This window comes from Trachurus trachurus, assembly GCF_905171665.1.
Source record: "Trachurus trachurus genome assembly, chromosome: 7".
NCBI lineage: Eukaryota > Metazoa > Chordata > Actinopteri > Carangiformes > Carangidae > Trachurus > Trachurus trachurus.
The window spans coordinates 616,045-726,664 of NC_139901.1; the positions used below are offsets into that span (position 1 = coordinate 616,045).

At 42.7% G+C, this 110,620-nt stretch overlaps 1 protein-coding gene across 2 annotated transcripts; it reads right to left on the minus strand.

Annotated features, from left to right (window-relative positions):
* Positions 1-47,079: 47,079 nt before the first annotated feature.
* LOC310989120 (paired box protein Pax-7-like) lies at positions 47,080-98,501 on the minus strand (the record flags this gene model as incomplete). 2 transcript variants are annotated; one of them, XM_083976030.1, is made up of 10 exons in its annotated part: positions 47,080-47,195; positions 52,479-52,746; positions 69,106-69,305; positions 70,895-71,034; positions 71,123-71,148; positions 77,469-77,668; positions 96,625-96,753; positions 97,090-97,219; positions 97,478-97,713; positions 98,417-98,501. In XM_083976030.1, the coding sequence occupies 10 exons, from the start codon at positions 98,499-98,501 to the stop codon at positions 47,080-47,082; spliced, it is 1,530 nt and encodes a 509-aa protein (XP_083832156.1). The 2 variants fall into 2 exon arrangements, with proteins under 2 accessions (XP_083832156.1, XP_083832155.1); XM_083976029.1 differs by having other exon boundaries at positions 97,075-97,219.
* Positions 98,502-110,620: the final 12,119 nt, after the last annotated feature.

A 110,620-nucleotide genomic window follows, 5' to 3' on the forward strand; every position in this document is an offset into this window, starting at 1 on the left:
GATCGCGCTCATATGGAACTTTTCTTATTGAAAGTGCAGACAAACACCAGACCAGGGATACTGTTACCTGACTGAGGTGAAGAGAGATGACTGGAGAATTTACAAATTGTAACAACAAAATGTTGGGCTTCTCGTCGCGCAGCTTTCACAGAGCTTTCACAAGTTAGGGCTAACAGCTAGCTGTGCTACAAATGGATGCTGACACTCCTGTCGATGCACTGCACCGTCGCCGTGCCGACCACAGGGTCTGCACTAGTGACCACTATGACCGGGGATGACTACTGCCAGTCAGAAGAAGAAGAAGAGACGTGCTAAAGGTAGAGACATACGTTCATTTCTCCTTTCTAGTATGTTGTCGGACACTCATTGTAACTATCTGAGCCTGTCAGTTTGAAAAAAATGCCCGTTTATAGGGCGAACTTTGACGGGAGCCACTTGCCCGGTTGAAGAGCGTTAGCTGGGCTGCAGGCTGCCTGCCCGGCTCAATACTGCAGCCACCTCAATAAAAGTATTATCCATCACTCACGTATACAGAAAAACATATGAAAACAGGGCCCAGGTTGAAAAAAACCGAAGTTGCCCTTTAACTCTTTCACTGCCAAAGACGAGTTATCTCGTCTTAGCGAATCCAAGCGTAGTCTGCCAAAGACGAGATAACTCGTCTTAGCGTTTTTTTAATGGCAACGCCATGTTGAATGTCTTGCCCTACTCCTCTGTGAAGATCAGACTTGTATCATCAAAATAAAGTGTAGAAAAACACATTTGGATTGAGAAATATAAAAAATATGGCGTGTTTTTCCCCCCTCACGGAGCGGGGCGGGTGTCTGACTGCAGCGGCGCCGCTCCGTGACACTCTGGCCGCCGGTGAGAGCTTCGGGGGCGGCGGCGGGGCTCATGGCGGCTCGGCAGCTCGTCGAAGCTCCGTGCAGCTCCGTGATACAAAGCACAAACGTTAGTAACAATAACCCTGTTGATCGCTCGTTGTTAGTCGTCAAGAGCGTTTGGAAAGTCGCCAGATTTTGCGAGAAATCACTCAGATAGCAGCTTGAAAATCCCGCGATCTAGTGTGGATGAGGAGCGGACGGCGCCGGCGTGACGAGAGCTAAAGATGGTGGGAGTGTCTGTTGTGAGCAGACTGTCTGTGGCTGTGGGTTCAGGGGGCACGTCAGCCAGAGCTGTAGGCTGTGTGTAGATACAGTATGTGTGTGAGACAGAGAGAGTGAGTGACCGCTGCCTGCTGACCAGAGGAAGCTGGATCTGATCTAAAGTGCCGTGTTTCGGCTACAAAAACCTGTCGAACTGATCCGAACACACACACACACACACACAGGCACACACGCACGCACACGCACACACGTACATGCACATGCACACGTCACGCACGCACACACTTAAAAAAAAGGAAAGAAAAAGTTGTAACTCAAAGAAAAGAAAGAAAAAAGGCTGCAGTAGTGTGTGTCAGTAGCTAAATGTCTTGTCTTTTGTCATCAAAAGTCATTTGTCAGTGTTGATTTTGTTGTTGTTTACAAGAGAACAACTGTACAGATGTTGAGGCATCACTAAAGCAAAATATAATGGAGCCAATTGTACTGGTCCACCTGAAAATGACACCCGACACAAAAACCTCTTTTTCTCAAGATTTTGGTGCCAAAATGGCATTTTGGGCTAAACTAACCTATATTCAACCGCCAATTTCACAAGACTGGAACAAGATAGAAACAAACAGTTTTTTTTGCTGGAAAGTAGAGACCCTAATCTTTCCTGTGATGGGTTGAATGTGTATGTAGTAACAGTACATAATATATGGTGGGTCTACGATAATCAATCAAAAAGCTGGAAAATGCCTGGCAAGCTGGAGGAAGCTGCTGTGAGAATGGCTGGCAGTCAAAGAGTTAATTATATTAACTGACACTTTACAGATCAGTTGTTAATAGTTTGTTAACCATCTACTAATACCAGTGAAACTTTGTAGAACAGCAAATGGGTGGAACAAGTTCAAGGTACAGAAATTTGATGTGATATTTAAAATATCAAATTTTTGTACCTCAACCTTGTTCCACCCGTAGGCTTTTCTGTGTACTGTATTTTACCAAAGAAACACCACAGGTGAAATGTTGAACATTGTGTTTAATGTACAGAAACACACATACTGAGCCATCACATGGCAGAACAGCAGTATACAACAGTATACAGTACAAACCCATGAGGTTTGGACACTTTTTGTGCTAAACACTGGATAATCAGAATTTCAGAGGGACATTTAATGTCCATACATCACAGCAATGTCATGGATTATCTGCCTAACGGCCCTTTGCGATGCTTACGGGCAATCCACTCATGCCATTCAATAACTCTGAGATGGTCTACCAGTAACTCCTCTGTACGATTCCCCCTGAGTCTCCACACATTTTCCTTAACTGTTCTCCAGGCCCTCTCTATGTGCTGAGTATGTGCACCTGTTTGGGCATCGACATATGACACACTGTGATTGACAGTGAAATGGGTGTTACCTAGCTGAGGTAAAGCATTGCGATAAGCCCGCCACTCATCACTTATTATTGTAGATCCCACTTTAACATGGTGAGCTATAAGTGGCACCAGATCTCTCCTTCTTCTTCTCTCGACTAAGCGAAGAACAGGCTTTGCATGTCTTCTCCCTCTCCGGTTCACACCTAGCATCCCAAACACCCACTTCTTCCTCTTCCAGCCACCAGCCATTCATCCCCGTCCGTACTGTTGAAAACATAAAATATTAGGAATTATTCTTCTTTAAACAAAATTATGAATCTGTCATTCAATGGTAATTTGCATTACTATCTTGATAATAGTGCTTGCTGCTTGCCTTTCTTTTGTGTCTGAAGTGGCTCTCATCGACGGTGACAAACTGCTGCCGCCCCCCAATGTACTGGCCTCTTGCTTGCTGATATCTGTCCATCGCTGTAGTGCACACATCTCACAGCTTTTGAGCCATCTTGGACAGGGTTGCTGAGCTTCCAGAAATGTCATCATTGATCATGTCCACTTGACGTAGACGCAGGCCTTGTGCAAATCTGATAGAACAAGGCAAATAATTATTATACCACAGTTCTTTTGATCTTTTTGGTTTGATACACAAAGGGCCGGATTTACTAAGATCCCAGATAGCGGGCGCTATATTGTTTGCGCCCGCTATAATATTGCGAGTTTGGTTAGTGCACGCAAAACAGGTGATCTACGAAGAGTAACCCGCTAAATGAAAACACGTGCAAACCGCAATATGTAAATGAGGGTTTTGCGCGTGGTAATCGTTTCCGCCATGGAGAGAGTGGACAGAGAGCTGGACGGACGAAGGGACAGAATGACATTTGATCCGATGCATACAATGACAGCATGTGTGTTCATCTCTCTCGCGCTCTGTTTAGATAAATAAACACAAATTGCTACAGGGCCCAACTCGTCATATAGTGACGAACAGGCAGCAGCTGCAGCGACAATCACACACCTGTAATATGTGTGTGTGTGTGCCGCCCATGATCGAGTGGATTAATAGAGAGCTCAGGTGGGACACACGGATCTAAACGCTCTGACCACTGACCAGAGGGATCAAAGACGGGTGAAGGCAGCGGTGACGTGTCTCAGTCCGGGACCGGGACCGAGAGACGGAGCTGAGCAGCCAGGTGAGAGGAGAGGAGCGCACTGCAGGACAGACGTGCCCCGTGCGTAACGGCGCGTAAATGACTTTTAACACGGCTGAAAAACTGTTACAGAATTACCCAGACGTGAGGAAATGCAGAGATGTAAGATCACGGGGCTCTGACAGGTATCAAACCAATAAACGCATACGTTTTTGCAAAGTTGTATCAGTTAGTACATGGTTTTCAGACGTGGTAAATAAAGACGCAAAAACAGCCACCGCAATCTCTTCCTGGCCACCGCAATCTCTTCCTGGCAATTCCTGGCTCACATTGCACGCGCTAAATAAATCAATTTGCATCTACTCCTCCCAGTATTCTGCACGTTCTGGCTGAAACGCCCATATTTACATATTAATCAAGGCAAACACGCTAAATGGATCGCACGTGCTATTCTGCCCGTGTGAGGGACGCAATCCTCGGTGCGTCCGGTTAGTAGATCAGGTTCCACATGTGTTTGCGCGTGCAATCACGTTTGCACACGTTTTAATACACGCAAACCTTTAGTAAATCCGGCCCAAAGTTTGCATCTACTGCACCCCAGGATATGAAAATTGTCCACTACTATGTAGACAAAAACAGCAATAATGAGCTCTGTCAATACATTTGGGACTAATAATACTGTAGGATATTTGTAAAATCCTATTTCTAATATTAATTGCCAGAGCCTATAGATTGAGAGAGCCAATTGCCATTGAGCTTCAAGAGGCAGGGTCAGACACTCATGTTGCTCCACCAAGCCTAATGCTGAACCTCATTGACTCTTTTAATATTACTCAATCTGTATCTGACCCAACACATGAAAAGGGACATACACTGGACCTCATATTGTCATTCGGTCTGGAGTTAAATGTCATTGAGATTGTTGACATACACATCTCTGACCACTTTGCTGTTTTATTTAATATCACACTGCCTCATTCCCTGGTTAAATTGTGCGCCACGGAGCGCCGTGTGCGCTCAATTAACCCTTCTACTGCCTGTGAATTTTCTGCTGCTTTTTGCGATTCTGTACTGCAGGTTCACGATTGTGGTCTCACCCTTAATGAGCTCTTGGCACATTACTCCAGTCCTGGCATCTTTGCACTGGCTGCCTATTCATTTTAGGATTCAGTTTAAAATGTTATTAATTGCTTTTAAATGTATGAATGGTCTAGCACCACCTTATTAAACGGAGCTTTTACAGTTGCACACCACTGCTAGGGCACTTAGGTCATCTAACCAGCTGCTCCTGGCAGTACCCAGGTCCAGACTCTCCACTCGTGGAGACAGAGCCTTCTCAGTCGCGGCTCCTAAGCTGTGGAACAGCCTACCTCTCCATGTTAGAGCTGCACAGTCTGTTGAACATTTTAAAACACTTTTAAAAACGTATCTTTTCTCCTTGGCGTTCACTCCCAGCTAAGCAAGCAATCTTGGTTCTCTCTCTTTCTTTCCCTCTCTCTCTTTTATTCTTTCTTTTTAATCTAGATTTGTTTTAAAGTGACTACTATCCCTTGTGTTGTTTTTAATTATTTGTTGTTTGTTGTAGTGTTTGTGATTAACTGTGTTGTGCTTTTGCAATTGTACAGCACTTTGGTCAACTGAGGTTGTTTTAAATGTGCTCTATAAATAAACAGTGACTTGACTTGACTTGACACAGTAACAACAATTAAACATATTTCCATAATTAAACTGTTAAGAATTCAAGCTGTAAGCTGTACACCTCTTAGCAAAATAAATCACAAAAGTGAAATAACTCCAAGCACCTGTTATCATCATGAGTCTAGATATGCTCCATAACATAATAATCACAAGCTTTACTACATAGTCTGCAGTTATTGTTTATGACAGCATAGTTATACAGTATTTCACTTTTCATCATAGACAGACTAAAATCATATACCTATGCCATAGCGTACCTGTACACAAAGCACATCCACTTGAAGAGGGAGACCTTTGAATTGCTGAATATAGATTTGTGTCTAATTGACCTCTTCAGTTTCCTCCTCTGTGGTTATGGTGTTTGCAAACCCTGAAGATATATACAAATAAAGATAAGAATGACACAGGCCAGGGTAGTGGCTAGAGCAGTGATTCTCAAACATTTTCATGTCAAGGACCCCCAAATTAATGTTTGGCCATGGACCCCATCTGAAAATATTTTGTGCCAGGAACCCCCATAAAATGTGTGTTAATATGTTTCAAAAGTGTTGAAATGTTTTCAGTATTTTTTTCTGAAAATAGCAGATCTATAAGCTTTTTGACGTGTTGTGATCTTGTAGATTAGTAAGTAGTGTAGTGTATTTCTAGAAATAAATGTTGACATGAATTAAAATATTGGCACTATTATCAGCTCACAATTAAATAGATTTCATTTTGACTAGAATTCTGGACCAAAATACCCTTTATGTTGTCATTTCATGCAATAAAAATAAACTTACCATGCATAGTTGTCCACACAAACTGATTCCTTGAATCTCATCTTGTGTTTGCATTTTTGGCATCTCATCCTTCTTCTTAGAAGCCTTTTCTTCTGCATCCATTTGATTATTTCTCTGTGTCTTCTTTTAGATTTAGTTCTGCCTTCAATAAGCTCTCTTAGCTCAGTGGCTAAACCAGGCATTATTTGGCTACGATATTACAATATGACTTGGTTAGGGCCTACCTATTTTCTTATCCTCGGTTCTTTCCACACACATCACACAAGCTTCCCGAGTCTCTGCGACTAGCTCCCGCCAGATTATGTTTGAATTGGTCGGGGGTGACGAGGGTGAAACAAGCCAATCATAACTGTATTCACGGGCTGGAGGAGGAGCCATCCGGCCTCCTCCATCATATTGGCTGGTTGTCAACTTGTCAATCACCTCGCATCACCACTGACAACCTAGACAGACACAGCCATCCTTCACTCACTCGGCAGCTCTCGCATTAGCATTGGTTTCGAAGAATGAAGACGCGGTCTGGTAAAATGTCCGATACCAGTGTTCCCAGCGGCGATGCGCAAAATACCGAGATAAATCCAGGTAATGTCGGGAGAAAGAGAAAGAAGTCAACAGCGGGTACTTGCAGCAATAAGAAAACTACACATGTGGACCATGCTGTGCACATGGACAACAACGGTGACGGTAAGTGCGTGTAAACATAGACACACACACAAACCTGCCTATATGTAGTTGAGTGTGTTACTGTAACCGGTCCGTTTTATCTTTAAGTGTTAATGGCTTTACTGTAAGTGTGAATGCTGTTAAAACTGTTTTGGTTGAACATCTTTATTACTTAAATATATTATTCCTTGTTGTATGTATTTCAGTTTTACAGTAATCTTCAATTGGGAGTGACAATAAATCCTTGGAAGAAAGACAACTTTGCCTCTCATTGGAGAACTGTTAGCTATCTGCCAAACTAAACACATCACGTTCAGGGAGGGCAGAATAGTTACAGCTGTCAAATATAAGGGCTGAGCAATATATCGATATTGTTATATAGCATAGTAGTTGTCTTTTCCTGGTTTGAAAGCTATTACAGTAAAGTGATGTCATTTTCTGAATTTACCAGACTGGTCTAGCTGGTAAAACTTAGTCCACAATAACTGAATTGGCTGCAAAATAGTCAAACAAGAATCATCATACTGGTGTGATTGTTGCCAAAGCACTGCACAAACCACTCACAAATACATTTCAATATAACATATATACAGTACATATACACATCTCAATATTCAATAACAAATAAACAATACTCCATAAAACTACACCACATTAGAATCCAGTACAATCAGGTACAAACAGTGGTGCAAGTCAGGATGCTAAAGAGTCTCTCAGGTTGTGGCAATCAGACACATAGCTGGCTGCCAGAGGAGCTGCTGTCCCTTCTCCTAGCAGGACGGACATTTTCTCCTCTGGTGTTAGTAGGTGGAATCTTGTGATTCTCTTACTTATTTCTTTAAAGTGAGAGTCTCTTATTAAAGAGTATTTGTCACAGTGGAGCAGGAAGTGCATCTCATCTCTGTCCCTCCAATTGCTGTTTCCCTGTGTCGATTCACTACTTGTATGTTTGTTATACTTAACTACATTTCTGTTTCAGTACGTCATCCTGAGGAGGTCATCAAGAGATACAGGAAAGTCCTTAAGGCGTACAAGAAAGGAAGAAAGCTGAGTGTGGCATATTGAAAGGTCGGTGTCGACCGAAACACCGTCGTCGCCAATGCCCCGATCTGTGAGCTGGCTGTTGTGGCCCCAAAGAAATACAAGGAGTTGCTGGTTGCTCATACACCACAGCAACGACTGCAGGACTTTGCAAGAAAATGTCTGGAAGTGTTGATTAATGATCCAAACCTTTTGAGGGATGTTGAACATCAAAGGAAAAAGGGGAAACTGATTCCTCTGTCTAAGAAAGCTTAGGTGTTGTGTCACTGTGGGATGGCGCCCTAGAGCAGTTTGGTTGTAACTCGGGTCTGGCTCACTATAAGGATAGAGCGTCCAAGTTGTCCTAAGACAGGTTCATATCAATAATGCCAATGGCTTGATTTTGATTTATTTTGTTTTCATGTCCTGCACAAAAAGTGTCCAAACCTCATGGGTTTGTACTGTATACTGTTGTATACTGCTGTTCTGCCATGTGATGGCTCAGTATGTGTGTTTCTGTACTCCATGAACTATGACAAAAAGATGATGAACTTCCTGGATGTACTAGTACTTAATGACAATGGTCACTTGAACACCACACTTTATAGGAAACCCACTGATAGAAATTCCATATTACATGGACAATCCTACCATCCTGGTTCTCTAAAAAGGAGCATGCCTGTTTCACAGTTTAACCGGTTACGCCGCCTGTGCAGCTCCGACACAGATTTTAAAGAGAAAACAGTACAAATGGAACAGAGATTCAGAACACGGGGCTATAAAGAGGAATGGATTGTTCAAGCATCACAGAAAATTTGCCACTCGACACAATCTGAATACCTGAATCGCACCAGGACAAAACACACTGACAATAAGATCATTTGTGCCTTACCTTATTCTCCCCTTTCCAGAGACATGGCGGAGATCATTAAGGAACACTGGCACATCCTGACCACAGACCCTGTTCTCCATAGACTGTTTCACAAACCGCCCAGGATTGTGCACAGGAGACCTCCAAACATCAGGAACATGTTGGTGAGAGCTGATTGCCCTCCCACCACCACCCCCCTGCCCACTGGCTCCACTTTTTTGGGCCCTCCTAAACCTGGCAATTACAAATGTGGGCACTGCCAACAGTGTAATTTTACACAGAAGACACATACCTTTTCACATCCTCACACAGGCAAAACTTTTCACATCAAGGGCATCATTTCATGCAAAACTTAAAATGTTATTTATTTTCTTAAATGCCCTTGTGGACTTGGTTATGTTGGCAAAACCTCACGTCCTTTGAAAAACAGAATTGCAGAACACAGGAGCAACATTAGGACCAATGATCAAAAAAGCCCCGTCGCCAGACATTTCAATCTCTTCAAACACACTGTGGCGTCTCTCAGGTACACAGGCATCAAATATGTTCAACTTCCACGAAGGGGGGGGACATAAACAATCTTCTCCTTAAACGGGAACTCTTTTGGATGTACACTCTTAACTCATTGAGTGCCGCGCTCCTTTCCAAAGTTTTAGTCAAGTGTACCGGCAATTTAGACCATTTTTGACTTTTTATGTAGAGCCATAGTGTATTCTATATTATTGCCACCAACACATACTGTAGCTCATTTGAAAGGTGTAACTTTATGCTTCAAATGGCCACAAACCGTTTGTTTCTACGTGCCTCCGTTCCTGAGAAAAGTCAAGCTAAACATGGCTGGGTTTCACCAAAATCCCTCCTTTTTTTCTAGAAAAGGAGATAGAGCGTCTTTTATGAAAGGTGCTCTGTTTGTGTCTGTCGCTCTTCTGACACTCGCATTTCTGGATCAAAGGGCTCGTATAAGATAACTATATACAACAATTGTTGTTCTATTCACAAAACCACCATCAGGGGCGGGTTGGGCGCCACTAAACAACAATAACACAGACGCACCGTGCCGTGTCACAGCCTCTCGCCGCGGAGCGTGAGGGTCTGTCGGCCACAGCGGCTCGGGAACACCGGTCCCGCCGGTGGTCGCGGTCCGTCTGTGGTACGGGTCGGTGATGCCGGTCTGCTTTGACCCAGAGACCATCAGATTTTTACCGCGGGGGGACTTTGGGGAGGACACGGTGTTGCTCCAGATGAAGACCGGGCGGGACAGTCGGCTGAGAGCTTCCTGGTTCAGCTCCCAGCTGCTGCATCTGCATGCAGAACTCCGTTTGCAAAAGCCGAGTTATGATAAAAACTTCCAGATCATGAGCTGTCATGTGACTTTGATCGTCATCTATTTCAGTTCTCCTCGTCGTAGAGTCCCCAAATTTACATATAATGTGTATTAAAGTGTCTATTTTCATAATATATAAAAAAAAGCAAAAAACGAAAAATCTCGTTTTTGGCACTCAACGCATGGGAACGAAAAACGAGAAATTACGTGGTTGGCACTCAATGAGTTAACAAGTCATTAGTAAGTAATTCACTAATAGCTTGTTCATGATCTATTACTAATTTATAAGGTGTAGTTATAAATCACATACAGTTAACAAGTCATTTATAACTGATTTACTAACAGTTTATTAATGGTCTATTAACTATATATAAGGCATTGTTATAAACCCTTAACAAACTGTTAACAAACACTTCACAATTCATTAATAACTCATTAATTAACAGTTTACTAATGATCTATTAACTAGTTATAACGGATAGTTATTATAAAGTGTTACCGGGTCTGGGACCCCTGCATATTTCTGATCTCTCCTGTAGCCTGGCCGGGTCTGGCTCTTAGTTTGAGTAAATTGTCTCATATCTATTTTCTGCAAGTTCTGGTGAATGTAACAATCCACTCAGCCGACGATCACTTGTTTAAACAGTTTCTAAGCTGCTTCGTCCGTGCCAGCAGCCTGGACCCGATGCGGCTGGACTCACGAGCGGAGCATTAATACACATCTGTCAGCAGCTGATCCAAACACACAATTTGAAGGGACAGATTAGATGTTGATTTTGTTAACAGTGACTTTGTTGCATCCGAACATTTAGCATATATCTGTCAGGTGCTGTCTCTTATCCGGTACAAAGTGGGAGATGACAGAACTACTTTAAAGGAGAATTCCGGCCATTTTTGACCCCTAAATCGTTGTCCTGATGATGGTCACCCAGTGTTGGGGGGAGCAAAAAACACGACTAAAATTGATGAAGCCACACCATGGCTTCTTTCAACCACAACAAACACTCAAAAAACAATCAAATATCTATGGTACATGACTGGAATCCTTATGACACACCACTGAACTCATATAAACAGTATAAACTTTGTGTTTTTGCATGTAGCCACTCGCCTCAAGTAACCTAACTCTGAAACATCCTGGAAAGACATTACTATCCGATCGCAGAGCGCCTGCTCTCCCCGCCACAGAAACAAACACTTTTTCCTTGTTGTGATGATTTCTTTACAAAAATATACAGTGGAGCAGTGCAGTGGTAATGTCCAAAATATCTCTGACCGTTTATTTTTGTAAGGAAATCATTGATTTAACATGTGATGCACACAAAAGATGCAATCACATTTTGTGTGTCACAAACTCAAACAACTCAAAGTGATAATTTATTTTAAGTTTTGAAAGAGATTTCTATTCAGCCTCTGGGGACTTATTATGGAGTATTAATTGGGATTCCAGCCAGCAGGTGGCAGCAGGATGTTGGGCAGCCACCAGAACGCTGCTTCATTCTCTGATGGCTGCAGCTCCTTTCAGATTATTGTCATGCACACACATAATTTGCAAACATTATGCAAGAACAAATCACTTTTCAAGGGTATGTAGGAATGTTTGGAGTGATTTTATCAGCACTTACACAAATTGAACATGACAGGATGCTTTTAAGACATGATGAACTGTATCTCAAAAACATAAAAGGTGAAAAGTAAATATGCACATTTCCATGTTTAGGGATTCAGATGTAGACAAGTGCAGCTGGATATCATCTGCATAAATGAACTCTTTGGCAGGGTGCTCTGTCGGGCAAGTGGTTAAAGAGCGTGTCCCATATGGGCTCTGGAAGAAAAAGAAAAAGAAGAGAGGCCAGCAGCACTCGTGTCCTTCTTATTGACTTTTATTACAAACTGCGTCAGCGCTTACAGCACACAGACCGGTTTCCACAACGTCTTCCTCAGTGTGTAACCTTAAACAGGAAGTGATGTACTCAAATAGCATACACACTCGCAGCTGTGGTCAATCACTTGATACCATGAAGTCATATAAGCAGCAATAATACAAAATCACAGATATTAGACATATTAGAAAAATTAGAAAATGTTCCATTGCAATATACCCAAGGACACGTTGAAATTGAAAGCCTTTATTGTCATTATACATCAGTACAACGAAATTATGTTGCTACTCCACTGGGTATACAATCAATAAGTATCATAGAACAATAAAAAAAAAAGTGCAGTCGACTATTATAATAAAAGGAGACAAAGCAGATCAGCACAGTGAAAAAATAAAGCGCTAAATAGCTGTAGTTCCCTCTATATATATTACTCAAGTACCAAACTGAAGCCCTATATAACAAGCCACAAAATACATACAATATAAACACTATAGAAAAGTCAAGTCAAGTTTAACTTTATTATCCTCAAAGAAGAAATTCATATGGTCATTGCACGGCCCATGTCAGATAGATAAAAAGAAGTAGTTAAAATAAATACAAACATACATACAAACATTTAAAAAACAAAAACAGAAAAACAACAGAAATGCATACAGGCATACAGGTCAGTTCACATTATCTGCTATTGAGCATTCTAATTGCTGTTGGCACGAAGGAATTGCTGTATCTCACAGTCCTAATTTTTTGCTGGAGGATTCTGCCCCCTGGCCTACCACTCCTTCGAAACCTTAGATGGAGAGGGTGCGTGTGATCATTCATGATCTGTTCAGCCTTTTTTAAGATCAGCTCCCTGTACAGTTGGGTTGCCGATGCCTGATCCTACTGGCTGTCTTGGTCATACGCTGCAATTTAGCTTGATCCCGAACATGCATATTACCAAAAGTACAGAGGAGGCCAAAGGTAAGAACGCTCTGCAGGACAGTTTTATAGAACATTTGGAGGATACGTCGGTCTATCCTGAAATAGTAAACATCCCAACAGCAACTCCTCATTCATACCTTTAGGGTATTCAGTCTGTAATGTGTGTATCCAAAATGCTTCACGTTGCAGTAAAGCTTTTTCTCCATCTCCCCCTCTTTTCATTTCATTTCATAACCTTTATTTAAACTCGGAGATATATATTGAGGAGTAACCTCATTTACAATATAGCCGAGATGAAACACAAAACACACAATGACAGAAGACAAGACATTTGAAACATACAAAAACCTAACAGAATACCAGAATTTAAGGTGACTAGGGTAAATTGAAACATAGTTAAAAGCACGAGCAGTTAGAGGTAAAATAAGATGTAGTTATGGCTTTAAATTGTCCCATTGATAAAAGTGAGGTCAGTTTCAAATGATTCTGCAGAGTGTTCCAGGTTGTAGGTGCACAGTAAGAGAAGCTGGTCTTTCCAAGTTCGGTGTTAACAGAGGGAACCTGCAGTGTGAGCCAGTCTTTTGAGCGTGTGCGATAGAGACCTGCATTGAAAGATACTAGTGAGTTAATATAAGGTGGTAAGAGACCAGTAAGAGCTTTAAAAATAAATAAAATCCATTGTCGATCACGCCTGGTAGATAGTGAGGGCCATCCAACTTTGGAATACAGGTGGTCACAGTGATGAGTGTTGTAGCTGTCGCCAGTAATGAACCTCAGGGCTGAATGATAAACGGTGCCAAGTGGATGTAAAGTTGTGGCTGATGCATGCCTGTATACGATGTCTCCATAATCTAAAACCTTTCAAAGGTTTAACCTCTTCTATGCCCTGAAATCTCAATGAACATACATCGTGGCCAGCACTACTAAAGTGTCTCGCTACAGAAGACTTTTCATCAGAATTTCTAATACTACCCTTATGCTCTGAAATACGAATTCTGAGCTCTCTCTTAGTCTTCCCAACGTAACACAGGCCACACGGACACTTAAGAAGATACACAACAAATTTAGTTCTACAGGAAATCCTGCTTTTTACAGGGAATTTACAACCTGAATGAGGATGGGAGAAATATTCACCTCTAATAATAGCATTACATTGAACACAGTTACGACAAGAGAAGTTACCATTGGGAAGAGATGATAGAAAATGTTGAGGACGAGTGAAACAATCTACTCTAACTAATCTGTCACTTAAATTATAGGAGCACGCTTCTGAGCAAAAATAGGGGTCTCCTGAAATACATGGCCTATTTGAGGATCACTCTTTAAAATGTACCAGTATTTCCTGATGCAATTCTTAAGATCAACAGTAATATTAGAAAAAGTAGTTGCACACACTAAAGGCCTTTACACACGGAGTCCGTTTTTGCCGTCCGAAATTGCCGCACGTCAAAAAATAAATTGGACCTCATGTTGTGTCGATCATGTTTACACACCGAGTCCGAAACTTTCGTCCGTCATAAAAGTTTTCGGAACAGGTTCGATTTAATGCGTTTTTCGCATCCGTGAAAAGTCTTTTGACCAATCACATCAGAGTTTCGAGGCTGGAGAGAGAGAAAGAAGGGAGGGTGGGGAGGGGGATCACCGCTGAGTGTGTGTCTGTGTGTGTGCGTGCGCCAGCCGCTGTTCACCGCTGAGTGTGTGTGTGTGTCTGTGTGTGTGCCAGCCGCTGTTCAGGATCATGGAAATTGTCCGTCTTCTGTTTAATGTGTGAGCTAATAATCAATAGGCTATCTATCAAACTGGACCGACATCCTAAAAAAAACTGTTGAAGTGATCATGATAGTTCCGCTGCTCATTTACAAGCAGGCAGATTGGCTCCTCTCAGGATGGACACAATATTTAATTTTTTTTCTTTCATTTTTCATCAAGTGAGAGAACCACAAAGTGCATCAATGCGTGACGATTTTGTCTCCCTCTCCGAAATTTGGAACACAAAATAAAAACGCATGCGAATAAAACAGACTCAGTGTGCAAGGAGCCTGCACGTAACGTTTTTTGTCGGAGGACGGATACGAAAAACGCATGCGGAAAAAACGGACTCAGTGTGCAAAGACCTTAAGCCTGAGGATAGGGCTGCACGATATATCGTTTTACATCGTACATTGCGATGTGCGCATGCGCGATAGTCACATCGCAGGATGCGCGATGTTTTCTCTCCTTTTCAACATTTCAACTTTTGTTTCGCTTCAGAAAAGCTCTGAACCAGCTCCTTGCGCCGCTCTCTCTCTCTCTCTCCCCACCTCCTCCCCCTGCGCACACTCAGGTAAAGCAGCATGTTTACAACTAGGTGTTGTTCACAACGGACTTTTTCTCCTGTAAAAGCTCGTCTGTGCTTGTTCCTCACCCTGTGTAAGGTGCGGTGGCTGCATCCAGCTGAACAGAGCCCGTAGCCGCATCATGAAAGTGAAACGTAACGTGTTGCGCACTGCTTGTTTACAAGTATCCGCCTGTCAGTCACAGAGCAGCGGCCGCTTCACCCTCGGCGTCATCCATCACCGTCACCATCCATGGTAGAAGCCGAGCAGTCAAGCCGGTAAGATCGGGTGTCCAATAGGAGACCCGGGTGCCGTCACATGACATGCTGTGAGCGGTCACATGATCAGCCAAAGATTGTTTATTTAATAATAATAATAATAATAATAAATTTTATTTGTTGGCGCCTTTCAAGAACCCAAGGTCACCTTACATGTAAGAAATGAGACAAAAACAAGAAACAAAAACAGATATAAATACAATAGCACATAGATGAATACATACAAAGAAAATACAGTGTGGCTAGAAACATAGATAAGGTGGATAAAATGGTTAGGGGACAGAGTGTTGTAGGGAGTAGGATAATTTAAAAAGGTGTGTCTTGAGGTGGGATTTGAAGGTGTCGATGGAGTCCAGAGTGCGTATGTGTAGTGGGAGTGAATTCCAGAGTCTAGGTGCAGAACAGCTAAAAGCCCGAGCACCAAGTGTGGTAAGTGAGAAAGAGGGGGTGGAAAGCAGGGCGGCGGATGAGGAACGGAGTGAACGGGGTGGGATATAAGGATGAAGCAAATTAGAGAGATATGGGGGGGCCTGGTTATGGAGAGCTTTGAATGTTAGCAGAAGGAGCTTGTAATGTATACGTTGATGAACAGGGAGCCAGTGAAGTTGCATGAGGACTGGTGTAATATGATCCGAGGACTTGGTACGGGTGATAATTCTGGCGGCGGTGTTCTGGATAGTCTGTAGGCGGTGGATGAGTTTCTGTGGTAGACCGGTGAGGAGGGAGTTGCAATAATCCAAGCGGGAAGTGACCAGGGCATTTACAAGGATTTCGGTGGAGTGCTGGGTGAGGGAGGGGCGGAGTCTGGAGATATTGCGGAGGTGGAAAAAGGCTGTGCGTGAGATGTTGTTGATGTGGGATGTGTATGAGAGGGTACTGTCCAAAATAACACCAAGGCTTTTAACTGCGGTTGAAGTGGAGACCAGACAGCCGTCAATGAGAATACTGGGGGGATGTGATTTGGAGAGTGATGATTTGGATCCGATGAGGAGAATTTCACTTTTATTGCCGTTGAGTTTTAACTTATTGTTTGACATCCAGTTTGTGATGGTTTGCAGGCAGTCGATAAGGGAATTTACATCAAGATGCTTGCTCTGTTGATGTATGATCAATACTATCAGGAAATCTCCCATAAATCCTGACCCTAATCTCATTAAAAAAATATAATAATTTGATTGTAGTTATTTTTTAATATCGCAATATACTATCGCGGAAAATTGCAGTAAATGAAGAAATCGCAATGTCTTTTTTTTCCAATATCGTGCAGCCCTACCTGAGGACTTGGAGGATTTAACACTATATTCGAACAAAGATTTCCTATCAATATTTCTCACCTTGATCAAAGACTGATCAAGAGTTTTTTTAACGTGTCCTTTCGGTAAAAATCAATTATATAGTTCCCCAGCTTGTTCCTCAAAAGCAACGTCAGTATTACAGATCCTTCTGACTATTAATAATTGGCTGTATGGGAGACCTTTCCTAAGAGCAGGTGGGTGAAAACTAGTGTAGTCCAAAAAACTAATGGTGTCAGTCTTCTTTCTATAAACGCTCATGTTTAAGTGTTCCTTTTTCACCACATTAACATCAAGAAAAGAAATATTGTCCTGACCAAATTAAAGTGAAAACTTAATAGATGGCATCCTCAACTTAATGTATATTAAATTCCTCAAGTTGAGCAGATGTAGGCCTACTAGAAAAAATGAAAAAAGTATCATCACTATATCAAAACCAACACACAAGAAAAGGGAGAAACAGATTATTATTATAAACAAAACCCTCCTCAAATGTACCCATGAATAGATTACTAAGGTTAGGTGAACTAGCTGAACCCATAGGAACACCTTGAAGTTGCAAATAATAAGAATCTTCAAATTTAAAATAGTTTCTCTTAAGATCAGTTCAGTCATTTTAACCAAGAAATCAGTATGAGGAGTAAGGGATTCTCTGCAATCTAAAAATTGTTTCAACACTTCTAAACATTCACTGTGTGGTACAGTAGTGTACAGACTCGTGACATCCATCGTACACACAAAAAAATAAATTTTGTTCAGAAAATGGGGTAACAAATGACAGGAGGCGAAAAACCAACTCTTTTATATAGTAGGGGGGCCAACGCAGCCAGTATCATATAGCCGTCATTTTTTCTTGTTAATTTTTGGAGATTGTTATATCTTGATTCTTGGGGTTCCTAGCAAGACAAATACAAGTGTCTCCATTTTTTTCCTTTGGATTTAGTGGTAATAATTGTAGGTCAAATACAGATGTATTTTGGCCAAAAATCCTACCTTTCCTTATGGACATCTAAGGATATAATCCTGAAAACCACGTAAATACTACAAAGTAATGCACAGAATAGATTCAATTTCATAAAATAATACTACTTATACCTATAATAATACTTCTGGGCTGATGACCGCTTCCTTTTCGCAAAATACACGAATTGTGACATACTGATTTTATAAACCTAAAATGCTCAAATCTGTAGCCTACAAGGAAAAATAATACTGGTTCATTATTATTCATCACTCAGATGTTAGAATACCCATTTCTCATCTCATAGACTGCAGGCAAGTTACATAGGCCCTGTACATTTTTTTCACTACTAGTAGGGGGGCCAATGTATTTCTGTAATTTTGGAATGTTAATTTTTGGAGAGTGAATGACTTCTTGGGTGAAAATGTCTCCATTTTTTCTGACTTTCTTTTTATTTATTTTTTATTTTTACTTTTCTCTCAAATTTGATATTTTGAACCGTATTTGCACCATTAAATATGATTACAATGGTTAAAATTACTATTTTCATGAACTAAAAAGTCCTCTTTTTAGTTGTGATTATATTTAATAGTATTTGACAGATGCCATTACAAACAACCATTTTAATAAAGAACACGATAGCTATTGATCTGGCTGAAAAAAGAAAATATCAAGTCATATCATTTTTGACCTTTGTTTTTTAAACATGGATATTAACTCATTGAGTGCCAACCACGTAATTTCTCGTTTTTCGTTCCCATGCGTTGAGTGCCAAAAACGAGATTTTATTCATCAGTGGCCATCTTCCTCATTTTCCGATATTGCATGAAGATTCCACATCCCAGGGTGATCATACCAATTGTCATGAACGTGAATATGTACACGTCCTCCACATCCTCCACATCCAGTGCGGCAAGGCAGAGGACTCTCCACTTTTCCCATCTATCCAGGATGTAGCCGGACATGAAGGTCCCGTCCGGGCATGTGGGTTCACCAGAACCTGCACGCCTTGTAGAGAACACTCTGTCAATGGCATTCAGTGACCAGCTCAGCAAATCCATCTTGAACCAATTTAGTGATCTTAGTGGGTCGATTTACAGGACTCAGTTGAATTCTTCACTTCTCTGATCTTCTGATCTCTCACAGTAGTGAAATGGAGACATCTTTTTTCTCAAAGTTTAATCACAGAAGACATTCCAACCACTCTCCAAAAATTAACATCCCAAAATTACAGAAATACACTGGCCCCCCTACTAATATGCAAGTCAATGTATTTAGAGATGGGTTCAGTAAGGGATTGTGTGCCAGCAACGATAGGACGTCCAGGTACAGGCTCAACCATACTCTTGTGAATTTTTGGAAGAGTATATAGTACAGAAACTTGAACTCGTCTTGAGAAATAAAACCATCATCAAACACTTCTTCGTTAAATCTTGGATAGGGTCACATGATAAAGGTGTGTGAAAAACAGTGTCACTAAGTTGTCGCAACACTTCTTATACTGTATGCACTTTTATTCTGGACTACAACAGCTCCACCTTTATCAGCTTTCTGAATGATTATATCAGAGTCATTAGATAAATTATATAAGGCTTGCCTTTCTTCTGGGCTGACATTAGAGTGCATCTTCTTCTGATTCCTGGATGTTAACTCATTTACCTCTTGTTCGATCAGTCTGCAGAATGTAGCAACAGCAGGGAGGGACAAAATACCATACCATACCATACTCTACTCAACCTGACTGTACCAGACTGAAACCGAATACTTTGGTTGAGTAGAGTCAGGTGCTGTGGAAACAGCCTGAACGGGGCAGACAGGTACATGTTAGAACCTTTTGCAAAAAAAGCTCTTACTTTGAGACTTTCAGTCTGGTGGTCACTGCCTGTCGGTGGCCACTGAAACCAGATGTCTGTGCTGCCAGTCGGCCTCGGTGTGTGTTGTCAGTGCCTGGACTCTGTGCTGGACACGGAAAGTTGCTGCGTAGCGTATAACTGGAGGAGAGTGTGTTGTTTTCGTCTCTTTTCAAGAGAAACCAGGCTAAGCTAACAGATGTTTGATGCCTTGTATTATGTGCTGGGACCCTGTTTGTACTGTTGATGATGTTTGGTGCTGTTTTGAGCATTATTTGTGGCTGTAAGTGGCTTTTTGATCGGTGGATAGTGGATCCGTATACTGCGCTGTTTGTTATGGTGCGGTCATTGCTAAAGTTGCTACAACTAGAGAAGCTAGCGGTTAGCAGACTTCATCTCTCGAGGGGGGGTCTAACTCAGTGTTACGGTGCGTTGGACCATGGGTTAAACTTACGCTGGAATATCCCTTTAAGAATTTAAACATTTCAACTCTGGTCTTAAATTGGTCAACTTTTTTTAGAGGGAACAAGAGAAAGACCTTTAGAAAGGACAGATGTCTCATCCTCCGACGTTCGGGAGTAGTACACATGTTGATAAAACAAAATGCAGTTGTTGTTGTGCACAAGGTAAAGCTGCAGCTTCAAATATGAGCAGAGTTATTTTAATTGCCCGTTCATTCCGCTGCCACGGTGCGCGTATGTGTCCCCACACTACACGCACACCTTTTTTTTTTATTGATCGATCCGCGGACCACTTGTGTGCTGATCACGGATCAGCTGTGATCTGTTGCACCACTACTCTGTGCCCTAATAGTCTACTTGCCAACAATGACTACCCGGAAATGTTGAGTACCCCAAAGTTTTATGTTAGAAATAGATAGTATGGGTCCCCAGTATTCAGAAACTGCCGGATGCTAACTTATATATATTGGGCAATTAGCATAATTGACATAATTAGCATAAATTAGAATCATTTCCTATATGGGCAATATTTCAACAAAATTGACTTGGCTGATCTGGGCAATATTGGAGTGGTTTTACGGGTTATTGATAATGCTGAATCCATTTCTGACATTTTCAAAATCCAAAATGGCCGTCTAAACCGGTGACCAGATTTTGAAATCCATCAAAATCGGCCCACTGGCGGTTAAAATCTGGTCACTTCCGGTTTAGACAGCCATTTTGAATTTTGAAAATGTCAGAAATGGATTCAGCATCATCAATAACCCCTAAAACCACTCCAATATTGCACAGATCAGCCAAGTCAATTTTGTTGAAATATTGCCCATATAGGAAATTATGGTAATTTATGCTAATTATGTCAGTTATGCTAATTGCCCAATATATATAAGTTAGCATCCGGCAGTTTCTGAATACTGGGGACCCATACTATATATTTACATACATAACATAAAACTTTGGGGTACTCAACATTTCCGGGTTCACAATGGGGCCCTATGGGCTGGCAAGTAGACTATAACCCCGCAGCCCCCGCGAGGAGGGGGGGGGGGGGGGGGGGGGGGGGGGGGGCGCGCCGCCCCCGCCTGTGAAGCCGGGTTTCCACCGAATCAACGATCCTTTTTTTTTCAGAGTGGAGGGATGAATCCAGTGCGCCGTCATTCCCATGAAGCTCTTATTATTAGCTGTCCACAAGTCTGCCGTGGTAGAAACATATTCCAGACCTTCAAATGTTTTTTTCAGTTCTTTCTCCATATCTAGGTAGGATTTGTCCAGATAGCTTGCAAAGGTTTTTCGATCCGGCACTGTTCCCTCTGTGTTACGTGTAGTTGGGATTTTACTTATTAATTTACGGAAAGATGGAGACTCCACAGTTGTTATTGGAAGCATCTCCTCAACTACATAACCGGCCACAAGCTGGGACAGTTTTAGCAGAGCTAAAGCTCAGCCGCTGTTGCTTGGAAGCTGGGGCACCACCGTCGTCCTCCTCCTCCTCAGCAGGCCGTGCGACCAGGGGTTACACCCCGCCTTTCCGACAATAGACTTCCATTCATCGTAATAGCGGGGTTTTCTATTTTTTCTAAAGACCCCGCTACTCCGAAAAGGCTATTGGGGGAAACCCCCAGTGCGCAGTGCGCATTGATCCTTTTTTCCTTTTTGGGGTCAAACGGATCATGTGCATAATTAACTGCAAAACAAGCAAATACTTCATATTAATGACATATAATGTTCATTATGCTTCTAGCCTGCCCCCGCCTGTGAAGCCGGGTTTCCACCGAATCAACGATCCTTTTTTTTTTTACCGCAACATATGGTTCACGTCAAGATAACTTATGTATTTGTCCATAGTTCTCTTTGTTTAACACTTCAAGAGACTTTTGGTTAAGTATCCATGGACAGCTCCTATGCAGGGTTGTTCTGCTGTGTCGTTGTCGCCACCGTCATCGCTGCCCCCCCCCCCTATAATGAGCTTTAAAAAAAAAAAAAAAAACACATTAAAAATTTGAATATTATTCGAATATTTAACATAAGATGGGTTAGAAATTCGAACCTGATTTGGGGGGAAGATTGACCGCCCTAATGCGTATAGTGTCTCTGCGATTTTTCTCGACCTTCTTTTCTGTCAGTTGCTTCTCATATGAGTCTCTTACAGTATGTCAGTACCAGTGTTGGGTATAGTTACTTTGGAAAGTAGTTAATTAGGTTACAACGTTACCATCAATTAAAAGTAATCAGTTACGTTACAGCGTTACCTATGCATAAAAGTAACGCGTTAGAGTACTCATGCGTTACAAAAAATTAAAAGCCGTTTGCAGGCCTCGCACATGCTGCAACTTAACTGACACAGACACACAGCCTCCTTTAAAGGTGAACAGAAATGGCCGTTTGTCCTGTTTGTCGCGCCGAGTTGTCACGAGCTGCAACACGAGTTTACCCGAGTGAGGAAAACGAATTTGATTGGTCGTTATCGAGCGGGCGGGATATTCAAAGTTTGGGGCGAGCCCGAGCTCCGTGTGTGTGTGCGTGTCTCAGACGTTTGAATGACGGATGACGGATCCAATATCAGTGGCTGGTGAATCGTGTACAGGCTGACGTATAATCCGTGCGCCTGCATTATCCAATGCGGAAATAAAAATACACACTTTCATCCCGGATTTACTCAAAAATAGAATTTTGCACAAAGTTTGGCCTACAACTTCTGAAAGATGAGTTATCACATTAATTTTATGACCCAAAGTGGGCTCAAATTCAATTTTCTTTTCTGTACACCTTTAAATGCACGGAGAAGTCGGGACAATGAATAACGTCAGTCATCCAACCAACCAAACTCTGCAGGATAACAATAACAGGAAAGACAGTCAGCATATGCCACATGGCGTTTTATTATTATTTCTTTTATCACAGAACATATGAATCAAAATTCACACCTACCCAGCCCAGGTAGCCTATATGAGCACCAAACAAGATTAGGTAACTCCTGATTTTTTTTAAAAACCCGAATGCAGTTTTTAAAGTGCATAAAGTGCGCTTGTAAACACAATCTGAGGTAAACAGGTAGCAGATTCAGATCAATTTAGAACGATCTAACAGAAATTTTAACAGCTGCCTCTATGTCAAACAAAAATGATAACAGGCCGAATAATAATGACAAATAGCCTAATAGCCTAACTAAAATACTATTCAAGTGTCACAGGCCGAAATTCACTTTACCATCGTCCACTTACATTTACTCTTCAAAGTAGTGATTAAAACGTAGCAGAAGAAGATTTTCGAAACGTCTGTCCGACAATCGATTTCTCCTGGGAGTAAGAACGAGACTCCCGAGGCTGAAAAGCCTCTCCACGGGTGCGCTGGAGGGTGGTGGGGTATTGAAGCGCAGAAACACTGTCTTGATCCTGGGGAACTTGTTTAACATATCGATCTCGACACCTGACTTAAGATACTCAACAATTTCAGTGTCCACCGACTCTGAGACCTGTCTGTCCTCTGTAAATGAAAACAAGTCGGACTCGGCGTCTCCTCCGCTGACTGGTGCAGGTGGCAGTTCCTCCGGCACCGGCTGTGGATGCCCCAGCGCACGGCACTCGGCAGCAAGCAGCACCTTGGCAGCGTCTTTTTTACTCTCATCCTTTACCCAGCGCAGTTTGAATTTGGGAATGGTCACTGCAGCCAGCAGGGCCTCCTTGCTGTCCAGCGTGGATGCAAAGCGTTTCTTTATGGCCTGCAAGATACAGGCATATAGAAATTAGTTTAACCTGCAGTGTAAATCTTATCAATGTTTTTATAAGCTTGTTACGAAATGAGCAAAAACAAAAAGCAGACGAACAAACAATTTTACCTCAACTATGACATCAGGCAGGCCAGATGTCATCCGGGAGAGACTGTCTTTTAAATCCAGTGTTTTAGTCATCAGGGCCTCCAGTGTCGGCAGGATAGTTCCATAAAAGCAGTTCTCCTCCCCTTGAAGAATATCCAGAGCCATGGCCAGCGGTTTGAGAATCATGCAGTACTCTTTAATAAACTGGTACTCCCTGTCAGTAATGCACCTGATGCCCAGCTGGGTGCATAAGTTATGCAGGTCAGTGATGGGGATGTCTATGATCCTGCACAAAGCCTCATAAAAAGAGTTCCATCTGGTCGTCGTGGGAACCAGCAGCTTTCTCCTGCTGAATTTTTCCACAGTTTCTGATCTGCTCGCTTTGGTCCAGAGTGCCGAACATTTAGCGATGGCACTCCTGTATACTGCTCGTGTGTCACTGTTGGAAGACAACCATTTTTCTATGTCAGTGGTGGATATCAGATTCAGCGTATGAGACGCGCATCTGTGGTGTGGAGGGAGACTGATCATGCCATCACCATCAGAGCTGGACAGTACATCGTTTATATCCTCGAATGTGACACTTTCACTCCTTTCTTCCTCCTCCTCTGTTTCTGAGTCTGAGGCCGTTTTGTGAAACACCTGGAACGCCTTGACAAAATTAGATCCATTGTCAGTGACCGTGGCTGTCACTTTCCCACCAAGGCCATATGACGTATGAATTTGTTCAATCTACGCTCAGCAACTCAGCAACTACGTCATACAGTATGTGTGCCGTCCTCTCACCCGCCTACATGCGATTGCAGCTTTCCCCCGCTTCAGAGTGGAGGGATGAATCCAGTGCGCCGTCATTCCCATGAAGCTCTTATTATTAGCTGTCCACAAGTCTGCCGTGGTAGAAACATATTCCAGACCTTCAAATGTTTTTTTCAGTTCTTTCTCCATATCTAGGTAGGATTTGTCCAGATAGCTTGCAAAGGTTTTTCGATCCGGCACTGTTCCCTCTGTGTTACGTGTAGTTGGGATTTTACTTATTAATTTACGGAAAGATGGAGACTCCACAGTTGTTATTGGAAGCATCTCCTCAACTACATAACCGGCCACAAGCTGGGACAGTTTTAGCAGAGCTAAAGCTCAGCCGCTGTTGCTTGGAAGCTGGGGCACCACCGTCGTCCTCCTCCTCCTCAGCAGGCCGTGCGACCAGGGGTTACACCCCGCCTTTCCGAAGCCCCGCCTTTCCGACAATAGACTTCCATTCATCGTAATAGCGGGGTTTTCTATTTTTTCTAAAGACCCCGCTACTCCGAAAAGGCTATTGGGGGAAACCCCCAGTGCGCAGTGCGCATTGATCCTTTTTTCCTTTTTGGGGTCAAACGGATCATGTGCATAATTAACTGCAAAACAAGCAAATACTTCATATTAATGACATATAATGTTCATTATGCTTCTAGCCTGCCTAGCCTCTACCTGGTCTTTTTACTAAACTTAACCAACTCCTTTCTTCATTGCCTAAGCCCAACCAAAGCATCTCCCTCAGTCAGCTGTCAGCACGAGCGGCGGCTGCAGCAGCCTCGCGCCCGTGTGAGCTCAAGCCGGGTTCAGCCGCGCTCGAGCGGAGCAGGGGGAGAAAAAAAAGTGTATTTCTTTTACTGTGTGGGAGATCTCCAACAACGGAGTCGGGGAGAAAGCAAGTGGGACAGATCTGCCCAGTCTCTGAGCAGCGCACGTTTCACAGACAAGCCGCAACACAGAGTGTAAACAACGTCACGCGGTTCAGAACCTTGGACAGCTGCGGGGGGGGGGGGGGGGGGGATGGAGAGCTGTCCCCGCGACCAGGGTGGTAGAGTGGTGCTTGGATACGAGATGTTTTTTTTAGGGCTGTCAAACGATTAATTTTTCTAATCGCGATTAATCGCATTTTTTCCATAGTTAACTCGCGATTAATCTCTATTAAAAAAATTATATATGGCGCTTTGGACTTTCAACACTCCAAAGTGTTATAATCTCTAGACAAACAACTTTTAGACCAGACCTAGTAGGCCTAGTACCTAATCATAACACATGATGCATGAATTGCATCCAGTGGAAATTGCCCGTTACTTTGCTACACCTCTGCCTGGCCACGTGCATTTGTTTACAACAAAGCCGTCAAAAAATCAATGGATGGAGCTGTGGATATATGTTAGACTGTGTATATTTGTGTAGCAACCAACTTCAAGGTGCCTTACCGCCACCTACTGGACTGGAGGTCCCACACTCCAGTCCTCCAGTCCAGCAGACAGAGGACAAAATGGGCCGCGATTAACCGCGATTAAAACATTTAATCGCGTTAATTTTTTTAATTAATCGCATCGCGATTAACGCGTTAACTCTGACAGCCCTAGTTTTTTTTAATTTGAAGTTGAATTTTTTGAGGTCGACAGAAGCTTTTGACCAACGCAGAGAGTGCATTTTACCGTTATGATGTTCTTGTCCTTGTCGCTGTCGAATTGAAAGTAATGTGCGTATTTCCACGACCCAAAAGCTGTCCTCTCTGCCATCTTGCCGGGGTTTCGAATTTGAAAACACACACACACAGGTAACGTAGGTCAGCAGCAGGGCACAGACGCATCACAGCGCTGCGCCTCCGCTGACACATCTGCAGGTGGCACAGTACTGTCTCACAAAAAGCAGGCTGCAGTCGGGATTTTCCGTTCCTTATCCGGAGAAATTCTTAAAGTAACGGATTACTTTTAAAATAACGAAGTTACTGATTGCTTAATGCACGAAACTAACACGTTAGCTATGTTACACGTTACACGAAAAAAGTAATTAGAGTACTCTAACGCGTTACTTTGTAACGCGTTACCCACAACACTGGTCAGTACATTTCTTTGGAGACTCCTCTAGTTGAAGAGACTCAAGTTTTGACTTCATTTCATTTCTCGTATCAGTTATCTCAACACAAATCTTGGAGAGTTCATTATCAGTGTGTTTGATAAGTAGCATGAGGTCGAAAGAACACTTATTGAGGATTTCACACCACTTGAGGCAAAAACTCATTGTCGCCACAGCCGAGGGCAGGCTCTTTGTCGATACGAGGGATTCTTCTATTACGCCAGTATAGGCAAGAGTGGAGCCATGAAGTTGTGTCCGCACTTCTTTCTTTAGAAGATGTTCAAAACATTGAGACAAAGCTTCAGCCGAGTCAAGGCCAAAATTTGAGGTTGATAGTAGGTCCTCTGGGAACAAACTTAAAGCAGAAGTAAGCGATCCGGTCGTTTTGGCCAACTTCGTTAGTTAGCAGCCCCCGCCCTCTGAACGTCGGGGCAGACGCACAGTAACAGTAGGGGAGAGTGGGGTAAAGTGAGACACTTTTTACATTTGCTCCCCTCTAAGCGAGCTCAAATGATTTATCAGTAAAATGTACACATTTCCCATTAATTCAGGATGTTTCCTAGCAATGGAAATTATCAGAATGTAGGCCTATTCAGGACGAAGGACAGTGAAAATATGATTGTTTTTAAAAAAGTGGTCTCGTGTCTCACTTTACCCCAGCTCAGGGGTAAACTGAGACAAACCAGAGAAATCAATGGGGTAAACTGATCCACTTACTTTTTCCACTCTGAAACTACCATAACAACACATGTTGTAGCAGTTAGAATCCTGACAGCTAGCTTGACAACCACACATCCCAGAACTAATGTCGGGCTAACAGAATCATGGGGATTGGTCAATTAAGCACTTTTTTTCCTAAACACAAAGTGACTCAAGAACAAAATCAAATACAACAAAAAATGTTTTAATTAACATTTAAATGACAGATAGAACCAGTTAGACAGTCTGGGGGTCAGATTGTAGGCCCCGACAATTGTGACCATTTTGATCAAAAGTCCTCTTGTATGTGGGGGGAGCCGACAAAGTGGAATGTGACTAAAATTGAATGTAACCAATATTAAAGCAGAAGTAAGTGATATATTTGTGTTAATATACGTCTTAAATAGTTGTATCTTCCGACAGCAATCACTTACATAGAGTGTTTGGACTGTAACACGGGTCTCTCAGTCACTCTGCTCTGCTCTGAGCCGAGGAGAAAACATTTATCGTATCCTACAGTTTTTATCCAATGAGGAGAGAGAACGGCATGCAGGGCTGTGTGTGCAGCCAAGGAACGCCGTGAATGTGGTGACGTAGGGAAAGGAAAGGAAACTCGTAACTCGTGTTTTTCCGACCTGTGAAGTGGTACCAGTTCGATCTGGTACGAGTTCACGGGTAGGAAGTTACGAGTGGCCGTTATAGTGACTTTCACAGGTAAAACAGGTCGGAAAAACACGAGTGGGTTGCCAGCCCCTGCCTCGATAACGATAAATGGACCCCCCCCCCCCCCCCCCCCCCCCCCGGGAAAAAATAGCATGACTCCCCTGGACCTATTTATTGCTTCTTTTTCTTTTCTTTTTCTTTTTTGTTGCTATAACTGCTGTATTTACAGAGGTGCCACTTTAAAACTATACACTGTCTGGAGATATGTTAACTCATTGAGTGCCAACCACGTAATTTCTCGTTTTTCGTTCCCATGCGTTGAGTGCCAAAAACGAGATTTTTCGTTTTTTGCTTTTTTTTTAAATTATGAAAATAGACACTTTAATACACATTATATGTAAATTTGGGGACTCTACGACGAGGAGAACTGAAATAGATGACGATCAAAGTCACATGACAGCTCATGATCTGGAAGTTTTTATCATAACTCGGCTTCTGCAAACGAGTTCTGCATGCAGATGCAGCGCAGCTGCTCTGCTCTCACCCGCGCTGCTGCTCCAGCTGCTCCAGCTGCTCGGAGCAGAACCAGGAAGCTCTCAGCCGACAGTCCGCCCGGTCTTCATCTGGAGCAACACCGTGTCCTCTCCAAAGTCCCCCCGCGGTAAAATCTGATGGTCTCTGGGCCAAAGCAGACCGCCGGCACCGACCCGTACCACAGAAGGACCGCGACCACCGGCGGGACCGGTCTTCCCGAGCCGCGGTGGCCGACTGACCCTCACGTTCCGCGGGGAGAAGCTGCGACACGGCACGGTGCGTCTGTGTTATTGTTGTTTAGTGGCGCCCCCCCCGCCCCCGATGGTGGTTTTGTGAATAGAACAACAATTGTTGTATATATTTATCTTACACGAGCCCTTTGATCCAGAAATGCGAGTGTCAGAAGAGCGACAGGCACAAACAGAGCACCTTTCATAAAAGACGCTCTATCTCCTTTTCTAGAAAAAAAGGAGGGATTTTGGTGAAACCCAGCCATGTTTAGCTTGACTTTTCTCAGGAACAGAGGCACGTAGAAACAAACGGTTTGTGGCCATTTGAAGCATAAAGTTAAACCTTTCAATTGAGCTACAGTATGTGTTGGTGGCAATAATATAGAATACACTATGGCTCTACATAAAAAGTCAAAAATGGTCTAAATTGCCGGTACACTTGACTAAAACTTTGGAAAGGAGCGCGGCACTCAATGAGTTAAGAAAATACAAATAAAGTACTTTTAGTTGTTAAGAGTTATTGAACAACTGATAAGCACACATTATTACAGCACACATTAGGCTACAGCATTTCTTTTTGGAACAAGCTGCTCTTCCTCCTCAACCAGATGACTAGGCTACCTCAGCAGCCGCAGCTGCTTCAACTTTTGAACGTTTTCGCTACATTTAGTTGTGGTTGCCGCTTCTTCTTAATTATCGCCGCAAATATTTTATAATGGGGTCGGAGCAGACGCTGCAAGCTTTTAATCATTTCAGCGAGGTGTTTTCTCATTGCTCTGGTGTGTGTGTGCGTGTCATTACAGTTTTTCTTGATTGCTAAGACACATTTCTCGAAAGCTGCTCTCCTTTTCCCTAAACTGTGAACACAAACCCCAATTTTCAAGCTACATTCACAAAACCTCAGACTCTTCTTGCAAAACCAAACTTTCACCTCAAAACAGTTCAATCTGTGCCCAAAACTGAACTATGTTGTCAAATCGTGCCCCGAGTCAATCAAAATTAAAAACACAACTCAGCAGTCACTAAACACTACATAGAAACATAGAAAACACAATGCTCAGAACATGACGCTGTAGAAATAAATGTGTATTGTTCACTGTAGCTAAATGCATGTTGCAAAACAAAAAACCTGTGCATTTAGCACTTCTCTCCTTCCCTTTCTTTCACCCTCCTCCCTCCCTCCCCACATCCATTTCATCACCTTTTCCTTCCTTCTTCTTTTTTCTTCCCAGTTCATCCCTCTTTCCCTCATCCTCTCTTCCTTCACTCTGTCGTCTCTCATCTTCTCCTCTTCCTCTCCTCCCCCTCTCCCTCCATAAATGCATGTTGCAAAACAAAAAACCTGTGCATTTAGCACTTGTACATAGTACTGTGTAAAAAAAAAAGTACAAAAAACAGAAATCCTGTGCATTTTACACGTAGCACTTGTACAGGACAAAAACAAACAGAAATCTTGTGCATTTAGCACTTGTATGCAGTAAACCTACGTAAAAATAAAGTACAAAAATATACAAATGAGAAGTGCATTACTCAGCCACAGCATAATTTCTCCGTACTGGGTCAGACCACAGGACTTCATCCTGAACTGGCTTATATAGTAGGCTATGTTCCCTCACATCATTGGACACAAGTGTGATCAATTTTGAGTTGTTGTGTTCAACCGATGAAACCTGTGCTTTAGTTGTGTTTGACTTCTGCCACCTGTGCTCAGCATTATGCAACACAGGTGCATCACAATGAAAATGTGTTGGTAAGTTGTGTCTAAACAGGTGAAAAGTGCTGATGGTTTTGCCAAAAGAGTGACTGATTCAATCAGTGGGTTCAAGCAACTGAGAATTTGGTTCAGACAATAGGGTTTAGTGTTTTAGCAATTGAGAAAAACTGTAACTCAGGTGAAAAAATAACAAGAGTCTCAGTACAGACGAGCGCGCTCCTGCGGCCGGTGTGTCACCTTCCTGTTACAGACTGGATGGGGTGGAGTCACGTGACTACACACGCTGAACACGTAGTACGGCTCTTAAAGGGACATGAACATAGCCTACCAACACACACAGCCAAAAAAGACAAAAACGACTTTTATTTTGTTACTTTTTTTTCTTCTTTTTTTTAAAACCAAATATACCGACATGCGCAAAATGACGTCAGTTATCGTCGTAAATTTCGGTATCGGTAAATTTTCGGTTTATCGCCCAGCCCTATCCATGGTCTCACTTTACCCCGCAGCATTTGTCTCACTTTACCCCGACACCTAGCCTAGAAATCTAGCTGCACCCTAGCGGCAGCAAATCTATTTGCTCCGTAGGTGGGTCTAGAAACGAGCCATAGGAACTTTTGGAGTCTAGAACACCGTTTGTGTTCACCAATCACAGCGCTCGTTTAGAGAGTCGTTGGGCGGCTTAACGCCATGACGACATACATTTTAATTGGCTTGTCAGGCTAACGTCATCCTGCTCTTTGCTCTGATTGGTCGTAGCGCTACCCTATTGCGTGCAGAGGCAGTTTGAAAGACAGCCTTCATCCCGCCCCCTGGATTGAGCCGAGGTCTACCGGTCGTTTTACAGACTAGACATTTTAATGATATACCGTAAAACTTCAAATAATGGCAGAGTCCCAAATTGCCGCCGGTCCCAATTAAAGCAGAAGTAAGGGCCAGATACTACACTCAACAACTGGCCCATATCTTGTCTGCCAGAGTCAAGACAGTGCCACCTTTGCCACACCTAGGCCATGTTCGGTTCATATGCCTTATGCCATTGCCGACTGAATGCCACCTGTGCCAGCTTCATGCCAGATCTGGGCCAAATGTCACTGCTATGTGGGAAGCGATCCGGTCGTTTTGGCTAATGCTGCGTTCCAGGCAGGCTTTTGAAACCGTAAATTACAGCTTCAAGTCACAACTTACGACTTTGTAGTGTTCCAGGCAACCCACTCGTGTTTTTTCGACCTGTTTTACCTGTGAAAGTCACTATAACGGCCACTCGTAACTTCCGACCCGTGAACTCGTACCAGATCGAACTGGTACGACTTCACAGGTCGGAAAAACACGAGTTACGGGTTGCCTTGAACCAGGGGCGGACTGGCCATCTGTACGTTCTGGAGAATACCAGAACGGCCGGTACGGCAGGACGGCCGCCGCCGGCCGCTGCGCAGCCGTCACGGTTATTTTTTTTCCTCTTGCTTATAATCTACTGTTGTTCCATGTCCAGACCAATAGGTGGCAACAACGTGCCTGCAGGCACATAGATGCGCAAGCTCACTCGTCACTCAGCCGTTGAGGGTGAGGTGCCAGTGTAACGTGTAGCTCAACTGGTAGAGCACCTAGCCTTATAATCAAAATCTTGCTCCTGTGTGGGATCGAATCCCTCCATAACCCACTGAGTTTGGACAATGCATTTTCTTTCCCCATCGTTATGATCACTCTGTCAAAGTTAACGCGTTAACGCGAAATGCTTTTACCATGCTATATATATATATATATATATATATATATATATTTTTTTTTATATATATAATGTGTGGCCTCTCTCTGTCAAAAATGCCAGGGCCTATTTTCTGTCCCAGTCCGCCACTGCCTTGAACCCACCATAACGTCTTGTCAGCCGATGGAGTTAGCAGCCCCCGCCGCCACGGAGTGAAGCCTCTTTCCCCAGAAGGAGGTCCAGGTTGAACACTATTAATAAACGCAGGTCCCAAATAAACGCAGGTCCCTAATAAACGGCTGTTGATTTGAGCGATTTAAGCAAATAAACGCCCGGGCCTTTATTTGGTGTTTTACGGTAGCCTGGCTTGTCAGGCTACCCAACACTAGCCTGATGCATCAGCCGCTTATTTCATTACATTTCATGTAGCATCTGAACACGAGCCATAGGGATTCGTTTGCTTCCGGGAGGCGGTTGCTTACATTTGCTTCAACTAATCGCTGCTGTTGGTGGTCACGTGTGCTATACACCGGTTAAGCTCATAGGTTAATCTTGAGCGCTTGAGTTCAACGTCATCGCCTTCACTTACCCGTCTGTTCGCTGATTGGTCCGTCCGCTCTGGCGGACGGAGCAAACCGAAACGCATTGCTAGTTTCCTGACTACATGGTTGAGGCAAATGAAATTTGCCGGAACCAGTAGGCGGCGCTAGCCTGGCTAACCCAACACCCCCATTTTAGAAAAAAACGACCTCTCTTAGAAATTCAGGCTAATTTTCAGCCAGCATCATCACATGGTTTTATGTGTTGGTAGTTCATCATCATGTATTATATTAGTTTTTCTACCTGAATCAATTTGCTTTGGCACAACAGTTGATTAAGTTGACAGCAAGAATTTACTTTTACATGCAAAAATCATATTTTTGTGAAAAAAAACATGCTTTCCACAGCATCATGAGGTCCTCTCCTTCATGACAATGGGGAAATGGAAGGGGCTTGAAAACATAATGGTCACATGACCAAAAATGTGTTCCGTTGCCTAGATACAGGGGGTGTCTCACATTACCCCACTCTCCCCTACCGACGAGCAAACGTGTCCTTTTTAGTTGATCATCTCCTCTCCTTCAGCCGCATGTTCTCACTACACCATGTCGTGTTGTCAATAAACACACATGGGGATGATGCTGCAGCCCAACTACACAGCTGTTAAATGATGTCACATCGTTCATGTAGCAGTCACTTTTTTTTGCGTTTGTGTTTATTGTGAAGTCGGTCTTAAATTTCATTTCAAGTGGCTTTAAAAACGTCTTAAATTGATCAAGTAGACAGGTGCAGCTGGATATCATCTGTGTGGTAACTTGTAGCCTACCCAAAAAGAAAAAGGATCACGCAACTTTAGAGAGTAAACGGGACTTTATCTGCAACACACGAGCAGGCATACACATACACACACTGGCCCTCATTTATCAAACTTGCGCAGGATCTGGTGTAGATTCTGGTGTAAATATCAGTGTACGCCAAGTGTCACGTGTGATTTACTAAAAGTGTGTACGCTGCTGATTTCGGCGTAGAACCGGCGCGGTGGTGATAAATCCGGCGGGTGAAAACGAGCGTCATTTAAATGTCACGCCCCAATATATTCCTGTGCTGTGTCTCAAATCGCACACTTCTCTTAGTGCAGTGCACTGCCTTGCTCAGTGCACTAATTTGGACAGGCTAGTACCGTCTCAAATCAAACACTGCTGCTGCGCACTTACCGGAAATGACTCGACAGCTGCTTCTTCATGTTTTAAATTCTGATTGCAACCATAGCAACCGGCCGTTGGAGCCGTATCGCCGACACTTGACAGCGCTTTTTGCCGATCAAAACAAGCTATTAAGTTGTGTTTTATTGTGTTAGTGTTGTTGTTGTGCTGTTATTAGTGTTTTTTAAAGACATTTACGCCGGTGTCAGCTCCGTCGCTGCTCAAAGCAACCACCGCCGTTTGAAAAGTAGTGACGTGCTTCCGCTACGTGCTTCCGCTACGTCACCAAGATGGCGGCCGTTAAGTGTGGAAAGTGTCCATCGATCCACACTCAATTTTCTGGCCGTTTGAGTGCGCATAGCGCACTACATTTTCGCACACTGCTCAGTGTGAACGCACTTATGCACTGAAAATATTAAGTGTAAGTGCAGAAGTGCGCGATTTGGGACACACCACTGCTTTAGAGGCGTCGCCCTGCCCCTTTTACGACATGGAGACACAGAAGACGGCCAAGAAGAGACTTTACTGACATTACCGCGTTGAACAGGGAGAGGGCGGCAACATTAAATATCTGGACATTGATAGATTGATAGTTTTTGTGATTGATAAGCGTCATCCCGGTGGATGGAGGCTGCAGACCCACATGGGGTCATCCCTATGTTCCCACAGCCCTATGTTCCCTCATTTCTAACTTTTGTCGTCACTGAAAATTAGGCCCTATGTTCCCTCAGCCCTATGTTCCCTCATTTCTAACTTTTGTTGTCACTGAAAATTAGGCCCTATTCCCACAGCCCTTTGGTCCCACCATTGGTTGGGTTTAGGCAATGAAGAAAGGAGTTGGTTAAGTTTAGTAAAAAGACCAGGTAGAGGCTAGACAGAGTCCAGATAGGTAGAGAGAGTCCAGAGGGAACATAGGGCTGAGGGAACATAGGGCTGAGGGAACATAGGCACGCTCCCACGCACATGTCACCGACCACGTCAGGAAACCCAGCGACCTCATGAAATGCTCCTGCAGTTTACTAAACACAAGTGATTGAGGAGAATCACGGCCCTAATATGCCTCATCATATAGGCATATTACTGCTGCGAACGCGACTTTATGACCATCAGCACCGCTGGCATGGTTCGGCTGATGGAGGGATGTGAAACACCGGCCCGATGTCCCGCTGACAGGTCCCGGTGACGGGGGGGAAAAAAAAAAACACTCCGCCGCGGAGATCAGCTGCACCTGGACAGGTAGCGGAAACCCCCCCCCCCCTCCGGTGTCCGGCAGAGAGAGAGACTGAGGAGCCGTCCGGTCTCGCTCTGGTGCAGGAGATGTTGGAAGTTTGTGTGTGTGATCTACAATAACAGGTCTGTCTGTCATTGACTGTTTCTGTTTACACAGCTGATTAACGAGCATCTGTCACATTGTGGTTTTTAATTCATCTCAGTTGCTCAAAATAAAAGTCGAGTTACATTTTCAACACGGACTTGGTGGTATCGTTTTTTTTTTTTTTTGGCTACTTTTTATCTTTTTATCAATATAAACAACAACAACATGTGGTCCACATCGCTGCGTTATTAGACTATGGTTTAATAATCGTTCTGACACAGCAGCACTCCTTCCTGCATGTTCTACGCTGGTTCCAAATGTGCGTCCACCTGGTCAGAGCTGGCGTGAGATTTTTGCGTACCGTACGCTCACGTTCAGATTGATAAATGCCGATCCTTGCGGTGAATTTGGTGTACACCCATTTTTCTGGTGTACGCAAGTTTGATAAATGAGGGCCACTGCGAGGTGGCATCGGGGAGAACAGGAAGTAACATTCACCTGGAGGAGAAGAAGAATAGCTCCCCAACCAAACTGCCTGTTTTGATAAGGGTGACCCCTGGTGGCCAGCTGACCAACCTTAGCTTGTTCACAACAATCTGCATAAATGAACTCTCGAGTGGTTAAAGAGCATGTCCCATATGGGCTCTGGGCCATGTGCAGGTGATCGCCAGTTTGACTGGGAACCAGGATGATCATTTACTGAGAGTCTGTTGTCCCATTCTCTGCCCCAGTTCCCTGTCATTCCTCCACTGTCCTATTATATCTAATAAAGGTTCAAATGCCTGCAAAACAACTTTAAAAAGAAAAAGAAATGAAATATGCTGTTTTGATCATTTGAAGTCACTAAAAGTCACTAGATTTGAACCCTGTGGCACCTCACCGTCCTTTACAGAGCTATTAACAGTTACAATCAAACATGGTCTATGCAGTGAGACTTTAGTATATAGCAGGGACTCAAAGCTATAGAGAGTTCATTGGAAGAAAGTTATTAAACACCCAACCCCTTACTCCCAACCACCAGCAAGTAAAAAAAAAAAAACTGAGAGTGATATTTTTAAAGGAACTATAGACAGAAGTTTCTAGTTTTGGCAGGGATGAAAGTAAATGCAGCGTTTAGGAGCAGTAGTGTGGTTGCCCATAGTTTGTCAGGGTCGTCAGAGGTGGAAGACAGATGTTGGGTCTTCTTGTGGTTCTAGAACAATAAGAAGAGAGAGGGAGCACAGCTGCTGTTCCACTCTCATCATCCTGCTGCTGATGGGAAGAAAAACATCATCATCTCTCAGCTCACCCCCTTTCTTTCTCATTACACAACTCTCTCTGATATGTCCAACATCACAGGCATCAGCACACACACACACACACACACACACACACACACACACACACACAGTCACACACAGTCACATTCACGTACAGTACATACGTGCATACATCTGTGCGTGGGAGCAGTGGCTGGGTGTTGGGGGAGGGGGGAGGGGGCGTCTCAGCTGTTGGGCTTGTCAAAAGCCTGGGAAAGTGGCACCCCCCCTCAAGGTGGCCTTGACTCCCTGGTCCAGCCTGCTCAGTCTTTCCCTTCAGCCCTGACTCATGTCTGAGTGAAACTTGAAGCTGTGATTCTGATCATTTTTGGGAGATGACTGTGTGCTGGGACAGCAGAGCAGCTCCGGAGGTCTTAGACAACCATTTGGACCCAAACATGAGAGTGTTCATTCACCAGTGAATCATGGGAAGTTGTGAGTGTGTGATTGTATGATTAATTCAAGAGCTCAGCTACTTTTAAACTGATACCAAGGGCTGCTGATGGAAACTGTCAAGGAAGCAGACAAAAAGTGCTGGCGAGGGAGGTAAACAGCAAAAAAAAAAGAAATTGCTGCTCAACCTGTTGTCACAACATGTTTCACATTAAGTTTTAAATATCGATAGACAGATAAGAGATATAGTTGCTGTTTTTGTGCTGTAGTTACGCTTTGCATTATATTCTACAATCTTTAAATTCAGTCAGTTGTGGGGCGCCTGGTGGCGCAGTGGGTTAGACAGGCGCCCCATGTGTTGAGGCTGTAGGCCCCAGTTCGAGTCCCGCGTCGGACGGCCCTTTCCTGCATGTCGTTCCCCCTCTCTCTGCCTCCCCATTTACTGTCTCTCAACTGTACTATCAAATAAAGGCATGAAAAATGTGTATAGGGCTTTTTCATGCCTTTATTTGGCATGAAAAGAACATGGCATATTCAGTCATTTGTTTCAGGATCATTAGATTTCTGAAAATATGCAACAAAACTGTTAATGTAAAAAAGAAAAGTACATATGATTACTTAAGTATTTTTAAAATCAAGTATCTGTGATCTACCAAAGCCCTGAAATGAAATCCTGATTATTTTCCTTTTTTCTGTCATCTGTTTTCATCTTTAAAACCAGTCTCCTTGAAATGCAAGTGATTTTTCAGGAAAAAAAATTTTGGCCTTGAAAATGAATTTTTCTCAGTGTTTTTTCTTTTGAATGTTTTATTATCTGCCCCTGAGTGATGAAAAAAATATTTTGGGAGGTAATCATCTATCTAAGGTTTTTTCCTATAGGCAAAAAAATGTAAGAAAGTGATCCTAATTAAAATTTCAATTGCCTTTTAAGAGCTGTAATTAGCTTCACAGATAAAAAATACATAAATAAATAAAAATTGGCTGAACAACATGCACTTGTATTTTGCCTTGTGATATGCTTTGGCTTGAGTCATATACTGTAAGCAGTCTCACTTTCACTTCTACTATTTATGATTTCATTGCTCTGTCCTATTGTGAAGATTCTTGAAATATGTTCAAACAAACACTAATGAAAGTTTCAGTTTAAAGAATAACATTTCCGTCTGTCTGATTTTCACTGACTTTCAAGCTGCTTTTTTTGTTGTAATGTGCCCATATGACACACACACACACACACACACACACACACACACACACACACACACACACACACACACACACACAGCTTTGTTGATGTGATATGGCAGCTCAGTATTCAGTGATGTGTCTCCCTCAGTTGCAGTTGAACCATAGTGGCTGCAGTCTGATGTAATTTTTCATGGTACGTTTTGGGAACACAGAGAACATGTGTGGACGAGGTCATCACTGCAGATAGGGGTGAGAAGAATTAGCATAGCCATTGTTTTTTCCACTGTCTTCTCATGTACCATCACCCCCTAAATTAATCTTTTCCTTTTTTTGAAATTGAGTCACCTCACCCTGGTAATCCTTTTTTGAAATCTCTCATAGTCCACTGCTCTGGCAGAGTCATTATCATAAAGGCTTCTGATCTTCAAAAATTAAATTTACCTCCCAGGTCTGGAGTTTTCTCATCCCAGCTGGATACGGCAGATACCTCTGATGGAGCCACAATGGAGGGTGGGGTCACACCATCTCTGATATAAGACTTTTGTAATCCTGAGCAGTGGTGTACATGAAATCCTGCTGTAATTGCCTCCGTTCCCAAAGGCAGGTCAGTCGGAGCTGAGACATTCTCCGTTCTCAAGGCAGCTCACAAGGACAATGGAGGGGATTTAGTTCCTCTGCAGATACTCACACGTGCTGAATATGTTTAGTGCAGGTGATTTAGAAAGTCTCTGCTCCGACAGTGTGTCTGCTGGGTAAACAGATACATGAGCTGAGAAGAGGGCAAACAAGCTGCAACTACAAACTTTTGTGTTCTACTGTTGTTTTAGCCGTAACATTCATACTTGTAGGTTTACGACACCAAACAGCAGTCATGTTCCTGATATTTAAAACACTTGATTTGTCATTTCAATATCGTATTGGAAATCATAATTTTTCAAACATTATTTACATTGGCTGACAATAAAGGGACAAATTCTCCTTGTTAAAACACACAGTCCAAAATTGGACATTCAGTATCAGGCCAGTGTGGGTGTGTCTTAAACCTGCATTCTCTTGACTGGCCATTGGGGGCGAGACCTCTTGTCCAATATAGAAGTCTATGAGAAAATGATCCTACTTTTCTCTTAGTTGGCTTTATGCACAGCTCCACTACTTCCTGATCTTAAGCCAGCTCCTTTATTTCCTGTCGTACATTATGACCATTGTTGTGAGGTCAGACACACCTGGATTAATCAGTTGGTCCAACAATGTAAGACAGGAAATAAAGGAGCTGGCTTAAGTTCAGGAAGTAGTGGAGCTGTGCATAAAGCCAATTACCTCAGCAAATGTTGTCATAATGAGTTTATGGTCCTCATCATGGTCCCATTTAAAAGAAAAAAGACATAAAGCAGAGTGGGTTTTAGGGCACGGCTAGCTTGAGTGCCACCTTGAGACTTGTTACAGTAATGTCTACGCCATACTCAGTCAGACCCCCCCACCCCACCCCCCTTCGCAGCCCCACCCTCTCCCCCAAATATGGCATCTTTTGATTTAAAAAAAAAAACCAAGACGGCCAAATTACAAACTGATTTCCTCTGTTCTGTATCAGTTCACAAAGCTGAATGAAAAACTACACTACATGTTGTTTTCTTTTACAGTAGTTATTTTAGAAATAATCAGGCACAAAGCTTCAAGTCAGGTGACACAGGAACAGATTTCACAGAGGTGCAGTAGGCTACAGTCAGGATCTGGTTCCAGACCATAACTACAGTATGTGTGTGTGTCTGCATATTGGGACTGCAATTCAATAGACTTAAGAGGAGATGATAACCTGCCACAGTGAAGTGAGGGATGACATGAGGGGTGGGGGCGATGGTGGGGTTCTTCCATTATAAACCTGGCAGAAGCTGCAGAGTTGCAAACCGACGATGCCGTTCTTATTGCCCCTCTATTGTGGTGGTTTAATGGGAGAGCATCCACAATCCAGTCCCTGATGGCTGAAGCCTGCTTACACGTGTACGTCACACATTCAGGACTCTGGTGATCTTGCCAAGAAAGCAGACGGAGTCTCAGGACCCAGGTCTCACCACAGACTGAAAGGGAGACTTAAGGACACAGGCAGGGAGTACAAAGACCAGAGGGATACAACTCCTCAATGTGTGTGTGTGTGTGTGTGTGTGTGTGTGTGTGTGTGTGTGTGTGTGTGTGTGTGTGTGTGTGTGTGTGTGTGTGTGTGTGTGTGTGTGTGTGTGTATGCACAACTTAGTTTCCTCCATTTTGTAATCTTATGCAAATAATTAAAAAAAAAAATATGACCAAAAGACCAAAAATTCAAGACCTGACACAGGTCTGAATGTTAGGATGTGGTGACAACCAGACCAATCCCAGGTCCAGTCCTTACTATGGAACAAAGAGATGAGTGGGAATAAAGAAACACAAGCCCAGTCCTGATGGCCCAGTTTAGGGGTCTATGGTCTATGAAGGTCTGGACTGTCATAGACCACTTACTCTGGTCTGCACTCTGCACTTTTCCATTTAGAAGTGTTATCTGAATGTAGAGTGAGAAATGATTTGGTTATTATCATGGTGGAGTCACAGTCTCCTGAATGCATCATGAAAAGTAGTCTGAATCTGATGGTCAGTAAACAAGATGCATTGCACGTGATCTAAGGACAGCATAGTGCAGAGAAAATAAGCAGAGCAGCATCTGAAAGTGTCTCTTTAATTTTACCAATGAGCTGAGTAGATTGTTCTCTACTCTGAACTCCCTGGTGAACAGGGAACAATGAGGGAATTACACACACAACATTGTTCAACATCTGTTTGATTTGGTAATTCTCAATACCAATGAGCTCTAACTGACTTTTATCCATTTTTAAATCACATTTACACTCTCTACACCTTGGTCATTTTTAATTATATATTTTAACCAGGTGAATCATTTTCTGATGTTTTATTCACTGTTTTTATGGGTTATAATCAACTCGCAAAATTGCAAAAATCTCCGACAAGGCAAGGTGAAATCAAAACACTGCCTCTTAAGAAAAATACATGTTAGTACAGTTTAGTGATACTTATTTAATTTATCATGATCAAATATGAATCCCTAATTTAAATATTTAATGATACCTGTATCAGAGCTAGAGTAGATTACAGTCTTTTTTTTTTTTTACAGAATGACCCATGAAACTGGACTAATAGTGACATAATGAAGCTGCGCTCCTAAATGAAAGGTTGTAGCACCATTGTTTAATATACATGTTCTGGAATGTGGCATCATTCATAGGGATGACAACAGTCAATAACACAGGGCCGGTGGTACAGTGAGTTGCGTTTACAGCAGAGGTCTGGGAGTCAGACATGTCAGTTCAGACATGTGTCCAAATGTGTTTCCACAGTGAGGCTGATTGAGGTCTTGGTGCCGGAGCAGAGAGGTTAGTGACACACCCGGCTTCCTCCTAGCTTAAAGGGATAGTTCACCCAAAATTCAAATTTCACTCATTATCTACTCACCCTCATGTCGACTAAGAGCTGTGAGAATTTTCAGAGGCCTCCGTTCCATCTCTGAGTTACGGGGGGGTCTGCGCAGCAGTATTTGTCCATATAATGGTTGTCAATGGATACCAACTTTCTTCGTCCAAAAAGACACACCAAAAAACATCCAAATACCTCCATAGTGCTCATCTGTAATGTCCCTCTTGTATTGAAGCCGGTGACACAGGAGGAGCAGTGAACTGAGACACTGGGAGCTTCCGCCACAAACAAGCTTAAAATATAGACTTATTTAATTTTTTTCGGAACAATTTCTCATGTCGGGGCTTCAATACAAGAGGGACATTACAGACGAGCAGTATGGAGGTATTTGGATGTTTTTTGGTGTGTCATTTTGGACAAAGAAAGTTGGTATCCATTGACAACCATTATATGGACAAATACTGCTGCACGGACCCCCCTCTCCACCCCCCGTAACTCAGAGAAGGAACAGAGGACTCTGAAAATTCTCACAGCTCTTAGTTGACATGAGGGTGAGTATAAGTGAAATTTGAATTTTGGGTGAACTATCCCTTTAATTTGAAAGTGCCACTGGAATGAAGAGATTAGACCGGGTGGTGGTGGTGGTTGATGGGGTGGGAGGGGGTTGGGGGGTTTCCACTGCTGCTGTGACACATAAAAGACACCAGACTTATGGGAAACCTGACACTAAATGAAAGACAAGGGAGGTGACAGCGGGATGGACCGGGTGGAGGGGGGGGGGAGCATGTCTCACTTTCTTTTGTTGAAGGGGAATATGTAATCTTCAAGCTAAAATATGGAGGAGCAGGAACAACAGTGGCCAACAACAGCAGCGTGGGGGTGGGGGGGGTCGAGCAATTTATTTCACATGTATTCTTCTGTCTGCCTCACACTGCTTAAGCACAGTACTTACAAGCTGATATTATTAGCCAATCACAACAATCTGTCTGTGTAAGCTGATTGTAGAAGGTGCAATCCCCTCACTGTGGTGATCAGACAGCTGGAGCCCAGGTACATAATGTATCCTGGAATAATTATGGGATTTAGGAAGATGTTAGGCTTTGTAAGTGCTTTCATTGTGACAGTGTTGAGTGTTTGACAAAGCGGTACTCCCAGTGCACAATACCTTCGGGCACGCTCAGTGGGGGGAGTCAAACTTCTACAGACACGTCCTTTAATCACTGCATTCTTCATGGCACTGTCTGTTCTCAGTCAGTGCTGACCACAAACACTCCTCACCACCAGAAACTGTCAATATGATGAGATGTTTTTAGGTTTCCTTGTTAAAGATTATTTTACCATTAAAAAGACGTTTTAGACCCTAAATTTAAAGACTAATATTACCATAAATAATAGACCCAATAAAAGCTTGAAACACTCATCAGGGACTCTTCTACATTATGTATTTAATTCTTTGCCACTTGAACAGTGTGGCACTGCTTTAAATATAAAATGTAATGTAAGTAAAAGTGAATCTATATTAAATCTAAATGGAATGTTTAAATATTGTTGGCTATGCACACATGAGGTCCAGGTTGATGGTGAGCTAAATTAACAATACCGTCAGCAATAACCCTAACCCACCCAATACAAACACATTTATGTTCTAATATTTATATTTTGTATATGTATATATGTCTGGTCACACGGGATTGAAATTAATGAAATGAAATTCATAAAATAATAACACATATACAATATAACGCAATGTATTATATTATATTATATTATATTATATTGTATTGTATTGTATTGTATTATATTATTATGGCCTGTTGTTAAGGCCTGACACTGGGACAGTGATAAATTGATAATGAGTCATAGTATACCTCTTTGACAATTACTCTGTTGTTGCTTGTCTTTCAGCTTTGTAATCACATTAAAAAGGTAAATTTCATCCTGGTCTACAATATAAAAACAGTAATAATTTTATTTTTTGCATTATTAGATGATTATTATTAAAGTATTATTATATCAATAGAAAACAATAAAAGCCCAGCCACTGAGAGAACTCAGTGTAATAAATCAAAAACACACAGTTCGCTCAATTAATATCCAGACTAGAACAAACATCAGAGAAAAAAAAGTGAAGTAAAAAGGAAGCAGAGCCTGATGACGGCCCACGTCCATCCTCTATCAAACTGAACATGGTGCTTCACACATTAGATGGAAGACAATCACAGATGACTGACAGCATGTTAGAGCTCAGTGTGAGTGAAGAGCAGCACAGCCCGCTGGTCTTGGTCCAGTTGTAGAGCTTTAATGAACAGACAGTTACGCCAGTGTTACAGTGACACACCAAGAGGCTGAGGGAGTAAATGCCAATACAAAATTCTCACTAGTCTAATTCTTCATACAGGTAGAATAAATTATATTACACACATCATGCCAAACAGAAAGCAGAACAAAACAAGCAGAGCAAGGACCAAGAGGTAAACAGGAGGGGCGGGGCCAATCAGCACGTCTGTACATTTGATCCTTAATGTTCTCCTTGGTTTGTCAGCAGTGAAAAAATATATATACACAAGGTAGAAGGTTAACACAGCCAACGTCCACACAGGTCCCATGGCTCTGAGAGGGATGGTGTGATGATGCATGAGGCAGTGGCGGCTGCCCTCATCACGGGGTTCATGGACACCAGCGTCCTATAGGAATGTCATCATGTTCACATGAGCTCAGGATGGGACACCGAGCGTCTGTCTGGAATGTCATCAAAGACGGGGCAAAAGTGACAGAAAGAGAGACGGAGGAGAGTGACGACACAGAAGCACCTCGAATCGTCCGTGTGCTGTTTTCCCATGTGTGGAATGATATGACGGGAGTGATCCAGTTCTCCTCCAGCTGAGGAGAGAGCTCAGTGTCTCTGCAGCGCTCAGCCAGGAGGAGCCTTCACTTTGGTCAGTGCAGGTGATTAGTGTGAGTGTGGCTGCTCTACACAGCTTCACTGAAGCCTCAGTTGGTTTGTACAGAGTGAGAAATGGCTTTATCATCATAGACCTGTCATTCCTTTATGTATCTCTGAATACATTCTGCGTGTTTGTACTACAAGTGTCTAATACCTATATTCTGTTTTCATAATTCTCAAATGTTCAGACCGAGGCCTGGTAAAAAAGAAAAGAAAAGAAAACAATTTCAGGTGTTAAAGGGACAACGAGGAGTTTTGGAAAAGCGAAGCGTTTTCACACTACATTTATGAGCCTCCGCGCACCGTGAAATTCTTTGACCGGCGCAAGACAGACTCATGTTTTCATTCATCAAGAATTAAAGTCAGAGGTTGGAAGACGATCACATACCGTCGTAGTTCCCACCATAAACGGCGATTCAGCTGCGTTATTCTCATGACTCGCCACAAAACCGAAAGTAAGGAAATGCTGGTCGGCTCGACCAGAATTTCCACCACCACTAATAATAACAAAATAACCATAGAGACAAAACCATAGATTTATCGAAAATGGGCCCATTAACAAGTGTGGGTAGCGTAGATTCATCCACAATATGAGACTTTTTTTATTGGCGCAGAATTTTTCGTTCTGCCGATGGAGAAACTCCTCGTTGTCCCTTTAATGTAAAAAAAAAAATACTGCACTGTATTATACTAGATATAACAGTATGACATGTGTTCAGTGGAAAAACTGCTGAGTTTGCATCAACAGCAAATGAAGACGGGGGCAGATCATTGACTAAAGTCTGGGTCTCTGGAATTGAGGTAATTAGAGGAAACAGACCAGATCCTCATCACTGATGCTGTGATGTGTGTGTTCTGCTTGATATGTTAAAGGAAAAGGTTAGACTGACCTCATCCACTGGTGTGTGTTGTGGTGGATGGGATGTTGTTTTCATATATGTAAGATGTTAATGAACAAAAGAATAAAAAGAAGAGCTATGAGCAGTAGCAGGCTGACTGAAGACAGGTGGAGAGGGACCATCACACTGAACATCCACCCCACACACACATCCACACACACACACACACTCCTGAAGGCTGACATGTCTTCTCTATTTAAGCAGCTGCCAATATTTGCGTGGATCAGTGTGGGTGAGGTTGATCAGTCTGCTTGTGTTCATGACAGCGGTGCGGTTGTAGCATCCATGAGCTGTTGTCTGACAGAACAACCGGAACAATCACTGCACCAAGACCCCCAGGACCCAGAGGGAACATTTTAGGCTCTTCCAGGAATTGGGAGCAAACAAGACAACAAAAGAATGACAGGGAAAAAACTCAAAAAAAAGTTGTAAGGAAACCCCCTACCCCCCAAAAAAACATTTGCATTTCCGTCCAAGGAAGAAAATACACCCCATTTTTTGTCCAGTCCACGTTTATGCGACTACATCTCTGGATTCTGGAGTATTTTGCACAGTGAATGTGTGAATGAATGAAAGTCATGGAGACCAGGAGGAGGCTGTGTTTCCTTCTGGTGCTCACACTGACTGTGACAGGAGGTTTAATGTCAGCAACACAAACAGATGTGAATCCAGTCAAAAACACATCTGAGGAGATGAAAATGATTCACTGACTAATGTGTTGAGGAAAAGGAGGAGGAGGAGGAGGAGAGAGGGAACCGTTGATCAGCTGTTGCAGTTTGGACACAGAGGCGATGAAACACCTGCCCAGGTTGGGTCAAACACATTTGAGAGGTTACACTTAAAGGGATAGTTCACCCAAAATTCAAATTTCACTCATTATCTACTCACCCTCATGTCGACTAAGAGCTGTGAGAATTTTCAGAGTCCTCCGTTCCTTCTCTGAGTTACGGGGGGGTCCGCGCAGCAGTATTTGTCCATATAATGGTTGTCAATGGATACAAACTGTACTGGATCTTGTATTGAAGCCCCGACATGAGAAATTGTTCCGCCGCACTGACACAGGAAGAGCAGTGAACTGAGACACTGGGAGCTTCCGCTACAAACAAGCTTAAAATATAGACTTATTAAATTTTTTTCGGAACAATTTCTCATGTCGGGGCTTCAATACAAGAGGGACATTACACACGAGCAGTATGGAGGTATTTGGATGTTTTTTGGTGTGTCTTTTTGGACAAAGAAAGTTGGTATCCATTCACAACCATTATATGGACAAATACTGCTGCGCGGACCCCCCCGTAACTCCGAGAAGGTACAGAGGACTCACAGCTTCTCACAGCTCTTAGTTGACATGAGGGTGAGTAGATAATGAGTGAAATTTTGGGTGAACTATCCCTTTAACATGGCTCCTGAAGTGATAAATGTGTCTTCAGTGAACAGTGGGGAGTCTCACTGTGGCTTTGTTTGGTCCTGTGGGGAATGTTTAAAGCTGCATCATTCAATCCTTCAATTCTGGAGAAATAACACAAAGTATCAACAAAAAAAAAGCTAAATATCAGCCTTGTGTCACTCACTCACACAATCACACACACACACACCACATACATGCATGTCTGCTGGGAGATGTGAGGATGGTGGCAGGAGGTGTGGGTTGTGCTGGTGAGCAGGTGTGGTCAGCTGAGTGTTAGTAGGCCTGGCCTGTCTCCACCTGCAGCAGTCCCAGTACAGCTGAGTGGTCGGCCAGTTTCACCCGGCGCTGACTGGACAGGCTGACGTTCTTGGCCAGGTAATCCACAGCAGCTGGAGAGGAAGAGGAGGAGGAGGAGGAGGAGGAGGAGGAGGAGGACAGTTAGCTCATTGGGATTTAAACAAGATTCAGTGCATAAATAAAATCTGTACTATTTCCCCTTAGCATCACTGCTGCTTAAAAATAAAATAAGTTGAAATGTGTTAGCCTGTAAAAAAGCATGTTTGGTGAATTAGTGCTCTGAGATTACAAGTGAATGCACCACTTTGTAAATATATCATGTTTTGTCCTTGAATTTGATGGAATTGTACCTGGAAAGTTCTGGAAAAGTCTGAATTTCATATTTAAGAAGGTGTGTGAGCCTTGTGCTTCATAATGGAGAAACAATAACAGTTTATAAAGACAATTCTAACTATTCACCTTTGTACTTTTACCTCAAAGACTTAAGGACATTTAAGAACAGAAACCGGTATCTCGGTATCTCTCTGTTAGCACCCACTTAGCAGCTGTAAACTATGCCTGTGTGATGTCACTTTGTGGTTGTTTTTGGGAAGCTGAAACATTATAGAACTCCTAACTTCCAAGCTGGAAAATGTTTGAGTGTATGGCTGTGTTGGTGATGCTGGGATGATTGGGTTAGTTGTCAGGTGTTTGCTGTTTGTATTATACTGTGTACCATGTGCTTTAAGACTTATGTTGAACGTCTTAACCTTGTCCTAATGAGGTCGCCACAGGAAGGGGGGAGGATGGGAAGGGAGTGTAGGGAGGGGGTGAGGGAGGGAGGGGTGATGGGTGGCTGGGATGGGATTATTTACTATACTGTCAATTTATTATGTCGGGGAGAAAATGTTTATTGTGCTTTTGTAACAATGAATGTAAAATAAAATAATTGTTCACCAAAAAAAAAGAAAACGACTTTTGATTTTTATAATAACTGTCAAGACTGCCTACATGAGTGCAGCACACCAACACAAGACTCCAGGAATCTGGAGATTACACGTTTAGGTTCTTGCAAACATCTGGATCACATTAGATTTATACAACACGGTGACTGGAGCACATCCATGTGATAGTTTTGACTATCTGGGTAACTAACATCTCCAGATTGTTGGGCAGTAGGAAGGTGTGTGTGAGACTGAGTCTAAATGAAATATGGGGTGTGTTCACGGTGATGAAAGAACATGTGACCCAGTGACACAGTGTGTCTCACTGATTAATCAGCCTGTGATCACAGTCCTGGTTACTGGCATTTGATGACAGGAGGATTAAATCACCACTTATCCTCTACAACATGTTGCATTGTTGCAGAATTGTTTGTTGTTCCGTCACGCTGACTGACAAGAGGACACACAGACAAAAGCAGCCAGTGGTTCTGCCTCCACAGACAGACAGGCAGACAGACAGGTAGTCACCAGAATAACTGGGCTTCTTGGAAAGCTGGCACTAATGCTCAGCATGTTTCTCCCTCACAGTCAAGTCAGTGTTGCCCCTCCCTGGTTTAGCTGGTGATAACTTGTCTTTTATAGGGCAGCAGCGAGGAGGGCTGACAGCAGATGTGAGGTGACATGGCGTGTTTGTGTGTGTGTGAGTGTGTGTGTTCAGGCTATTGGGGGGCGATAAGTAAGGCCTGTCAGTTAGGATGCTAGTGTGTGCAGAAAGGAAGCTGTCACTCTGAGCTGAGGACTGAGAGAAAGAGGAGCACCTATGGGTGGGCAGGTCTGTCTGCCAAGGTGCCAGTCACCCAGACAGCTAGTGGGGGAGCAATGTGTGCGCATATGTGTGTGTTTGTGTCTCACAAGGGTTTAGCGAGGCCCCTCTAAGGGAAGCTGTTTTTCCTGTCAGCCAGGTTTATACCTTAAATCCCTGTTGAGCAGTCACACTGAGAGTCCTCTGCCTCTGAGATAGAGCTCATCTGATAACACACACTCAAACGTATGCACACATGTACAAACACAGGTGCATGCATGCACGCGCGCGCGCGCGCACACACACACACACACACACACACACTCACACTCATGCCTCAGCTACTTTGACATTTGTGTACTTTAATCTGTCAGTAGCTTTCTGAATTAGAACTGAGGGGGGAGGTGGAGGTGGAGGTGGTTGTCTGACTTCTGTGCAGCAGAGTTCACATCCAGTCGCAGGCCTGGGATCAGCATATAGCTTCTAATTAACTATAGCTGAGATCTGTCCTCCGATCGGACACACACCCTGCTCACACAGCTGGCTGTGTCCTGATTAACTGTTTACATTTGGCAAATTCACTTATTGCCATAATCCCTATAGTCTTCTTAGCAGTAGGTTCATTACCTTTAATTATCGGTGCAAGCTGTTTTTAGATCGGCGGGGCAGAGTTGCGAACTGCTTAGCTAACGCAATAGAGGCTCATGGTATTTCCACGTTTCCCCCAACTCATCAAATACACAATCCAACAACTCCAAAACGCTCTCATGGACAAGTTGCAATCTGAACATTCATGAGATAATAATGGAAGGTTACGAGACAGAGTTGTTTTCGGGGAAATTGTGTAGCCAGAACTACATTCCAGACACGGCAGCTGGGTGGAGTGACTTCAAAAGCAAAAGTAGTTCTGAGTATTTGCTTCAGGTGTCGCATTGTTACATAATTATATGTTATTATCTCATAGCGTGGTGAATGTGCAGGTCACAACCTCTCCACCAGAGCGTTTTGGAGTTGTTGGATTGTGTATTTAGTTTGATGAGTGAAACGTGGACATACTGTACGCCTCAGTTGCGTCTGCTGAGCAGCTCACGTCTCTGCCCCGCCGATCTAAAAACAGCTTGCCCCGACAATTAAAAGTAATGAACCTACTGCTAAAACTATAGGGATTATGGCGATAGGCAAATTTTCCAAAATGTGGAAATATCCCTTTAAAAACTGTGAATTGTTTCATCGTAAAGCTGTTTCGATGTCCTCTTTGAAATGATGGGACATGATTCTCTACAATGGTGCCTCGGATCATACACAATAACTTGTACATAACCAGGCTGCAAAATGTCTCTTTGTATTATCAATAGTTGACTGATTTGGTCCAATAAAAAAAACACACTGGTATCTCATTAATGTGTGGAAGTGATGATATTCATGCTCTAGCACAGACAATAGGCAGATTTCAAAAATCAGAGACCTTCATTTGAATACAGTGTTATTAGTTTCCTGAACACATCCATGATGCTGACCTGCTGGTGTGTTTGTCCAAATCATGACAATAAAATAAACTTTTGTGATCAATATATCAAAGAATGTGTTCGATCGATCACTTTGTTTATAATAAATTATAAATTAGAATTAGAATGAAATATAATGCATTTCCTGAAGGAAATACGGGTGAATGCAGAACACCATTAGCTGAATGAGCTGAAGAAACTGCTGAGGCAATGTTAAAAAGGCTGACACTAAAGCTGAAACATGGAACTTGTAAGCTGATAGATGAATGCCTTTTAAAGGGATAAAAGCAGTATGGAAAAACAGTAGAAGAAATGTAGAAATCCTGCATGTTTAAGTGGAACAGTTGAAGATTTTGAAGAGCTGAAATCTGCAGCTAACCTGAAAGTAAAGAAAACTGAGGAACCAATAGGCTACTAACCTTAATGTTAAAGATTAGTATGAAGAAATTGAAAAGCTGAAATCTACTCAAGTAGGCTATATTTAAAACTGACAGCTTAAAAACATTTAACCATGACTAATATAGATGAAACAATATCTGAAGAGTAAAAGTAGAAAATGTAATATAGAAGTAGTTAAAATCCATAAAAGGGAAGAAGAAATAAGAATAATTATGCCATAAGATAGTTTTATGGATCATGAGTGTATTTGTTAAAGACACCTGCTGATTTGACTGATCTATCTAGTTTATTTATGAACAGCAGCACAAACTGCCACAGACTGATAAAAGCCTGACGCTGTCCGTGGTGCTGAAGTCACTCACAGATTTATACAAATGTATCCTCTGATATTAAATTGTCTCTGAGGCAAATATCAAGTTCTTAAGACATGTACATTCAGAGCCAGCTCAGTTTACTGTAGAAGTTATAGTAAATAGATGTCATTAGCGTTACGTAGCAATGCTTTATTTTCATTACAATGGCAACACATTGGAATGTACATAGTAGTCACCACTTCAACTGTCCCTACCAGATGTATTTTTTATTACGAGATGAAATGTATCATATCCCCCTCATCTATCATTTGTATTCTTTTCTCCACTATCATACTGTAACACTGATGTCAGGCAGTAAAAAAGTGCAACCACTTTGCTGCTGCTGGACTGTGGTGCAAATCAGCACTGCCATGTAACATTAGTGTCCTACACAACATAACAGCATAAAGTGATTTTTTGAAATATTTTTTTGTGTAGAATGAGTTCATAATATATGAATACAGGATTGAATGTAACATAAAAAGTTTTTTCACCAGTACCAAAACATTGAAATTCGAAGACCTGGTCAATTTAAACACTGCTGTAATAACTTCCGGCAATAAACAACCTACTTCCATCCTGCATACAAAAGCTGTTCTCAACTAGAGAGTCCCAGTACGACCTCAGGGGGACCTGCATTTTAAACAAACCAAAAGCAAGGACAAATACTAAAGCCAAATGCATTTCTGTTATTGGAGTAAAATTATGGAATAGCCTTGACAATGAATTAAAATCATGTACAACTATTACCCAATTTAAAAGGATGTTTAAAATCAATGTATTGAATAAATATTTAACACTAGGATAAAGTAAGTTAATTATTATTACTAAATGGTGGTTCTGCTTGTTTTGTTTTGATACTATTCACTTTACTTACTCTACTCTTCCAGTGTAATCTTCCTACAAATTTTGTTTTGTTTTGTTTTGTTATTGTAATTTTTCTTCCTGTGAACAGGGTAGGCATTAATAAGCTGCTTCTGCCTTCGCCCTTTCGCCCATATTGATCATGAAATTTTGACTTGTTTGTGTATGTTTATGTTTTGTGGAATGGACGAATAAATAAAATAAAAATAAAATAAAAATAAAATAAAATAGACGTTGACATTTTAAATTTCTTATTAATGGCCAAGATATTTGCATTTATGTGTCTCTTTAGTTGCTTGCGCGGCCATCTTGCTGGTGTATCCGGTGTGTGCTGGAAATTTGTCTGTTTGTAGTGTGGTCCTGAAAAATCTTGTTTGAAGGCCAGAGACCCCCTCCATCTAAGCCCCACTCTGTTCATCCAAAAGAAAATGAGGAAAGCCCTACCTCTGATAGGAATGCACAAAGAGAGTTGGGTCTGGCACACATACTATATCACATCTAAATGTTGGTCTGGACTAGCAGGACTCACTCTGGCCATACTGGCTGTATTGGTAGCCGGCAGCTGCCACAGCCGAGTCCATGCTGTAGCTGGTGGTGCTGTATGTGGGCGGACAGTAGGACTGAGATGACGGGAGGCTGTCCACCGTCTTGATGGAGGCCTCGGCCGAGCGGTGGCTGCAGCTGGCTGAGATGGCGTTGGAAGGAGAGGAGTCCAGGGCGCTGTGGAGCGGTGAGATGGAGAAGTCGTGTTGTGGCTGCGAGGAAACGCCGTTGGGGTTACTGAGGATGCTCATCACCTGCAAACACAGAGAGAGAGAGAGGCCGTCAGCAGGAGTTCCCTCAAAACAAGATGCTTGAAGAACAGATAAAAGCAGAGGGGTGGAGACAAACAGAGACACGGGTAGAGGAGCACAGAGGGTGACGGAGCCCAGGAGCCCAGGAGGTGTCAAAGCCTGACTTGGGTGAGGAGGTGAGGGGCTTCCAGCAGCCTAACACCTCTTTTCAGGGCAACAAGGAGGTGGCCTGTCACCAGGCAGCAGCCCATTGTGCTCAGTGAAAGTGGAAATTATTCAAATCTTCATATTTAGCATAAGCTCACACACATCAATTAAATGCGCCTGGATTAGAGGGTGAAATATTTGGGCAACTGTAATAGAGGAAAGCAGCAGGGCTCCTCTCGGTGTGTGTGTGTGTGTGTGTGTGTGTGTGTGTGTGTGTGTGTGTGTGTGTGTGTGTGTGTGTGTGTGTGTGTGTGTGTGTGTGTCCTCAAACTGACATCATCACTGGCCTCGCACACTCAGGACAGATTAAATAGAACTGATCCACACAGAGACCAGTAAACCCAGTCTTAGACTTAGACTTAGAGATACTGTATTGATCTCAAAGGAAATTCCAGTCCCAGTCTGCTGCTAGTGAAATCAGTGGTGGTTTGTGAACAACTTCCTTTTGCACCAAACAGCAAAGACAGCTCCTCAACAACTGCCAGCAAAGATGACAATGTCAGCAATGCATGTACTCCACAAATCACATCAAAGTCATTTGAACATTTGAACATTTGATAAAAGACCTCCTCTGTTGCATATCAATGTCAAACCTTGTTAACAGATATTTTCTTATAAAACAATATACCTCATGAGTGATACAACCAGTCAACACCAACACCCATGATCCCCACCCTGGAGCTGCAGAGAACACTCAGTACCTTTACATGCAGAGCTTAATCGAGCTATGCTCAAAATTCGATTTTGGCGTCTAATCTGACTTCTGTCCTTGTCTCAATTTACATGCAACTGAGAAAATGGAATAACTGACTGACGGGGTCCGCCCCCTCATGCGGCGTCACCCGATGTTTCAGCGGGTTAATACGCCCCCTGTCCTGCTGACTGAAAACTGAATATAAACAACTTAGTAAGCTTAATAATAAATTCTCAACTGCAGTTCCTGACCAGATGCAAATTCGGGCTCTCTCTCTCTCTCTCTTTTTAAAATTTTTTAAAATAAAATATGTGAAATGCATCGAATCGGCGCTGACGTTGGTTTTTTTTCTTTACATTGCCGGGTTCGGGCGGCTTCTCTGCTCCACTTTGTGCCGTCTCTACTGTTGTGGAGCATGCGCACATGCATTTTCCAGTTATACTCCGACTAAGGTGTATACATGATGGAGAAAATCTAATTCCAATCGCATTATCTGGGTGTCTTAATCGGAGTTCTCAACTCCGATTTCAGTCGGACTAAGGTGTTTACGTGCACTTCAGTTGTCCAGTTATAGTCGGATTAAGGCAATAATTCGGTTTTTTCAAGTGTCATGTAAACGTACTGTGACTCATAAAAAAGATTCAGGGTGTGTGTATGTGTGTGTGATCTACCTGACCACACAGCAGTAGCCAATCAGACACATGCAGAGAGCTTCTGTAGAAACAATAGATGTAAGTGACTCAAGGTCAATGAAGGATGGCAGGTAGTTAGATATGTAAGGGATAATGTATAGTTCGGAGGTTGTTATGGAGAAATAAACCCCGACAGGTTGTATGGAACCCCGACGCGAAGCGGAGGGGTTTCATTCAACATGAAGGGGTTTATTTCTCCATAACAACCGACCAACTATACATTATCCCGCTTATTACACGGTTTACGAGTAAAATAATTAATTTGAAACATAATGTTGATCAAAATACGACTTTCATCGATTTAAAATTGCATTTAGCGAATCTACAAGACCGCCACTTCCGCTGTTTTGCCGAGCCTCCTCCCGTTCGTGCATTTGAAGCCTTTGATAATCAATCAGTGGATCGATAGATTACCATACACGTGTTAAGATGTGTGTATTGTGTGTATTGTGTGTAGTCGTATCTGTCATAAACAAGAGATTAACTTTACTGTTTACGGGGTGCGTTTGTGTCGCGGAGTCGCAGTGCCACCGAGACGAGAGGAGAGCTGACACCGGGTCAGAGGCTCTGATGCAGGTCTGGTTTTCAGCAGCGGTGTGGAAGGAGCCTCCACTCTCCTTGTAACAAGTTACCAGTCATTTATCTAACATCACTAATAGTCCGAAGCTGTTTAATGACGGTAAAAATGAAACACAAGGTAAATATCCTGCATAGTTTCTCTTTTCTGTGCTGCGCTGATCAGAGCGACGTCCCTAGCAACGGTCTGTTATACATGACGACGGTCCGTTATACAGAAATAACAGACCGCAGAACGCAGCGCTGGACCAATCAGAGAGCAGCATTCAATAGAGCCGTGTAATAAGTAAGGGATAATGTACAGTTCGGAGGTTGTTATGGAGAAATAAACCCCGACAGGTTGTATGGAACCCCGACGCGAAGCGGAGGGGTTTCATTCAACATGAAGGGGTTTATTTCTCCATAACAACCGACCAACTGTACATTATCCCGCTTATTACACGGTTTACGAGTGAAATAATTAATTTGAAACATAATGTTGACCAAAATACGACTTTCATCGATTTAAAATTGCATTTAGCGAATCTGCAAGACCGGTCACTTCCGCTGTTTTGCCGAGCCTCCTCCCGTTCGTGCATTTGAAGCCTTTGATAATCAATCAGTGGATCGATGGATTATTACCATACACATGTTAAGATGTGTGTATTGTGTGTAGTCGTATCTGTCATAAACAAGAGATTAACTTTACTGTTTACGGGGTGCGTTTGTGTCGCGGAGCCGCGGTGCCAGCTGCACCGAGACGAGAGGAGAGGAGAGGAGAGCTGTGACACCGGGTCAGAGGCTCTGATCAGCAGGTTTGGTTTCCAGCAGCGATGTGAAGGAGCCTCCACTCTCCTTGTAACAGGTTACAAATCATTTATCTCTAACATCACTATTAGTCCGAAGCTGTTTAATGACGGTAAAAATGAAACACAAGGTAAATATCCTGCATAGTTTCTCTTTTCTGTGCTGCGCTGATCAGAGCGACGTCCCTAGCAACGGTCTGTTATACATGACGACGGTCCGTTATACAGAAATAACAGACCGCAGAACGCAGCGCTGGACCAATCAGAGAGCAGGATTCAATAGAGCCGTGTAATAATAGTAGATATAACACACACACACACACACACACACACACACACACACACACACACACACACACACACACACACAGATAGATAGACAGAAGGTGGATAAGGTGATAAGCCACTGCCGAAAACAGTGTGAAGACTTTTAGCAGATGGAGAGATGGAGAGAACAGAGGTGTCCAGATGTGCTACAGTTATCTCTAAGACACACAGTAGTATCACCTGGTTCAGCCTCTCACCACGCCTACACTGCTCCACTGCATCATCCCACTTATGTTCAGCTGGATGCTTAGTATGGAGCTGAATTCTAAAATAGTGAGCAGAGAGATCATGTAGGGACTTTTGGATACTATAACAAAATCAGCTGCAGGCCAAATGCTGAAGGTGAAAACTACAAACAAGTTACTGGATCACACTACCTCCTATTACACTTGTTGACATTGGTGGGAAGAGGGAATTTTCTTCTAACTTTCTAAAACAGACCTAAATCTAGCTCCATCACTTTTTAAACATCAAAATAAATGCTAATGTAATAGCTTTCAAAAACAACCGTAACACAACTATAGTTACTGCTATGAATAAATAACATACACAATACAAAAAAAAATCTATTACCCCCAAACAACCACAACTGACCGAAGAACAACAGAAAATTACAAATGCTCAAAATAATCTTAATATGACATTTTTGTCCCCATTGTGGTTCACTGTGTTTTTTTTTGTTGAATATTTTATTTTCACTTTTTTACATTTTTTACAAAAAATAGAAGGAAGAAAAAAACAACACAAAAACCTACATACAAAATAGACATACACCACCTGACATTGTTAAATGAAATAAATGAAGTAAGAAAAGTAAAGACAAAGGCTATATGAGGATATATACTATAAGCAAAGTCGTCCAGTGCCTTCTGTCTCAAAATACCATCAGGGGTATGAATAGAAAACAAAACCAAACACAAACAAACACCAAAAAAAAAAAAAAAAAAAACACCCTGAGAGGAATATCAAAGCCTTGATCAGTACCGCAACAGTACAGGAAAAATAATTGAATTACAAATACCACATAGCAGCCTGATTCTTATTATTATTGGTCGTTTAAGTCTCATCCAGTAAAGCCAAAAATGGTTTCCATGTTTTCTCATAATATTTAGGTGCATTCCCTCTACTGAGGCGAATCTGTTCCATCCTCGAAACAAAAACCATTTCATTAAGCCACCTCTTAAAGCAAGGGGATGATGGAGATTTCCAGTTAAGTAAAATTAATTTTTTGGCTGCTACCATGCCTGTTTTGAGAGCCTGCTTACAGTGGGAAGGGAGGGTCGATGTCCTTTCAGAGGAACCAAAAATCGCCAGGTTACAGTCTGGTTGAATATTTATTTTATATTGCTTAGAGAACCAACTGAATATGTCGCTCCAAAAGCTGTCCAGTACTGGGCAATACCAGAATAAATGTGAGAGTGAACCTTCGGCTGTGTTGTGGTTCACTGTGTTTAAATTGAATATTGATATTGATAGGCTGTGGCTCTCTCACCAAACATAATGTCTGGAGCAGATTGGACAACGCATGCTTGAGTTACAATGAGTTCTTTTTTTATTTTCTTTCTTTTTAAAATTTTGCTGCACCACCAGGGGTCAGTCAACAAAAACACGCAGAGTCGCACAGTGGCGGACTGGGACAGAAAATAGGCCCTGGCATTTTTGACAGAGAGAGGCCACACATTATATATAAAAAATATATATATATATATATATATATATATATATATATATAGCATGGTAAAAGCATTTCGCGTTAACGCGTTAACTTTGACAGAGTGATCATAACGATGGGGAAAGAAAATGCATTGTCCAAACTCAGTGGGTTATGGAGGGATTCGATCCCACACAGGAGCAAGATTTTGATTATAAGGCTAGGTGCTCTACCAGTTGAGCTACACGTTACACTGGCACCTCACCCTCAACGGCTGAGTGACGAGTGAGCTTGCGCATCTATGTGCCTGCAGGCACGTTGTTGCCACCTATTGGTCTGGACATGGAACAACAGTAGATTATAAGCAAGAGGAAAAAAAATAACCGTGACGGCTGCGCAGCGGCCGGCGGCGGCCGTCCTGCCGTACCGGCCGTTCTGGTATTCTCCAGAACGTACAGATGGCCAGTCCGCCCCTGGAGTCGCATAGCTTTCAAGTTTACACACTGACCAAATATGCTGTTGCTTTATTAAGGAGGTTGTGAGTTTTTCCTCCAGGTTTGATGAGCTGGTCTTTATGATACTGTCCTTCAGTTGCCCTCTGTCTTTGTCTCCAGCCCATGTTTGACATTCTCCCTCCATCCACCAGATCTCACTCAACTTCCTGTCATCACACCTGCCTGATAACATGTGTTTTCACCTGAGCTTCCCTGCCAACTCTCTGCCTGCTGGTCTCCATCTATAAATAAACCTATCATCAAGTGAAGCTTCTTCACTGCATCAGCCTACTTTTGTGTCACTGTTTCCTCAGACTCAGGGTGACCATATACATACATACATACATATACATGTCATACAAGACACAGGTCTGCATTTAAAAGGAGACTTTATGCCATAGTTTGTCCACCAGAGAGCACTGACAAGTTGGTTTTTATTAAGTGTCTCATTTGCCTGGTCTCACACTCACTATTCTTTAATAAACACTCTGCATCCTGGCTGCATTGTGAGCGTACATGATCGCTGTGACTGCAGCATGGTGAGAGGTGTGCAACAATCAACACATCATCCTTGATGTTAACTTTCACTTCGCTATCTGCATTTAAAAGACGGGGGTGCACCTCGCAGTGTCAGAGCGAGCTGCTGCTGTAGGCGGATACAGCCTGGGATTAAGGCTGATGCTGAGATGCCGCTGGTGTCAGACAGGATCTATCACTGTCCTCCATGGGCTCTTCAGTCACAGTAATTGGAAAGCACACTGAGCGCGTCAGTGTTGAATGCAGAATTCTGATGCAATCCGAGGTCATTATGCAATCAGTTTATGCCATTTTACTATAAGCAGATATGTTGTTGTTTTTTTTGTCAGAAGCTGTAATCCTGAAAATGACAAATCCCCCATCAGAGATGAAGAAAGACATTCAAAAAAAAAAGAAATATTTAAAGACTCGGATCTGCAACCACAAACAGACACACTCACAAGCTGACTGAATGGAAAGACAAACATTATATCACCTTATCTGAGTAAATGAGTTCAACTCAGATCAATGGCAGTGGCCTTGGTGTGAGATATCAAAGTGGAAGCTTCCACAGTAAATGTTGGGAGATTTTGCTATTGTGGTTGTTTGCACTGACTGATGCTGTCACACCAGTCATAACAATATTTCTGCAGGTGGATGAAAATCATTTAAAGGATAATTACCTTTTTTTTTTTTTTTACATTCTGGACCTTATTTCTAGCATAAAATACGATCATTTACTCCCCCAGATAACTTTGGTGTCATTACAAGTCGTTCTGATGAAATTAGATCCAGCTGAGAGCCGCGTATATCCATATAATGCGAGTCTACAGGGCAGCAGAATGCAGCCTCTAAAATAACACATTACCTGCAGAGAAACTCCTTAATTTCACCAATATTTAGTTCTGATAGGCTAGTGCTATTCCCCTCTGAGTCCGGGGTTAGCTGTTATCAACATCTGTAGGTTGACCTACTGACCTCTGACCTGGATGATGTCATCTCCGACACGGTGCAGCGTGGCGCGGCTTGTTGCTTCCGCTAATACTATGGTTTGTTTCTGCGTGTTTCTGACTTGTCAGAACAAAATGAGCAGCTGGATGAAGTTCAGCTTCCACAGGCTTCCTCTCCTCAACCTGGACTCACTAAAGCTCCGGCTAGTTGAGACAAAAATGGACCCGAATGCCGAAGCGGAATGATTATTATCAGAATGAGCCGCACGGCGCTCAGAGATGACATCATCCAGGTCAGAGGTCAGTAGGTCAACCTACAGACCCCGGATGTTGATAACAGCTAACCCCGGACTCAGAGGGGAATAGCACTAGCCTATCATAACTAAATATTGGTGAAATGAACGAGTTTCGCAGCAGATAATGTGTTATTTAGAGGCTGCATTCTGCTGCCCTGTAGACTCCATTATACGGATATACGCGGCTCTCGGCTGGATCTAATTTTGATCTGTTCAAACGATCTGTAATGACACCAAAGTTAAAAGCTCAGGCAAAAGCAAGCAATTGAGTTTAAACAGACTTAAATTGGAGACAGGCCTTTATTTTATCATTTCTCCTGTATATAGGTTTGTAGTCTGTTGTTAGTGAGACATCTCCTAACTTCCTCATTCATTTATTCATTCATTCATTCATTCATTCATTCATTCAAGCAGCTTCTTAGTTCTTCAGGTGTAGGAATTCAGTTCTTGAAACGAGGCCCCACAATTAACCCTATAACCTTCTCCGCGCCACTGACACTACACCTGCAGTTCCCTCCTGCACCAGCTCTACAACTACTCTAGTGAAGGCCAGTTCATTCCTTCCACATGGACGTCCACATAGTCACTGTGCCGCCTGTGCATGTGTAACGGATGTGCACTCACTCCACCCATAAAGGACGTGCTAACCAACTTGCCAGGTGGTTGTCAACCTCTTGGCGAAGCGGTTAGCATCGTCGCCTGGAGACCAGGGTTCGGACCCCACCTGGGGCAGGCCGTGAGAAACACAACGCAGAGGGCCAGATATGACATCGGCTACGCATGATCCAGATAATAAAATGGATTCCACATTTAAATTATTCTTATATGACTCTTCTTCTTAAAAAATGCCAAGGCCAAATGATGTTCATTTCCTGACCCTGTTCAGTCATTCTCCTTAAGTGGTCCCATATTATATTCTCTCTTTCTTTCTCTTGCTCTCTTCTTCTACATCTTGATTTGTAGAGCGGCTGGAAAACAACATTGTTGTGCGTTAACACCAACAACTGAAGTGTGGATTGGAAAATGTGCATGGCTGGGACACCAGACCGACGTGAACCCTCAGCTGTAGAATGAACTGAAAAGTGACTGTATGTCTGTATGTCCCTGTCTTAAGTCTTCACTGATTTCAGGCCAAGAGGCTCTCTGACTGAGCAGGCAGCGGTCGAGTTAGGGGATGGATTGGCCTACAGAGGGATATCAAGTCAAACAGCAGCTGACAGTCTCCGCTCCTCCTCACCATAATGGCATGTAAATAAGCAGAGAGATGGCTCTCGGCTTAAGGCTGACAGGAAAAGTGCGGCTGTAAACAGCAGGCAGCTGGGTCCTGAAGTCATCACGCAGAGATGGACCGCAGCCTAACATGTCTACACACACAGACTGTCTGTTTGTCACGGTGGGAACACCTCGCTGCTTATCTCACAACGGGCAAAGTTACTGACAAGCTTGAACACAGCACATTCCCATGTTGTTAGTGTGTTAATTATACTATGTGTCTACAGGTGACAGGGTAGTGAGTCTTTCAGACAGAACATGACAACAGCACCATTATCTCAGTCAGCTTCCATGAGAGCAAATTATGATTATGATCCAAATTATTTATTATTTGGATCATAATTTTGACCATTAGTGTAAATCTGTAAATGGGGTCATGGCATCCTTGTGTGACAGGATACATAGTAAATGCTTTGTAATGATTCAATGTAGGAGCTGGTCATTTTTATGTATGTTTGGTGCTGGTTTTGGATGTTTTGTTAAAGCAGAAGTAAGCGATATATTTGTGTTAATATAAGTCTTAAATAGTAAACAGATAAACAGCTTTTTTCCAACTAGTTGATGGACTGAAAAAAATGTATATATAACATAACAGGTGTATTATTTTGTGACGGTACTTCTTGAGTCAAGTAACGGCGCATTTTATTGTCAGTTATTCCCATCACGGGTGGCAAAACATTGCAAATTGTTATGAACATTTCTTTAAGGCACAATTTTAGCCATTCTGTTCCATACCAGTCTTAAATGACCTGAAAACCTGAAATTATGTGGAGACCTCTGACATTTACTTGTTCTGTTGCTATTGTTTTCATTTTCCAGATGTGAGCGGTCGGGGTAACAGATCCCGGACGTGGATAACATGTCACGTGGTGTCAGACTGGTTAAGCAGATAGCACTTCAGTTCACAACAACGGCTAGCTGTGGCAGGCTAAACTAGGATGGCATGCTCTGAGAGAAGCATTACCTGAAAATGTGACTCTCAACCTGTGGCCAATCAGATTCAAGCTTTCGTTTGCGGTGTGAAAAGTATAAGTACATGAATAAAAACATTAGCTGTAAGTTTAAGGTTGTGGTTGTTAGTGGGCTGCAGCCAGTCAACGCCTACCATCAAGTCAAACCACAGGAAGTGGAGGGGCTTAACACTTCTCTACCCACTCAGTCAGATAGCACCCTGGGCTGTTCAGAGCAGAGCACACTCGCTGATGCATAAAGAAGAATATATCCTACAAACACTCCATCAGTGGCTCTGATTTAAATTCCTCTCCTTGCTGACAGATTTCTTGAGTAGGTCTTTTATTTATTTATTTGCTACAAAGCTCTTTGCTTTGATAGTTGCCAAAGTGAAGCGGCAGCGTCTGTTTTTCAGGCGATTTCTAATTAACATCTACCCCCCCGCCCCCTCTCTCTACTCCTCATTATGGGAATGATGTAAATATATGTGCTCATCCTTTTTGATTTGTTGACATGGGTGCGTGCCAGTTGACAGCGTGCCCAGTCAAAGGGCTTAGTACTGCAAAGTCTAATAGCAGCTGAGACTAATATTAGGCACCACACTCATTGACATTCAGGTGCACACAGCCGTGTCAACACACTCTGAACTGGGGGCTGCAGGAGGACAGGCACAGGAATAGGGCTGCTTTTATTTGTATATTTTCTACAGGGGGTGGAGGATCAGGGGGTGTGAGGTGTGTGTGTGTGTGTGTGGGGGGGGGGGGGGGGGGGGGTGATGGTGGTGCATAGGGCGCGAGGGTTCCTCTGTACCCAGCTCCTTGTATATAATTCAACATATTTGCCCACTTTTTTTTAGAGAGAGGTTATTGTTAATGTTAATAGACGTGTATAAAGTGCAGTGGTGCAGGGTGCGGGGGTTGGACGTGGGGGGTAGGGCGGTAGAAGAGGCCCCCCACATTCCCCCACCCCACCTCCTTATCTCAGGCCGACAGTTGTCAGGAATCACGAGCAGAGGCCTGAGTTAGCGAGGCAGGCAGGCAGGCCTGGGGATATGGATCAAAGAGACAGAGCTGGAGAACCAAAGCAGCTCTGATCCCCCAACACTGAAACCCACTCTATTCTATCCTTTCTCGCCCACTCTCTCTCTCTCTCTCTCTCTCTTTCTATCTCTCACCCCGACATCAAATAGCGAGCCAGAGAGCTCCACCATTCCAAAGCAGGCTAAATCTTCCTCTCACAACAAACCAGAGAGGAAATGAGAGCGCGAGAGCAGAAATGTGCTCTGCTTTACTCGTGTGATGTGTTGATGTGTTGGGGTCACTGTGGGAAGTAATAGTTTCATCTTCAGTGGCAGGTCACTAAGTTGTCTGACCTGACAGAAAGGGATTAGTGGTCCGGCATCAGTGTCTGTGCCAGTGAAGGAAAACTCCTCACCACTGCTCATCAGCTCTGCAGCAGAATAGATTTATGGGAATTTGTCAGAAAGTGTAGTTGAAAATAAAAAGCTTTATTTTGCAGGCTTTCTTAGGAGGAAGAGGAGGAGGAGGGGGAGGGAGGTGGGGTGGGTGTTACAACTGTGATGGTGAAGCTGTGAAAAGGGGTTTCTATTTACACATGCAGTGCCATCACAGGGACAGCGTTTCATACTGTCATTTTGTCTTTCTGTCAAGACTTGGAATTGGCTGCACACTCCATCTCCACATGAAAGTCGGCCTCTAATTCTTTCTCATTCAATTTGAGAGGAGGAGGCGCAGAAATGGCGTTTGTGAATTACATTCCAAATGCAATATAGCTGTTTCAAATTGAATTATTGCCTGTCAGACGTACAGCATGTGGTCTTCCTACATTTTTGAAGTGGGATCTTAGGAAATTCACCCTACATTGTTATCTCATGTAAATGCCTGGGAACATGATGAAAGGGTCAACGGCAGTGAACCCCATAATGGAAAATCTTCAGCTGGGACTCTGAGCCATTCAGAGCAGACTGAGGGGACAATAACACAGAATGCAGCAGCATTCGTTGCATGTCAGGAGAGAACACAATCTCAGCCAAATGAACTAACTGGCTGCTTTCATTTACATTTCATTTGATCCCCCCCCCCCCCACACACACACAGTTGACTCACCTGATTGTGCTCTGTTCTGACGGAGCAGAGCAGTGTTGGACTCAGAAACTGATTTTCTGCTGTTACTTTAGTGCAATACTTTCCTCATCCCGCCCACTGAGCTCTGATTAGTCAATTGTTTCTCCATCAGCCTCCAATGAGAACAACAGCAGAGTCGCGCTCCTTGTGTTTATTATTGAAATAGAATAAGATAAAATTGTGTTTAGAGTAGGAGATGAGGAGAATGAGAAGAGGATGCAGGTGTGTGTGTGTGTGTGTGTGTGTGTGTGTGTGTGTGTGTGTGTGTGTGTGTGTGTGTGTGTGTGTGTGTGTGTGTGTGTGTGTGTGTGTGTGTGTGTGTGTGTGTGTGTGTGTGTGTGTGTGTGTGTGTGTGTGTGTGTGTGTGTGTGCGCGTGTGTGTGTGTGTGTGGACATCCGTTCCAGTTGTTCTGTCATGTTGCCCTCCTCTGTTTGCTTCACCAGCAGCTGTTTGTCAGTCTGGAGTCACAACAAGATCTCAGCTCTGTTGTTCTCACCCACTCACTGTGACTTGAGAGCTTCTAATCCACATCTGCACAGATGTTCCTGTGGCATTAATGGGTCTAGTTCCCAAAATGCACCTTTAACTCTTGACCTGTTGAAAATCCTTACATTTTGTCTGTGTTTTTATTTCAACCATCACAGCCTTTCCACCTGAGGCAGAGACGTCCAGGACACTCACAAATCTACTGCAGGTGTTGTAAATCATCTTTAGTGCTGTTGAGCCAATCATAGCAACCCGTGCCAACAAGTGACAGATGCACAGAAGAAAGACGAGATGAGAGAAAATAGTCAGAGAGCCACAATGCGTACAGGAAGTGGAGGAATCACTTACATGTTCATATAATACACAAAAAAGACAAAAACTAGACTTTCTATTCCAATTTTGGTTGAGCCCACCGTGAGCCTGGCTCTGATCCATGTTTCTGCCTCAGCACTGTTGCCCTCAGTGGTATCTGTCGGGTCTAAATACTGTTGTGAAAAAACTGTTTGTAAAAATGGGCTATATAAATCAAACTGCCTTGCAGAGAAAGGTTTAGACCTGCTCTGTTTGCCTTGAGATAACTCTTGTCATCAATTGGTGTCATATATAAATTCAAGTCCCAGCATGCACCCTGTGTGGGACTGTGGGTCCTGCCTGCTGCCTCTATTGATGGTGGACGAATGCCACTTCCTCTATCTGCAGATACGTCACATGGAGGAGCTGTATCTTCCTCCACACCACCCTCTCCAAGCAAAACACCCGAGTCATACTGCTGTACTCATTTCATTCACTCACTTCTAACCCACAACCTCTGTGCATCTATTGTGGAACCTCGCTCAGCCGATGTTGCAGAGGAAAGCAGAGCAATCTGTAGAGCATTTCATTACAGAGGAGATTCAGTGTGCTGAACATAAAACACACAATGTGCACACACAGCAGACATATGTAGGCTACGTGTGGAAAACTGAGCACACAGCTAAAAGGCAGCTGCTCTTCAGGGGAAGAGGAGATCTACCTGTCACTTCTTCAAGCTCAATCCGGACACTGATTACAATGAGTTTTCTACCAGAGACTTAACATATATTAAAGTGTTGTTTTTTTGTTTTTTTTTACTTGTTTACTCCATCAGTGAATGTGCGACACGGTGTGTTGTTGGTCAGAGCTCCTGACAGGAAGCTGCTGCATTATAGTAGCCTACTGTGTCACACAATAGAGTTAACCAATACATTCACCTGACCTTCCGAGGCTGTAAAAGACCAGTGCGGAGGGTTTAGTGACATCTAGTGCTGAGGTTGCAAACAACTGATAAGCCCTCCCCTCCCCCTCCCCCTCCCCATCACAGTGTGTAGTAGAAGCTCTGCTAACATTCACATAACATAAAAACTAGTCTCTCTAGAACGTGTGTTTGGTTTGTCTGTTCTGGGTTACTGTAGAAACTTCATGGCACAAAGGATTTGTGCTTAACTCACAAAGACACACAACAGGTAGCCTAGCTAACTAATGGAAACCCAATCAGCATTATAATGTTGTATTTCTGATGAACACTGGCCTTTTAATTCCTGGTGCTTTTTCCAGAGCTCTGTTGTTTTACCATATTTGATAGTTCGATAGTTGTTCAAAGTAAATGGACCTTGAGTGATGTTACAGGATCCAATGTCAAGAGAAAACTCTCATCTTCAATTTACACTTTAATCACTGATTCATAAATCTTAGTGTTGAACCAAGTTTCCCTTTAAGTTAATCAGCTGTAAACCAGTTACTCACTTTCTAAGATATAAAAAACATGTATGAATCTTATTATAGTGATGTTATGTTTGATCATGTCAGTTTTGCAACAAATATAGTTGTATCCATGGAGACAGGTGGGGGATGGACTGACTGACTCATTTCCCCCAAATCATAATTAACCTCAGATATCACAGAATTTGGAGGGAACTATTGAAACAGTGAGGTTAATCAGTTTTACACTGGCCACCACCCTGTCACTGCACAGATCTACTGGCTATAATCAGTAAACTGATCAGTGGATCAAACATGTAACTCTGTGTAATTCTATGTAACACTATGCCCATGTAACTCTACGTAACCCTACAGTATGTAACTCCAGCTCAGCTCTGAACTAAAACCCTGTTCCTCTGGACTAGTCAGAAGATACTGGTCCTGAGATATAGGCTACATTTCATTAAAGCAGGGTGAACTGACAGCAACATGTGTTCATTACAGAAGAAGAGTCGCTGTCTGAAATTAATCATTGAAGTCATTAGCGAGTGAGATTATTTCTTTTCTGTTTTCTATCCTGGAGAGTGGAAAGGATTTGTTCTTCAAATCTTTCTGGTTGAAAGTTCAAGCCAGAATCCACGAGGAGCCATGGGCTCCAACAATCTCGTTAACTGCACAGTCTCAGGGACAGGGGGAGAATTAATTGTAGTTTTCATTGTTCAGTTCAGCCACTAGCAACGTGCAGTTAATGAAGCACTGACTGACTAAAAGTCAAGTCTCCTTAATAACTTGGAAAAACATGGCACGTTCACATACTATTAATATCACTGTTGTTCTCCATGGACAGAGATGATCCAGAGATAATGACAGTAATTCAGCTGAGGAGCTCCTCCACATCACAGCAGAGACCACCCATACTGCCTGCACCATATAAGTACAGCATCTAAAAGATGATCTATAGGAGAACTCCAGTGTCTGTGTGGGTTTGCTCCAGTTGTCCAGCTCAGTCCAAAGACATGTACAGCAGGGGCACTGGTGACTCTGAGCTGGCCGTAGGTGTGAGTGTGTGTGAGGTTGTCTGTGATAGACTGGTGAGCGGCTGTGGCTCAGGAGGAAGCACGGCTTGTCCACGGTGGTTCGATTCCAGGCTCCTCCTGGCAACATGTGGAAGTGTCCTTGGGCAAGACACTGAACGCACACTTGCCCCCTGATGTGTCCATTGGGTGTACGAATGTGTGTGAATGGTTAGATTCCTGTGCTGTGCCTAGCGCTGTATGAATGTGACCTGTAAAGCGCTTTGAGTCCATGTGCAAGTCCATTTACCATCAACCACTCACATTCCTTTGCATTAGAAGCCACAGTCCAACTTTCTTAGACATGGTTCCCAGTCCGTTCAAAGTTCAAAACTCTGTAACTTAAAGGGACAACGAGGAGTTTTGGAAAGCAAAGTGTCTTGACACTACATTTCCCATGAGCCTCCGCGCGCACAGTGAAATTCTTGGACCGGCGCAAGACGGACGCCTTGCCAAGAATGTTTTCATTCATCAAGAATTAAAGTCAGAGGTTCAAAGACGATCAGATACCGTCGTAGTTCCGCCCATAAACGGCGATTCGGCGGCGTTATTCCCATGACTCGCCGGGCAGCGCCCGCGAAACCGAAAGTAAGGAAACGCTGGTCGGCTCGCCCAGCATTTCCACCATTAATAAAAATGACAAATTAACGATAGAGACAAAACGATATATTTATCGAAAATGGAGCCATTAACAAGTGTGGGTAACATAGATTCATCCATATTAATATGAGACTTTTTTATTGTTGCGGAATTTTTGGTTCTGCCGCTGGAGAAACTCCTCGTTGTCCCTTTAAGAAAACACCTTCCAATCCAAAACACAGAGGTGTTTCCAGGGGACATTTACCTGGCTGCAACATAGATTACATTACATATTATAATACATCCATTGTCACTTATTGTTTAAGAATTTTAACTAACAAAGAACTGAACAACAAGTCTGTGTTCATCACTTTTAAGTGTCACCTGGAAACACCTCTGTTATTTTGTGAGTGTTTGTGGAACACGTTTAATGTATTTGCTTGTGTTTTGACTATTTTCACATGTTTGAGCTCTCTGGACCCCCCACAGTTACCAGTAGTAGTATTTGTTTTCAATTATATGTAATAGGAACATCACAATATGTCATAACCAGCCAATAATGGAACAATTGTCCACAGCAAGTGACCACAAACAGCAGGATCCCCCTGCTCAGCACAGCCACACTGGAGTACCAGCAACATGCAACATGCAGTTGTTTTCAAGAGTCTGTTCCTGCTGTTGTGGCAGACGGCAGCAGTCAATCTGCTCTACACCAGCTCATCCTACAAACATGTCAGACTAGCAAGCCTCGTGGCCTTATACTGATACAGGAGGCTGATATCTAGTTCCTTACCCAGAATCCTCATGGATACATGTAATAATAATAATAATAATACATTTTATTTGTAAAGCACTTTTCATAAAGTAATCTCAAAGTGCTACAGAAACCAGAAACAAAATAAGCAAAAGATTAAGAAAAAAAATCAGTAGCTAGTTGTCCAGCAGGACTTACCTGAGGACCGAGTCCGTTGCCGACAGGGTTGACGTGGTTGCTTGGCGCCGTAGAGCTCATGAAAGTGTCCGAGTAGCTGGAGAAGCCGTGGCGGTTGGAGGCCAGGCCGTAGGCGGAGCTGCTGTCGCTGCTGGACAGACCGCCCTGGTGCATGGTGGACGGAGGTAAGGGCTGAGGACGGTGCACTGTACCACCACCATCTACACAGCAAACACACCAGCACTTAGCTCACTCTCTGTCAACTGTGTGAGTGTATGTGAACAGCTCTGGTATCGGGGCCGGCTCTACGCAGGGGCAAGAGGGGGCAGTGCCCCCTCAAATAAATGTCTTGCCCCCTCAAATCCAAATTTTAGAAGTTGAGAAAGCACATTTTAATATACTCAACAAATGTCTATATTACCAAAGAGAAAGAAGTTAAGTTGGGGGTTCAGACATCCCTCTATCTAGACATGCCGGTAGTCCGACACTTTTTGATACCGCTATTCCGCGCGTCTCTTTTTCTTTTCTTTTTTACAGCTGCGATACCCAGGCGCGTGTCTCTCTCTCTTTTCTTTTCAGCATGCCTATCACCGGTTTGATGAGGGAGTGATGTTCTTAATCTCAACAACTAAACTATCAAGCCACAAACAAAACTGACACACATGATAAACAAACAGAACTATGTTGCAGTTTGTTTGTCAAGTTAACCTGTCACCTTCAGCACCGCGGACAGCGCCGCGGATGAGCCGCGGAGAAGCTTCATCTGTGAGCGTCTGGGCTCTGGGCTTATGGGGCCTCATTTATCAAAACTGTATAGCAGTGTAAAACTGCTGCTACTAAATGTTTTGCTTAGGCCTTTTTCAGATCTATCAAACTGTGCGTGCACAACTCTCAGCAATTTCACTTTGATAAATCAAACTGGATCCAAGAACGGTGCGCAGTTGCGCACGTGAACACACCTCCGCCCCGGAGCCTAGACACAACCATATATGGTCAGCACGTGCATATTAATTAGCCATGTGCTCTGTGGAGCGACAACAAAGTGACAACAAAGTGACAACAAAGTGACAACAAAGTGACAACGGGCGGAGGGCGGGGGAAGAAAGCGAGATAGCTACAGGGCATCGGGCAATAAATCAGTCAGAAAAATGATCTTGCATTTTAACAAAGCTACAATAAAAACAAAAACCTCCCAAATCTCAACAAAAGGGAGCAGAAAGAAGAATAATCTTACTCTTAATAATCTTAATCCTACAAATTGACAAAATTATCTGCAGTAGCACAAAAATCCACCGAAAAAGGGACAGTGTTCTTTTCTAAAATGTTCTGTCTCCCCCACCCCTCTTCTCAGAGTACACCAGAATGCTTCACTCACATTTTAAAATCACAAAAATTTTCTGGGGGGGGGATGCCCCCAGACCCCCCTACAGGTATTTAGCTACTCACCTTTTTCACCCCCTCTGGGTTTGCAATGCATCTTCAGGTATATGCACCCCCCCCCCCCCATATAATGTGGCTCTTTGCATTACAACAGTAAAAAATTTGGGCTCTAAGACCCTGGTTGGCCCCCCGGCCCCTATTTGGACAGGTCTGAAGGTAGAGGCAATCCACTTCTCCAGGTTGGGGTTGGACACATAGCCAACAACCCAATTCAATTAAGTTACTATAAGCACAGAGAAAGAAAAGTGCTGGAGCATGATGTGTTCACATGATGCCCCCTTCACATTTCTGACTGCCCCCTCATATATGCCTGCCTAGAACCGGCCCTGTCTGGTATCATGGGTGTGTGTGAGGGTGTGGTCTGGTCTACCTTGGGACAGGCCGTTGGTTGCGTAGCTAGACTCTGGCAGCTGGTATGTAGGAAGTGTTGGCATCCCTGTGGGAGGAAATCCGCCCGGCAACAGGTGATTGAATGCTGCTAGCTGATTGGCTCCAGCTTGTTTTCGCCACCTAGTAAGTAAGTAAGTAAGTAAGTTTAATTTATATAGCACTTTTCATAGATAAAATCACAAAGTGCTTTACATACAAGGATATATACCTGGCCCTTCGGTTGCTGAACCACACCTGTAGAAAAAGAAAAGACAATAAAAGAGAGTCATTAATCTGAATCAGTGTCACTGTGAAAAATACCGTTTGTCGTAAGAAGATGCACAATGTCCCAACTAACTGTCATGGCAGATGAATGTATTGATGACAGTTGGCCTCACAAATAACATCAGTTTGCTATTTATTCATGGTGATGGTTTTAATCTTCCTGCATCAGAGGAGCTGCAACTGACATGTCAGCAAACACAGCAGCCGCTGATCTTGAGGAAGTGAACACTACGTCAGTGGAGTGTGTGTGTGTGTTTTATTATTTGTAAATGGAGTGTGTGTGATTAATCATGCGTGGTACTGCAGATGGCTGAATGGAGTCTCAATGGGATGAATGGAGGCCAAAGAGGAGGGAGAGGAGGTGTCAACAGCCCACAGCTAAACGCTTCACACATTACTGATCACAGCAGTGAGCACACCAACCACACCACCTCAGCGCTGCGGCTTCACAGGCTTCTCTTCTCTCTCCCTCTTGGATGTGGAGGAAGGAGTTCCACTATATTATATATTATATTTAACTCTGCCTGAAGCAGAACACAGGAGCAACGAGTCTCAGGAGGTCATTATAATATCATCTAAAACAAATACAAATGATATATACATTTTCTATCTAGGCTGCATGTGACTTGTGATTAGTGGCAGATATACAACAGGCTTCATTAGCCACTCCTCTTGCCATGCCACATATGACTTGACAAAGGCCTTGTCTAGCTGAAACGTTGTCAAATACATTTCTTGCATTTGGAGCTGAGTGTGCGGCGTTTCTCAGGAACATGTTTGTCGGGCACAAAGTCCAACAAAAATTACATCATCAAATTTTTTTTTTTTTTGGGGGGGGGGGGGGGGGGGGTGCAATGGAATTCAAAAGTGTATACACAGTAGGAAAACACTTCTGTTTACATAAGTCAGGATTACATGAGCCATGAACTAAGCCTGGCTCCAGTCTGCTGACCGTTACATCCAGTAGTTCTCCAGATGAAAGTTCAACTTCGGTTTCACTCTCATTTCCCTTATGCATGAAGCACAAATTGAAGGAGCAAGATATGGTTTTACAGAGGTAAGATACCTTACTGGTCACATGACCTCCTGTCTAAAATGTCAGATGTGAACCTGTTCGATGTTCAGGAGTAATGTAAAACAGACATACATCTGCACGTTCAAACCATGTTCACGTAACAGACAGAAGCCTTGTGTGTGATATTACCACCTGTCCACAGCTGCCGTGTAATTTCATAGGGCTTGAAAAAAAAAAGCACATGCACGCACAGGCATGCACATACACACACCTTCTCCCTGCTCCAGTAATGTGAGCCAAATAAGGCAGATTGTGAAATCACAAAGGTGTGTATTGCCAAAAGCTAAACTGTGCTCATTTTCAGCTCAGCAGGGCAGTAATTTCCAAGTTCTTAATTAAAGCCAAGTAAAAGTCAGAGGCTCAGAGCGAGTCCCAGCCTGTGACTGAGCAGAGAGCTCTCAGAACCAGGATCTGCCTCTGCTCCACCATGTGCTCCTCACACAGCCTGTCCCACATTAGGAGACTAAGGTAACGGCATTTTTTTTTATCATTTGCACCATTTGAATCAATCCATACAATACTACCCACAAGTTAATACATGCATACACCATACACACACACAGCACACATCCAGGGCGGTAGCAGGATTCTATGTATTGCCTCAAGCTCTCCTCTCGCTCACTTTCTCCAGGAATCTGCCTTTTTCATTTGGAGCAAATGAAAATATGCCTTTCAAGTGGAGAAAATCATTTGGAGTCCTATTTCTGTACAGGAGACTCTAATAATTAGAACAGGTGCTGCTGCCCTGAGGTCCTTCTGCAACAGAAGCAGAAGTAGAGTCTGACTGTCCAACTCCCTCTGCAGCACACAGACATGATGAAAAAAGAGCATCAGTGTGTGAGGAGGACAGGAGCTGATGTCCATGAGAGACAGCCAGCCAGATTCAAATCTCATTGTAAAGGCCTATAGATCACACACACATAGGCTGCCCTCTGTCTCTCACTGTTTTCTCCTGCTTTTGTCGCTCTTTCTCTACAGAATTATTTTGTCTACAGAAAAGACTCTCTCAGTTTTGTCTCTTGCTCCCATGCCTGCTTTAGATCCGTAGACAGCTGGTTTATATAAGAGGCAACTCTCACCTGACACACCCATATTAGAAATACTTCACCTCCATTAGCATCTGCAACAACCTCAACATGAGTGTATCAAAGCAAACAGAAAGCAGATGCTTCGTTGCATCGAATACTTTGGTGAAAAGTAAGACCAGAGGTTTCTTAGTTTTCTGACATAAGATGCAGACAACAAGGTAAACAATGCTATTAATAATATTTGCTATCAGTACACGTAGCTACCGCTCCTCCATTGTCTTGTAGATTTGAGCCAAGATTGATCAATGTATCTCACTTTATGCAGATGATGTGGTTCTGTACCTCTCACGCCTCCTCCATAGATCTCATAAATACATTTAAATATTTAAATATTGTGTGACTATAATTGAGTGAATTCATGCCTCTTCAATGTGACTTGAGGCCTCAAGTTCTTAAAAACCTACTCTTAAATTTTGCTACAGAAAGAAAATACCATCTAGGAGTTGTTGTGGCTATAAACCAGGTTGATTTAGCAGCTGAATTTTTTGAACAAAATAGAAAAGTTTAAATCTAACACTGAAACCAGGACACTACTCATTTAATGTCAGGATGTGTTAATGCAATTAATACTGGTGGTGGTACCCCCCAGGTTCCTCTGCCTTTTTCAAGTAATTAGATTCTTCTGCTTGGCCGCTCCTAGTGCTTCTAGTTTAAAATATCTGAACTTTGAAAAAGGTAGCCCAATTACAGGGGCTAATAACTTGCTAGCAGATACTATCACTACTATTGCTTTTTAAGATATGGTCCCGAACAGTTCAAAGGATCAGTTAAGTTCCTCCAGTCTGCATTTCAAAGTGTCCTTTGGAAACCCACAAACCCAAATATTCCCCCAATGTATCATTGGTGTGTGTGTGTGTGTGTGTGTGTGTGTGTGTGTGTGTGTGTGTGTGTGTGTGTGTGTGTGTGTGTGTGTGTGTGTGTGTGTGTGTGTGTGTGTGTGTGTGTGTGTGTGTGTGTGTGTGTGTGTGTGTGTGTGTGTGTAGGCACACTGCCTAAGAAAAACACCATATTATAATCATAATCATAATCATAATCATAAATTTAGTGGAATAAAACATAACATTTTAACCTGAAGCAGAATTGGCATGAAAGAAAAAAAATAGCCTGAACTTCACTAATACATTCACCACACACTTCATTCTACCACTGACACGTTCTATTGAGTGGAGCAGGTGGATGATGCAAGTTGATGACATGTCTCCTCTTGCATCAGGAGTTTTTGTTTTTTATTTACATCAAAGCTCTTCATTTACTGTCGCATCTGACAGGCCTCAAAATTGAAATGGTTCAGTGTGACACAAGCTGTGACCAAGACTGTATAGTGGACCCATCTTTCACTGTGATATGTATGTTGTCACACAGTTTGTAGGCGCCTCAGAGGATCCATGCCAAGCTCCATATATTTTCTGATTGATTGTCCCCACTCTGTTTATGTTTATTACAGTTTTTCCTCTATTGGTTTGGCTCATTGGCAATTGTTCACAACACTGTCTTAGTACATGTCTCAATGTCTCAGTACATCTTTGTTTAAAGGGATAATTCAACATTGGCCCACTGCCATAATCCCTGTAGTCATAGCGGTAGGTTTGTTACCTTTAATTGTCGGTGCAAGCTGTTTTCATCAAATACACAATCCAACAACTCCAAAACGCTCTCAGAAGTAACTCTAAGAGCAGCATCAGTCACTTGAGTTTGAAAATGGGTCATAGGTAGCAAGTGTAGATCAACTGAAAACTAGAAGGACCATCTGCAAAGGTTTCATTATGCACAAAGGGAGGTCTGTCACCACAGCATTGTAATAGTCGATAAAAGTCAAGAGCTGAGTGGTGTACTGAGTCAAGTATGGCCTGATTTTTCTGATATATAGTGCAAAGCAGCACAAACAGGCTGAACACAGTCAGAAAAGAATAGCGTGTCATCAAACTTGATGTCTGATTCAGGTTTCCCATGACCTTGTTTGGAGGTAATAGATGAAGAAAGATCTTGATATTGATATCATGATGGAGAGACAGTAAGATGATAAGGAGTTCAGTTGGAGGTTCTTCATCCATGTAGATTTGTCAAGTCAGGGAAACATCTCACACTGGAGGAAGTGGCTGACACACCAATGGCTAGAAAGGTGCAGCCTGAAGGGCAGTACAGAGGTTCTGGTAGATCAGTAGGACCCCAAGTATGGATAGTGTACATTGAAAGTTGAGTGTGCCCGTATGGATTAGAAAACCATGAGTCCTGATGGAACATAACAACAAAAGTGGGTGAAAACAGGACAGCAAAGATCTTGAGGGACTTCAGGTTCCAGACTGATGAACAGGTGGTGACTAACCAACCAAGTGGTGGGTGATAAGGTGCAGAGGAGGGCAGTTGTGATAGATTTGACAATCCCATCCGACAGCAACAGCAGAGAGAGCAGAAGGAGCATGAACAGACTTGAGAAGTACCAGGGGCTGAAAGAGCAACTGGAACAAAAAGTGGTCCCAGAGGCAAAGGAACATTAGAGGTTGTAACCACCACACTGGGAGAGTAGCTGCTTCCAGGTATCTGAGGTCTGGAAAACCAGTTAGGATTCTGCCCATAAGCCTCAAACTCCCAGGCCCCTGGTGAAAAACCCACTCTTGAGGATGATCCACACTACATGGGGAGGAGAGGGAGATTCTTTAACACATATCCCACCACATTCCTTATTTCCATTACAGGAACTTGGCAACCCTATTGAGAGTTGGCAAGTCGACATGAGTGAGGACCCTTTGATACAGTTGAAAGCCTCAGAGCAAGTGGAACATTCAACCTCAAGCTGTGACCATTTGCCAAATGTACATGAACTGTTCCTTTTTAACATCTGACTGAAAGCCGTGTCAGTGAATGTACCGTGGTAGTTGTGGGGTCTGCAGGTATCAGAGAGTACAACGGTTTCCATGCCACACTGGATTCCTGCTCTCTTGGTTTTCCTGGGTCTTGATGGATCCATGTTGCTGTTGTGGATTAAAGCTCCCATGAGACGGCCTGAGACTCTTATGTGATCTGCTGTGAATTTTTCTGTGAGTAGTGGGCTTGAAAGTGGTGGGAAACACAGATACCAGCCAAGATGTTGGGGAGTGAGACATTCATGAGGAATGCAGCCCCCACCCCACAGCTGAACACCTAACAGCTGTTGTGAGAGCTCTGCAGTGGTTTTGCCAACACCACTGGGACAATGTGGAACTGTCAAAACACAGAGCAAGCACAGTGTCCTTCAGCATTACACACACATGGGTGGATATTAGATGGGGTCATCATGTACATGAACTTCCATCTATAGTGTCATACTAATGCAATATCTTGTACTACAAATTGATCCAATCATACAGGTCTGAGAAGAACAACAGAGCAGAGTTGAATGGGAAAAGCAAAAGCAGTGAGTGCTGGACAATTCAAAGAGGAGGTGACCGTGTGACTCTTCAATTTTGAGTCTGGTTAGAGTGTTATCCAGTTATTCTTAGGATTAACTCAAGTTTTCTCACCTTAACCTGAGCAGATCACCATGGTAACCTATATTCTGTCAGGTCGTTAATTGGTGGTAACACCAATTAACGACCTGACTACAGACCAATGAGATCAGTAGAAAATGTAGAAATGTGGGCTCATTACCCCTACACGGACAGAAGAGTTCACAATATAGTGACAGATAGTAAAGGTTCATCATCTTTGCTTGTGTCCACTGTTTTTGAAACAGAGGAGAGTTTAATAACTACATAACACCTCTTATAGATTCATTGACTGAACAAAGATTTATTTTGTTAATCCAACAGGCTTCGTGACAGTGATAAAGCGTTTACTGCAGCTCAGAATAACATGAGGAGACTCTGTGACGAGCTGAAATAAAAACTAAACCTTGTAATCAGACAAATCAACCTGGAAGCAGCAGATTGAAGTTACAGTCTCATCTGGTTTAACAGCCTGGGTAAAACACCCCCCACTACCCTAAGTAGCAGGTCAGTCAGATAGCCTGGGACTATCAAAGTTGTCGAATCAAAGTTGGCCTGTTATGTACAAGACCATGGTTTTACAGATCCAGACCAGATAGTTTTTTGCTATAGTGTGTATGTATAGTGCGTGCAGGAAACAGAGGAGCATGGATGGATGGATGTTACCTGGACCCTGGCCTCAGTCAGTTTGGTTCTCTGGGCCAGCTCCTCCCTGGTGTAGATGTCGGGGTAGTGGGTTCTTTCAAAAGCCTTCTCCAGCTCCTCCAGCTGCTCCGCTGTGAACGTGGTCCGACTCCGGCGCTGCTTCCTCTTCAGGGGGAGGTCGGGCTCCGACTCCACATCCGAGACTTCATCCATCCGACTGCCTGGACACACACACGGAGGGGACACTTCATGTCAGCAGGGCTCATTTCAAAATGTCACAACACACTTAGTTTCTTTCCTTAAAATGTAACTTATTCAACGTTTAGATAGATAGAACGATAGATAGAACGATAGATAGAACAATAGAACGATAGATAGAATGATAGAACGATAGAACGATAGATAGAACGATAGAACGATAGAACAATAGATAGAACGATAGATAGAACGATAGAACGATAGAACAATAGATAGAACGATAGATAGAACGATAGAACAATAGATAGAACGATAGATAGAACGATAGAACGATAGATAGAACGATAGATAGAACGATAGATAGAACGATAGAACGATAGATAGATAGAACGATAGATAGAACGATAGAACGATAGATAGATAGATAGATAGATAGATAGATAGATAGATAGATAGATAGATAGATAGATAGATAGATAGATAGATAGATAGATAGATAGATAGATAGATAGATAGATAGATAGACAGACAGACAGCAGTAGGCAGCAACTTCCATTGCAGAGAGAAGGAAGCAGATGAAGGAGCAGCTCAGCCTCCAATGGTGTCTTTATGTGGTTATTTATATGACAAAACACTTTCCCTTGTTCTCAGTGAGAACAAATTTGTATCTAAACCTGCATATCCCAGCATCCCCCAGGGCACAGTGCTGAGAGTTGCAGCGTAATAAAGGGTGCTAATCTCTCCAGACCACCTTGGTGATGTGTGTAACACCATTCTTTCAGTGTGGGCCTAAGGGCAGCCCAGACAAACACACTGGCAGGCTGAAAATAGTCCGAAAACATTTATTGTGCAGTTGATTTCACTCACTCACAGACAGACACACACACACACACACACACACACAACGTGTCCACGCTGCTGCTCAGAAGGAGCCATGGAAGATTATCTGATACATGCAGATATCCATTTCAAATGAAGCTGCCAACCAGGATTGGAGAGTATTTATAATGAGATATAATGCTCCACTGTATGTTAGTGACATCCTGGTCCACATGGAAACAGATCAGATCTCCCAGATTACTATATAATATATATGTATATGAACTTCTACAACAAATGAAATACTGAATACCTGACAAAACACCTGGAAATAACAAGTCAAACTTTTGAATGCTGACTAAAATCTTTTTCACATTTTTATGAAACAAGATGGTTATTTTGTACAGGAGTATTGTCCAGTCATACTCAACTTAAAATACTGTTACTTTGAATAAATTCTAATTCTAAGTACAAATCAAATTACTCAGATGAATGTACACAGCCAGCCAGTCAAATTAATGCCAGCAGCTACATGCACTCAGGGATTAAAACATTGAGAATAAGTGAACTGCAGCCCTGAAATAAGTTTTAAAAAGTTAACTTTTATGAACTAGGTATGTAGAATATGGACGAACAGCATAATAACACTTAGGTCATAATGTATTACCTGTTTTATCTTAATCTTTTTTTATGATGAGACAAAGCCTGTTCAACAGCATTTCATTTTCCAGATGTAACAACAGTGAAATACTGAGCCACTGACATCAGACATGGTTCTTGTTGGCCAGTGACTGCACATCGCACCTGATCACATCTCATTTAAAGAGCAAAAGGCATACAGGCACTGTGATGGAGGTGAGTGTATATGGAGCAGCTTCACTGAGGGATAAACACCACTCTTCCTCAGGATCATTCTCATGTGGAGAGTGCTGTCCAACACTTCACTCCATAATCCACGGCTGAGATGTGGAGACTGTGGAGGCTGCAGGAAATGGTTCACATCATAATCATCCTCATCACATCATCAGTGACCTCCTCTATCTCCTGTGGCTGCAGACACAGTCGCCCTGCTCCTCCAGTCTCCTTTCATTTGTCTCTGTATGTATCTGTAATATAAATATGTTGCAGCGCAGGGAATTCTGGGTATTTACTGTGAAGACTCCACCTGAACATTTCTCCCCAGTTTATTGATTTGTTTGTGTGAGCACATTCATTCTCAAATTGCTCATGTGCTGGTGAAGTAAGGAGATAAAAGGCCCGTCAAACGGGCTGAGACAACTACAGGGTCAGCTCTGTAGTTTAATTAAACAAGGAATTATGGGATTAGTGCGCAGCTCCCATTACAGGCCACTGGAAGAGTCTCAGGGAGAATATCTTTTTGTATTCTCCCCTAGCTGTGCCCCTTGAAAGCTCCCGCTAGAGAATTCTCAACGGATTACATGTGGCCACAGGACATGCTGCTGCATTAATTAAATCAATTCTTTTACCATGCAAAGATTTGTTTTCCTATAAACCCAGGTAAAAAAAAAAAAAGAAAGAAAAAAAAAAGCATATATATATTTATACACATGCACATCTTTAAAGAAAGCCTCCATGTAGTGTATATGTGTTGTTTGTTGCTGGTAGGTTGGTGCAGCAGCAGCAGCAGCAGCGGTGGGGTGTGGGGTGTGGGGTGTGGGGTGTGGGGGTGTTTGCTTGCAGAGCAATTTGGCACTAACTCAGCGTGACAACACTTGAGGCCGCTGCAGTGGGCTGGGATCACTTTCCAAAAGGCACCGCCGAGTCCTCGGGGTGCAGCTGCAGCGGGATGGACTCTATTTGTTTTCCCTCCACATGCTGCTGGATTTAGGAGGAGGAGCGGGGCAGAGATGGAGGAGAGGGAGGAGAGGAGTACAAATGAAGCTCTCTCGCCTCACGCTCTTTTCTCTCTCTCTGACTCGTCTTCTCTCTCTGGGCTGAATTTGGCCGCTGGCTGAGGAGGTTTGGTTTTTTTTGTTGTTGTTGTCGTTTTTATTGTTTGTCTGTTTCTTTCTTTTCATTCACCTTATTACCAAACCACTCTTTTTGCTTTTCCTCCCAGTGATGTTAACAATCCACATATTAACATGACACAAGGTAAATCACGGCTGTAGCTCCCAGGTGCAGGGTTTTACAGCTCTCCATGTTGGAACGACTGAGGTTCTGGCTCCAAAATGCCAAAAACTGAGTGGTCTAAAATAATAATAAATCAATTCATTTGCATAACAAGCTGGGCCTGACCAATCAGCTGATTCTGTGTATATGTTGGCTGACAGGAAACAATATGAAGACTTTTTCGTGCCTTCAACCTTAACTTTGCAGCTGAACTGTAAACTGTCTGGGTTTGATTTGAGAAAAATCATGTTAGTGTTCATTTGATTTATTTGATTTGATTCTTTCATTTAACATCTTTGCTCCACACAACAGTGTAGGACTGACTCAGGCTTGTGAAAAGAAAATATCTAATTATTTATTATAAGCTTTTGCCTTTTTGTCCTTATTTTAATCTATTTTAGTGATATTTCCCAAGACTTTCATGGCTGCACTGAGGTCATTTTGAACAATTACAAAGTATTTACTGTTTAACAGTAAAATGTTGAGCCTCCAGTACAGATTTATCACAAGTATTTGAGATATCATTGCAAAAATATCCCTCATGTTTAATGTTAACATGATGTATATTGAGTTATTTGTATTTTTTACTCCCTAACATCAGTATCAGCATCTGCATTGGACGGTCCCTGAACTTTGTTTGTGCAGAGTCTTTGTGAAGATAATGAAGTCCAGACTGAGCTGTGTCTGATCCTTGTTGCTGCTCCTCAGCTGCTGCACTCGGATCAGACTCAGTTCACCTGCTTCACTTTGACTTTCACTCTCATTTCTGATCAGTTTGACAGTGTAAAGGTTTTTTTACTTAAATATTATTGGTTTTGTTTTCTCTCACTGTGCTCCTCAGAGCTCTCTGTAGGACTCTGTCCCCACCAGAGGAGACAGGACCTGGACCTGCTGTGTCCTCATGTTAAAGCCACCTACCTCACACATTTTACATGTATCTTTTTTTCACACTGTCTGTTTATTTTTATTTCAGTAATTTAGATTTTCACTTCTTTACTTCCACTTTCTGAACTGTGTGTTGTGCATTTTTTCCCCAGTAGATTGCTATGTGACTATTGAATATCTTATATAGAAATAGGGAAACAAGACTGCACTTATAAAAGATGTATAAATGGGTTATTAGTTCACTTGTTACCACTTCACTCATATAAATAAACAATTATAAGCAAGATATAACACAGTTTTCCTGCACACGCAGGTTCACTTAATGCTAACGAATGAATGCTAAGTTCATCAATAAATTACTATTATTCATAAGTGGTAATTCTTTTTACAATAAATTGTAAAATGTTACCTATTAATCAGATTAGTGTGTAGTGAACATAAGCCTGCATAAGTGTAGGAAAACTGTCTCTGAAGTTATTTATTAATGATTCATAACAACTTTATTACAAACCCTTTATAAGTGTAGTCTTATTGTAGAGTGGTACCAGAAATAGATAGTGTTTGGCTGATGGGGAGACTCTGCCTCTGATGTGACTTGTGTGCCTCTATACAACAGAGGAGGATGAGAACAGAGCTTTAGTTATGGGAAAGCTCAAACACAATCCATAAAATCTCTTTTTAAACTGGTCCGATCTTACTGGTTAATGAGAACCGAACCCTCCTAAATACATTTGTTAAATGTGGAGCAGATGGTTCATTATGTCACTGCCTGATATCCAGACTTTCTGGAGTATAAGGTATAAATAATCAATTTTAGACAAGATAAGGAGTTTGTTATCATAGCCCTCACTGATATTTATTTACTAATTATTTATCTTTACCTCTTTATTTACCTATTTGCTCTTGAAGACAATGCTGATAGCTGGAGTTCAATGTCATATATTTATTTTGGAGGAAGCGATGCTGTGGATGTGTTATTTGTTTTTATTGTTATTCCCATAATAAATAATTAAATTGTTGTTTTTTAAGGTATAGAAAAAATATATTATAGTAAATAAATCTTGACAGCTGCAAATAACGGTTATTTTCATTATCGATGAATCTGTCAATTATTTAAACGATTAATCGATTAGTGTCATATGAGGACAGAAAACACTTCTATCTGATTGGTCCACAGATCAACATTAATACTAAGGGTAACATCTATAGACTCTGAGCTGAACTGTGCTTTAAAAGCACTATTCCATTAACACGTGAGTTATATGTGTGTTTTCCCCTCAGTTTGTCTGATGGGAGCGGAGGCTGTGAAACTGGGTCACCTGACAGCGGCTGTGAGAAGCTGTGTAAATGTGTAAATGTAAGCTCACGTTGTGGAGCCGAGCAGTGTCCGGGGCAGCTGCGCCCACAGACTCAACTGCACTGGTGGTTTGGTATCGCATGCTAGCAGCAGCTCCACACTTGATTTGGATGGCAGCACAATGAGATCCCCAGGATGGAGGAGAATAAAGTTTGACAGGCCGGTGGATCAGGAGGGTCGGCCACTCTCTGCAGCTGATAATGGAGAGCAGAGATTATGGTAATGAGACAGACGCCTAGAGCCGTTAGAGAGAGGCTAAACCTGGACTTCATCTTTGTCTCCAGCAGATCCCTCGATTGGCATGCTACGTTTTATCACACACACACACACACACACACACATACAACACACGGTTTACAAATGTGCTGCAGTATAAATAACAAACACACAAAAGCCTGGTTTTGTTGCACAGTGAATGTGGTTATATAGGAACACATCCATGCTCACATCAAACACACACAGAGAGAGAGAGAGTCTTCCTCTAATATTAAACAATTACAGACACTCTGATGAGTTATTAATGATGGCTGTAATTTAATTTCCTGTTCCAGGGAGAGATGTATCACCACATTAATACCTAATTATGTTTTTAGGATGTTAGATCAGTAAGAGTCCCTGTAAGAGCCCTCTGAGTCTGCAGCTTCATAATGAAGCTCTGACTTTCCTGAAAGAAGTGAATCAAACCAACACAGTGTTTCTGTCTGGCTTTAGTCTGGGAGTGTTTCCCAGTGGGACCAGTGGGAAGCAAGGAAACTGGTTCCACTGGTTAAAACAGCAGTAGACAGGAAATTCTGCTGACACATATGAAATAATCAAATCTGTGTGAAATATTATTTTAGTAGGGAAATGTGTTGTTAATGTCCTGAGCTCCATAGATGTGGTCAGAAACACTGGAGGTCACATGACTCACAGACTCTGACTTGGTCTCTCATATTAAATTATCATATATTATCAATTTTATGTGTGAGGTTATGTATATGGATATAAGCTGTTTTAAAGCTTTCTGTAATTCAGAATTTTGTTGTTCAGCTACAGTATGTTTTATTTCATTGTGTGTGCGTGTGTGTGTATTGTAATACCTTGAGTTTGATTTTAAGCCTGTGAGGTTGAATAGTGAGAAACACCAGTGGACTGTGTGACTGTGTCTGGCTGGATGAGTCACTGAACTGCTCAGGTGGAAGACAGGTGGATGACTGTCCTACAACTGTCCAACAGTCCACTGACGGCCCTGTTCCCACTTTGTCCAAGACACTGGGACAATGACTGAGGGGCTTCATGAAACTAATTATGAGTCATTTTGAAAATCATATTAGTTCCAGTATAATTACACCCAGGATCTGCTCTCAGTGGTGCTCCACAGGCGCTGACCAGTTGTACAGACCACATCGACTCAGCTGATGAGTTTATTAAAAGGCTCCACATTGGCTCACCACTGAAGCAGGAAGTGGTACAAGTCTTTTCTGATGAGGATCTACCTGCTCAACCCACTCACTCCTCACAACGCCACACACCTGGAGCTCATGTACATGATGCTGAGTCAGCTTTTATCTCCTTATGTCAACTCACAGGTGGATATGATGCATTCAGGGACCATCCTTCTATTCTGACACTGAACATCTTTAGCTGCATTCAACATAGTATCGGTGTGTAATGTGTATGTGTGAGGTGTCTCTCTGTGTTTTATTCAGATTTTAAATAGATGAAATGGAAACACATGAATTAAAAACAATCTCAAATGTTGCAAAAAGTATAAAACACTGTATGAGGTGGCTCCTCAGAATATCTGACACAGCATAAGGACAAATGACACAATGTTTTCACAATCGAGCTGAGAGACTGAAAATGCCTAATTAGACTTAATTAGCCTTCATGTGTTTTATCAACATTTCTAAAAGAGAAAGAAAAGAAAAGAAAAGAAAAGAAAAGAAAGAAAAAAACTATTATCTAAATGTCTCTTCTCATGTTCAAAATGACAATGCAACCCAGAAAGCTCAGCAGCTGGACCAGAGGGTTGACACCTCCAGCATCAGTAACCAGGGACACACTGAGTCCACACTGCTACTGAAACAGACCAGAATATAACACCTGGAAGCACAAAGACACTTGAGCCCATGTGAGCCGGTGTAAACAGGAAGCAGACTGTCTACTCTACAGTTAATGACAAAAATACTATTAATGATAGTAGCACTGTTAAAATGTAGAATTCAACTCCTCAACTGAAAAGTCAACCAGGTCAGACAGTAAAGCTGCTGGGAGCCAGTCAGGGAGCCACTGTGGCTTTTTGTTTCAAACTAAACGTGGACTAGCAGCTGGACTAGTCTCAGCCTCAGGAGTTGGAAACTCTTTGTAGGTTCCCATGCTCCGAAAAATATATTTTTCTAAACTAGCTTTTTGTGATCCTTAAGATGTCTAGTAAATTAATTCTGATGATCCCTGCAAATCACATGTCTGGTTTTCTGACCATCTTTTGTGGCCATCTTGGATTGCCAGCTGTGAAAAATGAAAACTTAAAATCTATTTAGCTCCTGAACTAAACATCCTACAGAGTCAACTGACCCCATCTTCATTTTGTCTTGGCATGAGGAACTCGTAGAGATGGAGATTGCCGTGTGGACAGGAGGTGAATGTAGCAAAGGAGACGTGTTTCAAAACTAAAATGTTGCACTATGTTTCCTTAAGTGGAGGTTGTGTCTCTCTTGTCCCGGCCCTGAAAGTCCTTTGTGCAGCTCTTACTGCTCAGCTGCCTCAGTGACAAAGTGGGCTCACCTTAAAGAGCCAGGAGCCTCCGGGAGCCTTTCAGGGCCAATAGAAGAAGAACCACAGGGGGCCGGTGGCCATGAAAGAGCACACACAGCCCTGCTGCACTCTGCAGGGCTTCAGTAAACACTTCCAGGGCGAGTCAGTGGAGCTGAGCGGCCCGGCACTTTAAGAATTAAAGAGGTCAAATGGAACACAGAGGGGGGAGTTTAGGTGTTTTACCATGTTTAGATTCATCAGCTGGATCACAACACTGAGTCTAAATGAATCTGAACTAGTCACCTATTGAAATGTAAATAACTTCATACTGCTGCTGCAAATTGTTTTCTGTGGTGAAACAGCACTCAATAAATCTGGATTTTGTAACGCAGCTTACTACGATATCAGCCACAGGTTCATTTCATTTTTTGCTGCAGCAGCATATTTTCATTTGAATTGCAGATTTTTTTTTTTTTTTTTTATTCCTGCACAATATGAAGCCTTGAATTGAAGGTCTGAACACTAAACTAATGAGGCTAAAGCCAAAGTTTTAAAAATTATTCCAAGAACACAAAAGAAAGTGAAATGAAATCTGCCAGTTGGCACGAGGAGCCACTCCGTCAACAAAGGCCTCAAATTCGAGCCCAAATGGGCAAAACGGAGCTGAAGCGGAGACCAGCGGCACGACGACGACGCTGCCTCTGCTCGCTCTCCCATTCACACAGTTCAGCATTGTTCCCGCCATTGTTCCAACACAGCTCCGCACAATGGTATTTAGTCACAACTAATGCAGCAGAAGTATACAGTAAGCAGCAGGAGTGCAGCGTGTGTGCAACGTAGGCACTTTCACAAATGATGGATCAAATATTTGGAGGAACTCTGAGAAATCCCAACTTTTGTTGTTTGTCTGTGAGGAACAGTTGAGTGCAGCCTCAGACAGAGAGCTGCAGGAGCTGCTACAGGAGAGGAGAGCGCTGCCACTGAGCGCTACATAGAACTGGCACTGAACTCAATCCAGCCCACACAAAGATGCTGCTTTATCAGGGCATTATGTCTTAGCAAACTGCTATTAATGCAAAGTCTTTATCTTCTTCTCTCCACAGGCTCTGGCACGCATGTGTCTTTATTTAGCAGATAAAAAATAGCCATAAACAAAAATTGCGGACTGTCAATATAAATACTGATAAAGATTAGAGCTGGGAGCAAATATAATAATAAGAGGCCCTCTTAAGATATATTCGACACAGCAAAGCCCTCAGTGGACAGCTGCAGGCTTAGAGAAAGCAATTGCAGGAAGTTTTAAAGAGCAATAGAATAATCTTATTTTGGAAGAAAGTAGATTAACAATCAGAGCCGAGCAAAGAAAATGAAGTGATCTGTGCTTGTTGACTCTTCTCTGCTCCAAAAGCTTAGAAGAAGCACTGATGCGTTTGTAGGAAATGGAGGAGAGGTGCGTTTTCATCTGCTCATGTCACTTCAGGCTGATCTGGGCCTTTTCATATACTGTATGTGCCAACTAAACCACTGTGAGTGGTCTGAGTCACAGACAGGAGATCTCAAAGGCTTTATTATATAGAGTGTTTTACTAAAGGCTGTGACCGGTTAGTTCGTTTGGTTCATTAATCTGGTTACAGACACTTTTAGGCTTCATTCTGGGGTGTGGCCTAATTTGATGATTATTTAACCAAATAATCCTCAAATGTGTTGAGTCAATATAATTATTTACTGGTTCCTGATCGGGAATTGTGCGTATCAAACATGAGAGCGAACAGACCGGGAATCGTCATCAACCAGACGTTGTTGTGCTGATACTGTTTTCTCAGCCATATCCATTTTTCTCTATTTTGGTTTTTCGCTGCATTAGCCTACTGTAAACAGAGCACACAGCCCATCGTCCTCCACATCGGTTTTCCTTCTGAAGTCACATCTGAACAAGTGAGCTTCTGTGATATCTCGTCTCTAATTGTTACAAACAGCATGTATGTGACTGACGTGTCCAGTATGGCCACTTGAGAGATTAGAATGTTCTAAATGGGATCGTGATGGGTTGTGAAGAAGAAAAAGACCCTGATGAGAAGAGGCCTGTCCAGGAATTATTTGGACATAAGGAGACTTCAAGAACAGAACCTCAGAGGATTCAGCACGAGATCCAAGTGTCTGTAAACCTCAGAAACACAGAGTTCAGGGTAAAAATCACGAAAACCTTCAAAAATAAAGGTCTGTGGAGGGAAACAGCCTTGGACGGGAAGAGAAGACAGCTCATGACTCAAAGCCTCCACCTCTTCTGTCAAACATGGTGCTTGTGTGTCAGCTCTGGTCTGATGGACACAGAGGTGTCAGAAACACTAGTCTGACCAAAGAACCTGAACTTCAGCTGGTCTTACAGGGAACAGGGTACGGTGTGGTGGAGAGGTTCAATGTCAGTAAGCTACATATGCCAGAAAATCACTGATCCCAGAGCAGCAGATAAACCTGCAGTCGGTCTTGTTTGTTTCAAAACAGATCTGATACACAACACGTTCATCACTGGTGCAGCTGTTCACCCTGCTTACAGTCTTTATGCTAAGCTAAGCTAACTTGCTTCTGGCACAATCTTCATAGCTGACTCTCATCAATCAAACACATTCACTATAGCATATATGATTTTAATTAAGAATGACACAACTGTTCCAGCAGTTAGATACTATTAATGTGTTCATATTTTATTTTTTTGAATAGATTTTGATTGAATAGTTTTAGTTCCACCTTCAGGGATACAGCAGGCCGCAAACATTTTCACAGAGAGAACATCTATTGATATGACCGTTGTTTTTGCGTTGTTTTGAACCGACTATATCTGTCTGTGAAAAATAAAAGAAAAAAAACTGTAAAACCGTGAGTAAAAAAATCTGTGAGCTGAACAACCTGCACTTTATCTGTCTTTTCTCTTTAACTTTCTTTTCCTCCTCAAATGAAATGAAAGAGTCTTAGCATCAGGAGATAGCTGCAGCTCCAGACCTGCTCAGGCTATAGGAGGGTTTCTAGTTGTACTTCCAGTCTAACAGGGTTAGGGTTAGTGTAAAGTGTTGAAGGAGGGGTGGGGGGCGGTGGGGGGGTATGGCAGACCCTCCCCCTGCAGATGTAGGTCCATTCAGAGCCGGAGCATTAGAAATGCCGCTCAGCTCAGCTCACAGAGGAGAAGCTTTCCTTTCACTGTTTTGCTGTTGTCTAGCTCAATCGTGTCACTTTGAGGGAGTCTATTCAGAGGTATTCATGCATCTGCCTTCGGGCCACAATGGCCGCCACTTTATAAACTGTCAGCCTGCTCGCCTCGAGCCTTTGGTTCATCTTTTTTTCCCTCTCTTTAATAAACTTGGAGGAGTTCATCAACTCCTTCAATGGTAAATCCAGGAACAAACAGCAGAGACCAGGCCTCCTGGTCCAGTTTAGGTTCTTTCACTTGTTAGTTACTGTGTTTATATGATACATGCTCAGTTTCCACGGCTACAGATATTAAACGCAACGCAAACAGAGAAGAGGGAGATTCTTCAGACCAGGTCTTTCTGAACCCGTTTCACCGAGTCCACCTCAACTCGGCACATTGTTGCCACTTTCTCAGGACACGGAGCACTGAGGCTAAACACTCTGACCTATCATCACATTACTCAGCTAATCACATTAATCAGATCATTTAAATGAAGTTGTATTTAAAATGTTGTGTGCAAACATCATACGGTTTTGCAGCACAGCTTTAAAAAAGATGTATGAGTTTGTAAATGTGTCTGATACTGAAGTCAGCTCCGAGGGTAAATGATAAATCCTTATTGTTACAGGAAAACATGATTTTATTCTACAATAATGGTGGTGTTTTTCTGAAAATCATTCATGGTTTCACAGAGCTGTCTGTGTGTGGAGAGCTTATTACTTAAAAACCTGAAAAATAAATTTCATTCATCTAAAAAAAAAAAAAAAAAAAAATGTAAATCTGTTATATCCACCAAACAGCTCCTCTCACATTCACGGCCATCCAGAAATAGTATTATACATGTGTCAGTATAAACGGTGAAAATACAGTATGACGACAGCAAATCTGTAAATCTATAATGTCTTAGAGACATAATCCTCATTTCACCCTGACATGAAATAAATATAATTATAAATGGTTCCATGACTGTTTTTAAATTAAATTTGGAATTTGAAATTAGCAGAATAAAAGGAAATAAGAATAAAATGTTTCTATTTATATGTCAGTGTTTTACTGAACAGATGAGCAGGTTGATTTTAGAGTGGGTGACCTTCAGAGGACAGAGATCAGCTGTGAGCCTCCATGGTAACGATGCTGGGATACACTGAAGCATCGCTCTGCTTATTACTGATGTTCTGGAGGCTCAGCTGACTGCTGCGCTGCATTTTGGGCCTAATACAAATACAACGCTGTTTGTTTAAAGTATGAATTGGTTTTCAGTTCATTTTGTTCCACTGCCCAGGTCTCAGCACATTTATCAGCCGAGAAGCCACAACATTCAGGAACACTTTCTAAACAGCCCAGAATTTATTTGATTGCATGAATCATCTGTTGATAAATTAGCTCCACTGATAATAAAAAAATATATATTGTATTATTTTGACAGATATTTATGAGTGAGCATTTTAAAGGGATTGATTATTTTTGCATTTAATTTTCCTTACATCTGGGGAAATGATGTTTAGGCCGAAGCGTCTCACAATGTTTAAAATGGCTATAGTGTGATTTTTATAATATTTCTAGTAATTGTACAGCTGTAATTAACAGTAGTTTAAAATGAATGAGGGAGCAATTAATGAACAGTTGGACATATTAACAGAAAGGAGAAATAAATACTGCTTTAAGTATTTTAATTAAAGGGCGGTGTTTAGCTCAGTTGGTAGAGCAGCCACCACATGTGTTGAGGCTATAGGCTGGTTCGAATCCCGTGCCGAGCGGCCCTATCCTGTGTGTCATCCCCCCCCCCCCCCCCCCCCCCCCTCTGCCTCCCATTTCCTGTCTCTCTCAACGGTCCTGTCGATTAAAGGCCAAAAAAAAAAAGTAATTTATTTAATAAAACACACACTTTGATCATAAGGGACCGGTAAAAAGAATAAAAAATATATATAAATGAATATATTCAACATTAAAGGTCAGTAGAAATCTTCCATATGCAAAGTGTGTTTTTCACTCCATCATAATAAAAACCTGTTTTCTGCAGAGAAATAATTCAGTCAGTGTCTGTCTTTTGGAAAGGTCCGGTACTTCATCCCTTCATCCCCACAGTCCAGCTCTCTTCCTCCTCACCTCCACAACAGTCTTCAGTCATTTCAACCTGGAGCTGCTCCCTGTGTTATTCCCACATGGTGAACACTTCTCTCAGCTCCCTGGCCTGAGAGTGTGTTAAATGTGTGGCTCAAATTATTTTAATGCAGTGACGGAGAAATGGCCATTAATCCACTTTCATACCTTTCAGCAGCGTGAACATTTTCTCTACACCCCCAAAATTACCGGGCCTTTATGCCCCAGTAATCTCTGTATATTTAAGGTCATTTTCTAGCCAATTACACTGGATGGGTGCATTTGGTGAATGTGATTTCCTCCATGGATTGATGGAGAAGACCATGAATAAGCCATCTAATAGATCCACGCACACAGACCTCTGTATGGAAATTTCAATCAGGATTTCAGAGCTGCATTCAGCCACTGCAGCCATCTCCAGCATGCCATCCCAACATGCATTGCTAATGTGAATAATCAGTTATACACACTCCGGCTCCATCTTCACCGTCTCTAAAAAAAATAATAATGATGAAAACAGAAAAAAAAAGCAGCTAATAATTGGATCCGAAAAAATAAAATATTCAGCAGGGTTTTTCAAAATTAAAGGACCAGAGACCTTGTTCTTTTCTTCTGAAAGCCCTCCACCTCTCAGGGATCAGGGGCCGTATGTGTCGTCGTATTGAACAGCAAGTGACGAGATAATGTAAATCAACATGTAATCTACTGTCACTGTGACAATATGCAGATGATCTTATCCTGTATTTAATTAAAGAGACAAATAACTTGTGTCTCTGGTGTATAAATAAATTCTTCTGTGGATGAAAGAATGGAGCTAAAGGCTTGTGGAGCACAGCAGCGTTTAGTGGAGGAGCTGTGTGTTTGACGCCGACAGCGTTTGATCCTGCAGCGAGCTGAGAGGAGCCGAGGTAGAGGAGGAGGAGGAGGAGGAGGAGGAGGAGGAGGAGGAGGCCTCAGAACGGGCTCCGGGGGCCAAATCAGTTGGATTAAAGTAGATGTCTCTCTGCCAAATCCTGACACAGTGGCAGCTACAGGCCAATCACAGGACAGCAAGTTAACCTCTTTAAATGCTCTGTTTGTTCCCTTCATATTCTCCATGTTCTTCAATAATAAAAGAATTTAAACTGCAGCTTTTCATCCCTAGATACATTCTGACGGGTCTGGAGACATTAGATCTTTGCTCATTTGAAGTGAAGTTCAGTGAACAAAGCTCAGTCTCCTCAGTGGTTCCTAACTACTCGTCTGTGTGTGAAACGTGTGTGTGCTGCACACACTCAGGCGCCGCAGCGAGGGCTCAGCTCAATTGACATTTTATTAATTTGTTGTCGCCATATTGTTTGCACTATGTGTTGTTCTTGTTGTGTTTGCCTTTGTGCTGTGTGTATCCTTTTTGCAAATGGGCTGTTAATGGGCTGCCTGAGGCTCCTGACTGCCCTCACCCCCGGCCGGCCTGTTTGTTCTCTCTGCGCTGCTCCTTCTTTTGTTGGCTGATCAGCTTCCCAACGGGTCGCCAGACAAGATTCTTGGCATTTGTCGGCAAAATGAAAGGAGGATTAAGGGATGGCTACTGAACACTCCATGGCAAAAAAGTGGGCTGCTATTCTCCCATTCAAAGCCCCCTCCCAGTCCGGCAGCTCGCCTTTATATTATATGTTTGTTTTGTCAAAAGACGTTTGCCGAGGAGTCCAGAAGTGCTACAAGACACCAAGGAAATCAACAAGTAGGTCAGGCCTGACAGACATGTTAATGGAAGAGGAGAGAGCAGCAGTCAGCTGGAGCTGCAGCTTTAAGTAGTACAACTGCAGCTAATCACATGCAGCGGCAACCAATCATCATTACATCACATTCATTCATCAGTGATGAAGGACCAAAAAATATCAATAAACAAATGCAAATTATTATTATTGTTATAATAATAATTATTATTATTATTATTATTATTGTTGTTGTTATTATCATTCTTATTATTATGCACAATTAATCAGTCAAGCTTTGTTGAGCCTTTATATATTGTTTAAGTGTGTTGCATTTTATTTTATACATCCTGATTTTTCTCATTCTGAGTGAGTTGGTTATTTGAACACATCCTCAACAAATATCATTATACATATTTTCTTATTCACATATATTAAATACATTTTTTTTTTGCTGCTATTTTATAACATGCTTTTGTTTTTATTTATTGTATTTTTTTTGTACCAGGGAACATCTATGTATGGGACAGCGGATGGAAATTAGCCTGTGGCTAATCCGGCTTGTTTACGATTTTGTTTTCGTTCATGAACTTGCATTGTCCCACTTTAAATAAATTGAATTGAATTGAATAGTTTCAGTAAATTGAATTTATTATTACATGACTCAGTGTTTGATGCTTTTCTTATGTGGATTGTTGTATACTGTGCAGGTTTTTTTTTTTTAGCTTTGTTGTGTAGCTATATGTATATATGTATATATTTTTCATATTTTTGTCATTAGTTTTTTATATTGACACCTACAGTATGTCATCACATGACCTGATGAAGGGCCTGGCTGGTGATAGTCATAGTAAATATTTAGGAGCATATTCTAGTGTGCAGACTCTATTTGTTTCTTAATAGTATCATTATTGTGTTGAGGTGATGCTGAAATTTAATTTCCCAGTTCTTGAAAGTGAGAAAGAAAGAAGAAAAAGAGGGGAGAGGGTGGGACTGACCACAGGGGTTTGCCCTGAGGAGGTGAGGAGACATTCTGAACAACCATCAGCTGGGTGGCAGCAGTGCCACTGGGGGGTCATGCTGGTGGAGAGGGGCTCTCATGGTAAATGCTCTTTAATTAACAGAGCAGCACTGACAGCAGCACTGACACAGCTATGTGATGAACCCTCACTGGGTCAGTGTCACCACAAGTCAAGTGTCTCTGATAAGCAGCAGAGGATCAGAACCTCTGAGCTCCAGCGGCCTCCTCCTGTCCTCACCCACTGTCCACTGTCCTCACCCACTGTCCTCACCCACTGTCCTCACTCTATCCAAGCACAGAGCCTTGTCTTCCAGACTCCCATTAAAAACAAATTCCCACACATGTCCCCTGACATCTCTGTGCTCCATGTCCCTGCTGGTGTCTTCTACACCGTAGAGTCACATTTCACCATCAAGTCCAACGAACCCTTTTCTTTAACGTCTGCAGGAAGCCTGAACCTGCTCACAGTCACGAACCACCACAGCAACTAAAACAACCAGCAGTCAAAAAGAACGTATTGGCAGCAAAAGCTTGAATTAATCGCAGGTTGTAAACATTTAACTGACCCAAATAAATCCAGATGTGTCTGTCATCACAGCTGTGCCCCTTTAATGTTTCTGGCTGTAGTGATCACCTCAGGTTTGTGTTGACGATGGTGAAGCTACGGTGTTGGGATGTGAAAAGACAAAGTGGTGCAGGTGATTTTATTCTGTTTGATTCTTCTTTTTTTTTACATGAATTATTTTAGTGTGTGTGGGGTCAACAAACCTCCACAGACAGAGGAGATGCATTATCATGAAGACAATGATGATAATATGATAAATGATAAATGATATAGCACTGCAGGTTGGCTCCCCCCTTTTTAATACTATGTCCCTTAAAAATGTGAATTTGTGGTGTGTGTGTGTGTGTGTGTGTGTGTGTGTGTGTGTGTGTGTGTGTGTGTGTGTGTGTGTGTGTGTGTGTGTGTGTGTGTGTGGCAGGAGGAGAGAGGGGAGGTTAATCCCACTTTAATACACAGATGCACAGCCCAGGACCGAGGCTGTGATGATTGTGTTATCTCCAGCCAACATTTGGGTCTCCCTCAATTTCAACCCGGCAAAATAGCTGGGAGAAAGTGCAGATGGAGTGGAGCGAGCGCGGCTGCCCGGGGAAAAGTGTTATTAATAGCTGCAATAGAACTTCCCATGCACAGCCCTGCACTCCGTAAAGCTGCTTCTTGTCACTTCCACTGGATTTGTTTGAAGTCCTCTTCCTCCATCCTCACTGTCGAACTTCTTTTCTCTCAGCCAGGCTTACTCTGGACTCTGACACGGTTGTGTGTGTGTGTGTGTGTGTGTGTGTGTGTGTGTGTGTGTGTGTGTGTGTGTGTGTGTGTGTGTGTGTGTGTGTGTGTGTGTGTGTGTGTGTGTGTGCGTGTGTGTGTGTGTGTGTGTGTGACTAAATGCTGCCTTCAAGAGCAGATGAGGGGACTGTGTATCAGCCTAGAATCTCACATTCACTTTACAATGTGACCACCAGCAGCACTGCACTGCTTCATCATTTTATATTTGATCTTCTATAAACTAAGAGAAGTGCAATAGAGAAGATGTGATGGTGCTCAGTGTAAAGCACACAACTCCACAACTCATTTCTGATGCGCAAAATCACGTGATTTTATTACTTCGTTAAATACAGGCTGTTATCGATTGTTATCGATTGATTTTAATAGCTATGCAGCTAAAATAAATAAAGTTGATTCATTTATGAAGCACAACCCCCCACCCCCGCTACACACACACACACATACAAGTCCTGTGATAGACATCAGCTCATCCATGTGCCCCACTCTCTCTCTTTTTCTGTATCTCTCTCGCTCTCTCTCTCTGTGCCAACACGCCACCAAAATCAATCCAACTAAAACAAATGGAATGAATATTTAATATATAGTGTATATATATAGGCTATATATATGCTATATCAAACACACAGGCGCAGTCACAATCTAAACAACACGAGAGGAACCCTTCAAATCTCATGAGTTCTCGCCGCGGGCTTTACACCGCGAAGTCAGCGGCTGAAAGATGAAAGTGAAAAGAAATAAAAGGCTCAATTTAATCTGCTTTAAAGCCTTCAACAGGACGAGTGAGCCTGGAACTGTGAGAGTGAGGGCTGATAGGGGATAAATATATTTCTTACCATGCCCGCGAGCTATTACACCCCTCTCCAACACAGACGCCTATTCAACAAACACCGGTTTCATTACCAGCTGTAATAGGCTAAGTCTTCAAATGATTAGACAGGCAGGCCGGGATGACACACACACACACACACACACACACACACACACACACACACACACACACACACACACACGGGGCTGATCTGCGGAGCAGCGGCAGCGGGAGGACAGGTCTGCTGCACCGGGACCGGGACCGGGACCGGGACCAGGGCGAGCACCCAGCAGCAGCAGGCCGCAAACAGTCACATCAGTCAGAAACAACTGCATCTACGGTATTCACACAAACACGACAATAAACGGACTGCCTAACGCTGCCCAATAGCAGGCCCCGGTTTATTATTAGTCTCCGAGAAATGCTTTTATTTGGATGATTATTCCTTCATAAATATTTCTACACTTCCTTCAGATCAGATTTTAGCCGAATTATTAAATCAGTCAATCAATGAGACGTTTCCTTTTTTTTTCTTTTTCTTTTTCTTTTTTTTTATGTGAATTGTCCCAACCAGCAGCCTGCTCAGGCCGCTGTGAGGCCGCGGCCCCCCGCCCCCCCTCCAGTCCCCGTCAGGCCGCCTGTAATTGATATTGACTGGCACATCGGTCATCTGTCAGCATCGCTTTCAAGGGAGCGTTTAGCGGCACCGCGGGAGCCGGATCCCCCTCATTAATAATTAAGCGGCCTGGGAGACCCGGCGCGCGCGCGGGGAGGAGGCCCCGCGCCGCGCCGCAGCCGCTAAACGAGCCGTTTAACACCAAGAGAGAGCAGCAGCTGCATGGGGACACGGTCTGGACCGGGGACCAGACCGGGGATCAGACCGGGGATCTGGCCTACCTTTGTCGCCGAGGATGCCGTCGATGCTGTGTTTGGTTTTCTTTTCTCCGTCTTCATCCTTTTTATCACACTCATCCTCATCATCCTTTTTCCCAAATCGAGCTCGAAGCACCCGACTGATGGAGCTGACTGCGAACACACAGCACCATCAATAATAATAATAATAACAACAACAACACTAAGAATAATAGCCTAATAATAATAATAATAATAATAATAATAGGTAATAATAATAATAATAATAATAATAATAATAATAATAATAATAATAATAATAATAATAATAAAAAAATAAATAAAAAAACTTAATTAACAACAATAATTGTAATAATAACAACAACAACAATAATAATCATAATCATCATCATGGCCGTTGTTCACTTTTACGTGTTTTACTGTGTTTTTTTTTTTTGTTCATGTAAAGACGAGAATAGAATGAAAGCAGCTTACCAGGGGAGGCCTCACCTGAAGGGACTGTGCTTCTGTCACACACACCGTCCTTCAGCAGCTTGTCCCGGATCTCCCAGCTGAACATGCCGGGGTTTTCCCGCTTGTACTCCTCTATCCGTTTCTCCACGTCCGGCGTGGCCACCTGCTGCAAGGAGGGAAAAGAAAAATAAAAAGAAAGAAAGAAAGAAAGAAAGAAAGAAAGAATTAATAGGCTATTTAGAAAAAAAAAAATATTAGGCTATTATTATTATTATTATTGTTGTTATTATTATAATTATTATTAGGCTATTATTAGGCTATTATTATTATTATTATTATTATTATTATTATTATTATTATTATTATTATTATTATTATTATTATTATTATTATTATTATGATGCTGTTGCTGCCGGCCCCTCACCCTGGGCTTGCTGCCTCCGATCGCTCCGGGCCTGATGGAGCCGGTCTCCTGGTAGCGGCAGAGGATTTTGGAGACGCAGCCGTGTGAGACGCGCAGCTGCCGGGAGATGACGCAGGGCCGGATGCCGTGGTGGGCCATCTCCACTATCTTGTGTCGGATGTGGTTGGGCAGCGGCCGGCCGTTAATGAAGACTCCGCCGAGCTGGTTGACCCGACCCTGGCCCAGAGGAGTGGACACTGTGGGGTGGGGGACAGCAGGACACAGTCTGGATCAGACACATCGAGGAAACATTTCACCGGTTAAATAGAGGTGATTCGATTAATTAGAGGCCTAATGTAGCCTGACCAAATGAATGTAGGCCTGAACAGATAAATGCAATGAAGAAATGAATAAAGTGAATAAAGGCGGCTAATGTTGGCCTGTTATTATTCCAGATGTTAACGGACATCTAGGCCTAAACTGTGGAGACAGATGAGATGTTTGGTTCAGAGCCGGTGACCCTGGAGAGGAGGTGAAGAGCCACCAGTCATCCTCTCCTCTGTGCTGTCGTCTAATTTGATTAGAATTTCCAGGTGCAGGACACTTGAAGAAATCCCTCTGTTGCAGGTGCTTTGCGCCGGGATTTAAATTTGTTGGTAAAATGGTTTAATAAATGAGGAGCACCAGCTGCTGTGTTGCTGTTACACATCACACTTTAGAAAACTAACAAAATATTGAGCTGATCCTGCACTCAGGGTCTCTGTCAAGGCTAAAGTCGTCCTGTCTCGCCGGTGCAAAGGCCCGGCGAGCGGCTCCAAGTGGCCGGGGGAAGCCGCTCCCTCAGCGGCCGCTGCTGCTGCTGCTGCTGCTGTTAATGCTGCTGCTGTTAATGCTGTTAATGCTGCTGCTGCTGTTAATGCTGCTGCTGCTGCTGCTGCTGCTGCTGCTGCTGCCGCCTACCTTCCAAAGGGAATCCGGTGCGGGGATAGTTCTGTCCGGGAGCCGGGCGCATCATCCGCGGTACCGTTCCTGGCAAAGATGACATGGTACCATTAAAAAAAAAAGAAAGGGAAAAGATGGAAAAAGAAAAGGGAAAAAAAATGGACAAGTTTCTAGATGTCCCGTTCAAGTGCAGCCGTGTTGGTCACAGAGAGGTGAAGGTAGAAAATGTCTGACACATCCAGAGAGAACAGGAGGGTTAATGTGGGGGGGAGCCCACGGAGCACCAAGGCCAACGGGAGTCCTTACTCTGTTAATGTGTTCACAGTGTGGAGCTGCTCCGTCTCTGACACCAGCTTATTTAACCGGTGTGAAGGCTGGTCTACTCCGACAGTCCCCGGACCAGTCTGGGCCAGGCGGGCTCGGAGAGGGGGGGGCTGGGGGCGAGCACCGATAGGTTCTTGGAGCACTCTCTTATTCGAGAGGGAAAAGCTCCAACAAGTTTCAGCAGCCAATGGGAAGGGAGGGATAAAGACACACACACACACACACAGACACACACACACACACACACACACACACACACACACACACACACACACACACACACACACACAAACACACACACACACACACACACAGTGAAACTACATCATTGGCCAATAAAGCACAAAACCCACTGGACACAACATGTCAGATCGTGTCACATGCCACGGCTCTATAACACACACATCCACACACGCCGAGTGTGTGTTGAGACAGCGCTGCTTCCTGTGTGTGTGTGTGTGTGTGTGTGTGTGTGTGTGTGTGTGTGTGTGTGTGTGTGTGTGTGTGTGTGTGTGTGTGTGTGTGTGTGTGTGTGTGTGTGTCTTTAATGATTATCCACAGCTGGAGACAAAAAACCTACCTCCAATGATGCAGCGCAGCGCGAGCTCAGTGGCAGGTTGGTTTAACTTAACAGCACAATGTCCAGCTGTGCGTTTGTGGTTTTGCCTGTCCGGCTACAAGATCATTAAAAAAAAAAAAAAACATTATGATAAAGGGAAGATATATAATGTGAAGCTAAGAGAAATATCTATGTGATGTAGCTTATACATTCATGATTGATTATAGGCCTACCTATGTAACGTGTGATATACAGCACACACTAAGGTTTGTCCCATGAGACCCGATACAAAAATGTAATAAAAGACATTTGTATGCCATAATAGTGTGCCATATAGGTCCATGCAGCATAATTCAAATGAAAAATGCCCTATTTCAGTGACCTAAGATGTGCAACGCAGTTCAGTGCAGCAAATTGATATTCATTTACAAAAGGCCTACCGGTATGTAAAAGAATATTAAACTTGGTGGACTTAAATGATTAATTATCTATATTTTGTGTTTTCATGAGGTATTGGGCATCATCAGTATGTTTACAGTATATGAATTAGTGTTCTGTTGCTATGCAGCAACAGCATATATATAAAATCAACATTTACTTTCCTGTTTATTTTCTACATACATTCATCTACTGCATATAATATTAATATGTACTGACAGTCTTTGAGACAATGTATATTTATGTGCAATATGTACATCTTTGTATAGGCTAAATATATGTCAATATACCACATTGTTCCAATTTCTAACAGGTTCCATATGAAATTGTATGCAATTTAAATGTCCTATTGTTTTATATGTGATATATTTGTGTATGGGGATCCCCTTGGGCCATACACACACACACACACACACACACACACACACACACACACACACACACACACACACACACACACATAAGGGACCACTGGCTCTGCCAAGAACAAGGAGCATGAATCATTTCAAATCAATTTTGACTCACAGTTATTGATGGATGTAATTAGCAGCATATCTAACAGTACCACATTATTATTATTTGCTACGGAGTGTTATGTGTGTTAGTTTTTTATGTACTTATTGATTTATTTTGGTTGAAAAACCACAAATATGTAGAACACCCAGCACCACTTTGGCCATTAAATCCTGTTCTGTTTTAATGACTATAACAGTGTGATGCTGCATTATGATAAAATACAGGAGAGGATGAATTAAAGCAGAAGTAAGTGGTCCGGTCGTTTTCGCTAATGCTGCGTTCCAGGCAGGCTTTTGAAATCGTAAATTACAGCTTCAAGTCACAACTTACGACTTTGTAGCGTTCCAGGCAACCCACTCGTGTTTTTCCGACCTGTTTTACCGGTGAAAGTCACTATAACGGCCACTCGTAACTTCTGACTGGTGAACTCGTACCAGATCGAACTGGTACGACTTCACGGTCGGAAAAATACGAGTTTCCTTGAACGCACCATAACAGTCCTCGTCGCTACGTCACCACATTCACGGCATTCCTTGGCTGCACACACAGCCCTGCATGCCGTTCTCTCTCCTCATTGGATAAAAACTGTAGGATACGATAAATGTTTTCTCTTCGGCTCAGAGCAGAGCAGAGTGACTGACAGACCCGTGTTTCAGTCCAAACACTCTATGTAAGTGATTGCTCTCGGAAGATATAACTATTTAAGACTTATATTAACACAAATACATCACTTACTTCTGCTTTAATATATTAAAATTAAAAAAAAAAAAAAATCTAGACAATCTTCTGCTTCTGACCAAAAGGCCTTCACCGTGGTTAACTGAGAGGAGACGTCTCTGTGCTGCACAATAAACACCATTTTGTGCAGTGACTTAAATGTAGTTAGTTATCTCTGGTTTGACAGGTTTTTTTTAGAGTGTATCTCTTGAATGACTGTGTAAGCTGGTACTGGCCTCTGACCCTGCTGTAACTCCTCCACCCGATCACTTCATGGACCTATTTTGTTGATTTATCACTCACATCTGTCATGGTCTGTGGCAGCTTTAAAGCCTCTACTGAGGAAACGGAACACCTCAGCCAGCCCCTCTCCAACCTCCCGCTCCTTTCTGAAGTGTCAGTCAGAGCAGTGCTCACATCTAGTCATCTTTTTCTCTTTGCCCACAGGACCTGTCACTGTCACTGAAACTGAAACTGCATGCACGTGGTGAATGATCTTCTGCTTGTTACCACCCCAGTGGTTCCCTCACTGTAACCAGCTATAGTACAAAGTGGAAATTAGCAACATTGTTTAATGATTTTAGATTAAGATGCTTTAATGTCATTGTATATCATACAACAAAATTTCCATTTGAGGCCCATAGCAGCATTTAAAATAATGTTAATAATACAGTAATAATAATTCATCCTAAAAACCTAAGCAATAAATACTAAGAACAATAAACACAAGAAAACATATATAATATAAAGTGCAGTGTGTCGGTGTGTTGCCTCCAACAGGGCTTACACTGCCCTGGGGAAGAAGCTGTTCATTCACAGACCAGAGATAGAAGCATTCTGGTCATCAGTGCAGTGTGAACAAACATCAAGATGACAAAGTATGTGCGTGTGATCAGACTGAGGTAAGTGGTAACAACATTAAGGTTCATAGCAAAACAGTGAAATGAAGTTGTACATTTTCAAAATATTTCTGGAACCTGTTTCTTTTTAAAGCACAACATTAGCCATGTATTTATTTCATATACTATGTTTATATTTGAGCTATTTTCCAATTGATTCGTCTGGACACTTGCAATACTTTGACAGCCCACAGGTTGGGAAATCAATTAATCAAATCAAAAAATCAAAAGGCTTAATTAATTAATTCTAGGAGTGGACAGTAAAAGTATATTTTATAAGTATCTGTTCTATAATTTTGTTTTGTTTTTTACTTTGAGGCAGCCGTTAGTCAGAGAACTGAGTTTTATTTTATTTTGAAAATGTGAGTTCATCACAGAGAAAAAAAAACAGTCACAGTCAGTTCCTCCACTCTCGGTCATGTTGTGCTGTCACACAGCTCAGTCTGAACCAAGCAGCAGCTCTGACAATGTTTTAAATATTTGCTGTGCTTCACCACAACCAGATATCATCACGAGCTAATGAGGACAGAAATATGAAAACGGCTCCTTTAGTTGTTTCAGTTTCTCTTCAACTGCTCTGCACGCTTTTTATTCTTAGGGTCTGCTGTTTTAGTCATTATAAGGTCTGTGGAGCAACACAATAATGTGTTGACAAAGATGTACGTTTACTGAACAAGTGTTTTTGAAAATCAAGTACTTCAGTCATTTAAACCAGGATCTATCTATCTATCTATCTATCTATCTATCTATCTATCTATCTATCTATCTATCTATCTATCTATCTATCTATCTATCTATCTATCTATCTATCTATCTATCTATCTATCTATCTATCTATCTATCTATCTATCTATCCATCCATCCATCCATCCATCCATCCATCCATCCATCCATCCATCCATCCATCCATCCATCCATCCATCCATCCATCCATCCATCCATCCATCCATCCATCCATCCATCCATCCATCCATCCATCCATCCATCCATCCATCCATCCATCCATCTATCTATCTATCTATCTATATATAAACTGTGATTCAAGTGGTGGGACTTTATTCAGTCCACATGTTTTACATCTGTATCCAGACACGCTCTCCTGATAATACATCAGTGATCTTCTCTGTTTGATTCTTGTTATCCCTTATTTGTATCAGATCTCTGTTCTCCTCTCTGTTTCTTCTCTCTAAATAAAAGATCACTGGGTAACAAGTAACCTGAGGTGGTGACATGTCAGGTCATAACCATAGACTGTAAAAAATATGGACGTAGCATCCGTGACGTCACCCATTGGTTTTGGGGAGTCGTTTTTGTGACTCAAATATGGCGGCCTGAACAGCGCCATGTTGGATTGGCCGGCCGAGAACCCGCCCACTGGCCTCGAAGCAGCTGTCCACGGAGCTGCTCGGACCTGTCACTCAACGTTTCCGCCCCCTAATTGGCCAGAATTTTAAACCTAATAATAGTAAACGGTAGAGTTACTGTAAAAAAAAAAATTCACCCCCTCAGAGTGTGTGCCAGGGTAGAAACTATCGATTGAGACCAAAAAAAAAAAAAGGTACCAGGCTGTAAATATGTTTTTTTAAGCTGTAAAGTCGGCTATTTTAACATGGGGCTCAATTAGAGTTGCTTCTGGTTCCTTCTGGTCCCAGCCCCCAGAGGCCGCCGGGGAACTGCAGCTTGTTGAACTTTTTGAACGCGGAAGTGGTCTTCACTTGTAGAACCCACAACTCCCCCCTTGGTCATAACACATTCTGATCAGACTTCACATTAACAAGCAATTGTTTTTCTGGACTGGAGATAAATGACCTCACACACTCACATTCACACCTATGAGCACTTTAGAGTCAGCAGTTGATGTGACTTTTAAACTGATTGAACCCACAGGGAGAACTTGCAGACTTTACACACCTGACCACCACACCATGTCACCCTCTGCACCTCTGTTCTGTTACAAACACACACACAAATAGACATATAGTTACTGTCTTGCTGCCTATACTGTGAAGTTATACTCCAACTTACTCTACATCTGACCAGTTCAAAGACAGAGGGATTTTTCTTTTCCTCTTAAACTATGGGATGAAGAGCAATATGTTACTCGCCAGTGTGCCACAGCATTTTTCATTTTGCTCGGTGACAGTCAAATGTTCTCACTTGCCAAAGTCACCTGAAAGTGAAGAGTGATATATTGATGCAGTTCAGTTCAGCTGGTGAACTTCAGCTCACTAACTGACAGACAACATGGTCATGAACATCTCTGGTTTGTGACAGCAGATGTATCTCACAACTTTCTGGCCCATCTGGACACATATGATTTAGGGGAAATTGATAACTGCTGATAATCACTAATTGATTGGCCAAATAGCAAACTTAGTTGTCACAGATGTAAAGTGTTGACAGTGTGTTTTGCATGTGCTAAAGAGAGTTGTAAGAGACAGTTGTGAGAGTTGTAAGAGCAGCACTGACAGAAGAGCAGAGCCAGACTGCGGTTGGTTACAGTGGTGAGACAGAACAATGTGACTGAGGACATTACACTGAGACACTCGTCACTGATGTGACTCCATATATCCAACATGTCCTCACTGACATACATTGTCCTGCAGCCTGGGCGTCATGTGATAGGCTGGCTGCCTGTTTGTGTATTAATCAGTTAGATCAGCCTCGTCTTCACAAATACCAAAAAGAAAAGAGTCAGTGTGAGCCACTTGAAAGTAGCAGCCTCCATTTAGCACGCAGTGTGTCCATTGGTTTCACTTAATCGATCTTGGTGACTGAGCCATGAACAGTGATGCATCTGATGCCCCACAATGCCCCAGTTCACCAAACAGCAAAAGTCCCAAGTGTCTGCTGCAAACAACATGACAACATGACCTACCTCTTCTGAGAACATTCAACAACAACAACAACAACAACAATAAGTTATTTACAGCATGAACATGTCTCTGCTGTAGATTTCTATGAATACAGCATCACATCTGAACCAGCTCATTAGAGGTAGAGCACTGAGCTGCAGGGCCCCTGAAGAAGGCCTATGCTTCCTGTACATGTGGCCCCAAACTGTGGGAGCGGGGCCTCTCTCCTCTGTCCTCCTCCTCTCCTCTCCTCTCCTCTCCTCTCCTCTCCTCTCCTCTCCTCTCCTCTCCTCTCCTCTCCTCTCCTCTCCTCTGTCCTCCTCCTCTCCTCTCCTCATTACCTCTCCTCTCCTCGTTACCTCACCTCTCCTCTGTCCTCCTCTCCTCTCCTCTGTCCTCCTCCTCTCCTCATTACCTCTCCTCTCCTCGTTACCTCACCTCTCCTCTGTCCTCCTCTCCTCTCCTCTGTCCTCCTCCTCTCCTCATTACCTCTCCTCTCCTCGTTACCTCACCTCTCCTCTGTCCTCCTCCTCTCCTCTTCTCTCCTTGTTACCTCTCCTCTCCTCTGTACTCCTCTCCTCTGTCCTCCTCTCTCCTCCCCCTCTCCTCTGTACTCCTCCTCTCCTCTCCCCTCCTCATTACCTCTCCTCTTCTCTCCTTGTTACCTCTCCTGTCCTCCTCCTCTCCTCTCCTCGTTACCTCTCCTCTCCTCGTTACCTCACCTCTCCTCTCCTTGTTACCTCTCCTCTCCTCTGTCCTCCTCCTTTCCTCTCCTCATTACCTCTCCTCTCCTCTCCTCTCCTCTCCTCTCCTCTCCTCTCCTCTCCTCTCCTCTCCTCGTTACCTCTCCTCTCCCCCTCTCCTCTAAATTACCAGCTGTTCAGGAAGCATGGAGGTCTCACTAAACAAGTGAAACACAAACGTTAGCTCAAACACTAATCCAATTTCAAATGGAAGGAATTATTTCCATACAATTTCAACATCCATTTTTGAGCTGTGAGGGGCCACTGACTGTTTTGGCCACCATGGCCAAACCTCAGTAATTAAGATTATGAGTAGACATTTGATACAGAGACATGGTGTGTGAGCTGCCAGTTTGCAGTGGCTTTGGGTTTCCACACTGAACCAAACAAAACCTGATGTGTGGCGATGAATCAGCTCAGAGTGCAGCTGAGCCGACACACTGGAGGTCCCACGGTGGGGACGTCAGGGACCACTTCACAGGTAACATGTCTCCAGGGCCCCTGAGGCCCCAGACAAGGTGGCCACACCACCGACTCACTGAGAACACCTGGTTCACCAGGACCAGAGGGGTCTCGTTTCATTGTCCCCTTAGTGATCTGACCATATTTAGCATCATCGCCATCATCAGTCACACTGAGCCCAGTGACAAACACTAACTCAAAGATCTCAGAAATCAAAGCCCATCTCCGGAGACATAGCCAATTTCTTATGGTTGGGTATTTTTTACTGTTGGCTGGCGTGTTACGGCTCCATCGAAAGCATCGCTAACTTGTTTTTTCACAGGCGATTACAGCAAGAACAAGCCCGGCTCTCAGACCAGCAGAGCATGGGACCTTCATGAGGCTCAGAGCCACCTCCATCATCAATGTTGCCATTTTGTGGCTCAAGCAACGCAGATCCACCATGCAAGATGCATTTTGTTTGCTGAAGAACTGTGTAAAGCGCCTATTCATGGAGCAATTTTCACAGGAGTAAAAGTGGACAGCATGATGATGATGATGATGCTCGTAGGTTGAATAATATCTTCAGTTTGCACGAGATCTATTTGGTACAATGTTTGTATTATATTAACAGCAGAACATGGTGGGACTGTCTTGTCTTATATTGTTAATGATAATAACAAGACAAAAATCACATTTCTCAAGGTCGCTCCGAGTCGTCGCGACGAGGCAAGTGGCTAACGCACAAACATCATTGTGTTGACTGTGTGTTCCAGTCAACACAATGAGCATGAGGAGATTGAAAACATAAACTACAGTTCAAGATGCAAACCTAGAAGAAAATTTAGAGAGATGTGGTGAGACGTCCAATCTTCAGTGGATATGAAATAATATGATAACATCTGTTGTCACAACAAAACCAAACAGCTCTCTGACAGGACAGTCAGTCCTGCTCGGCTCAAAATTGTCTCCTAATTCAGGTAGTTGGAGACATATTGAAGACATGGCTGACAACATTTGATACAGCATATAGATGGGTTAGGGTTAGGTAAGCACACTGTGGTTATGGCCAAGACGAGGGATGTGAACACACAGTTGACATTGGCCTGATGCGAGGTTCCCTTATGTAACACTTGTAACAAAATGTAATGTTGTTTGTCTAAATAATAATCAGTTGAAACGCTAACAGCCCTCCTGATTATCACTACAACACTGGTTTGGGTCATTTTTGTTGGGTCAAAGATCAAAGTTTTCAGTAACTTGCAGGTGTCAGTGAAAGTCAGAGGGAGAGGGGGAAACTTCTGATCATATAAAACCACTGAAAACACCTGTGAGGTGACAACCACTGGTGTCAGTGTAATGTTTCTGCTCATTTAATACATCTGTCAGTCTAAATGACAGACTATTTATACTCTCTGTAAATAGGTAGGTAGAATGAGATAAAAGGTATAGAAGCTAGAACTGAGGGAATAAAACAGTAAAATGTATAAAGGGAATAGGGTTAGAATTTTGTGCACCGACTAAAATATTGAAATAAAACACTAAAATAATAAAACAGGGTAAACTAAACAAAAAAACAAAAATAATAATAATATAAAATAGAATAATAATAAAAAATGTAAAAATAGGGGTGAGCATAAAAGGAATTAGAAAGAGTTAAAGCAGAAGTAAGCGGAATGTTTGTGTTAATTTGTGTTTGTGTTGTCTTAAATAGTTGTATCTTCCGACAGCAATCACTTATATAGAGTGTTTGGTCTGAAACACGGGTCTGTCAGTCACTCTGCTCTGCTGTAAGCCGAGGAGAAAACTTTCCTTGTATCCTACAACCTTTATCCAATGAGGAGAGAGAACGGCATAAAGGGGCGGTCCTCTCTGTGTGTGCAGCCAAGGGATGCGTGTGAATGTGGTGACGTAGGGACGAGGGCGGGGACTGCTAACTCCATCGGCTGGCAGGAAGTTAGCCAAAGCCACCGGATCACTTACTTCTGCTTTAAACGAGTCAGTTAAAAGCCTGATTAAAAAGATGGGTCTTGAGCCTCTTTTTAAAAACATCAACAATCTCTGCAGCCCTGAGGTTCTCCGGGAGGCTGTTCCACAATCGGGGGCCATAACAACTGAATACCGCCTCCCCGTGTGTTTTAGTTCTAACTTGTGGTATTGTTAAAAGGCCAGCACCGGAGGACCTCAGGGTCCGCGAGGATTGATAGGGTAAAAGTAAATAAGAAGGCCCAAGACCGTTAAGACACTTAAAAACTAGTAAAAGAACCTTAAAATCGATCCTGAAGCGTACGGGAGGGGGAGCCAGTGCAGGGATTTTAAAACAGGTGTAATAGCCTATGCTCCCACATTGTTTCATAAGCTGTCTTTTACAAATCATATGTTGAATCTGTGCTGACCTTTTCTCTCCTCTGCTGGTTTGGAAACCTTAAAGGGATAGTTCACCCTAGAATGATATTTCGCTCATTATCTACTCACCCTCATGTTGACTAAGGGCTGGAAGAATTATCAGAGTCCACCGTCCCTTCTCTGAGTTACAGGGGGTCTCGGCGTAGCAGTGCATTTCAATGCAACGGTTGCGAAGGGACACCAGAGCTCTTCGTAAAAAAACACACACAAAAAAACATCCAAATACCTCCATGATGCTCATATGTAATGTCCGTCTTGTGCTGAAGCCCCAAATTGCGTAATTGTCCCGAAAAAAATTAAATAAGTCTATATTTTAAGCTTGTTTGTAGCGGAAGCTTCTCGAAGCTCCTCTTCCTGGTCCGTCCAAATCTCGCGTGATTTGCGCCGGCGTCAGTGCGGTTACTGCGAATCACGCGAGATTTGGACGGACTAATTTTTTTCGTGACAATTACGCAATTTGGGGCTTCAGCACAAGACGGACATTACATACGAGCATCATGGAGGTATTTGGATGTTTTTTTGTGTGTGTTTTTTTACGAAGAGCTCTGGTGTCCCTTTGCAACCGTTGCATTGAAATGCCCTGCTACGCCAAGACCCCCTGTAACTCAGAGAAGGGACGGTGGACTCTGATAATTCTTCCAGCCCTTAGTCAACATGAGGGTGAGTAGATAATGAGCGAAATATCATTCTAGGGTGAACTATCCCTTTAACATCAAGTCAAAAAAATGCACTAAGCAGTGTGATAAAAACAAGCAGCAAGATTTTGGGAGTCCAACAGTGTACACTAACAGATTCTTTCTGACAGCTCCCATCCCTTGCACTCTGAATTTCAGCTTTTGCCTTCTGGCTCCAGATTCAGACTTCCTTGTATAAAAAGTAACAGGTACAAGCACTCCTTGATCCCTACAGCCATCTCCCTTTTGAACTCTGTCCAGGGTAGGAGTCGTACCTGATTGTTTGAATGATATTCTGTGGCTCTGTTTCTTGTTTCTCGGGATGTTGATGTTGATGTAGATATGGAGGATTGCACTGATGCACACTGATGCACTTTTTCGGTCATTTATTTATTTATTGGGCTCTTTTAGTCGTGCCACTGTTGTTGTTTCAGCACATTGTATTTTACCCCCCTAACCCCCCCCCCCCCCTTTTTAATTGTGTGTCTGTATCCGTGTTCTTTTTTACTTGTTGCAACAATAATTGCCCTACGGGGACACAAATAAAAAACCTTGACCTTGACCTTGACCTTTTTACTTTCTTGCAATTGTATTTTTTTCCTCAAGTCTGTTTTGCTATCATTTTGTTTGTTTTATTCTACGCTTGATCTCCTTGTTTGTAAAATGTTAAAAATTAGGGATGTCCCGATCACATTTTTTTGCCCCCGAGTCCGAGTCCGAGTCATTTGATTTTGAGTATCTGCCGATACCGAGTCCCGATCCGATACTTTGGCAATGCAGTAAAGTTTTTAATGTAGATCAACTGTATCATCCCACTATTTTTCTGTTCTTTGTGCTCTACTAGGGATGTAACAATATCACAATCTCACAATAATACGCCCCCCCTTGCGGCCCGTCTTCGCTTTAGACAGATAGGAAAACCCTGACATGTAGATATGTAATATATCCGATTCCTGATCGGGATGTAACGTCCGATTCCGATCGAGTCTGAAACCACGTGATCGACCCCGATTTCCGATCACGTGATCGGATCGGGACATCCCTATTAAAAATGAATAAAAACATAATTGAAAAAAAAAAGTGTAATAACAATATCATGTAACATTTGCTGCGTTGAACCTATTTAGATGTTTTGCTGTGGAGCTGAATTCACTGTCTTATTATCAACTTATTTTCAAGAAAACAATCACTCATGTTCAATTTGTCACACGAGTCCGTTTCTGACATGAACATATATTACTGTTTTATAATAAGGATGACTGCTTCACACTGTCTCTATTTATCTATCTATTTGATATCGAAATTGATACTCTCTATTGCCAATAGAGAAACATAGTAGGAAGACAAAAGAAAAATTCCAAGGCACTCTCTTAAACTCTAAAATGCCTTTATTGAATCCTCGATCCCCTTTCCAAAGAGCACCTCTATTTTAAACGAGTCCACGAAGCGCTCCTTTTTTTGAACATTTTTTTTGAGAAACATAGTATTTCATGAAAAGAAAGAGTAGGCCTACCTATTTGTCAGAATATTTCCTCTGTGAATGTGGCAACATTAGCTGATAATTATTTGATGTGGCCCTAGTGAGAGTGATTTTGAGAAATGCAAATTCGGAAACTAATTACATCAAATTACTGATTTTTTTTTTTGTCA